The sequence below is a fragment of the Hypanus sabinus genome, chromosome 16, assembly GCF_030144855.1.
Source record: "Hypanus sabinus isolate sHypSab1 chromosome 16, sHypSab1.hap1, whole genome shotgun sequence".
Lineage (NCBI taxonomy): Eukaryota > Metazoa > Chordata > Chondrichthyes > Myliobatiformes > Dasyatidae > Hypanus > Hypanus sabinus.
The window spans coordinates 74,452,077-74,596,255 of record NC_082721.1 but is presented as its reverse complement, the minus strand read 5'-3'; the positions used below and the strand labels follow the sequence as shown (position 1 = coordinate 74,596,255).

Sequence of the window (144,179 nt, the reverse complement as noted above, 5' to 3'; positions counted from 1 at the left end):
CTTTGCCACTCTGTCATAAATCTATGGCTGGTGAAGTACCCAGGCAACAGTTGTTGTATGTACAGTCTCTCCAATCTAAACCACTGAAGCTCGTAACCTTTACTTGCATAATCAGGTGCTAGAGAATAGAATGTTCCACAAAGAGATTGAGGCTATCACTGGACGCCAAATATTCAAAGCAGAAAATAACAGTTATTGCGAGTACAAAGACAGATTCTAAGTACTTTCAAGAACAAGCCATCAAGAGGAACTCCACTGAAATATAGTGGTTCTACCTCAAAAGGTGGTGCATGACTTAAGGGAAGGGGCAGACCAGCGGCACTGAATGAGAGTTAGAATAAGATGGGAAGCGTTAATTCAAGTTAACCATATAATTTCATATTGTACTTCACTACTCTGATGGCAGCAGTACAAACATCAATATACTTTTTATGATGAAAAAATAAACACTTTGCAAGGTTATTGAATCACAGAATAGTCACATTAACATTGCCACTCAGGGCAATTTACTGGCGAAGTAACCTACAAGCCTACATATCTTTGGTATATAGAAGGAAATCAGATTGACTGTGGTCAAAGGGAGAATGCTTAAACTCCAGGGAGACAATCATTGAAAATTGGGATTATCACAGTGTGACAATGGCCAATGTGGGAACAGGGGTAATAACTTTGCTACCTTTCTCTAATGCCCTCATATTCTTCCCACAATATGGAAACAACAATTCTTCTGAAAATTGAACAGAGTTTTATAACTCTGTTCAATATAATTTCCCAGCATTGATAATCTAGGGCTCTATAGGTAAATATCACAATGTGTGTTAGAATTGCTTTCTAAGCTTACTCTGCCACCTTCAATGACTTGTGCAGCACTGTAATCTACAAGGAGAGGCTGGACAAAGTAGATTGCTTTCTCTGGAGCACTGGAGACTGAGAGGTGAACTGATACAAGTATATTTAATTATGAGAAGCGTAGTTAAGGTTGAGTCAGTACCTTTAACCCAGGGTTCAAATCAAATAATGGGGTCATATATTTAAACTGAGAGGGGGGATATTTAAAGGAGATGGGTCAGAGATGTCTTACCTTTCCAGAGTGGCAGGTATTTAGCCTGATGCATGGATCAGCTGTGATTGGAGGATAAGAAGTATGTGCAGCTAGATGGATTTATCTTCAATTAACATCAGAGTCAGTGCCAACGTAGTTTGTGAAGGGCCACCACTGTGCCCTACTGTGCTACCTTTTTGCAGTTCCCTGCATTAAACTTTATCTTCCACGCTTCTTCTCATTCCAGTAACCTGGTAATGTTCTGCTGTAATCTATCACTGTTACAGTTCACAATGCCGCCAGATTTTGTATTATACACAAATTTAGAAATTGGGTCTTGGACATTTACTAAATCTCATATTAAAGAAATGGCACAGGTCTCTAGTGATCACTATTTTCCTCTTTACTCCTGTTTCAGAATAACTATTCAGCACTATAATGTATCACTTTTAATTAGGTTGAAATGTCATGAGTCAACTTTGCTGATGAAGTCAATTACATTGCACCTTAGATGAAGTGTTCTTAAAGTCCACATACTTCACACCTAATATATTACCTCATCTGCTTTGAAAAATTCCTCATTAAAATCTGCTAACAATTTGATAAACATTATTATTTCTATGCTGGCTTATCTTAATTAACTCAATTTCCACCAGGTGACTATTAATTCTGTCACTGGTCAACATTTCTGAAAGAATTCCCTAGATAAAGGAAAAAATAGATCAGTCTGTAACTGGCGGCTTTGTTGTTACTAACTTTCCTGAAGCACATAGTAACATCCATCACCCTCCAGCCTACTGACAGCACAATATCCAAAGAGTTCACAGTAACTTGTTAGGAGCTGGAGAGATTGCAGAGGCATTAACAATGATCTTTCAAAAATAAATAGATTCTGGCATTGTACTTGATGACTGGAAAAGTGCAAACATTACTCCACTATTTAAGAAGAGTGGGATGCAGCAGAAAGGAAACTGTACACCTGTTAGCCTGACATCAGTGGGTGGGATGTTGCTGGAATGGATTGCTGGGAATGAGAGCACAGAATCCCTGGAAGCACATTGCAAGATAGACCAAAACCAGCATGGTATCTTCAAAGGGAAACACTGCCAGAATAACCTACTGCAAATTGTGGAGGAAATTATGAGCAGGGTAGACAAAGAAATTTCATTAGATGCGGTTTATTTGGATTTTCAGAAGGCCTTTGACAAGGTGCTGCACATGAAGCTGCTTAGCAAAATAAGAAACCATGTAACTGCAAGTGAGTTACTAGCATGGGTGGAGCACTGGCTGATCAGAAGAAAACAGAGAGTGGGAATAAAGAGATTCTATTCTGGCTGGTTGCCGGTTACCAGCGGATTTCCATAGGGGTCAGTGTTGGGACCGCGCATTTTACGATGTATGTCAATGATTTGGACTATGGGATAGACAATAAACAATAGACAATAGCCAGTAGGTGCAAGAGTAGGCAATTCGGCCCACCTAGCCATCACTGCCATTCACTGTGATCATGGCAGATCATACACAATCAGTAGCCCGTTCCTGCCCTCTCCCCATATCCCTTGACCCCGCTATCTATAAGAGCTCCATCTAACTCTCTCCTGAATGCATCCAGAGACTTGGCCTCCACTGCCTTCTGGGACAGAGCATTCTACATATCCACCACTCTCTGGGTGAAAAAGTTTTTCTGCATCTCTGTTATAAATGGCCTACCCCTTCTTCTTAAATGGTGACCTCTAGTTCTGGACTCACCCATCAGCGGGAACATGCTTCCTGCCTCCAGCGTGTCCAATCCCTGAATAATCTTATATGTTTCAATCAGATCCCCTCTCATCCTTCTAAATTTCAGTGTATACAAGCCCAGTCGCTCCATCTTTCAACATATGATAGTCCCGCCATTCCAGGAATTAACCTTATGTAGCTACACTACACCCCCTCAATAGCAAGAATGTCCGTCCTCAAATTTGGAGACCAAAACTGCATACAATACTCCAGGTGGGGTCTCACCAGGGCCCTGTACAGCTGCAGAAGGACCTCTTTACTCCTGTGAATGGATTTGTGACTAAACTTGCCGATGATGCAAAGAAAAGTGGATGAGTGGGTAGTGTCAAGGGAAAAAGACCATCAAAAAGTCTTTGATAGTTTAAAGGAATGGGCAAAGAAGTGACAAAAGAAATACAATATTGAAAAGTCTACGGTCATGCACGTTGGTGGAAGAAATAAATGAGCAGACTATGGGAAGAGAATTCTAAATGCAGTGAGTGATGCAAAGGAACTTTGGAGTTCTTGTGCAGGATCCCCTAAAGATTAACCTCCATGTTGAGTCGGTGCTGAAGAAGACAAATGCAATGTTGGCATTTATTTCTAGAGTATAGAATATAAGAGCAGGGATGTGCTGTTGAGACTGTATAAGGCACTTGAAAGATCACACTTGGAATACTGTGTGCAGGTTTTAGCTCCTTATACTAGAAAGGATATACTGTCATTGAAGAGAGTTCAGAAAAGGATTCACGAGAATGTTTCCAGGAATGAAAAGATTACCACATGAGGAACGTCTGGCATTTCTTGGGTTGTATTCTCGGGAGTTCAGCAGGCTGGGGGGTATCTCGTAGAAACATTCTTAATGGTGAAAGGCCTGAACAAATTAGATATTGCAAAGCTATTCCCCATTGTACGGGAGATTAGGACAAGCGGGCATGACTTCAGGATTGAAAGACGTCTGTTTCGAACAGAGATGTGGAGAAATTACTTAGTGAGAAGTTGGTAAATACGTGGAATTTGTTGCCACGGGCGGCTGTGGATGCCAATTCATTGGCTGCATTTAAAGCAGAGATAGATAGTTTCTTGATGAGCCAGGGCATCACGGGGTATGGGGAGAAGGCAGGGGAGTGGGGCTGGCTGGAAGAATTGGATCATCTCATGATTGAAAGTCGGAGTAGACTCGATGGGCTAAATGGTCTACTTCTGCTCGTATATCCTATGTTCTTCTGGTCTATGTACATCCGTCACTCTGGAATTGTTTATTCTTTCTTTGTTTCACTTGGGAATGTGCATCAACTGCACCTGAACCACCTTTTCTATAATGGAACCGATTGTTTTGCCACACTTTGCCTGCCCCCTTTTGGCTCTAATTTATCTCGGTCAGTTCATTCTTAGGTTGTGGAATGTAGATCCTCTATAGACACATGCATATATTCCCGAACAGTTTGCAAGTCTGAAATCTGGATGTTAACAGAGTTCCGACACTGCAGAACATGCCTCGACCTCTGTTTCTCTTATTCTATTCTGACTTCCAGAGTTACAGGTCTGCAGAAGAGATGATGAAATCCCATTGCAAAACAAAGAGCACTTGCAGCTTTTAGAACTGAAATCTGCAGCTCCACCGTAGTGTTTTCACCTCCTTCATTTCTCAAACTAGTGCCAATCAAATGGCATTGCAAAGCAATTCAACTTTCCTTTTTATTCAAAAGGGGAAAAAAATAATGATCAACACAAGTATATTGTATTAGATTCCCAGCCTTTTTCCTCATGTCAGGAGGAAGCAACAGTAAATGTTTTGAAGAATAAAACAAACTTTTTTGATTCACAAAGGCAAAGAAGCTTATGTTTAACAGATGTTCAACAGGACTACCACTAATGAGAACTGTGTTTGTCTGTGCTGTGTGGTCAATGAGTAGAAACATTTCACAAGAGAGGTGTAGCTAGAAGGATGGTAATTTTAAATCCTGGGAAAAACTATGAACATAGATCATGGCGGAAATGTTGAGCTCTCCTAGACCCTGGGGTTGGGGGATACTTTTTGCATTAAAGAGTTAGACTGGCATTAGAAAGGTTTATCAAGGGAAAAGGTCCAAAGGCAGATGAATGTAATTGAGCAACAAAAATACTCTGAATTCTGACAAAATGAAGGCCAACTCAAATGAGTGGAATGACATTTCTTTTCCTTGCAGAAGGTTCTCCATGATTCTTACATTTTCTGCTAGGTAGGATGAGGCACTGGACAAGAATGCTCTTGCTTGAATAATTAATGGCTGCACTTCTACAGTATCTTTCACATTTCTTTGAGTGTGCCTTGCTTGCTAAGAATAAAATAATTTTAAAGTGTAGCCACTGTTGCAACACAGACAGCAGACAATTTGCGCACAGGAATCCCACACAAATAGAGATAGTTTTCCTCCAAATGTAAGGTTCAATTACTACATTTTTACAACGTGAATCATCTCTGTTATTCCTCTTCTTTTCTTTAATCCGCCAAGTCAAACATCTATTCTCCACCCTGTTCTAATCCTACATTAACATCTTTACCATTCCTCATGCCTTTTCCTCCCTAAACTGCTGTACTCACAATTATTCTTAGTGATTTTAACTTTAGCTATTCTTAGTGACTTTAACTTTAGCAGATAATTGTCTCTTCCCCACTTAATCACCCACTAACCTCCCAGACTTGTAATTAGCACTCTCGTGTCAAAGCATACCGAGGTGCAACTTTTACTTGAAATTCACCAATTAGGTACACACATTATACCGAAATATTTGAACATCACTATTCATCAACTATATGATTGTAAAAGGGCACATTTGCCCTCTATGTATTTGTCAGTCTCTCTGAAACATCTAACACAACTACTTAACTCTGTTGTTACTACCATCTATAAACCTGAAAACAAGTTTCCTCTTGCAATGGTACAACCTTGTCAGTACGTCCTGGACTAACAAACCTCAGGTTCTAGGCTTGATCAGAACCAGTAAAGTACTTTATTTGTTGTCTTTGCAATTCTACTTCACTCACGTATATCATCTGTAAAGTTTGAATAAGCCAAAATTGATTCTTTTCATTTTCAGTCATTCTTTTATCTCACAGTATCTAACTGTAAGTTAAAGTAATAGCTTATGTTTTATGTTCACATTCTGTTTTTTTGATCCACACACGTGATACTGGAGAAACACAATGGGTCATAGAGTACTAATGGAGGGAAATGGATTGTTTAAGTTTCGAATACCAGAAACTTCACTGCATTTCACTGTGCGACAATAATAAATCAATCCCAGTTCGCTTCATAGATGATGTCTGATCCACTGAGTTCCTCCAGCATTAAGTGTTGCTCCAGATTTCATCAAATACAGCCTCTTGTGTCCCTTCTCTATCTAAAGCCAGCCACAACCAGCATCATTATTTTTGCAAACTTCTATAGATACATGATGGAAAGTATTCTGACTGTCGGCATCATCACCTGGTATGGAGGCTCCAATGCACAAGAAAGATTGCAAAGGACAGCAGAGGGTTGTGGAATCTGCCACTTCCATCACAACACAATTCTCCCCAATGTTAAGAACATCTTCTCAATATCTCAATCTGGCAGCATTCATCATCAGGAATAATCCATGGTCTGGTATATACTCTCTTATTGTTATTACCTTCAGAGAGGAAGTACAGGTGCCTGAAGACCCCAACTAAAAGTCTCATGAACTGCTACACTCCACTTCATAAGATTTCTGGACATCTATGAACCCATGAACACCATTTAATTATTCCTTTCTTTTTGCAGTATGTATTTATTTTTGCAGTTTATAGTGAATTTATGTCTTTGCACTGTCCTGCTGCAAACCAACAAATCTCATGTCATACAAGTCAATGATAATAAAACCTGATTCTGACATAATTTAACTTGGACTTTTAACAACCATGGATCTATGGCGAGGAAGATATAAAAGCTCATTACTTTACAATATGTTCTTAATCTATATGTAAGGCTTAGAGTTGGGAGTACCTGGCATAGTTCCAGATTTCACCTGCCACTAAGTTTAAAGGTTGACCCGTAAGAGGGAATGACACTCTTCATTTTGATGTCAGCAGAGTGGTGAAGTGAATCGACAGATGAAACGTAAGACACATGCAACAGCCAGGATCTGGTTTCCTTGTTTCCCATTCCTATCAACTTCCTTCTTCTTCAGCTCTTTGCCTTTTGTCATCTATCACCAGCCGGCTTCTGACATCATTCTCTTTCATCATACCCTCTGCCCAATTGCCCCTCCAAACTTCACCTTCAAAAGGATTCAACTATTTCTTGCAACTTATCCTTCTCCTCTGTCTTTCCCTTTCCCTTCTGTTGCCTTCTTTTACATTCCTGAAGAGTCTTTGTCTGTAATGGCTACTGTTAATTTCCCTCCATAGATGCTCTCTGACTTGTTGAGTTCCTCCAGCATTTTGTGTGTGTTGCTCAAATGTAAGGTGTTACATACATATCGACAAAACAAAGTAGAAACTGGATCCTGTAAAATATGTAAAAATATGTACTCCATCAGAGACCTAGATTACTTATGCATATGTTGTTCAAGGTGGCTGAACATAATGAAAATGGTGTTTAAATAGTTTCAGCATCACACATTTTATACATGGAGGTTTAAACTACAGAGTAGGAATGCCTTGATAAAACATTTTGGGAAAAATGCTGCTTTGTTCAAGATTGAGTACTGGGTTGAGATGTGCACACGTATAGTGAAATTCTGAAGGTGCAGCTGCAGTAATGTTACTTCAAGGATGTAGAACTTTACATGAATAAATTATCTGGAGTTATTTGTTTGGAACTTGGATCGTTTCCATGGAGGATGCAAAAGAAATTGATGAAGAAACTTAAATGGATCAGACAGAAAAGAGTGAAACATTTCCCAATAGCAGAAAGGTTATGAAGGTAATTGGCAAACGAACCAAACTGGACTGGAGGAAAATATTTTCTGCAGCAGCAAGTGATTAGAAACTGGATAGTATTGTTCAAGGAGACCATGGAGCATCATCCTAAAGGGATTTGATGAATAATTGAATCCAAATTAAAAGTAAAGTTTGTTGTCATATGTAGAATTAGTTGCTTTGCTGTAGGCTATGGAAGAAAGTTGGGGAGACAGGGAGCACCTGGATGATTCATGTTTTCACAATATTGACTGTGAACAGAACACTGACCAGGCCCTACTTCTTGGAAGGTGGAAAAGTTCACATAGGGCAAGCCACAAATTAGGAGATGGAATCTTTCCATCTCTTGCTCCTAATAACAAATGATTTCCAAATGTATACAGGGACGTGTGAGAAAACATATCTTCCCTTGGCAGTAAGTGATAATCTGGCATCCAATTTGTGTTGGGCATTACAAATAAGTTCCAATATTGAGGGGGAATGAGGCTAAGAGCAGATTTTCTTCTTTTTTCTCTCAAAGCACTATTTCAAGATAAATGCTGTTGTTAAGGAAACCATCTTATCAAAAAAATGGCCTATATATGTTTTAAATCCATGTTTTTGCCTTATCAGGAATTCAAATGATAACAAAGGTTCCTACAGTTTTGAAGTCAAAATGAAAATAGAATTCAGAAACTGTAAGGCAGCAGGATGGAACTTAAGCAAGAAACATTGGAAATTTGGAACATTGGATGACTGACTGAAATCTTGAGCTGCCCATGATTTTGAATGTTCTTATCTTAGAAAACAATTCTCACCCGCTCCACACAATCTGAGTAAATACTTGCCGTGTCAAACCTTAACAACCACAAGTTCGGTTGGGACATTGCCAAACATTTTCACAGCTTTTAAAAAAATATTTGATTAAGTGTTTTTTTTTTAACCACAGATTTTGTCAGCTATTTCTCAGACATCGGAGCTTTCTTTATGACAGCACAAAATCTTCACACAAAACTGATGTTGTAGCAAGTCAGCTTTGTACTTCACATTTGTGAAGTGAGGCATGGTACAGAAAATGTAAACTTGGGAAGTCAAGAGGAAATCAGACAAGACATATGTAGACAATAACATAAACTTCAGCCCCTATGGCAGTCATGGAACCACAACCACATCCTGCCACCAGAAATCTGACAACACACCCCATTAAACCACTCTTATATGTCCATTTTCTTTATTTCTAAACAAAGGGATTTATTGGCCAACTCTCAATATATGTATTTAGTGCAACTCCATGTTAACATTTTTTTCTTGCTGTGACAAAGCATTTAATGGCAGTAATGTTTCCATAGTACGTTTTTCGTCGATCAGGTTGAAACTTCATTCTAATAATGTAATACTGAGTATATTTAGCACCAGACATTTCGTCCTGTTGCTGGCATCGGGTTCTATTGATAGGAAATCCATGCACACCAGGTCCAGGGACCCTGTACTATGTAAGTGGTAAAAAGGAGCTCCCCACGTAGACAGTGTCTTCGCCATAGCAGCAAATGCACGTCTTGCAGTATTCTTCGATCTCTGACTTCATTCGGGTCCAGTAAAGCTGGTCTCTGAGCAATCCATAGGTCTTGTCCACCCCCCAACTGACAAGAATCATCATGAAGTGACTTCAACGCAATCCTCCGAAACTTCTCGGGCAAAACCAATTGGCAACACCTAGGTTGGTCTGGGGGTGACGTCAACCCTTATAACAGCTGGTCCTTCATCTCCAACTGAGGCCGTTCTCTCAGTAATGTAGACGCCAAAGCGTGTTTCGTCTTCTCCACCTGAGCCATATCTCCGTTTTCGACCACTGACCAAATAATGCCAATGCCCGTATCATCGCGCTGAGAAGCTGCCACTTCCCTAGAACTTAATTCCGGCAGCTGATTTGTCTTCAGAGCAGTCAGGTTACACTATACTTGGGGGATGGCATCATTAGAAGCCACCAATTGATCCAGCACTCGATCCTGCCACTCCTTTTCCTCTGCCTTCTTAGTGATGGCAAACTGACACATGGCCTTCATCCCAGAGGCAGGTACCCTCTCCCACTCCTCGGCCAGTCCCCTGTGCAGTACTTCATGCACCCGTCGGAACACAGCATCGCATCAATAGTCCGGCTCTCCTGCTGGCACTTCAGGCTGAAATCATAGGCAGGCAATGTTGCCAAACACCGATGGCCTGTGGCATCCAGTTTCGCCGAGGTCAGAATATAGGTTATGGGTTGTTGTCCGTCCTCACCACAACCTTGTCCCCATAGAGACAGTCAGGCAGCTTATCCACCACCACCCATTTCAATGCCAGGAATTCCAATTTGTGCATGGGATAGTTTCTCTCGGAAGGTGACAGACTCCAGCTGACAGACGCCACGGACCTCAACCCAGTGCCACAAGCAATCATGTCCTTTGACTGGGTGTTCTTGGCTATCGAGTCCATTTTAAACTTATCCAGCTCAGCTGCTCGCCTGAATGAATACACAGAATAATAAATGGTAAAGTTTACAAGAAGAAAAATATATGTATCACTCTCTCTCTTTCTGTGTGTGTTTGTATGTATATATATATATATATATATATATATATATATATATATATATATATATATATATATGTATTTAATACTCTTTAAATAAGTAGTGCAAAAATAGACAGGGAAAATACTGAGGTAATGTTCAGTTCATTGTCCATTTAAAAATGTGTTGCTGGAGGGTAAGACACTATTCCTCAAATGTTGAGTGTGTGTCTTCAGTCTCCTGTAACCCCTCGTTCACAGTAGCAATATAAAGGGTAAAAGTCCTGGCTGATGTGCTTCCTTAACGATGGATCCTCCCTTATTGAGGCATCGCCATCACCATTTGAAGGTGTCCTCGATACCAAGGAGTTTAGTGCCTATGGTGGAGCTGCTGAATTTACAGCTTTCTGCAGCTTTTCCTAATCCTATGTAGTGGCCCCACCATACCAAATGGTGATGCAACCAATCAGAAAGCTTCCCATGGTACATCTGTGGCAATATGCAAGTGTCTGTGGTGACATAGCAATTCTCCTCAAACGCTTAATGAAATATAGCCACCGTCATGCCTTATCTGTAATTGCATAAATGTGTTGGGCTGAAGATAGATCAAAGATGTTGACTCCTAAGAACGTGAAACTGCTCATACTTTCACTTTTGCTCTCACGATGTAGGCTGGTGAGTGTTCCTTCAACACCACTCAACCAGCTTATCTCATGCTCCTGTATGTTTGCTCATCACCTTCTGAAATTCTGCTAACAAAGGTTGGGTCATCACTAAATTTATAGATGGTGTTTGAGCAGCTGGATAACCACACATCCTTGCCTTGTGCCAGTGTTGATCACCAGCGAGATGTTAGTTTCGATCCACACAGACTGCAGTCTCTTGGTGAGGAAGTCAAGGATTCAGTTGCAGAGGGAGGTACAGGGGCCAAAATATTTCAGCTTGTTGATTGTGTTTAACACTGAGTTGTGGTTAATAAACAGATGCCAGACGTAGGCATTATTATTGACAAGGGGATCCAAGGCTGAGTGGAGAAATAGTGAAATTGGATCCACAGCTGGCCTGTTTTGGGGGTAGGCAAATTGCAGCGTGTCCAGGTATTTGATTAAACAGAAGTTGTTGTAGCCATGACCAACCTCTCAAAGTACTTAATGACAATAGATTGGGCATTAGTCGTTGAGGCAGCTCTGCCTGCTCTTCTTGAGCTTTTGCTATGACTATTGTCATTTTGAAGCAGGTGGCAATGTTCGACTGGAGCAGTGAGAGGTAGAAGATGTTCTTGAGCACTCTCTCTAGATTGGTGGCACTGGTTTTCAGAGCACTACCAGGTACACGACCAGGGTCCGATGTCTTGAAAGATGTTGTGATGCAGCTTCCAAGACAGAGATCACAGGTCACCAGATACTGCAGGAATTTACACAAGTGTAGTTTTATTCTGCCTTTCAAAGCATGTATATAAGGAATTGTGCTCATCTGGGAGTGAACAATCATGAAATTAGGTTTTACTTTGGAGGAAGTAATGCAAACCCTCTCAGAGCTGATTCTTTCTATAACCTCTATCAGACAGAATTGTTTTGCCCTTAAAATAGCCTTATACGGTTTTTACGTGGACTTTTTGCGTAGTCCTAGATCACTGGTCCTGAATGACACAGATCTCATAATTTAACGATTTCATTTAGCTAACTCAATTGAAAGTAACAACTTTATTTGCAAGAATTATTTACACCAATAGAAATAAAGTTTTGTTTCTTTGCTCAAATTTCATTGAGTTCTATGTCTAGGTTTCCACAACAGAGATTTCCTTTTTGAAACTGAAGACCTCATGTACAAACAATATAAATTATACTATAGCAGTACTGAGGCGTATATAGGTACAAGTAAAAGTTTGATCATATAGATCTATAGTCAGTCATATTTATTTTAAACAAACTTAACACGAAACTCTACAAACCTGACGTTGAGAGCTAAGAAAACAATTCCAAGAAAGTAACACACTCTCTTCTCCCATAATAAGAAACAGCAATTTAAACTCATGCCACAGAAGTATCAACTGAAGGGTGAAATTCAGTTTGGAATGGCTCATTGAGCCTCAAACTGAATCTTTATTTTGCTTCTCTTTCTACAAGAGCTGGCTGACCTGCGAAGTGCTTCCAGCAGATTTAGATTAGGCGACATGCCCAGTGTAGTATTTGTCAATGATGTGATATGTGTCGTGAAAAAGGAAACTCAAGCATGTGGTATCAGAAATAACTCTGCCACTAATAAACTGAGTTCAAACTACATTAATAAAATGAATTCACTATAAAATAATTAAACCCACAATTAGTATTGTTCCAAAGCAATCATGCAATGGAGTTTGTATGAAGAAGTCAGGTGAATCTCCATATTTTGGATAAAAATGTTTACCATAGATGATCTGAACTTAGAAATTCTGCTTTCAATTCCACAGTACATCTGAGCACAGTTTACATTTTTGCTCCACAATAGACTGTTATTAGTGAAGAAAAAGGGAAAAAAGAGATTCTTATTTTCCATTTCGATTTGCAACGTAGATAGAGCAATACAAGGATCAGCAGAATCAGATGTGGAGGCACAATTCAGCAAAGATTTCTGAACAGGAACTTTTTATTCAACAGTAAGACTGAAGGTTGATGTCTTCATTAATTGGTTATTCAACATGAAGAGAGGGATATGAGCAAAATGATAATGTGCAGGATGTATAAATCAGGCTATAAACATAGAGGGGTGAACATGTCTATGAGGAGAATACTGCTGCATCTCCACCACAAAGCAGATTGGGCAGAATTCAGAAATTTCTGTCAAGGCTGAAAATGCACACCTGCTTCAAAATAGCAACAATTATACCAGTGTCTTAGAATTCTAGAGTGAGCTACCACCTGATAGCGCTCACACATTGATAAAATGCTTTGAGAGGTTGGTCATGGCCAGAACGAATTCCAGCATCAGCAAGGACTTAAATCTACTGCAGTTCGTCTATTGTCACAGTATGTCTATGGCAGATACAAACTCAAAGGCTCTTCACACGGCCATAGATCGCCTGGAGAATACAAACACCTATGACAGGATGCTGTTGGACAGTATAGCTTAGTGTTTAACACTGTCAGTTTCACTGTCCTGGATGATAAGCTCCAGCACCTGGGCCACTGTATCTCCCTCTGCAACTGAATCATCCACTTCCTGACAGGAAGACCATAGTCTATCTGGGTTGGTGATAATATATCCTCCTCACTTGTGATCAACACTGGCCAACCACAGTGGAGTGTGCTTAGCTCCTCTATGCTCTTGGTGTGGCGAGGTATAGCTCAAATGCTATCTACAAATTTACTGATGGAATACAGTCATTTTTGGTAGAATCTCAGATGGAGATGTAAGTGTGTACATGAGCAAGATATACCAGCTAGTTGAGTGGTGTTACAGCAACAACATTGCCCGCAGTGTCAGAAAGCTGAAAGAGCTGATTGTGGACTTTAGGAAGGGTCACACGTGGTAATATTAACCAATCTTCAGAAAGGGATCAGAAGTGGAAAAAGAAAGCTATTTCCAGTTCTTGAGTGTTAAGATCTCTGAGGATCTAACCTGACCTCAACATATCAATGCACCTTCAAATAAGGCAAATCCGTGGCTGTATTACATTAGGAGTTTGAATAGATTTGGGTTGTTACCTCAAACAATGAAAAGATTCTATATATGTATCATGATGCACCATGAAGGGCATTCTCATAGTCTACTTCACTGTCTGGTATTGGGTGTACGGCTATGGCACAGGAAAGAAAGAAGATACAGAAAGATGTAAAATTAGTCAGCCCCATCTGGGTATTAGCGTTTGTAGTATCCAAGACATCTTAATGGAGCAGTGTCTCAGACAGGTGCTGTCCATTATTATGGACTCACATCGTCCAAAGCATGCCCTTTTCTCAATATTGTATCAGGGAAGGCACACATTTAGCTATTCAGGAACAGCTTCTTCGACTCTGTCATCCAATTCTTAAATGGACATGGAAATCATTAACACAAGGACATATTAAAAAAAAACATGCATTATTTCAGCTTTGTGCTATCTATAATATGTTTTATATATATACTTGCTATAATTGATCTACTTTTTTTTTCCTTTCTGTTATCATGTATTTCATTGTACTGCTGCTGCTGGGTTAACAGATTACGCGACTCGTGCCGGTGATAAACGTGATTCTGATTCTGATATAGAAGAAGACAGCACCATCTGGTGGAAAGACTGCACATACCATTGTTCAGAGGCTTACGCTGCGAGCAACAATAATAGATTTCTCCAGAATCTCCAATTTAGGAATATTTCTGGCTCTTCAGAAAATGGCAAAACCACACCTCATCAAATTCATTTGAGAGAAGAGGATCAAAAGCTTAATCAAACAAGTACGTATCAAGTGGAATATTGAAAAAAAAAGTTGGAGAGAAGGAGGAAGTTTTAGGGAGGAAATTTCTGTAGTTAAGAAATTGTCAGCTGACAGGGGAGTCCAGATGTAAGTGACTAAATTCAAAACTGCCAGTTAAATGGCGGCACGCTTGGTCACAGCGGCCTCTCCAGGTTCTAAGAATAGAGTAAATATTTGTCTTAAATGATTTTCTCAAGATGGCAGGATACTGTTAATGCAAAATACATTAAGTCTAGTTTATTGTCAGACTGAATATTGGGAAGGCTGCATGGCTACCGTAGTTGTGTGGACCAGACCCTCTTTCTGTGGTGTTCGTACACGAGGATGAGGTGCTGGAGGAGGTTTATAGAAAGCAGAGGCATGGTGGGTATTGGAATCCATGCTGGGTTTAGGCAGCTCTTCTGTTCGTGCTGCTCTGCAGTGTTTTCTCTTTGGAAGACATGTTGGATTGTTTTCGTGTGCAGCTGACCTAGTGAGAAATAAGGAACTGCTGCGTGTTTCTTCTTGTAGAAACGTGGCGCCACTCTAACATCCCATGCACCATCAGTCCTAGCAAATGTCACTCAGGAACTCAGGATAATATTATTTGAAGCTGTATGTATAATGATGTGTGTGATTGTACTGTGCTTTGTACTTCGTCCCTGGAGGAACACTGTTTTGTTCAGCTGTATACCTGTGCATGGCTGAATTACAATTAAACTTAAACTTGATGTGTGCAACAGGCCAGACTTACAGAAATACAGACATCTGTCAAATTTAATCAACAAGATTAGAAATAACCTCCCTGCAGGAATCCAATTTGATGATGAATGTAATTAACTTCTGCGTGCTCCCACGTGGAAACATACATCTACCTGCTGATTTTTCGAGTGGGGGTTGGCAAGGAGATAAAGAACACATGAACAGGCCTTTCAGCCCACGATGTTGTATTAAGCCATGAAGATAATGGTGCCTAATTTCACTAATACCTTCAATATGCACATAGTCAAAATCTCACATTCAGTATAAATTCACACGGCTATCCCATTACGCCATTACCAGCTCTCGCAGAGCATTCCAGGAACCTACCACTCCCTCTGCCTTGTTTCCTCCTCTCACAATCAATGCATACTCCCCAAAAATGCACATTTCGATCCTGCAGGAAAGAACCTGTCTGTCCATCTATGCCATTTATAATTTTATATTCTACAGTCACGACTACACTCTGCCTCTATTTCTTCCTGATTCTTGAACTCAATCTTAGAATAACAAATATAGGCAACCCCTCGCCTCTCTCCCACCATGTCAAACAGAGCAGCCACATCCTGGGAGCTGTGAAATTAGACCCAAAGTCTGTTAAGGGACTCGACACTAACTCTGAACTTGTTTTCATACATCCCACACCGTTCAAGTTAAAAACAATCTTCAACCTGTCTCTCTGTATCTGCTACTGATCGACATTCCGCCGTATCTTTCGGGGTAATCCTGTACAGAAATAACAATGCCGCCGATTTTCCTGACATTGTCAAAGATAATAACCCACCCATCCACGAGTTTATTCCAGCCAGGTATAGATAAATATACCGTCATCAGAGACCCCAGTACGTATGCATGCGGAACATTACGAGTAATTGACCCGCAAGCAGAGCAAGAGCTTTTTATCACAACCGCTGTCTTCGGTGGACAAGCCAATGACAAATTCCATTACTTTGACCTTCTTGTCCTTACTTCCTCCTGACTCCTTTTCTTATTACCTCTTAATGGCCCTTATAAATCCTATTCTCTCAAGTCACCGTTACAAATCGGCCTGGACTTACCTAAAGTCAGTTACTTCCTATCAACTATCGATGGATCCAGCCGAACACTCTCGCATTTGCACTACCCCGATTTGATACTTCATGTAAGTCCCCATTTATCTTTATCTATATCCATCTTAAAACTTAAGCGAGTTATTATCACTAAATGTTCCTCTTCTGTAAGCTCATTACTTTATTAAGCTGATTTTCCAATTTCAAATGAACTATGGCTGATCTGTGAGTCGGTGATCCACCCTGCTAACTCCTTTGCACCAAGGACGATCTGCATTACACAGTAAAAGTTGAACTGGTCTATCACGGCAAACCAGTTAGTTTAAACTTTCATATCTGATTCCCAGTGTTCCGGTGTCTGTTGAAAGCTTGGGTGGGTTTGGGAGATCTGCGACTATATATAAATGATAAGCGCTACATAAATGAATGTTCAGGATCAAACAACGAATTCTATGAATATGGTGGCGAATCACAATTATGGGGTCAATTTTGTCGCCGCTCTCTATGTAACAATCCGACTATAGTGGACCCTCCGGCTGCCGGCGCAAGGCAATGTTTTTAATGAGTTATCAAACTGTCCATTGTTTCTTTTTTTTCTTCACATTTCTCTTTCCATTCAGATTCTGGCAGCTAATCAACCCAAAGGTAATGTATAATCTGATGGAGACTGTGCCATGGGCAGACACAACGGATTGCAGTACGATTGGCCGTGCATTTCGCTACCTGTGAAAAACGAACAGACAAACACTCCTTCTCGCTACTGTACACACAGGGTAGTGTGGGAGGTAACTACGTTTGGAAACTTTTTTCTCTGTATTCCAGACGAGCAGCTGACGTGGTGGGTGCATTGCCAAATCTCTCTTACCCTCGTAGACCGTCACTCCTGATTGTATAGTTCTCATCCCAGCCGTTTTGGCTGTCCCACCTTGCTTACAATCGAATTCCAGTTCACACTTTGAGCAAGACCTTCGTCTTTGATAATATTCTTTATCTCTAGTTTTACTTCAAAAGGATACCTTCACCGGTCGGTCCCAAATGCACAGTAGTTTTCTGCCGTCGAAGTCAATCCTACTACCATTAAGAATGCAATGTTCTGCTCCTGCAGATTTCTTCGGGTAATCCTGTCTCATTCAGCTATTTTTTTCGCAAAAGCGAGCTCCCAGCCCTCCTGTGCCCACTTTCCGATGTCCGTCTCAATGCTGAAAAACTTACCAGAACTTGTTAAAGATTAATGGCTGTGTTTTTAGCCTAATGATTATTTCCAGGCGTTGACCTTGTCTTTAAACATAACTGGACAAAATCTGCTAAAAAACTGGGAATAATTCGAATCAGACCTGATCTTAGAAAGCTGGGCTGCCAGCTCTAAGCTCCGCATGTCATGGTCCGGTCCGGTTCACGATCCAGTCCGCGGAGGGCAGACTCGGGTCCTCCGACTGTCCCTTGTTTCGGCTTGGACTCAGGCATTTGCACCTGATGCTCATCTTGTTTGCTGTGAACATAAGTGGCTCGGGGATTGAGTGTTAGTGGGGGGTGGGAAGTCCCGTCATTCTCTGCTCGGAGTAACCCACCGGTGGAAGGCGATTTCTTTCATTGAGTTATGGATTTGTCTGTTCCATAGCCCGCCGATGTTTACCGGCCGCCTCGAGTCTTGAAGCCAATGCAGACCGAGCTCCCTTCCTGTCTCTTGCCTCCGTCGGGTAAGCCAGGCCGGTTGCCGTTGCCCTGCGGTTGGTTCTGTCCTTTCTGTTTCCTTGCCTCTGACGGGTTGTGTCCTGCGACCTACCCGGGTGGCCTGCGAGCTGCCCAGGTGTCCCGCCGCCCGCATAGGAGGCTGGCTGAAAGAACCCATGACTCTAGCTGGTTCTGCCCCTTCCTGTCCCTTGCCTCCGTCGGGTAAGCCAGACCAGTTGCCGTTGCCCTGCGGTTGGTTCCATCACGTCCGGTTCCTTGCCTCTGACGGGTTTTGTCCTGCGTCCTGCCCAGGTACCCATCTGTTAACCCGCTCAGTGGAGGAAATAATACCAGAGACACGAAATTACCTCTGTAACGGTTTTTATTCAGAGGGGAGTTCGCAGCCACACGCACTTCGGGCGTAAGGCAGCCAACTCCCAATTTGCCGGTTCACAAAAGTCATACTTATACCCAAAAACAGAGTACTACATTCGCAAAGATGGCTACCGATTCAAATTCATCAATCGATTGGCTATTGCATAGCTAAGCATGCGAAACACTCGGAATAAGCATAGACGCAAGCGTAATATTTGGAATAGGTATGGACGCAAGCAAAACACTCTAATTAGGTATATAACTCAGATACTTTGCCAAACACTGCCTTGCAGTCGCAAGGTTCCCTTTCTTAGTGGTTGCCATGTACGTCTAGTACTCTATTTTTGTGCCCTGTTCCCTGTCTTCCTACACTTCCCCAATGACATACCTTGTCCCCATTCCTGTACACATACTTTGCTACACTTACCCTTCCCCCCCCCCCTTCTACACGTACCCCTCACACTCTCATTCCCTCCTGTGATCATTTTAATGATCACTCATCGATCTGCCCAGAAGTCCTGCGACCTGCCCAGGACTATCGCGACCGGCCCAGGACACTAGCTCCATGAACCTAAGACTCTAGCCTGTCCAGTCCCTTTCTGTCCCTTGCCTCCGTCGGGTAAGCCGCGCCAGTTGCTGTTGCCCTGCGGCTGGTCCTGTCCCTTCCGTTTCCTTGCCTCTGTCGGGTTGTGTCCCCTGTCCTGCCTGGGTGTCCCGCGACGCTAGTTCAGCATGTGTGGCTTTCAACCAGAGACCTGCCCCTCAAGGTGGATTCACGCAAGCTCGAACCCCGATTCGTTAGCCCCTTTCCCATTGCTAAAGTCAGCAGCTATACTGTCGTCGTTTTCAAGTTCCCCTCCACTCTCCGCCGCATTCATCCCACCTTTTATTTGCATGAGGATTGGAACTAGAGTGACAGAGCAGATAGTGGAGCGTTGGCGAAAACAAATGATGTTGTAAGTTCATGCAAATTCACAAATATAAGTTTTGTGTGTGGTGGTAATAATCTTCTGAAGTGTGTCTATTTCAATGCGAGGAGGATTGTGGGGAAGGCAAACGAGCTGTGGGTGTGCATTGACACATGTCATTGTGACATTATAGCCATTAGTGAAACTTGGCTACAGCAGGGGCAGGACTGATAGTAAATGTTCCAGTATTTAGATATTTCAGACGTGATAGAGACAGATGAATGAAAGGAGGAGGAGGGGTGGCATTACTAGTCAGGGAAGACGTTACAGCAGTGCTTAGGATGGACAGATTAGGGGGCTTGTCTACCTAGGCCATTTGGGTGGAGCTGAATACAGGAAATGTATGACCACCTTAATAGGATTGTATTATAGACCACCCAATAGTGAGCGTGGATTGGAGGAACAAATCTGCAGAGAGATAGCAGACAACTGTAGGAAACTTAAAGTTGTGATAGTAGGGGATCTTAAGTTATCACATATTGATTGGGACTCGCATACTGTTAAAGGTCCAGACGTGTTAGAGTTCGTAAAATGTGTTCAGGAAAGTTTTCTAAATCCATCTATAGAGGTACCAACTAAAGAGGATGCAATATTCGATCTCCTATTAGGAAACGAGTTAAGGTAGGTGACGGATGTATGTGTAGGGAAGCACTTCGGTTCCAGTGATCATAGCACCATTAGTTTCAGTTTGATCATGGATAAAATCGATCTGGTCCTCAGGCTGAGGTTCTAAACTGGAATAAAAGCCAAACCAATGATCTGGATGATAATGTGGTAAGCTGGATCGGAAAACCTGATGATGATACACAGATTGGAGGTGTAGTAGACAGTGAGGAAGGTTTTAAGAGCTTGCAGATGGATCTGGATCAGCTGGAAAATTGTGTTTAAAATGTCAGATGGAGTTTAATGCAGACAAGTGTGTGGTATTGCACGTTGGAAGGATACACCAAGGTAAAACATATAAGGTGTGGTGGTAATAATCTTCTGAGGTGTGTATATTTCAATGCGAGCATTATTGTGGGAAAAGCAGAAGAGCTGAGGGCCTGGATTGACTCGTGGAATTATGACATCATAACCATTACTGAAACTTAACTACAGGAGAGGCAGGACTGGCAGCTCAATATTCCAGGGTTCTGAAGTTTCAGACGTGATAGATGCAGAGGGATGAAGGGTGGTGGTGGGGGTGGGGGATGTGGATTGCTAGTCAGGGAAAATATTACAGCAGTGCTGCAGCAGGACAGATTGGAGGGCTTGTCTACTGATGACATATGGGCGGAGCAGAGAAACAGGAAAGGTAAGACCACATTAATAGGGTTGTGTTATAGACCACACCAATAGTCAGCGAGAATTGGAGGAGTAAATCTGCAGAGAGATAACAGACAACTGCAGGAGACAGAAAGTTGAGATTGTAGGGGATTTTAATTTTCCAAACATTGATTGGGTCTCCCATATTGTTAAAGGTCTAGATGGGTTAGAGTTTGTGAAGTGTGTTCAAGAAAGTTTTCTAAATCAATGTATAGTTGTACCAACTAGGGAGGATGCAATATTATATCTCCTATTAGGAACTGAGTTAGGGCTGATGACAGAAGTGTGTGTAGGGGAACACTTTGGTTCTAGTGATGATAACGTCATTAGTTTCAACTTGATCATGGATAAAGGTAGATCTGGTCCTCGGGTTGAAGTTCTAAACTGGATAAAGACCAAATTTGAAGAAATGAGAAAGGATCTAAAAAGCGTAGGTTGGGACAGGTTGTTCTCTGGCAAGGATGTGATTGGTAAGTGGGTGGCCTTCAAAGGAGAAATTTTGAGAGTGGAGAGTCTGTATGTTCCTGACAGGGTTAAAGGCAAAATAAGGACAAGGAACCTTGGTTCTCGAGGGATATTGGAATGCTGATAAAGAAGAGAGAGATGTATAACTCTTATAGGCAATAGGGAGGAAATAAGATGCTTGAGAAATATAAAAAAGTAAGAAAATAATTAAGAAAGAAATCAGGAGGGCTAAAAGAAGACATGAGGTTGTTTTGACAGTCAGGGTGAAGGATAATCCCAAGAGCTTCTACAAGTATGTAGAAGGATAGTAAGGGATAAAATTGGTCCTCTTGAAGATCAGAGTGGTCGGCTATGTATGGAACCTAAAGAAATGGGAGAGATATTAAATGTTTTGTTTTGCATCTGCATTAACTAAGGAAACTGGAAAGGAATCTATGGAAACAAGTAGGGAGATCATTGAACATATAAAGATTGAAGAGTAGGATGCGTTGCTCTCTTGAGGAAAATCAGAGTGAATAAATCCTTGAAGGAAAGTAGTGTTGGAATTGTAGGGGCCCTGGCAGAGATATTTAAAATGTTAATATCCACGGGTCAGGTGCCGGAGGATTGGAGGATAGCTCATGCAGTTCCATTGTTTAAAAAAGGCTCAAAAAGTAAGCCTGGAACTTATAGGCTGGTAAATTTGACATCTGTAGTACATAAATTATTGGAAGGAATACTAAGAGATAGGATCTACAAGTATTTGAATAGACAAAGACTTATTAGAAAATGTCAACATGGCTTTGTGCGTGGCAGTTTAACTAATCTATGAGTTTTTCAAGGAATTTACCAGGAAAGTGGAAGAAGGGAAGGCAGTGGATGTTGTATACATGGACTTCAGTAGGGCCTTTGACAAGGTCCTGCATGGGAGGTTAGTTAGGAAGATTCAGTCGCTGGGTATACATGGAGAGGTAGTAAATTGGATTAGATATTGGCTCAATGGAAGAAGCCAGAGAATGTTAGAGAGAGAGCGGAGGTAGTGGAGGCTTGTGACTAGTGGTGTGCCACAGGGATCATTACTGCATCAATTGTTATTTGTCATCTATATCAATGATCTGGATGATAATATTGCAAATTGGATCAGTAAGTTAGCTGATAACACAAAGATTGGAGGTGTAGTGGACAGTCAAGAAGGTTTTCAAAGTTCGCAGAGGGATTTGGACCAGTGGAGGAATGGGCTAAAAAATGGCAGATGGAGTTTAATGCGGACAAGTGTGAGGTATTGCTCTTCGGAAGGTCAAACCAAGGTAGAACATACAAGGTAAATGATAGGACACTGAGGAGTGCAGTAGAACAGAGGGATCTGGGCGTACAGATACATAATTCCCTAAAAGTGGCTTCACAAGTAGATAGGGTTGTGAAGAGCTTTTGGTACATTGGCCTTTATAAATCAAAGTATTGAATATAAGAGTTGGAATGCAATGGAGAGGTTGTATAAGACATTGGTGAGACCGAATTTGGAGTATTGTGTGCAGTTTTGTGTTACAGGAAGGATAATAATTAAGGTTGAAATAGTGCAGAGAAGGTTTACAAGGATGTTGCCGGGACTTGAGAAACTGAGTTACAGAGGGAGGTTGAATAGGTTAGGGCTTTAATCCATGGAACTTAGGGGTAATCTGAGGTATTCTGATAGAGGTGTATAAAAGTATGATGGGTATAGATAGTGGACGCAAGCAGGCTTTTTCCACTGAGGCCAGGGGAGAAAAACAAAACAGAGGTCATGGGTTAAGGTTGAAGGGGGAAAAGATTAAAGGGAACATTAGAGTGGGCTTCTTTACACAGAGAGTGGTGGGAGTGTTGAATGAGCTGCCAGATGAAGTAGTGAATGCGGGCTCACTTTTGACATTTAAGAAGAACTTGGACAGGTATATGGATGAAAGTGGTTTAGAGGAATATGGCCCAGGTTCAGGTCAGTGGGACTAGGCAGAAAAATGGCTCCACACAGCTATGAAGGGCCAAAAGGCCTGTTTCTGTGCTGTCATGTTCTATCGTTCTATGGTAAATTGTGGGGCATTGAGGAGTGTCGTAGAACAGCAGAATCTAGGAATACTTATACACAATTCCCTGGAAGTGGTGTCACTGTTAGATAGGGCCGTAAAGAGAGTTTTTGCTATATTGGACTTTATAAATCAACTTATTGAGTATAAGAGTTGGAATGTTATAGTGAGCTTGTATATGACATTGGTGAGGCTGAATTTGGAGTATTATGTGCAGTTTTGGTCAGCTAATTACAGGAAGAATATTACCATCTTTGAAAGATTGCAGAGAAGGTTTACAGAGGACGTTGCCTGGACTTGAGAAACTGAATTACACAGAAAGTTTGAATAGTTTAGGTTTTTCTTCCATCTATCATAGAAGGATGAGGGGAGATTTGATAGCGGTATATAAAATTATGATGGGTATTGGCAGAATGAGTTCAAGCAGACTTTTTCCACTGAGGCTAGGGGAGTAAAAAGAAACAGAGGGCATTGGTTAAGGGGGAAGGGGGGAAAGTTTAAAGCGAACATCAGGGGAGCATTTCTTCACACAGAGTGGTGGGAGTGTGGAATGAGCTGCCAGATGAAGTTGTAAATGCAGGCTCTCTTTAACATTTAAGAAAAAACTTGGACAGGTCCAAGGATGAAAGGAGTATGGAGGGACATGGTCCAGGTGCAGGTCAGTGTGACTAAGCAGAAAAATGGTTCGGCGCAGCCAAGAAGGGCCATACAGCATCTTTCTGTGCTGTAATCTTCTATAGTTTTATGGTTCTATGTGTCCCTCATTAAGTTTTTCATGAGTCATCCCCTCTGTCCTGTCCCCAAGCACCACTCACCCACGGCTCATTCAGGGGTCAGAGGCCTTCACTTTGCGGCAACTGCTGGACATTCGTTTCCGGGGCAGTGGCCTACGAATGTCGAATGGGAGGGCTCTGGTCCTGAGAAGAGGTGATGGGCCGCACCCGTTACATCCTGGTCCTCTCTCCACTCAGCGACTTTCGTCGTTAGCAACGAGCTCTACCTGCCTTGACGCCAGGAGGCGTCTGTAGAGGGGGGCAGGGGTACTGTCAGGACCTCCAGTGGAACTTAATCTTTTTGTGAGTTTTCCTCCTAGCCGTCATCCTCTGGTTTTGATTTGTCATGTGCTCTTGTTTGTTTTAATGCCCCATGAGCTCCTGTCCCCGCTCCTGCTTTACTCCGGCCTCTGTATTATTGAGTACTCCGCATCTCACCTGTTGCTCATTATTACGCGTTTTGCTGCCACCTCTGTGTCATTGTTCTCAAACTACCATCTGTCTCTCTTTTTTATTGCTCGGTATATTTTAGTCCTGTGTTTTCATCTGTTTCTTGCCAGACTGTGCAAATGAGTTTGCCTGAGCCTATCCAGCATTCGTAGCTGAACTCTGTCCATCTGAATATCGACTCTGCCTGTTTCCCGATTTTGGTATTTGGATTTCTCTGGCATTTTTAATCTCGACCTGAACTTCGACGCCACATTTGTTGTCTCTCTGGATTTGCTACACAAGAAATATCACAGTCCGCACAGTTCTTGATCTGCGATTGGGTCCCTGCTTCCGCTTCCTGACACCTTTCTAATGTCAGCATGGATATTTCTCCATTTTGTTCGTTAGATGACTAAGCACACCGACAATACAGTTAGTCTACTATAAATTCCAAGAGGAAAAAAAAATGAAATTATCCCTGATAAAAAATCTACCCGTTCGTATCTTGCCACATAGTTTTCGGGGTAGGATTTCAGTTGCCGACTCTTCTGTAGGGTATATAACCGATTTCTTCCAATGCAGAATTCGAACGAGGCTAATCCGTTTGTAAACAATCAGTTTTGGATGGATTTGGACACTCTCGTTTAAATCGAGACAAGTGCATTACACATTAGTCCAGAAGAAGGCTGTGCATATGTTACAAATAATACATTCAGCATCTCATTACCATCCATAATTCTGTTTTTGGTTCTCGAACTAGAGGACCAGGCAGCATCCGTGATACATTGGCACAGAATGGGAGTGCACAATACCGACCCAATACACCAGGAATTCTAATGGCATTAAGTTACAAAGGTTAAGGAAACTTCTTCCCGAATTCATCTACAGGTATGATTTGCTGATGAATTCGTGCGCTCTATTTTGCACAAATCGGGAGTATGTACTAAAGGTACAAGGAGAGGTCATTGGCGTGGACTTCAATAGTTATTTGTAAGAAAAGCCAACACTGTTTGAAATGGCTTAGATACGAAATTCATGGATGCAAGATTGGGATATGAACGGATTCTAAAAGAACCAATGAGTGAACTTATTTGACCTAATTCTAAACAATTTCCCAGTGACAGTAACATACTATTTTAGTAAATTTGGAACATCAGGACCCATGTAATAGATCATATAATTCCACAACTACATATTTCGAATAGAGAAAAAAGTGCAAATTCGTTCAGGCTAAAAATCATGCTGTCAGTTTAGTTATCGTCAAATTATGGAGCATTAATCGATCTGTAGTCATGAAATGGAATCAATTACGCCTGCTATGTTCTATACAATATTTTTATATCAGTTAATGATAATCTCCATTCATTGTACAGTCGCCACTAATTTTCCGGCAATTTAACGACCTACAGAGGAGCGGACCGAGTTGTAGCGTAAACTCAGGACTCAGCAGTAGAAATTAACCATGAAGATTTATTCGGAAAATAATTCCAGCATAAGACCTCACCAACTCGCGACTTCTGGACATGGGACGCTAGTTCACATGGAACTCGATCCAGGAATCAGCGCTGAACGCCGGACCAAATAACCTCAAACAGAACATGAAACACAGGAACTTCGTGCGGATCGAAATCAAAAACATGTCAGTTTAGGGCAAGATAAAGAACTCGTGTTCATATAACAACCGTCAAGAAAAAACCCAGTGAAAATGAAATGGTAAAAGTTGCTGGTAAACAATGCTAATAAACTCAATTAAATTACTTTCAGGTGCGATGCGGGCTGCCGGTACTCGGCGCACCTCGCTGGTCCGAACAGATAAGGACGTGTTTATTAAACACTCTCCCATATCGTACTGATATATTCAGCAATAAATGGACAAACCCCATAGATCTCTGTTGCTATATCCCATTGGGTCTCACATCCTGTTTTATAACATATATATTCTGCTTTTCTTCCCAATACACCGTAATACTGCGTTGTCCAGTTTTGAATTCCGTCTGTAATGCAACGTTATTCTACAAATCTGTCAACATTATCTCGAAAGCTATGGATAAATACGATTCTGATTTTTTTCACTATCTGCATCCTTACAACTTGTTATACAAAATCGAAATTTTTGAAAATGTTTGATAAGTACCAATGGTCCTAACGCTGAGCTTCGGACACTGCACATGTCTACATTGTAATCCTACTTCCCGAACTGCTCTAATCTTTCTGACGAAGTCTCACCCATAATTATATTGAAGGGAGAAGTAATTCTGCAGGTTTTGGGATACCGGTGACGAAGACACGCTAATTTAATTATTAAGCGCCTCTCGACTTTTGGTACATTGAAATCCTAAAATTGTACGATAGTCGCTTGATCAAAGATGCCGCAAACTCTGAAAAGGTGTCCGAATAAATCAATCTATTGTCTGGCCCTATAATTTTTACCGTTCCCTGATCTCCATCATTTCTTCATCGCAAGCTGCTTGGCGCTCTTTTGATGAGGATTCTCAGCCTTCAGTCATGCTGGAACGCCCACTCAGCATTCGCTCCGAAGAGCTTCGGCCGTGTCCGTAGCACTCAACTTTGGAATCCGCTATCACCGATGTAAGAATGATGCTGGACTGTATTCCTTTATTGAAAGATTTACTTACCCGCCCGATTTCACAACTAGATGCAACAGGGCTGCGGAGTTTACGCGGTCTTGAGATTTCATAGCTCTGCCTTTAGAACTTTCTGCATTTATCACGTAGATTAAATACGATTTATAGTTGATTCGTTGACATTCTGTTATTTACATTTCGTCTTGAAGCTGCAATGTGTTGACGCATCACTTTCAGGTACATATGTCCTTTTGTAGTCCAATGAACCAGGGATGCATTGAGAGGTACACAAATTTGAGTTGTCATATCTGCTCTGTCGATACTGTTCTGTACAATAATGTTGTTACAGAACACAGAGATAGGATTCCGTCTGCATAAGGACTGGACGGTGTTACGTATTTAGTCATTTGGAGATACAGTCAGCGCTACGCTGCTTTTAGTTCCACGTAGTTCCTTATGATGTACTTTCAATACTTCGTGCTGAAGCAAGCCTTTGTCGACCAATTACTATCATATGGCTAACTAACCGACGACTATATTTAGGTAGAATATAGCATTAATGGTATAGAGGAACAGTGGGGTTTTGGGGACCGAGTCCTTAGGATGCTCAAAACAGCTGCGCAGGTTGACTCTGTGGTTAAGAAGTCATTCGGTGTATTCGCCTTCAGCAAACTTCGAATTGAATTTAGGAGCCGCGAGGTAATGTTGCAGCTATATAAGCTCCTGGTCACACCCCATTTGGAGTACTGTGCTCAGTTCTGTTCACCTCACTACAGGAAGGACGTGGAACCACAAAAAGGGTGCAGAACAGATTTACAGAGATGTTCTCATGAAGGGTCTCGGCTCGAGACGTTGACAGCGCTTCTCCCTATACATGCTGCCTGGCCTGCTGTGTTCCACCAGCATTTTGTGTGTGTTTTTACAGGGATGTTGCCTGGATTGTGAAGCATGCCTCATAAAGACAGGTTGGGTGAACTCGGCCTTCTCTACTTGGAGCAACGGAGGATGGAGTGGTGTCCTGATAGAGGTGTATAAGATGATGAGGGCATTAATCGTGTGGATATACAGAGTCATTTTCCCAGGGCTGAAATGGCTGCCACAAGAGGGCATAGGTTTAAGCTAATTGAGAGTAGGTCCAGAGGAGATGTCAGGGGTAAATTTTGTAGGCAGAGAGTGGTGTGTGCGTGGAATGGGCTGCCGGCAACGTTGCTGGAGGCGGATACGATAGGCTCTTTTAAGAGATATTTTGATAGGTACATGGAGCTTAGAAAAATAGAGGGCTGTGGGTAACTTTACTAATTTCTAATGTAGGGACAAGTACAGCATAGCTTTATGGGTCGAAGGGCATGTATTGTGCTGTAGATTTTCTATATTTCTATGTTTTGTTCCTTCTTCTCAAGCGAATCGCGATACACTTCTTGGCACTGTATCCGATCTGCCACATCTTTACCCATTCTCCTATTTTGTCTAAGATATTCTGCAGAGTATGTCACTTCATTCTAGGGATTTGAATTCCTTTTCGGTCCAGGACAGTGAACCCTCTGCCTACTGGCCTTTCCATTTTATACAATGGGTATTCGTGGATATTAAGTTCCTAAAGATAATAGTCTTTCAGCCACTACTTGGTGATGCCCGCAACGTCATGCACGCCAAATACTAACTGCACTACAAACTAATCTTCCTTATTCAGTATACTGCACATATTTAAATATTACACCCATAGTCCTGTATCTGTCACTCTATTCTATTTTGTTCCTCTTGTCCTTACAATTTATCTCACTGACTGCACGTTTTGTCCTATTATCTACCTACTTCCAGCAGTAGCATACAATTTATGAAATTGAGTGGTTCACCGTTTCAATACATTGAAAGGTTTTGCATGTGCCCCACTTTGAGACAGTGAGTTCCAGGCATACACCACATTCTGGATGGCCGATTTACCTCATCTATCTCAATCTTCTCCACACTATTTGAAATCTAATTCCTTTGTTTTTCAACCTTACATCTTCCTTCATTTAATCGTCTTTAATTATTATCTTAATGCTCCTTACACTTTTCAACAACTCATTTAAACCTCAATTAAGCTTCCCCCTTTTTCAAGCAAACCTAGCCAATACAACCATATCTCAGTTACAGCTTCCTAGTCCTAGAAATATTGTCGAATATCTGCTCTGCATCTACTTTTGTTCCATTTCACAACCCTGCGTTGTGGTAGCCGGAAATGTAGTCTGTGCTCAAACAGTGATGTAACTTCTGCTGCAGGAATTTCAAGTGGAATCACCTACAACTTTTTATGGTGACTTGATAATCAGAACTGATGACCACTGGAGATGGCGAGTAAATATCCCATGTATTTTAAAGCGTGCGATTCAAAATCTTTTCTCCGTTGTCGTGTCGCAGTTGTTGAGTGTAAGTGAAAGGTTTGGCGCTGGGTTTGAGTTAAAGTATCCCAGGAGGCGTGTAATGGTGATTGTGAAATCCAATTGACCCAACTCTCTGTCCTCAAATACAAAGAATTATTTCGTTCTTCAATTTCTTTAATCATTAACTTCCCCTCAGACTTCGTCCACTTCCGGGTGCACCTACCTATCAGTTGGGCTCCATGCATTTACAAATCTGATTCATTACCCCGAACAAAGCGTCCGGTTCAATCGTGCGAGCATGTTATCACTTGACCGTCAGCTATCCAACCGTGGAGGAAGCCTTGACATTTCGTCCGACAGTGGATACCCATCTCATTGCCACCGTATTATTGAGGGACAAGTTGGTATTTGTAACATAAATAAATTAAGCTTCAGCTGAGCAATTGTCAACTGTTCAGTGATGCGTTGAACATGGTTAGAGGAAGAGAATTTCCCTCCTCACGTTGTCAATATACATCTAAATTTAAACTCTGAGAGTTCCTTGTCTCCTTTGCTTTTCTGTTTGGACTGATCTCTCTCATGAATTTTATGTACACTGTCTGAAAGTGGAAATGCCGGGTATTTCAAACGAGCGGACGTTGTGGTAGTTTCCTCTCGGAAAAGCATTGTGCACGACCGTCTGAGCATAGCTGGTATACACCATTGAACATTTTTTCCCTGGTTTCCCTCGATACGCTAGCTTCCTACTACACACAGTATTCCTAATTATTATTAGGACTGAGATTTAGTATTTGGTCACTGAAAGAGTGTTATTCACGTCAATACTATATTCTGATAATCAATGCATATCATTTCAATCAATTAGTAAATTATTATTTGTAACATACATAAAGGTTAACTTTTTCACAAAACGTATGGGTAAATTGTGCTATTGGGAGACAGGAGGATGAAGAGATCCATGGGAATGTAGGTTGTCTCGGCTGTGAGCTAAGATCTATGGGTTCCATATTTCCTTCTATGCAGTGCGAAAGAAACACAGTTCAGAACCTTTCCTAATATAACTCGGAAAAAGTGCAAATACCCCAAGGGCTGTTATCAATATTTTAAACCATCGCGGAAATCTGCAAAGCTTTGAATATTTTAATTTCCTTTTTTACTTTGCGTGAGATCCATTACATCAACGGTGAATAGGCTGGAATAATTCAAGCCAGAATATTGTAATTACAGCCCGATCACACACTACTTTTTACACCATTAGATTTCCTGTATAGTAGCTGTGGCCTAAATCTCACATGATCTAATGATTTTCTACAAACGTCCAAGACAGCAAGGTGGCGCAGTCTGTCTTCCTGGGAGTTGTACTAGTTCTTGGCAGTCACGTAGATAATAAATTCCAATTCTATATATTCGTCATTTAATTCTAGTGATTGGTCACCTGAAAGGGGATGAAGCCAGAATAAAATGGGAAAAGGGGTACAAACTGGTAGGTGATAGCTGAAGTCAAGTGTGTGAGGACAGGCGATTAAGTTATAAGCCTGGAGGTGAAAGGCAGATCAGTTAAAGGGCTGGAGAAGAAACAATGTGATATGAGAGTAGAGTAGAGTATGGGAGAAAGGGTAGTAGATGGGGCACATGGTGAGGTAATAGGGAAGTGAGGAGATATAAAGAGGGAAGAGGAGGGCCAAGGTGGGAAATTGAAGAAGGACGAGGGGGAGAATTACCGAAAATTGGAGAACAATATGTTCCTGTCATTAGATTGGAAGAATATGAGGTTTTACCTATCCAATCTGACAGTTGCTTCTAATGACAGTAGATGAGGCTATGGATCAACGTGCAGAACGGGAACAGAGATTGGTGCTAAAATGGTTGACTACAGAGAAATACTGGTTTTTGGGATGGAGCAAAGTTGTTTGACAATGTATTCCCTAATCTACGTCATTCTCACCGGGAGCATGTGAACACATTAGATGATCCCAGCAAATTCGCAGGTAAGTGTTGCATCATCTGAAAGGATTGCTTGGAGCTTAGGCTGGTGCTGAAAGACAAGGTGCAGCTCTTTTTATGCTTAGATGGAGAAGAAGATTAGTCTGTAGGAATATTAAGCAGAATATCCCAGAGGGATCGTTCGTTGCAGAAAGTGGAGAGACCGGGTGGGAGATAAGGTAATTACAGAGGCATGCAAAAGTTTGCTCAACCCTGGTCAAAAGTTCTGTTACAGTGAATAGTTAAGTGAGTAGAAAATTAACTGATATCCAAAAGTCATAAAGTCCCACATGAAACTTTATTTTCAACATTGTATGCAAGGTTACTGTATTATTTTGTTTTGTACAATTTTAGAAAGAAAAGGAAAGGAGCACCGTGCACAAGCTTGGGCACCCCAAGTGATCAGAGCTCTCAGATAACTTTTATAAGGTCTCAGACCTGAATTTGCTTGTTAGGGCTATGACTTGTTCATAGTCATCGTTAGGAAAGGCCAGGTGACGCAAATTTCAAAGCTTTGTAAATACCCTGACTCCTCAAACCTTGTCCCAACAATGTGCAGCCATGGGCTCCTCTAATCAGCTGCCTAGCTCTCAGGAAAATAAAAATAAAGGGTGCCCACAAAGCAGGAGAAGTATATAAGAAGATAGGAAAGCGTTTTCAGGTTTCCGTTTCCTCAGTTCGGAATGTAATTAAGAAATGGCAATTAACAGGAACAGTGCAGGTCAAGTTGAGGTATGGAGGACCAAGAAAACTTTCCGACAGAACTGATCGTTGGATTGCTAGAAAGGCAAATCAGAACCCCTGTCTTACTGCTATATACCTTCAGGGAGATTTAGCAGACTCTGGAGTGGTGGTGCACTGTCCTACTGTGCAGCTACACCTGCACTAATGTGACCTTCATGGTAGAGTCATCAGAAGAAAACCTTTCCTGCGGCCTCACCACAAAATTCAGTCTCGGATGATTCCAAAGGAACATCTAAACAAGCCTGATGCATTTTGGAAACAAGCCCTGTGGACAGAGGAATTTAAAGTGGAAATTCTTGTCCGCAATGAGCAAAAGTATGTTTGGAGAGAAAAACAGTGCAGAATTTCATGGAAAGAACAGCTCTCCCACTGTTAAGCACAGGGTTGGATCGATCATGCTTTGGGCTTATGTTGCAGCCAGTGTCAGGGTAGAGGGATGAATGCATTCAAATAAATACCAGCAAATTCTAGAAGCAAACATCACATCATCTGTAAAAAAAAAAGCTGATGATAAAAAGAGGATGGCTTCTACAACAGAACAATGATCCTAAACACACTTCAAAATCCACAATGGACTACTTCAAGAGGCGCAAGCTGAAGGGATTCCCATGGCTCTCACTGTCCCCGAAACTAAATATTATCTAAAATCTGTGGATGGACCTCAAAAGAGCAGTGCATGTGTTATGTGTGATGAGAGAGAGAGAGAGAGAGAGAGAGAGAGAGAGAGAGAGAGAGAGAGAGAGAGATGAAGTGGGGGGAGGGGTGGCATCCTGCTGCAGATGTGTGAGAGAGAGACAAAGATTTAAAGTTATAGCTCCATGAATGATTTATTATTATGGTTCCGTCGCTGTTTGTTGACTTTAGCGTCAAGGACATGTGACCTGTTGGTGTGGATCCCTGCTGACACAGCAAGAAGGCGCCAGGTGATGGGCATGATGGATAGCTGGCACCCCGACAGGGGAGATAAAAAAGCGAGTCTGCTCAAACACCGGCAGACACACCATAGGACACTGAAGGAGAATTTTGCACCCACAAGAAGGTGGGGGCTCGGAGCATCGACTCGGGGAGAATCGATCAGAGGCTCACAGTGTGAGAAGCCAGACCGGTGGGGGCTTGTGTGTCTGTCCACCCTCGCCTGGGTGACAAGCTCATCACTGAAGAACGGTCTGGCCTGGAACGGAGGGGTTATAGAATGTGACCGCAACAGCAAAACCGAACAAGAAAACAATGGAAGGATTGCCTGCTGCAGCTGCTCATCTCTCCCCCTCGCCCTCCCTCCCGCACTTCTCCTCTCTCATTCTCTCCCTCTTTGCCCCTTTCCCCCCTCTCTCCCCCTCTCTCCCCCCTCTCTGCCCCCTCTCCCTCTGCAATGGTACAACAGCAACTACCTCGACTTGGACTGGACTGAACTGAACTCTGAACCATTATAAGTCTATTCATTTATCCGTAGATTTCGATAGAGCTTGGTTTTGATTTATATTTCCACACTTCTGTATATTTCATTGGTAACCTGTTTATATGTATATTTGCATTTTTATTGTACTGCATTACTTAGTTTCCTAATAAACACCAGTACCACAGATTGCAACGTATCATTCCATTTTTGCTGGTTTGGTAACCCGGGCACTGGGTACATGACACATGCAAGAATATTACAGAACTAGAATACAAGAATTGAAAGATTCTTATCTGGCTACAGAAAGTGTTTACATGCTGTGATACTTGCCAAAGGGGATGTTACTAATTACTGACCATGCAGGGTGCCCAAACTTTTGCTTCGGGTCCTTTTACTTTTTATTATAGTGAAACTGTAAAAGATTGGAATAATAAAGTAATACTGCTTAAAATAATGAAGAAATGTATCATCTATAACTTTATGCCTTTTGGAAATCAGCTCATCTTTTAATCTCTTAGCTATTCACAGTAACAAAAAATTTGACCGGTGTGCCCAAATTTTTGCTTGCCACTGTATACCGTTCTTTGGAAGGGTTCAGTTCTCTTTGTCTACAACTGAAACTGCTCCTGTATTCAGCAAAGACGGCATGCAGAAAGTGAGAATTATTGTCCAGAACTGCCAGGATTTTCCGGAAGCTCCTTTATCACAAACTCCAGTGTGTCAATCCTGACTCCCGTAACAGAGCGTCCCGTTTTAATCAGTTTGTTGAACCTGTTGGCATCAGTACTATTGATCCCATTTACCCAGCACATCACCGCACAGAGGATAATAACTGGATAAAGTCTGCAATTGTGCTCAAATGCAATTATGAAGTACTAGACGAGAATTTTCTTCTGTCAAAACAGCTCAAGCATTTACATAGGATTTACTGTCTCTGTGTTTCTCTCCACACAAAATGCCCGAGCTGTAGCGAATTTGCAACATCCCCTGCCTTTACATTGCATTCCTTGCTACTGCATTTTTTAAAGTTCCGTACTGAGACAAAATTAGTGCCTCCAAAATCTGACACCATAAGTCATCTTAACAGCATAAAATCCTTCTCCTACATGACACCGTCTCTATTGGAGCCTGGTTCAGAACAATATCGGACTCAGAAACTGAATTATTGCAAGAGCTCCATCCCCAAACACCGTCCTGCCGTCAACATTCATCAACACTATATTCTCCCTCAGCAATGGTGAATAGCGATCAATAACATTGGAACCTTTCAAAAAATCAATATTTAAAATATATCCCTCTTAGTTGCACACTGCCTACAGTTGAGGGGTTTTCTTTCCTTTTGCAAGATTTATTGTAAGTTCAGTGAGAGGAAGTACGTAGTACAAAATTAGACTTCTGTTGTTGTGCCTCACAGGTTTAGAACAAGAAACAGTTCCACTTCAAAACATTGAGGCTGAAGAAAATTAACAGAATATCGAAGAACTTCTTAGTACTCAATGTACAGAAGAAACATTGAAGCCAGGTAAATATCAACGATCTCACCCCGCTTCGCAATTAATTCTATTTAAATTCTTGACTTGGAAATCAGCAACATCTTCGGCTAGATTAATCAGAGTACAAGTGGTATTTCCTATTGGCGTGAAGCATGAGCTGTCACAAAATTCTAATCCTTAAATTGAAAACAGAACTAACAAAAGTTAAGAAAATGTGATCAAAACTGCTCTATAATACCGCTATAATTGCCGGTAAGAGAAATACACAGAAAGGCAAATACAGCAGTCAGCGATCGATGAGATGGAAATTGCCTGAGGCTCGCCATCAATGTTAGGGCAGTTTAAAATTAGAAAGCTAAGTGAGATGTGGATCGTGGTGAAAAACAAAACAAAACAGAAGAATGTGAGGTAAGACGGGCAAATATTCTTTATACATTTTACCTCGGATAACGGGGAGCAATCGTAGATTGCCCATGAGTTGCAATATCTCCGTTCCTTGCCGAGAAGAGATCTTCGATCTGCTGTCGGTGATTGTGTTTTTTTTAAATGAAAGATGTGTGTATCTCGCAAGTGTCGTGGATCATGGCACCTGCAGAATTGTGCCCTGTCTATCCATTATGATGCATTACACGTGGTATCAAGCAATACTTGAGTACTGAATGGAGCGAAAATTGTCTAAGCCGAAAATCCCAGCTGTAGGTGCAGCGATGCCTATAGCCTCGTGCAAAAAATCCTCCCTGCCACAACCAAAAAATGCACGAAGTATAATCTTGGTGATGGGAAAGATTACAGAAAATTAGATCTGTGTCAGGAAGAAAAGTTACAAGGACAAAAAGTAATTTTATGAAGGCTAGAAAACACCAAGAGACTTAGGAGACATCTGTTTCCACAAGCGCCTTCAACTAGGGTTGTTACCTCACAAAAAGGTATTTCGATTGATAACGAAGTCTTGCTCACATAGGTTTCCTGAAGTCAATTCAATAGCATGTGTTTTTATTTTTTTTTATGTTGTAAGCGAAGAAATCGATGTACGTAATTCCGCTTCTGGAACAAACTGGAGACAAATATCAGTTAACCTTGGTCAACATCATTGGGAAAACAGTTATTGCAATCATTTCAAGTCCAGTGAGTAACCAATGATTCATAAAGTGTTACAAGTAATGCAAGTGAAGAATTAGAGAGCGATAAATGGAAATGATAAGGGAAAGGAAAATTGATGAATAATCTTAGACTTTTGGCTTTATTGAGAAAATGAAAGATTGTGCTTCCTTTGTGTAACTGCGGAAAACTTCCAGAAACTGTTCCTTATCAGAGTGCATATATATCCTAATATATAGCCTGAGTTTCATGTTCTTTCAAATATACCTAATAAATCCATTATAGAATAATAACCCTAAAAGTCTAAATGAATGTTCGCTCCAACTTGGGCTTTCAAAAAATGTGTAAGACAAAATATATATTCAAATATAAAAGGAAAGAAATAATAATAAATAAATAATAATTGTCGGGAACCGGAGATGCCTGAGATGAAGAGTCGTTGAAAGTGAGTCCACAGATTGTGGAAGCATTTCAGAGATGACGTAAGTGAAGTTGAGTGCAGTTGTCCTCTGGCTCAGGTGCCTGATGGTTCAGGGATAATAATCATCCCTGAACCTAGTAGTTTGAACCAAAGGGCGTCTGTACATTCTTCCTGTTGGCAGCACCGAGAAGAGAGAATGTCCTGGGTTATGGAGATACCTGGTGATGAACCGCCATTTTTAGATGGTCAAAGCGAGCATAGAAGGTATTGAGCTCATCTTCAAGCGAAACTCTGTTGTCGCCTGCACAGTTCGGATTTCTACGCTTTCTTTCAAGGGTTAAAGACTAAGGCGAAGTTTGTTGGACAATCAACCCTTCATGTTTAAAATTTTCAGTCTACTTCAAATCTAATTTTCCTCTTGTAATTAAGACGATGATTTTAACTTGCAATTTGCAGAGTACCGTGTTCAGAAATTGAGGAATATGTGAAGAAAACAATCTCCCCGAATCGTCTACACTCTCGTGGCCATGTTTGTTGTACTTTTCATTGTGGTGCTTTGCATTGCAGTACTATGGAGTACGATTTCTTTAATATGGGACGTTGACACTAAAAATGTGAACTATCGAAAATGATTTAGGGTGTGCTCATCCAATAGATATTAGCAATATGGCTGGATAAATTGAAAGGTGGCTGAGTGACAGTAGCTTTTACGTTCACTTGCGGTTCCTGCGTAGAAGGCGATTGCCATAAGGGGGGCGTTGCAAGCGGACCCAAATGCAAGACACAGTCACTGAAGTGTTGGGAGCAGGACTAATATTATCCAGAAAGCAAGGAAAGTCGCCAGGAAACGGCGCTGGACATGGGCAAAGGAGCCTGGACTAGGACTCAGAGCCAGAGACTGCACCGGGACCCGAAAGATGACTCTTGACTCGGGCTCGGAACCCGGATCCAGGCGAGTACTAGGGAGTAGGAACAGATTAGACTCAAGGTAGTACAGGGAATACGAATCCTTGGCTTGGACTAAACGAAACTCTCGGATGTGGCTTGGATTAGACGAAGTACTCGGACGTGGGTTGGACTAGACGAGGTACTCTAGCACAGAACGAGGAATCTCCAGCACCGGGCTGGGCGAAAAGCTCCTGGGCTGGGCAAGGCACCAGAAATGGAATAACCCAGGAACATAGAGCATCGGAAAGGAACCCCGGAACACAGAGACTTGGAATTAAACACAGAAACACAGAGCATAGAGCCGGGACCACTCGTTGGAAACAGGACGTAGGGCCGGGACTCGTTCACAGAACACAGAGCCAGGGCCCTTCCCTGGGAACAGGACCTAGGGCCAGGACTCTCCTTTGACACGGACACAAAACACAGGAGAGAAAGGAACCGTTCTAAGCTGAACAATAGATATTTCCTTATCCTGGCGTGGCCAGGCACCTGTCTCACTCTGGTGGTTGAACTACAGCAATACAGGCGAGGACGTAGGCGAGGTTGCAGGGAAGGTAGCAGGCGAAAGTCACAGATGAGTATTACAGACGAACATTACTGCTTAAGTAACTGTCGAGATAAACTGACAAAGTAACTGCCAGGGGGTTCAGAAGGGAGGGGAGAGGGTGCAAGATAGAGGGAGAGAGAGAAAGAAACAGTCCAGCAGGAAATCCCTGGTATGCAGAGGTATTTATGTTCAAGCCCAAAACGATAATCAGGTACCTCAATTAAGGCACCCAGCCGAACAAGGAGGGGGGAGGAACAGAAAACTCGGAATACGGTATTCATGGAGCAGCCCGTGAACCGGAATGTGGACTTCACGGACCGGACCATGACAGCTATAGAATATGCAGAAAAAATTAGAATTCAGCATTAACCATAGTCAGTGAATTGTCAGCCCAATGACATTTTATTTTGCATTCTCTACTGATTTCACAGCTATTCAGTGGTAGAGATCCATTGCGATGCAACCATAACGTATGCATTTAAAATTACGGTGCATTGATGTCATTTCGATTAGTTGGCGTTGTAAAAGTGATAAATTCTAAGAATATTGAATATTGCTGCAGGTCTTCATTCGTGCCCTGTGACATATTGTCGTGGGATGTGAAGAGCCAGAGGGATAACAAGTTTGCAGTGGTGGAAAGACCCCAAAACAAGTGATGTTAGCGGATCCAGGATGGCATTTTACTGGAGCCAGAAATCATGCTACATAGCATGATCGCTTTTTCTATCTGTTGTAACTGTTGATCTGTTGTCAAGCTGTTGTAACGCCCTGCTCCAGTGAGACCCTGAACCTAGGGAATAAAGCACCATTAGTGTCTAAATTACCAAAGTAAAAGCAGAAAAATGATCGAAACGATTACTGGGTAGTCTGCATTCGGGGAAGCAGAAACAGATTTGATGTTCCTTCTTGAAGAACCTTTATCAGCGCTGTGAAATGGGGAAATCACGATCAAGTTTCAGATAAGGTGTGAAAAACGTGAAATCTCTGTGATAGCATAGCTCCAGGTTTAATCGGAGTATTCCATGGACAGCAATGCGTCGGCCGCAGACTAGCAGCGAAAAGCCCAAAAGAGTATAATTCATTGCGAAATACAAAATTAATCGAGTATCCCAATAGTGAATCTGCAGATGAAGAGAATGACATATGCAAAATCATAAATACATGATTGTAGACGATACAGATAACGGCGAAGGAAAGTTTTATTGGGCATTGTACAGATCAATATTGAGTGAGGGAGGCTACAGTATCCACAGACTGGAGAAGTTGGATTGTTCCTTTTGTTTGGTCTGGGCAGTGTTATAACAATTTAGGAGGCCAATGACAAATGGGTCTGGGAAGGAGTAATTCTGTGGGAAGACTTATTGTGTCCCGCAAAGCACTCACCTAAAATGCGTTTGAATTCTCCAGTACAGTGAAGCCCACGTTTTGAACTCCAAATTAACTAACTGCAGTTGAAGTGCTAAGAAGTGCATCTCAATCGCGGTTCCTCAACGAAGGTCTGCGTGCTTTGCTGGATCTAGGGAGGGGAAGAGGTAAAAGCTTTGGCGTTGCATATTCAATGGTTGCATCAGAATGTGTTGAAAAAAGGGCTGTATTTTATCGAGATATTACAACAGACCTGTCAATCGCAAATGATACTGCCCGATCACAATTCCAAAACGCGACTAGAGAATATTTTCCTGATAATGACAGTTTTCTGAAAGCCGCAGAAATAGTGAAGGACGTTTGCTAAATATAGTTGCTTCTGTGATAAAATTTGAGAACTTTATGCTGGAGTAGAGGTGGAAGGTACAGATTATTTGGGCTCAAACTCGATCTACTATGCCGGAGGGAAGCTATATTAAGTATCCTGAACGCTGCTTCAATAGTCCAGGAGAACGGTGTCTTCAAAATAATGGCTGGTCACAGTATCATGATTTCAGCCTCCAACCCCAACGTGTGACATCATGGCTTCCTTTTTCTGACATCGGACAAACACTATTTTGACTCCAGTTATCAGTATTTCGGAGCGTCAGGAGACGCAACTGAAAAATGTGGAGCTCCAATCAACAACTGCGAACGAAACGTGATAACAGTGGGTGGTCGACCTCACGGTACCAGCAAGATTTAACTTTACACAGTATCCGTCCAGACTGTCCTACAGGGCCACCGTAAGATACAGATCCCTTTCCATCTTTTAAATTCACCAGAATTGCCGTTGGTGCTTGGACTTCCTGGCTTTCTCGGCACAATCCGCGGATTTATTTGTCCCGAAGGGAGCTGAAATTGAATGCCTGTGTACCTGTCTGGGTCCAGCTCAAGCGCTGTCAGCATAACCTCTCTTAAGTCAACTGCAAGTGTCTGGTGTTCCAGCTAAATAGGATGAAGTTCTTGGAATCTGCACTGGGCAGAAGGCTGCAGTTCTGTATCCACACTGTTCATACAACGCTACCGTTGACTTCCTCCCTTGGTCTAGCACTCCCACGGGTCGGGACCTTTCCCTCTCTTGTTCATACTTGGTGACCATGAAAAACGCATCGGCCTCAGGTTGACTCATCCATCTGCTTCAGCAGCCGGGACAGGTTTCCTGTTTTGTGAGCAAGAAGAATGGCATACTCCATCTTGCCGTGATGATCGACCTCTCAACAATAACTTGTGGAGAAAAACAGCCCTCTTCCCATGCTTGCCTGTGCATTTGAGTAGCAATCTTACACGTTAAGTTATGTGTGCGCACTGCTTACAATGTGATTCGTCTCGAAGAAGAAGAAGAGTGGAAAGCACTACACTATATTGACTAGAAGCTCCTGGCTAGGCCTATCTTCACCCGATCAAATTTCTTTTGGCATTTGTTAAACAATATTTACATTTTAATTTACATATATACATGTAGCTTTGCATAAATCGATGTATTTTTGCAGTTTAATTTTGTCCCAAATAAATAGTTCTAAATTCCATCCTGACACCGAGAATAAACTGACTGGCCTGAGCTTGTTGGATTTACCCTTACGTCGTTTTATTTGAAAAAAAAATCTGTAATGAAACCCACTCCCCCCACAATTATTGTAGCCGTTATTTTAGGTCTTCTGTTCCATTTTCAGTTTTTCGTTCTTTCAAGTACTTGACCTCAGATTTATGATCGATGGACGATCAGTTATTCGGAACGTCAGAAGACGCAACTCACTCAGGTTTGCCGATTGGGTACAGAAATCATCGATTCGCGGCAGTTTGGTGTTTTCGAGCAGCATCCAAGCTGCGGTCATGATTCAATGTCAAAACAAATTAAAATAAGACAGAGGCCATTATTACCGTGCCCATATTGTGAGTGAACAATGCTAGAGTGGAGATTTTGAGGCTTTAACTATTCGAGGCTTCAACGAAGGGTGGCTTGTATGAGAGGTCTCCTGTACTGAGTCTTGCAGTGGAACTGGGAAAGGAAGTGCGGCGGTTTGGTGATGGGAGATTCCTTAGTCAGAGGAACAGAAAGGAATTTCTGTGAACGCAAACGAGATTCCAGGATTGTATGTTGCCTCCAGGGAACCAGAGTGTCAGAGCTGATGCTGGAGGAGTTGTGGAGACATCTGTTGTTAATAAGTCAAACGAAGTCAGGAATCAAAAGGTGAAACATATTCCGACTAACGTCCTGAGCTGCTTATATTTCATTGCAGGAAGTATTGTAGGGACGGCAGATGGTCTCACAGCAAGGATCGACATATATAATTCGAATACTGTGGCCAGTAGTAAAGCGGCTGCAGGAGGAGCGGGACTGGCAGTCCAGTATTCCATGGTTATGCACGGAGTGGCGTTACTATTCAGGGTAAATGTCACGCCAGTGCGCAGACAGGACAAAAGAAGTGCTGTAATTAGGCATTATAGTTGGAACTAAGAATATGAAAAGTATGGCCACATTATAGGGCGATATTGTAGACCACAACCTAGGACGATCACAAATTATTCCATGGATATGGAGGCTTGCAAGCCTCAATGACGTGGTGAGCTATTTTGGTTGGAGTCAGGGTTCTTGATAGGGTCATCCATTCCAAACAGTTAAAGGGTAGAGGTAAGACTAATAGTGGTATGTCGGTCCTCCAGGTTCGGGAGTTCAACCCAGGCTAACAACCCACTCTGGTAAAACAAAATTGTTGCGGAAACAGCTATGGAGATTGATTCTGCATCTGATTGCAATGCTACTCCTGAATATCCACCCGCGACTGTAGGACTGGTAAAAATGAAAAACAGAGGCAAGTTGCTGACTTGATGAAAGAGGTTCTGAACATCACCAGACTGATACATTTTATTGCGGCCCTAAACGCCAACCGCGATAAAGCAGTAAATAAGTAATTATAGACCATCCAACAGTCGGCAGGATACAGAGGGACCAGAGAGATTTGAAGAGATTGCAAAGAGATTTCAAACAGTTGGAAGTTATTTATAGTGGGTTATTTTAACTTTCCGTAGGTTGCCTCTGACCCCCATATTAGTATAATTAATATATGCGATAGAGTTTTTCAAATGAGTTCCGGATATTTACCTTACTGCATACGTACGAGAGAATGTGCGATGCTTACCTCCTCGTAGGGAATGACACAGGACAGTTGACAAAAGTTTGAGTAGGGGAACACTTTGTATCGAATGATCATATTGACGTTAGATGCAAAGTAAAAATTGAGTAAGATGGATTTGTTTCGTTGGATATGATTCTAAATTGGAGGAAGGACAATTCTGATGGCATCAGAAAGGATCTGGTAAGTGTGGGTTGGAGCAGGCTATTTTTTCGACAAAGGCGTACGTGGTAAATGGAAGGTCGTCAAGAAATTAAGAGATCATAAAGCCTTTATGTGCCTATGAGAAGAAAAGGTAAAGATAACAGGTTTTGATTGTATCAGAAAAGATCTGGCAGATATGGATACGGAGGGGCTGTTTTCTGATAAAGGCGTACTTAGTGAGAGGGCATTTACAGTGTAATTGGGAGAGCACAAAGCTTGAATTTGCCTATCAGAATAAAAAGTAAAGATAACAGGTTTATGATATGGTTTACAAGAGATATTGAGGAGAAAAAATAAGTTGCCTAACAGACAATATAAAGAAGAAACCTAAGGAACTACAGATAGATGCTAACAGCAAAATGAATGCCAGCGACAGAATTGGTCCTCTGGAAGTTCAGAAAGGTAATCTATGCATGGTTCCAAACCAGACGCACGATATCTTAAATAAATTGTTTCATCTGCATTTACTCGGGAAACGGACACAGACTCAATAGAAGTGAGGCAAAGAAGCAAGGAGGTTATGGGCACAATGCAGATTACAGAAGAGAAAGTGTTTCTGTCTTGAGGCAAATTAGGCTGGATAAATCTCCAGGGCTTGTCAACTTGTTCCCTCGGACACTGTGGGGGGCAACTTCAGAATTTGTACGGGCTCTAGCAGAAATATTTACATAATCTGTCCTGATTGGTGAGGCACAGAGAGATTTGAGGAGAGGCAATGTTCTTCCGCTGTTCAGGAAAGTAAAAATAAACTAGGTATTTGTAGGCCGGTGAGCCCGACATCACTAGTGGCACCGTTTTTGGAAGGTTTTCTAAGTGACTGCTTAGAGTAGTATTTGATTAGACATTGGCTTCCTGGGATAAGCGAGAGAGTGGTAGTGGATGGTTGCGTCTGATAGGAGACTTGTGACTATTGCAGTACTGCAGCGATCGATACTGGGTCCGTTGTTGTTTAAGATGTATATTCGTGATTTGGATGATAATGTAGTTAACCACTATCAACAAATATGCGCACGGTGCCAGCAGAGGACGTGTAATGGAAAGCAAGGAAGGATGTCAAAATATGAGGGGTATACAAAATACGTGGGGTATTGATACGTTTAATCCAGCAGATTTTTTCCCCCATTGACTTCAGGTGAGAGCACAACTGGAGGTCATGGATTAAGGGTCAAAGGTGAAAGCTCATCCCTTATTTGTCCACTGTTAGTTTACAAATATGGGTACGGTCGAGATTTGCATTTTTTTCCTCTGTCTTAAGGTAATTTACCATCATATATTTCAATGTCCCCACCCATTTCCCATCTACACCAAGACTATTTTCGCTGTGTTGGCACCATTGTATTGATAAAGAGAGAAATGTTCTAGGCATTTACATTTGCGCCATTTTTTGATCTTGCCTCTTTTGTACAGCGGGCTATCGAAGGCCAGGTGAACAAAACGACTGAAGATGTTTTAATTTAGAAAAAAAAAACAATATACGTTTCTCAAGCGAGATCATACTATGTTTAGAAGGAGCATTTTAACAGAGTTGATGTTACTTGAAAGGCTATGCACGAGAAGATATTTAAAACTGACATGATAATAAAGTCAAGAAGCACATGGACAAGCAGGTGATATTCTGTACAAAGACAGCGTGCAGACAGATTTGAAATTGAAATTAGTATGGTGGTCGGCACAGATACAGTTGGCTGAATGTCTAGCACATGTATGATATATTTCAATGTTTTTGTTGACTGACCTGTGTTCATTTGGGTTGATTGTAACAATGGAGTGAGGGATACAATACGTCTGCGCATGAAAGTTTGTGCTAGCTAATATTTCTGTTGCTGCTGGTCGTCCATTGTGCCCATCGAACACTTAACTTTTACTCAGACAATATTCCCACACAGCAATGTGGAGGTGGTTTACATTACGAACTTTTCTAATCATTTCCCCAGGAAAGATCAAAGTTTCTAAACACGAGGGAGTCTGCAGATGCTGGAAATGCCGGGTATATGTTGCTTAATATCAAGGTACAGCTAGAAATATAGTTTCAACCCTCCTCTCGCAAACTCATTTATTTTACATAAAATTCATGGCGTTCACAATCGGACAAGAACACTTCCGGCCCTATTACTTTATTCCACAGTGACTTAGTATCAAAAATTAAAATTGTGGACATGTGGCAGCTCTTAACGACAGATCTTTACCCACCGATAGAACAGTATTTTCTGGTAATGCATACTCGGGTGTTGTTCATCGATCTGGTGGTTTTAGTGAAACCCAGACAAGTAACTGAAGCAGAGCAACCTGAACAAAAGTAATTAGATTTCTGAAGTTTGCTTTGTTTCAGTTTACTATACCTTTTAATCTGTCCTCTTCTTTGGCCAGATCAAGATTTTAGTCTATATGCAGCCAGATTAACCGACTTTATGCGTTTAAACACCGCTATAGAGGCAAAAATGAATTAATGCAGGGTTGCATGGATTCAGAATAAACAGATACAAGAAGTACGTTGCAAATAGTCAATAGATACAGCAAACGTTCTACTGTATTCTCCTGACGTCAGAGAATCGTTTAACGAAACTCACCGAGACCCGAGATTCAGAAAGACGAAATATCATTGATCCTTTATGAAGAATCCGGTCAGCAGTAAAAAAGGAACTTAAAGTTTCAGTTGATTATACAATGGTCTCACAAAACTTGGAGAACATGTGACGGAAGAAATGCGTTATGTTGGAAAGATGACATTGGGGATGTCATTAATTTTCAGTGGAAGATGATCTATTTTGAGATTTTATATACGCCTAATTATCAACATATTCCAGTGTTGGGCAACGATATTACTGAACAGCATACACACAGAAGTTTTAAAGCTGAGAATCTGTACCATATGCTTTATTTGAAGGTTACATTTACAGATTTGTGTCATTAGTTGCCGACAGAAAAAAAAAACTGCGAATGGCGGAGGGAAAAATAAGTCGAGATAAGCTGGACGCTCCGGCACACGGAGTCATACACCCTAATTTCAGTCTACTTTCTACCTATCGTCTACGGGATTAAAAACTGGCTAAGAACTATCCTAAACGTTAAAGAAAAAAGAGCAGGTTTCCAAAATAGCACTGGAGGTTTGGGATTCTCAATGCATCGGAAATCAAAAGTGCATGGTCGACAGAAATGTCCTGGAGCAGGAAGGACCAGCGAAAATGCATTGGTCTAGCATCCAGTCCAAATTGTTACTGTTAGTTGAAATAAAATATAGCCCAGTTTAATGCAAGGTATTAACGCTAGATATCTATTCTTAAATGCCACGGTTCCTCATGTACACGCCTTCCATTGTTCAAATGCTGTAAAGGTTTCTGCATCATGTACCGTTTCAGACAAAAAAATTCCACAGCATATTTGGTTAAAAAGGAAGTGATTTCCATTTGAAACATATCACCAAATTCTTCGTCTTTCTGCAAAGGGAAATTGTACCTATCTAATAACAGCTTCGATATATTTCCTAATTTACTCAGTTACGCATCCAATCAGCCAATTCTGTTCCAAGCCAATCCTCATTTTTTCCAAATAGTCCACATAGCTACATTTCGAGTCCTGACAATCTCCTTGCTTACTTCCCCTAAACCTCTCCAATCCAATCAGAACTTTTATGCCCGGGATTAGAATTGCAAGCAACGCTGAAACGGGGAGCCAAGTACATATTGCAATTTCCAGTATACCTTGCATTTCTTGTTATTCTTGAAAAATAGATAAACACAACCAGTCTGATTATTTTAACCACTGTTTAACTAGTCTTACTGTGATTTGGGATATACGGACATCCTTCCTCCAAAACATGCAAAGTTTGAGCAGATTTGTTCTATGGCCAAGGAATTAATAATTCGTCTAGATGTAAGGCAGCGAGTAATGTGAATGGTATGGGGCCATCCATAAACGGGAATTTCAAGAAGATGAGGAGGAATACAAATTTACCCAGCTGTATCAGGGTTTAACCATTTCCACTATCGAGGACATCTTCAAGAGGCTGTTGCTCAAGAAGGTCACATTCATTACTGAGGGCCTTCACATCCAGGACATGTCAGCTTCTAGTTACTATTATTAAGAGCACTACAGGAGGCTGAAGACCTATAGCTAGCAATGTAGTAACAGGTTCTTACCCTCTGCCATCTGACAGCTGAACGGTTATAAAAACCTGACAAATTTCAGAGTTGTATATATATAAATGCTTGGATAATAAATGGACCTTTGAATATTTGAGACTTTTAACCTGAACATTATTCTTTATTCTTTTATTCTTTTCGTCGTTATTCTTTTATTGCAGAATTTAATTGCGGAACTTAAGACTTTTATGTCTTGGACTGACCTGGCTCAAAACGGTAAAAAAGATCACTTCGTATGTCACTGATAATAAAAAAATCTTTCTACTTGACTGCAAATTTATCTGCTTTGTCCCTTGTCCCAAATGCATTCTGTCAGTCTTCTTTTGTTATGCATATTTGCCAGTTTCCCACTAAATTAAACAGGGATGCATATTTCATTCCAGTGTAAACGTACCCACTTTTCTGTAAAGCACATTTTCCAGCTCAAAGGGTTCAATGAGGAAGCTGGAGCAGCTCCAGTTACTAGATAATTTAAAGCTTAGAGAGTCTACAGGTGTCGAACTCAAGGCCCTCAGGCCATATCCGGCCCGGAGTACAATTATATCTGGCCCGCGAGATCATTTTAGATAGATCTATTATTTTAATTATTAATTGCCCGGCAATATGAAGCCTATGATTGTCAATTAATACCAATCTTAAAAATAATGCTTGCTCAGCAGTCTTCTTCATAAGAAACGGAATTTGTGAAGTGAAACACTTTGTAGTTATAGCAGAGACTGAGACACACGAGAACAGGCTGAAAAAACGGAGGCAATGAAAGCTGCGTTCGCATGCGCCCGACTGATCCGGCCCGCATGAAGCTGCATTTTGCCCAATTCGGCCCGTGACCTAAAATGAGTTTGACACCCCTGCGTAGACAGTTTCCAAGTGGTTTTTGAAAGGCGATGAATACTTTGATACTTTGCTTGTAGTCATGATCTAATTTCATTACAGCTGGAGTGAAAAAATTGACAAATATGGAGTTTTGAATAGACTCTCTAGAGTTAAGGACACGAATGAGTGACTGGATTACTTTTTTTAATATGAGCACCCTTTGGATAGACTAAATCTGTGCTTATACGACATATCATCTATATAGCATATTCAATATTGACAAGCTGGGTTATTGCTCTCTTGGTACCAACTGCTATATGGTGGAGGCAATCAATGCAGCTCTCTCACAGATCCAGCTCTGGCTGGTAACACATGGCAAATCATTCCATTTTCCATTATCAAATGTCTCCACACAGTCCTCGGCATTCTTTTCATCATTTGGTTCCCCTTTGCTCCAGTTTCTAAATAAAAGGACAAGAAAAGTTGTATTATTAATACGGCACCGAATTCAATCTCGGCCTTACCTCCATATTCATCCTCCAAGCTCTGGTGCAGCTAGAAAACCAGCATATGCAGGCAGATACTCTCTTGTTTTCACAGAAGCAGTAAATGGTACTGGGCGTATTGTCAGCATAGGGCAATGTATAGTGAAATAGTATAATAAATTTATGCCCATGCAATGTCATGTCTGTAGGACTTATTATCATCATTACAACAGAAATATCCACTCGGAATCATAGATTTTCCGTTGCTTCTCCCATCTGTGATCTGATGCGTTTGTTACTTTCATATAGAAAGGCTTGACCTGGCATCTGGTATTTGGCCCTTCCAGGTGGAGATGTGATAACTGCTCTAATTATGACTTTGGCACAGAACACTTTCTTGGTAATTGCACAGAATCGAAGTGTCGCCCTCCGTTTAGTAAATATATTATTAATCAGTATTATAAATGGATGTGGTGGGGCTGTATAATATTAACCGAATGCATTTGTTTTAGAGCGATTTCTCTCTGCCTGCTGCATGCAAGTTTACCAGTTTTCATCATGATCTTTCATTCTTCTAAATTTGAGGATAATGTTCACAGTCGCCTCTTTCAGAAAATCAGCTGCTCTGCACCAGTTGTTTTGAACCTTCATTGTCTCATTTTGTGGTATGTATATTCATATTTTAATAGAACAAAACTGTTCAAAATACTCCAGCTAATGTAACAAATATTTACTGCTGCATTCTAATGCCCTCAGAATAAAAACAAGAATGCCTTCTCCTTTCGTAATAACTTGGTAGACATGCATTTGGTTTTCAATGACGTGTACATAAATTCACATCAGTTTATTCGAACATTATCATTTTCCAATTTACATTTCAGTAAATATCCGAACATCACACCCCTCTAAACCATTGCATCCGTCTTCAGAACTGACTCTACCTCCTAAAGCAAAGCGGCATATTCCTTGACTAAGAGACTTGTTGATTGACTTATCAGCCTCCACGCTTGACTACGTATTACCACTGGCTGCTATTCCGCCAGTGCTCTTCATTTTTGAGCCGAAGAGTGGGTTGGGCAACCGATATCTGGCTGTGAAACCAGCATACCTATAATAGAGTCATAGAGTACAGCACGAACAGGCCCTTCACCGATCTAGTCTGCGTAGAACCATCCGACTGTAGCTTTAGACTTTAGCTCTGTATGCCCCTACCATGCAGGTACCTATTCAAACTTCCGTTAAATGTTTAAGCCAAGCTCGCATGCACCACCTGCGCTGGCAGCACATCCCACATGCTCACCACAATCTGAGAGAAGAATTTACCTCATTTCTTTCCTCAGCATTTCACCTTTCACCATTAACCAATGACCACTGGTTGTAATCCAACCTAACCTGATCGGAATAACCCTGCTGGCATTTACCTTATCTATACCTCTCATCCTTTAGCACATCTTTATGAAATCCCACCACTTCTGTCTTTTACCTTCATTGGAATATAATCTTAATCTATTCATGTTTCCTCTAACTCAGGTGCTCCAATCTGGCAATAGTCTTGCAAATGTTCTCTGTACTCATTCAACCTTAGCTGCATCTTTCCTATAGGTAGGTAAGCAAGATTGAACTCAATAATCCAAATTAGACCTCACCAATGTCTTATACAACTTCAACGTAACATTCCATCTGCTGTATTCAGTATGTTGATTTATGAAGACCAATGTGACAAAAGGTTTCTTTCCGACACTATCTGCCTGTAACGCCAGTTTCGATAAATTTTGGACCTGTATTCCCGTATCTCTTTGTTCTGCAGCACACCTCAGTGCACAAGCTTTCTTTGTGGAAGGCCTACACTGGCTTGTCTTAACCAAGTATAGCTCCTCGCATTTGTCCTCAATAAGTTTGATGTGCCATTTTTCAGCCTATTTTTCACCAGGTTCGGATCCCGCTGCAAGGTGATAGACTTCCTCGTTGTCCACTACAACCCCCATCTTGCTGTCAACGCAGACGTAATGACCCATTTAACCGCATTATTATCCAGAGCGTTAAAGTAGATGACAAGAAGCCACGGACCCAGCACCAATCGCTTCAGCACTCTTTGAGTCACAGGCATCCAGTGAAGGAAGCAACCATCTGCTACCATTTTCTGGCTTCTCCCACAAAGCTAATGTCTAATCCGCGGTTAAAGTTTAAAAATTACAAACCCCCATGGCAGTTTGCGGAGTACAACTGCGTCCAATCGCTGAAGAGGATTCATTAAAACAGAAAATAAGGATAAGGCAGGGGCAGATGGTGCAGGAACTGTGTGAGTGGACCACTGTTGGAGTGGCTTGGGTTCATCAGGTTTGAGTGAAGTAAGTATCTGAAAAGCATCAACTTTTTCTTTTGATTCTTCATCTGCTATGCCACAGTCAGTGCAGGGAGAATGGTGACAGAAACTATATTTTCTCTTGTGTTTGGGATGCAGGAATTTCCAGAGATATTCATACTGCTGGATAAAGATATCTGCACCAGGTTCTTTGATCTCGAACTCCTCACAGAACGTTAAGTTTCTGGAGCTGCAGCTCGATGATGTTCTGCTGATACTGGTAAATGATTAAGTTATAGGTATAACATATAGGGCTGTAATCACCCTGAGGTTTCGGGAGGCAGGTAACTGGGTGAATGCCAGAAGAAGAAAGGGAATTGGGCAGCAAGTGTATCGTTCGCCTGTGGCCGTTCCCCTCAAATAATTAGTGTAACATTTTGGATATTTTTGAGGGGCTGGGGCGCAGCGACCAGATCTATGGCCTTGACTCTGGCACTGTGGTTCTGAAGAGAAGGAGGGTGAAAAAGACTGCAGTAGTGATAAGAATAGAGGAATAATTCGAGTAACGAAGATAAGATTCTGCGGGCACGATAGAGCGACCCTGATATTATATTGCCTCGCAGGTGCTCGGCTCATTGTTATCTCAGATAAGGCTATGGCATTCCAAAGGACAGTCTGGGGGTCCTGCACTATAACTTAGCACTTAATATTCTGCACTCATTTTCCATAACCACTCCTCCTACCTATTCCATTGGTATCCACCTGGATCACCAACTCTGGATACTCACATCGTGAGGTGCTGAGCACTACATCCGAGATATCTGGAACGCTGGCACTAGAGAGGTAACATGCCATCGGGAATCTCGTTCTCGTAAACAGAATCTTTCTGTTCCTCTAACTAACGAAGCCCTTATCAGCAACAGGTCGCTGCATCTTCCTTCCCCTTCCTTTCAGTTCCAGGTACCTGACTGTTGTGTCTTTCCTCTACTCGACCATCCCCCTCAACACTCTCCAAAGTGTTGTTCAGGGAGGTGGCCCCTGGTGAACTCTGTAATGGCTATTTAAACCCTTTCTCCTTCCTGCCTCTTACCTATTTTCCTGTGTCCTTCACCTTGGTGCTAACTACCGCTCTATTTGTCTTAACTATCACCCCTCAGTGTTCCAAATGATCCGGACTTCTCCATTACCGGCCCCATATCCTTAACAGAGGGTGTTGGAAGCTGTAGCCGTGTACATTTCTCGTATGCAGGTCTCCTTGCTTTCCCATACCCCGCACAGGAGCATTCAACTGCCGTCCCTTCTATCCCCACTGTTCTAAATGAACACATATAAAGAAAGAAAAAAAAACAATAAACAAACATTTGGAAAATTCTACAAACATATATTTGCTTTTTCTGACTGAAGCCTATCCTCGTTGAAATCTCAGAGAGCTAAAGAGTTAAAATCTCCACTCCAACACTGACCGCCGTAACAATGGTCAGTCCGCCTTCGCCGCCTTATTTTATATTGCTCTTGCCAATCAATCCTGATCCCAAATGGCCGCTGCTAAAAAAAAACAGCAAACTTTCGCAAGTCGATGCAGTTATGTACTCAACCAGCGAAGCTGAGTGAGCTAAATCTTCTCACTTTGTGGATCTCCAAATGACTGCTGCTAAAAAATGTGCCCCAATCTGGGATAATAGACTCCTCAGGTATATACAATGTTTTTTTTATGAGTGAGTTGGCTTCCATGATTCTCATCTCAGAACTTAATCTTTTTCTACCCACGTGACTTTTTCCTACTTCTTGCATTCAAGGTTTTCCTGTTAAAGTGGCTCGCGACAGCAACATTGGTCAACGGTGCAGATAATTCCCACTACAACAACGTCCACTGCATGCTCCTGAGGCTCGTTCTCTGTGTGAAGCTGTTTCATATTCGCCAGTGCTGTTTTTAACTGCCCTTTTTTGCCTGATACCTCCAACATCAGTAGCCTTTGTGTTCACAGACCTACTGATTCCGCGACACCAGACCCACAACTTACTACAAATTTAAATTTTCTGTCCAGGCATTAAACCCGTATACATACTGTATAGACTTCGTTGATTCTTCGGGCCCCTGCACATAGCCAATGTTTAATACAAGTCAACACTCTCTGGATTACACCAGTGAATGGAATCTTTTCAATATTCTTAGGGACCACAGATCCACACTTCACTCTGGGTAGCTCCAAATCTTTTTTTCTAGCATTAAACCTTTGTTTTAACTACCAGTCGGATAAGCTGCAGTATCTGCAGATGCATTTCTGGAAGAATCTGTATTAACGCGAGTCTTTTTGTCAGTAAATAAGGACTTGATTCATCAATCACACCACAATAAGAAGATGTAATCTCAAAACATAAAAAATCAGAAACAGAATGATAGTTTGTATAAATAGTTGAGCAACTGAGCTGTGAATAGATGATGCTTGTTTTAAATAGCAACGGTGAGGTAATTGCCATCTAATTCTTTTTCATACGCATGTGCTCTAGGGAGGCCAAAAGCTTCAAATTAAAACTCCAATGCAATTCTGTGAGCGACGGATGAAGTTTAAGCTCAAAATCCAATCTGGTACTGCAAAGCACTGGAAAAAATGGAATTACTGATGCTGGAATTTGATGGAAAATCAAAATCCTGAAAAACTCAGAATTTCAGGATACATCAATAGAGCAAAAGTAATTGTCGACAATTAGGCTCGAGACCCTGTATCTGGAATGAGAGTAGAGAGGGAGGAGCAAAACCGTATAAAAAGGAGAGAAGGTGAGGTGAGACAGGTAGACCTCGTAGGATAATGGGCAGAAAGAATCAGGTGAGTGAGGGAGAGCTGTAGACTTAGGCGCAGAGGTTGTATAGTGACAACAGAACATATGGACTATAAGTGCGCGAATGTGATACGTAAGAATGACGTGGAAACGGCCCATTAAGATAGATAAGTGGAGGGTAGCTGTCTGAACGAATCTAGTGAACTATGTGGCTTGCAGATGGATGGAAATAGGACAGCGGGTGATGTAAAGGAGGGAAGAGTGGCTAGAGAGGGTATGGGAAATAGAACAAATATGGGAGAATGACTGGTGAATCTCATGCCACGTAAAACATTAGTATAGTAGGTAAGGACTACCTGAAATTAGAAAGTGTAGTTATGTGTAAATAATCCCCGGAATATGAAGTGCTGAGGTATTTGGTTCTCCATTTATCATTCAACGCCAGAGAGGTGGGACAAACTAGAAAGAAACTCACGATGAAGAGGAAGAATAATCCGTTCCGTCCACCCAGCGCCAATCACCTTCAGACGCAGCATCACTGAGGCCAATCCAGTAACGACTTTGAAGGGTGTTTATTAAAAATTCCTGCCATGGAAATGGAAATGTCTCATTGTCTGTAGCACCAATGACTAATGTAATAGTATTGACCAACTCCGTAGTTGATATACTAATAAACAAAGCCCAATTATTCATTTCAATGCAGATAAATGGCCAAATGAAAGTGGGTGAGAATAACACTGGATCGTCTTTTTTATTCATCAACTCAAAATTTAGGCGGCAATCATGAGAAGAAGGCATAATTTAGCTAGCCTTTCGTAGCAGTGCTAAGACACCGAATTTGCCTCAAACGGATCCACACCGTCACTGTACTACATTTCCAACACTTCCACCAGCTTTGCTTTGGCAACTAAGAACCTCTACTTTTTCTGACTTCTGTGGATGAGTTGCTGTCCTGAACCTTTACTGAATTTACCTTTTCACACATTGTATTGGCTGGCTGTCATTTGAGCGCCACTGTGTAGGAAAACAGAGGTACTAAGAAGCTACATTTGCAGTCATAGCTCTGGAAATTAGGGGTAATTTTACAGTCCCTCGTGTCTCCTTCATCTGCTGGTTTTCCCCTGCAGATTTTCCAGGAATATGCAAATTAGAAATGATCCTTTGAAGCCTTTTGAATGAATGAATGTATCACAGCGACTAATAAACTGTTCATTAAGGAATCTGCTTTGTGCTCTGGTACAAAATTTCTTGTGTAGTTTTGGAGCTGCAAAGCAAGAGCAGATTATTATATCACAGATCTGTTTTGAGTCTTTGTGTGATGGCTTAAAGAACAAGAATAGAATACAAAGCCTCACAGAGACACTTTACATCCATGATATAAATATGGGATGTGTACGATTTCCTAGTCGGAGATGCCTCCCAGGATGTTGATTGTTAGGGGGTTATTCATTGATGGTAAGGCCATTTGCTTTCAAAAATTGGCCACTTATCAGCACATGCAGAATTTGTTGCTGCATCCAGATCTGAATTGAATTAATTACTGAGGCCTTGAAAAGGCTTTTGATCTTTACGAAATCAACGATAAACATTCTCACTCCTGGTCTCACCTTGGACGAACGTTAATGAGGAAATACCTGAAGGTGGTGCCTTGTTAATTTCTGCCTTATGGGATTCTACCAGAATGACCTGATGCTCAGATGACTGACTTACAGCAAATTCTGCCATATTGATCGTTACGTGCAGGGACTTTGTCTAGCAGACTGGAGTGGTGGCGAGTCTGCCAAATATGGTCTGACAGGAATAGTCTCTCTCACATCAAATGTCAAAATTTTAAGTTTTGATTAGCCAAGGCTGCAAAGCACTGTGTTCCTGGTGAAACCAAAAAAACTAACAGCAAACACATTACTGATGAGTAACCGTTGCTTAAGAAGATTGCTTTGGCATTTTCGCACATTTAACGACTACAAGTAGATCAGTTATGTGGGAGTTCGTGACAATATTTTCTGTATAATTGTGCATAGTTTACATCGGGCAATTTCCAAGTTTGTACAGTCGGTGGCATTGCTACATATTTCTTGGAACAACTTGTGCTCAAACACAAACCAGGTCACAAGCTCAAACCTTTGGCAGAGTGGGTGACAGGACAACAGCACACATCCTCCACCATCTCCTTCAATGCAAGGACCAGCGAAGGTCAGAAATGAAAGAGTTTTGCTGTGGAACTAAACAAATAGTCTGTATCTATCCCAGCCATATTTCAGTCTGTGAATATTGGTGCATCACACCGTTTAATCTCAAGGATAATTGAGGGAAGATCCTGGCTTGGAATGCCAGTTGTTAAGAACTCGCAGGTTTTGTTTACTGTGGACTGTCAATGGAAGAGCGCCTAAGTAAGGCGGGACTATAACATCAGTAACAGGCTTCTGCGGTCTGTACAGATAAACATACAGTTACACACACAGGGGGAGAGGAAGAGAGTGGTAGAGGGGGAGAGGGAGAGAGGTGGAGGGGGGAGTGGGGGAAAGGGAGGGAGAGAGGGTCAGAGAGAGAGAGGGAGGGGAGAGAGAGGGAGGGGGAGAGAGGGGGGAGGGAGAGGGGAAGGACAGGGGTAAGGGAGAGAGGGAGAGAGACACAAAGAGAGAGAGAGAGAGAGAGAGAGAGAGAGAGAGAGAGAGAGAGAGAGAGAGAGAGAGAGAGAGAGAGAGAGAGGAAATCACTGGAAGATGGCAACCCTGTTTACAGGTCACTTTAGGTGATAATTTGTATGTGGATTAGGAACAACACATCATTTTACCAGCGTGTAACCTGTGAAATACTTCGTACTTAACATTTCTCTACGTTTCACCTTGCATTACAAATATCTCTCTCTCCCATCATTTATTCCAGGGATTACTGAACTTTCCTAATTTACCATCTCAAGACTCCAAACCTTTCTTCCCCAAGCTCAATACTTATACTTAATCACATACATACAAATTACATTGTTAACTTTTATTTATCTTTCTTAAGTTACTATGTTATAAGTAGATACTAATAAAGGTAGTGGTTTTAACGTCAATCCCAAACTCCATGTGTAATCTATTGCTGCTGGTTCATTTCTAAAAGGTTACAGTTTGCAACACAGTGAACTCGATTTTCAGCAGTTATAACATAAGAATGAATAGCAAAATATTTAAATAAGAATGTATAAATAAATGGAAAAGAGCTGTCATTGATCTGCAAAAAATATTTATCCAACTGCCCGGCACTTAGTTATGTATGGCTTCTCTCCGTTTTTGTGACTCAACGCCATCATGAAGCGAGGTGCAATCTGAAGATGTTGGTCAGCTTGACCGTTCAACAAAAAATCTCCTACCTGTTCTTCGGCATTGTTAATGACAACAAGATGGGCATCTAACAATTCACAATGTCTCTGGGCATCATCCCAGGTTTTTGTACTTGAGGAAAAACTGTAACAGCTTTCCCTGAACCGAGTCCATTCTTTGGGACATCGTAGCAGAACTGTGAAGAAATTGAAGTACTGTTAACGGCTGAGGCAGTGTCCTGCTTTGCATGAACATATTTCAGGGATACCTGAAAGCAGAGCATAATGTGAAAATCCCTGAATGGATGAAGCCTCAAAAGGAGGCATCAATCATTAAGGACCACCATCACACAGAACATGCACTCTTCTCATTGTTACCATCAAGGAAAAGGAACAGTAGCATGAAGTCACCCACTCAACTTTTTAGGAACAGCTTATTCTGCTTGGCCAGTATATTTCTGAATAGACACTGAACCTACAAACACTTCCTCAGCAAATCTACCCTGATTTTTGCACTACTTATTTAATTTATTGTTATGTATACCTCTTGTTAAAAATTATCATTTTATTACCGTAAATTGTAATGTACCAGTACCATAAAAAAACAAATTTCATCACACGTGCCATTAATATAAAACCAGATTCTGATTCTGATTCTTATACATGGATGGACATATTTCAGGGATACTCGGTTGCCGAGTGTAGGGACGACATCACTGAATGGATGATGCCTCAGAAAAGGGGCATCCATCATTAAGGACCCAAATCACACACAACATGTCCCCTACTCCTTGCTACTATCAAGAAGAAGGAGCAGGAGCCGGGCGACACATGCACAATCTTTCAGGAACAGTTTTGTGCCCTCGGTCATCATATTACTGAACAGTCAGTAAAGGCATGAACACTTCAACAGCAACCCCTCTCCTTTTGCACTGTTATTTAATTTATTGTCTGTGTGTGTGTGTGTGTGTGTGTGTGAGAGAGAGAGAGTGTGTGTGTATATTTCATTGCCATTAATATTTTCTATTACCATGTATAGCAATATAGTGCTACCCTAAAAAAAACATGATGTGCCAGTCTTGAATATCGGATGCTATTGGACTAGAGTGCTGCCGTATTAGTGTACTACTACAGTTCTCTCGGGGGTTACCGGCGGAGTTGTTTCAGCAAAGGAGTTTGAAGCCCAACTGATTTTTTTCGAATCGGACGTTGGGGCTGGTGGTTCTAGAAAAGTGTCGGATCAGAATGGATGGAGAATGGGCATCGGAATGGAGAAGAAATATAGATGAACAGGAAACTTTGGAGCCGAAAAGGGTTACAGTATGGTGATTGTGGAATAGCTGAAGCAATTTTAGCAAACAATCCACTCTGCACTGGATCAACATTTGTGAAGGTTCAAGCTTAAAAATTGGACATATATTTCTAGCTGATAATTATTAACTTACTGTTACTCCTCTGCAAAATATCGTCCTCAAGTTCGGTGATGGAACGGCCGGTCTTCGTGAAGTTCACTACAACTGAATGAGGACAACACGTCAGATTCTTTTTTTTCGTTCCCATCCAGCCCAAGTCTATGTCTTAAAGAACAACGACGATCGTCATCAATATCATTGATAATAAAATAAAAGGTAAATCTATGGCACATGAGTGAATCTGCAGATATTGGAAATAAATAAAAACACAAAATGCTGGCAGAACTCAGCAGGCCAGACAGCATCTATGGGATGAATTGATGCTGTCTGGCCTGCTGAGTTCTGCCAGCGCTTTGTGTTTTTATTAAAGGTAAAACTATGTTGTGCACAGCTATGTCTGATATTGAATCAGTCAGCGAGAAAGACAGTCAGGCTCATTGCATTCTTTCGTTTTCAATGAAAGTCGAGACATAAACCAATATTGCGCCAGATACAGGTTTCCCTGACAACACACGCAACATGCTGGAGGAACAGGGCTGGTCAGGCATTATCCGTGGAAAGGAATAACCAGAGGACGTTTTGGACCAAGACCCTTCATCAAGACTGGAAAAAAAATGAAGTCGCATTAAGAAGGTGGAGAGAGGGAAGAAATATATACCAGGTGGGAGGGGATGGGTGAAGCCAGGGGTTGGTGGTGAGGGGAGGTGCGAGTAAAAGACTGGGAAGTTGATTGGTGAAAGAGATAATGTCATGGTCCGGTCCGTGAAGTCCGCGTACTGGCTCACGTTCTGGCCCGTGGACTGCGGACTCCGGTTCTTCTGGCTGTCCATTGTTTCAATTGGGCCTAATCATAGACACCCGATCCTCATATGGGGGTTAGAATATAAATGGCCCTGGGTTCGAGGATGGTTGCTGGTTCGTCTTGTCAGTACCTTGTCCTTGCCTCTGTGCTGGTTTGTCTGGTCGGTATCCTGTCCTCGCCTCCGCGGGGTAAGTCTGGCCGTACTTGCCGTTGCCCTACGGTGGGATATGTCCCTCCCGGTCCTTGCCTCTGTTGGGTAAATCAGGCCGTCTTTGCCGTTACCCTGAGTCCAGACAGATTCCTTCCTTCCCTCTCAAGCCCTGACGGCTACCCACGCCTGAAGCCCTGCTGGCTACTCACTCTTGAAACTCTGCCCTGAAACCTGTGTCTGGAGCCTTGCCCTGCAACGTGTGTCTGGAGCCCTGCCCTGCAGCTTATGTCTGAAGCCTCGCCTGCTCCCTTTCGCCTTGAGCCTCGCCTGCTCCCTTTCACTTCGAGCCTCGCCTGCTACCTCTCGCCTCAAGCCTCGCCTGCTACCTATCTCCTGGAGCCTTGCTTGAAACCTTGCCGTCACCACTGTCAAGTTCAACCACCGGAGCAAGATACAGAACTCTCTTTTGTTGTTTTGAACTGTCTCTGTGTCCACACCTTCGCTAGGTAGGTCCGACAGTTTCCCGCTACCTAGTGTTAGGAACTGTCTCGTTATGTTCCGCGTTCAGTGTATGAGTCGCGGCCCTACGTCCTGCTACCTAGGAGGGGCCCCAGCTCTGTGTTCAGCATTCCTATTTTCCTACGACCAAGTCTCTGTGTTCTGCTTTCCTGTTCTCCCTTGACCAAGACACTGTGTTCTCGTCTTGACGCTGTGCCTCGCCCAGCCCAGGAATACCTTGCACAACTCTGTGCTGGAATTCCCTCGTCCTGTGCTGGGGTTCCTTTTTCCTGTCCAGGAGTCTCACATCCAGTCCTGTGCCTCTCTTCCTCCTGTAGCCACGTCTTTTCCTCGCCTGGTTCTGGAATCCGAGCCCGAGTCCAGATCCGGGTTCCGGGTCCTTGCCCAGTCTCTGGCTTGGAGTCCAGACCTGAGCATCGAAGAACCTTAGCATCGTCATGTCCTCGTCCTGGTCCCACTTCGAACCCAAGTCAATACCCAGGTTCTGGGTCCTTGTCCAGTCTCTGGCTCGAAGTCCAAGCCAAGGCTCCTAGTTCCCAGTTCCATATCCTGGTTCTGCTATCCTAGTCAAGTCCAAGCCCAGACCCGGAGTCCTTGTCTAGTCCGGGACCTGTGTCATGCCCAGCGACGTTTATTCCTCACTTCACCTGCTTCCTTCTCACGCTTAGTCCTGTTCCTGGTAGTTTAGTGTCTGTGTCTTGCTTTTGGGTCTGCTTCCAACACTCCCCTTATGACAGATAAAGGACAAGAAGGGGGCAATCTGATTACAGACGGGCACAGAAGAAACAATCCATAAAAGAAACAGAAGAAGGAGGGGCACCAGAAGGGGCGATAGAGAGGTAAGAAAAGGTTGAAGAGAGTGAAACAATAATGGGGAGTGATGAAGAGGTTGGGGGTGCAATTGCCGGATGTTGGAGAAATTGATGTTCATGCCATCAGGTTGGAGGCTACCCAAAAAGAATATATGTGTTGTTTGCACAACCTGAGTGTGGCCGCAAGTTGGAAGTAGAGAAGGTAATGGACTGACATGTCTGAGTGGGAATTGGAAGGAGATTTAAAATGGGTGGCTACAGGGAGATTCGACTTTTACTGACGGACTGAGTGAAGGTGCTTGGCGAAGTGGTATATATCAAGGTACAGGAGTCCGCAGCGGGAGCAGCTGTTCGAGTAGATCACCGCAACAGATTCACAGCTGAAGTATCACACTACCTGGTAAGGCTGCTTATAGCCCGGAATGGAATAGTGTGGAAAGCGGGACAGAGGCATGTGTGGCATTTGTTCCGCCTGGAAGTGTAAGTTCCAGGAGGGGGATAAGTGGAGAGGGCTGAGTGAACAAGGGAGCCGTGTAAGGGTTATACCCGCAGAGAATGGACAGTGGGCTGGGGGGGATACAGGGAAGAATATGCTTGGCGGTGGGATCCTGAAGGAAATTTGGTAGTTACAGAGAATTATGTGCTGGACACGGAAACAAATGGGGTGGTAGGTTAGGACACGAGGTACTCGCTCCCTGGTGGGTTGGCGGGAGGATGGGGTGAGGCAGACATGTGCGAAATGGAAGATATACGGGTGAGGGCAGAGATGATGGTGGATAATACGTGGCACCAGTTCACAACATTGGTGACTCACAGCAGATTCACATGTGGGATATGACTGACAGCCAATTGCGGGCAAAAATTCTACACAAAGATTTTAAGTAATGTCCTGAGTAGGGCTAGCTCAAGGCAGCAGCTATTTCGATAGGATGGGAGGATGGGGTTCAGTGAGGTGGGACATGATAGAGTAAACTCTGAAGTGACACTGACAGTTTCGACCTATCTCTCTTTACTTCCAGCATCCACAAGTGGAGGTAATTTCCTCTAGCCTATAAATCAGCTCGAGCTTGAACTGATGGCCGGACTCAGGAGAACCAATGCAGGATATGAACCATCTGTATGTACAGCAATTCAACAAATTGTAGTTTTATACTCACCATTACTCTTACACTGAAAAAGCTCATTCTTCAGACCAGCGATTAACGTTGTTGTATCTGAAATGGAAAATAAATGCTCACCCGCACATAATCATCTAGTCAAAGAAAGAAATGGTCTGTGATCCAAAATATTTCTTCATCATTATTAGGCAGTAGGACATTTGTAACAACAGGCATCTTGCAGGGGAAGCACATTGCATGAGTTCGACAATTCGTGGTGGATACAAGATATTGTTCATTGCATTATTTATAAAATGACAGTAATTGAAACGGATGGGCCGCTGATTCTGGAGGCTATTGTTCGGATATGGAAATTGCATCTTTGAAGGTTGGAAAGACTGCTTTTTGCAATAAAAGAAATATTAACAAGATATTTTCATGGGGAGTACTGTATAAACACTGTGACGGACGCTACACAAAAATATTGAGCGTCTGCCACACCAGGTGGAATGGAGTTGGACAAAAAACACCTAGAAACATAGAAACATAGAAAATAATTGCAGGAGTAAGCCATTCGGCCCTTCAAGCCTGCAACTGATCATGCAACTCAGATCCCTGTACCTGCTTTCTCTCCATATCCCCAATCCCTTTAGCCACAAGGGCCACTTTTAACTTCCTCTTAAATATAGCCAACGAACCGGCCTCAACTGCTTCCTGTGGCAGAACATTCTACAGATTCACCACTCTCTGTGTGCAGAAGTTTTTCCTCAGCTCGGTCCTAAAAGTCTTCCCCTTTATTATTAAGCTTTGACCTTTCGTTCTGGACTTCCCCAACATCTGAAGCAATTTTCCTGTATCAAGCCTGTCCAAACACTTTAAAATTTAATACGTTTCAATAAGATCCCCACTCAGGTGGAATATCATGAATATATTTCAAGCAATTTGGGGGATTTGATGAGGCAAGATTCTTGTGCATACTATAGGTGTTAAATCTACATTCAATGCTGATGCAACAGCCATAAACGTTCAAACTACTATCACAGCCCTCTGACACGTATTTCAAGTGAAGAGGCATTACATTGCAAATTTAGGTTTGCTATGTTGGAAATTTTTCGATCGTCATTGTTAGGATAGGCTTGTACCTCCTTTTGTATAGCGATACAGTATTCGATTGTTTTGCGACTTAATGTCGCTGGGATAAGTTAAACTATGTTTTTTGTGGCTCATAGAACATAGAACAATACAGCACAGGTCAGGGCCTTCGGCCCACAATACTGGGCCGACCCTTAAACCCTGCCTCCCATATAACCCTCCATCTTAAATTTTGCCATATACCTGTCTAGTATTCTCTTAATTTTCACTAGTGTATCTGCCTCCACCACGAACTCAGACACTGCATTCCACGGACCAACCACCCTCTGAGTAAAAAACCTTCCTCTAATAACCCCTTGAACTTTCCACCCCTTACCTTAAAGCCATGTCCTCTTGTATTGAGCAGTGTTGCCCTGGGAAGAAGCGCTAGTTGTCCTCTGATCCTCCTTCTCTCCAGAGAGTAGTGTCCTAGCTCCCTTAATCTGTGATCATAAAGCTCACTCTCTAAACCTGACAACTTCCTAGTATATCTCCTCTGTACCCTTTCCAATGTGTCCACATCCTTACTGTAGTGAGGTGACCAGAACTGGACACTATACTCCAATTCTGGCCTAACCAGAGCTTTATAGAGCTGCATCAGTTCCCGCGACTCTTAAACTCTATCTCTCGAATTATGAAAGCTAACTCTCCATAAGCTTTCTTAATTACCCTATCTGCCTGTGAGGCAATGCTCAGGGATCTAAGGACATGTAACCACGTATCCCTCAGCTCGTCCACACTTCCAAGTATCCTGCCACTTACTTTGTACTCTGCCTTGGAGTCTGTCCTTCCTAAGTATACCACCTCAAACTTCACTGAGTTGAACTCCATCTGCCACTTCTCAGCCCACTTCTGCATCCTGTCAATGTCTTTCTGCAGTCATAGACAATACTCTATACTATCCACAATACCACCAACCGTTGCGTCATCTGCAAACTTGCCAAACCACCCTTACTCCCCCACATCCAGGTCATTTATAAAAATCACCAAAAGTAGAGATCCCAGAACCAATTCTTGTGGGACACCACTAGTCACAACCCGTCAATCCGAACGTACTACCTTCACGATGAACCTATGCTTTCTGTAGGAAAGCCAATTCTGAATCCACCTGGCCAAACTTCCCTGGATCCCATGCCTTCTGACTTTCTGAATAAGCCTATCTTGCGGAACCTTATCAAACGCCTTACTAAAATCCATGTAGATCACATCCACTGCACTACCCTCATCTATATGCCTGGTCACCTCCTCCTCAAAGAGCTCTATCAGGCTTGATAGACATGATCTGCCCTTCACAAATCCATGCTGACTGTCCCTGATCAGAGAATGATTCTCTAAATGCCCATAGATTCTGTTTCTAAGAATCTTTTCCAACAGCTTTCCCACCACAGACGTAAGGCTCACTTGTGTATAATTATCCGGACTATCCCACTAACATTTTTGAACAAGGGGACGACAGTCGCCTCCCTCCAATCCTCTGGTACCATTCCCTTGGATAACGAGGACATAAAAATCCTAGCCAGATGCTCATCAATCTCTTCTGTCTCCGCCTGCAGCAGCCTGGGGAGTGTTCCATCAGGCCCCGGGGTCTTAACCGTCCTGATGTATTTTAACAACTCCAACACCTCTTCTGACTTAATATCAACATGCTCCAGAACGTCAACCTCACTCATATTGTCCATACGGTCATCAAGTTCCCTCTCATTGATGAGAGGCTCTTTCTTAAGGCACTAATATACCTCGAGGTTGATTCAAGAAACGCTCTTTCCACAAGTTTCCTATGGTTCTTCTCCAATTAGAAGACAACCTTGCCTCTTACCCTATAGCTCAGCATGTGGTGTCCATTTATACAGAAATAGTGAATGATTGTATCTGCCGCTTGAAAATAAAGACGTAGAATCTCTGCAGATGCAGGGAGAATGTTGTGCAAATGTAAACAACTAAAATGAGAAATGGAAGTCTGAGATACAGTCATTGAAATTTGTTTTCTAACAGCTTCAGATTTTGTTTATGAGCCCCGAGGATTTATCCTGCTGGAGAAATGAGGTGTGCTTCCCCTTGTTTCCATTCATAAATATTTTCCCGCCTTACACAACATACCAATGGTATTTTAAATTATTTTCCGAAGCTGCACATCACACCCGCAGTATCTGAGACTATTTTAACAGCGATGACAGCTCAGATATTCTTGATATGATGAACTGATTGCTCTTTTCCTGTAGTGTAACTACTGTTTAGTGACACAACCTGGTGACTCTGCAAGCCCTCATTCTCTGCGCACTGCTAATAGTGCTGCTCTTCTGCCAGTGACGCTGAAATTGAAAGAAGGACTTGTGCCTCAAAAAGGCAATATTGAATTGGTTTGCCTCTGCCATTCTTTAAATACTCCAGAACGTAATCAGCCTGGCAAAGTATGTGGAAGGTGGAGATTCTGCTAGAATTGAATATGACTCCAGTTAAATCATTGTTTAGGCATGGTATCTGCTTCTGCTCACGACTTTTCCGACATAGTCTGTAGAACAATACTGTCTGCAGCTGAGATTCACAAACATTTGCAGGGACTGGTAAGTAGAACTTCTGGAGATCATAAAGGCTGAAGAAACAGAAGCAATTTGCTGCAGATTTATGACAGTAACAGGCGGCTAGAGAGTTTCGACGTGCTCTACAATTTCTGACTGACCTGCTTCGCATCTCCTGAAAGATCGGAATATTAAAGAATAATAACAAGATAACCGGACCATGCGCTGTATGGGAATATGCCATCTTTCAGATTCAATTGCATATTTTACAAAGGCCTGCTGCAAACGTGCTTTCTATTTATCTTAATTATCGGCATACCCTCCATCTGTGAATTTAACTCAGTCTCTGTGTCTCCATTTTATAGGCTGGCTAAATTGTTTAGGTGGCGCTGATGAACTACAGGGATAGCATGCTGGCAGCAAACCAAACTACTCAATATGTTATCAAAGACACAATCTAAAACAATTACTGAAATCAATAGCCTGTAACTTTCTTTTACTATTTTAGCCTTTGAACAGCCTGTACGATCTGGTACTTTTGCACTGTGATTTGAAGAATGTAGTGTACACGGGCTGAATCAGGACGACAGAGCACTGACACGTGAGCGGACAACGAACCAATGTATGACCATATTTAGAGCGGTTTAGGAAAAGATATAAAGCCGCAGGACCTGAGTGCGTGGAATCAGCCCAGTTAAGTGTCGGGCCAGTTAGAAAAGTCAGGTACAGGCATAACCGAGATGAAAGTTCATGGGCACAAGATCCTACCGAAGCGTCAAATACCGGATCTGAGACCGATGAAAGCCACACTGTTTGGCCGATATGTGCACTTGGACAGCTTGAAAAGTTTGATCTGTCAGTCGGTATCGGGGCAGGAGGAGAGGGAACGGCCGGGGTTTGCTCGTTGCTCTCCGGAGTTACTTGATTCTCTGTTGAATTGAGGCTATGGTATGTAAATAACATTCGCTTGGATTGTCTGCAGTGATGACTGATTTCAGGCTGTGCACTCAATTTCATGCACTTCAATTATGAAGGTTATTTGCTCTGTTTTATTATTGCACAATTATTTTCTGTACGTACCATAATAAATATATTTTGGACGTTTTGATCTTTGAAAATATCCACGTTCTCTACATTGTTCAGCATTTTATATTCTATTCCCACGTTCTCACTACCCCCTTACTGCAATTAACAGACAGATTAACATTTTAAATTGAAACAAGAGGCAAAGAGGGAAGTAAGGGAAACACGGAGAGAAGTGTTTATTAACTGATCAGGGAAAAAAAAGGGCTAGACTGCACAGGCGCATGACATAGCGGGCCAAACGTTTAAAAGAGTAGAGGAAGTTTTCAACGGTCTTTTAATTCGAAGCAAGAGGCGGAGAAGGAAGAAGTAAAGGCATCTCAGAGACAAGTGTGACGTAGCGCGTCAATGGATTAAACAAAAAAAACTGCCATATAAAGCGGCTATCATCGGAGTGGACTGAGGCAGAGTGGGTCGGCTTTGGCTCAAACTGGCTTCTGCGAGAACAGGCAGGCAAGGTTTGAAAGGCGCACGACTGCGCAAGCGCGTGATAGCCGGCCTCGGAGATCAACGGGAGAGTTTAAAAAGCGAGCAGAGGCTGACGAGGAGCTTCACTCCGAGGTAGGGCAGGGTAGCTAATTTAATTAATTTAATTAGCTTACGAGTAGGTAATGGAGGAAGCAGTTACGGCAGTTGAGTGCTCCGTTTGCAGCATGTGTGAAGTCAGGGCGGGCACAGCTGTCCCTGATGACTACACCTGCAAAAGATGCATCCAGCTGCAGCTCCTGACACACCGTATTAGGGAACTGTAGCTGGAACAGGATGAACTTCACATCATTCGAGAGGCAGAGGCAGAAATAAACAAGAGTTACGGAGAGATAGTCACCCCTAAGAGTCAGGAGACTGCTAGCTGGGTGACTGTCAGGAGAGGGAAAGGGATTAGACTGAATGAGCTGAGCACCCCTGTGGCCGTTCCCATCAATAATAAGTATACCATTTTCAATACTGTTGTTGAGGATGACCTACCAGGGACAAGTTACAGTGGTTGCGTCTCTGGACCCTCAGCTCGAAGGGTAGGACGGAAAAGAGGAGAGCAGTAGTGATAGGGTAGTCGACAGTTAAGAGGGCAGATAGGAGACTCTGCGGAAGAGATCGAGAATCCCGGATGGTCTGTTGCCTCCCTGGTACCAGGGTCCACGTTATCTCAAATCCTCAGTATTCTCAAGAGGGAGGGTGAGCAGCCGGATGTAGTGGTCCATGTAGGGACCAATGACGTGGGTAGGAAGAGTGAGGAGATCCTGAAAGGTGAGTTTGGGGAGTTAGGCGCAAAGTTAATGGACAGGTCCTCCAGGACAGCAATCTCAGGATTGCTATCAGTGCCACGTGCAGGTAGGTTTGGAAATAGTAAGATAATGCAGATCAACACGTGGCTGAAGACATGGTGCAGGAGGCAGGGCTTCTGAGTTATAGATAATTGGGCAGTTTTTCAGGGAAGCTGGGACCTGTTCCGGAGGGACTGTTTACATCTGAACTGGAGGGGGACAAATATTCTTGCAGGTAGGTTTGCTAGAGAGGCTCCAGTGGATTTAAACTAGATACTAGGGGGGAGGGGAACCAGAGTGTAGGAAGAGATATATTGGAGCAGGAAGGAAAAGAATATAGTAAAGATGTTTGCACCATTAGAGATAAACAGAGAGGAAGAGGTGGAGAATTTCGAAAATACATTATTTTAATGCTAGGAGCATTGTAGGACAGGTGAATGAGCTTAGAGCATGGACTGATACCTGGAAATATGATGCTGTAGCTATTAATGAAAAATGGTTGCAGGAGGGGTGCAATTGGCAAATAAATGTTCCTGGATTTTGTTGCTTCAGGTGTGATAGAATCGGAGGGACAAGAAGGGGATTTTTTGCATTGCTTTTCAGAGAAAATATTGTAGCGGTGGTCTTGCAGGATAGATTAGAGGGCTCGTCTAGGGAGGCTACTTGAATGGAATTGAAGAATGGGAAATGTGTAGTAACACTTATAAGGGTGTATTATAGACCACCAAATGGGGAGCGAGAATTGGAGGAGCATATTTGTAAGGAGATAGCAGATATTTGTAGTAAGCACAGCGTTGTGATTGTGCGAGATTTTAACTTTCCACACACAGACTGGGAAGCCCATACTGTAAAAGGCTGAATAGTTTGGAGTTTGTAAAATGTGCGGAGGATAGGTTTTTGTAGCAATACAAAGAGGTATCAACTAGAGAAGCGGCAGTGTTAGATCTCCTGTTAGGGAATGAGATAGATCAGGTGACAGAGGTATGTGTTGGTGAGCACTTGGAGTCCAGTGATCACAATGCCATTAGTTTCAATATAATTATGGAGAAGGATAGGACAGGACCCAGGGTTGAGATTTTTGATTGGAGAAAGGCTAACTTTGAACAGATGTGTAAGTATTTAGATGGAGTAGATTTGGACAATTTTTTTTAACGGGAAGAATGTCATAGAGAAATGGAGGTCATTTAAAGGAGAAATTTTGAGGGTACAAAATCTTTATGTTCCTGTTAGGTTAAAAGGAAAGGTTAGAAGATTCAGAGAGTCATGGTATTCAGGGGATATTGGAAACTTAGTTCGGAAAAAGATAGAGATCTGCAATAAAAATAGGCAGCATGGAGTAAATGATGTGCTCGAGAAATATAAAGAATGCAAAAAGAATCTTAAGAAAGAAATTTGAAAATCTATAAGAAGATATGAGGTTTACTTGGCAAGTAAGGTTGTTATGGTCCAGTCCAGAGACCGCATTCCTGCTCTTGATCCGGTCCACGGACTACGGACTCCGGGTACTGTAGCCGTCGCTCCTTTCAGTTTTAAGCCCAAAAGATAATCTTGGCTTATGGAGGCGCACCTGATGCCTATCAGCTGGCAGGTGTATATAACGGGCTCTGGGACTGAGTCTAGTTGGGGGATCGTCCTGTTTTGCCGTGTTCTCCGGTTTGTCTTCTATGCGCTGATCTCGCTTTTCCGTCCGGTTCACCTTGTTCGCGCTGTTCGCCTGTCTATCCCGTTTTGACCTGGTCGTCCTGTTTGCGCTGGTCGCCCTATTTACCCTGCTCCGAACCGTGCGTGATGTTTGTCCTGCTTGTGATGTTCGACCGGGTTCGTTCTGTTCGTCCAGGCTTGGAGTACCGACCATTAATCAACTAGTTCTGTAAGTTCGTTCTCATAGTCACCATGGACCGAGATCCATTCCGATCCTTTGCCTCCGTCGGATAAGCAGGCCGGACTGCCGTTGCCCGGCGGAGGTCTCTGACCCTTTCCTACCCCTCTCTTCCTACGTGTTGTACCCCGCTACTCCCCGGGTGTCCCGCGACCTGTTCAGGCCCCTGTGTTCCTGCCTAGGAAACCGGGCCCTGCCCAGCAGTTATGCGGCCCGGCCAGAGGACTCCGACCCTTTCCTACCCCTCGCTTCCGACGGGTTGTGCCCCGTACCTGCCCAGGTGTCCCGCGACCTGCCCAGGATCCTGTGTTCCAGACTGGAAGATTGAGCCCTGCCCAGGAGTTATGCGGTCCGCCCAGGGGGCTATCCTCCCAGCATTCCTTGTCCCATAGATGCATCCTCTAGCCCAGCCTAGATCCTGCCTTGCCATGAACTCGAAGATCCTGCCTTGCCATGAACTCGAAGATCCTGCCTTCCCATGAACGCCTGGATCATGGCTGGCCAGGAACTCCGGGATGCTGGCTTCCCAAGAACTCTGGGATCCTGCCTTGCCTGAACTATCTCTGATCCCCAGAATCACCATGAACGTCACGTCTCTCATGTCTCCCCATCTTGTTTTATCCTTTAGCTGTTCCTGTCCTGCCCCTCGTACTTCAGTACCTGCGTCCTGCACTTGGGTCCAGCCTCCTGTCCCCTTATGACATAGGTGAAGTAAATCCTAAGGGTTTCCACAAGTATATTAGTAGCAAAATGATAGTGGGGGATGAAATTGCTCCCTCGGAGAATCAGAGTGGACAGCTATTTGTGTAGCCAAAAGAGATGAATAGATTTTGGACTATTTATTTTATTCGCTATTCACAAAGGAAAATGATCTTGAATTGTGTAAGGTAAGGGAAAAAAGTAGGGAAGTTATGGCAACTATCCTGATTACAGAAGGAAGTGCTGGTGCTTTTAAAGAATATAAAAGTGGATTAATCTCCAGTTCCTGACAGGATTGTCCCTAGGACCTTGAGTGAAGTTACTGTAGAAATAGCAGGGGCTCTGACAGAAATATTTCAAATGTCGTTAGAAAAGGGGATGGTGCCGGAGGATTGGCATATTGCTCATGTTGTTCCATTGTTTAACAAGGGTTCTAAGAGTAAACCTAGCAATTATAGGCCTATAACTTTGACGTCAGTGGTGACTAAATTGATGGATATTATTCTTAGAAATGGTATATATAATCATCTGGATAGACAGACAGAAATACTTTATTGATCCCAAGGAAATCTGGGTTTTGTTACAGCCGCACCAACCAAGAATAGGTAGAAATATAGCAATATAAGAATAAATAATAAATAATTATAAGAATAAATAATTAAATAATAATTATGCCTAGTGGAAATAAGTCTACGACCAGTATATTGGCTCAATGTGTCTGACACTCCGAGAGAGGAGTTGTAAAGTTTGATGGCCACAGGCAGGAATGACTTCCTATGACGCTCAGTGTTACATCTTGGTGGAATGAGTCCCTGGCTGAATGTACCCCTCTGCCTAACCAATACATTATGCAGTGGATGGGAGTCATTGTACAAGATGGCATGCAACTTGAACAGCATCCTCTTTTCAGACACCACCATCAGAGAGTCTAGTTCTAGCCCCACAACATCACTGGTGTTATGAAAGAGTTTGTTGATTCTGTTGGTGTCTACTACCCTCAGCCTTCTGTCCCAGTACACAACAGCAAACATGATAGCACTGGCCACCACAGACTCGTAGAAAATCTTCAGCATCGTCAGCCAGATGTTAAAGGACCACAATCTTCTCAGGACAGCCTCAGCATTCTTTGACCAGTCCAGTTTATTGTCAATCCATAACCCCAGGTAATTGTAATCCTCCACCATGTCCACACTGACCCCTTGGATGGAAACAGGGGTCAACGGTGCCTTAGCCCCCCTCAGGTCCAACACCCGCTCCTTATTCTTTTTCACATTAAACTGCAGATGATTCTGCTCGTACCATGTGACAAAGTTTCCCACTGTAACCCTGTACTCAGCCTCATCTCCCTTGCTAATGCATCCAACTATGGCAGAGTCATCAGAAAACTTCTGATGATGGAAGACTCCGTGCGGTAGTGGAATTCCAAGGTGTAGATAGTGAAGAGAAAGGGAGACAGGACATTCCCCTGTGGAGCCCCAGTGCTGCTGATCACTCTGTCTGACACACAGTTTTGCAAGGGTACGCACTGTGGTCTGCAAGTCAGGTAATCAATAATCCATGACACAAGGTAAGCAACTACCTGCATCACTGTCAGCTTCTCACCCTGCAGAGCAGGGCGGATGCTATTGAAAGCACTGGAAAAGTAAAAAAAAATGACCCTCACAGTGCTCGCCGACTTGTCCAGGTGGGCTTAGACACAGTTCAGCAGGTAGACGATGGCTTCCTCAATTCCTAGTCGGAGCTGTCAGGCGACTGGAGGGGATATAATTATGGCCTAACCATAGGCTGGAGCTGCTCTAGAACAAGTCTCTCCAGGGTCTTAATGATGTGGCAGTTTAATGCCACCAGTCTCAAGTTATTGGAGCCACTGCGGCGCGGCGTCTTCGGTACAGGAACGAGGCAGGATGTCTTCAACAGCACAGGGACCCTTTGGAGACTCAGGATCAGGTTGAAGACATGGTGAAGTACTCCACATAGCTGGGAGGCACAGGCTTTGAGCACCCTGGGACTGACACCATCCGGGCTTGCAACCTTGCTTGGGTGGAGACGTTTCAGCTGTCTTCTCACCTGTTTAGCTGTGAAGCCCACCGTGGTGGTTTCAGATGTGGGAGGGGTGTAGTCACGAGATCAGGGTGGGGGGGCAGTGAGGAGGGACAGAAGGGGAGAATACAGTATGTGTTGCTTGGGGGCTGACAACAGATGAGTCATGTAGGGGATCGGCAGGGGCCACAGTGTCAGATCTGTTGAAGACCAGGTTAAGTTCGTTGACCCTGTCCACACTGCCTTCAGCTCCTCTGTTCCTAGTTTTCCGGAACCCAGTGATGGTCCTCATCCCTCTCCAGACCTCTGTCATGCTGATCTGCTGGAGTTTCCAATCAAGCTTCCTCTTATACCTTTCTATAGCCTCCCTGACCTTGGTTTTCAGGTCCCTCTGTATGTCCTCAGCTCCTCCCTATTTCCATCTCTGAAAGCCCTCTTTTTAGCTTTCAGGATGTTCATAATGTCCTTTGTTGGCCATAGTTTGTTATTTGAATAACAAAGGACAGTTCTTGCCAGAACAATGCAGTCCACACAGAAGCTGACGTAACCAGTGAGCCACTCTGTGAACCCATCCATGTACACTCCATGTGGCTTACAGAGTGCCTGGCAGTCTGTCGCCTCAAAACAAAACAAAGTGTATGATTAGGAACAGACAACATGGATTTGTGCATGGAAGGACATATTTGACAATCCTTATTGAATTTTTTGAAGGGGTTACTATGAAAAATGACGAGCATAAAGCAGTGAATGTTTTCTCTATTGACTTCAGTAAGGCCTTTGACAATGTTCCGCGTGGAAGGTTAGTTAGGAAGGTTCAATCTTTAGGTGTTAATATTGAAGTAGCAAAATGGATTCAACAGTGGCTGGATGGGAGATGCCAGAGTGTAGTGGTGGATAACTGTTTGTCCGTTTGGAGGCCGGTGACTAGTGGTGTGCCTCAGTGATGTATACTGGGTCCAATGTTGTTTGTCGTATATATTAATGATCTGGATGATGGGGTGGTAAAGTGTATTACTAAGTATGCAGATGATATTAGGATAGGTGGCGTTGTGGATAATGAAGTAGATTTTCAAAGCTTGCAGAGAGATTTAGGCCAGTTGGAAGAATGAGCTAAAAAATGGCAGATGGAGTTTAATGCTGATAATTGTGAGGTGCTACATTTTGGTAGGATTAATCAAAATTAGTCATACATGGTAAATGGTAGAGCATAGAGGAATGCAGTAGAAAAGAGTGATCTAGGAATAATGGTTCATAGTTCCCTGAAGGTGGAATCTCATGTGGATAGGGTGGTGAAGGAAGCTTTTGGTAAGCTGGCCTCGAGCATTGAGCATTGAGTGTAAGAGTCGGGATATAATGTTAAAATTGTACAAGGCAGTGGCAGTGGTAGGGCCACGTTTGGAGTATTGTATACAGTTCTGGTCACCAAATTATAACAAAAATGTGAACAAAACAGAGAGAGTACAGAGGAGATTTACTGGACTGTTATCTGGGTTTCAGCACCAAAGTTACAGAGAAAGGTTGAACAAGTTAGGTCTTTATTCTTTGGAGCATAGAAGGTTGAAGGGGGACTTGATAGGGGTATTTAAATTATGAGGGGGATAGACAGAGTGGACGTTAATAGGCTTTTTCATTTAAGAGTAGGGGAGATTCAAATAAGAGGACATGAGTTAAGAGTTAGGGGGCAAAAGTTTAGGGGTAACCCGAGGAGGAATTTCTTTACTCAGAGTAGCAGCTGTGTGGAACGAGCTTCCAGTAGAAGTGGTGGAGGCAGGTTTGATATTGTCATTTAAAGTAAAATTGGATAGGTATATGGACAGGAAAGGAATGGAGGGTTATGGGCTCAGTGCAATTCGGCGGAACTAGGTAAGAGTAAGCACTCGTCACAGACTACATTGGACGAGATGGCCTGTTTCTGTGCTTTAATTATTATATGGTTATATATTAACTGGGCAAACGCATTAATGATGTTTTCTTATAGCCTTAGCCATGGCAGAATAAAATCCATTGTGGAAGGTATTTTAAACTCAACATCACTCCTCCTGTTTCTCTGCAACCTACAATAAATTTGTGTGTGCCCATCTGTATTTCGTGGTGCTGATAAATGGTCTTCATCAACATTTATTTCTAGTTCCACCAAAAATGATTGACATGATTGAAATATTTCAATTTCTAACAATTTCTGCTTTCATTTATGGTTTCAGCTCCATCTCTCTTAATCTTCAACACAGAGTATTTGTGGAGTGAAGTGATGTAGCTACTGTGAAGGTAAATATGAGATAAGTGTCTGGAAGATAAACAAATGAGCAGGATTGGTTTGGATACTGCAGTTAGGATATATGTAGGAGCAGGCTAAGCAACATCAGTAATCGTCGCCGCTCTGCAGCTAATCAACACATATATAGAGACATGTATTAAAATACGACATACTATTATGACATAGATCTGACATTTAATTGCATATTCTACTAATCTGTTTATGTACTTCAGCAGCCTTTCAACTTCCTCAAAACTAACTGCACCTCCAATTATCTTCATTTAATCTGCAAACTTTGCAAAAATGCCATGAATTCCATTGTCCAAATTATTAACATATAACTTCAAGTGAATCAGTCCCAAATCTATGGAACACCACTCGTCACGGATAGCTGACCAAAAGTGGTTCAATTAATTCCCACCCTTTCCCTCCTTTCACTCAGCCACTGCTTTAACTGTGCCAGAATCCTTCTTGATACAACATGTCAAAGGCCTTCTGAGAATCCATGTACACAACATCAACAAATTAAACTTAGTTTATGCTGCTCATTATTTCCTCAAACAATTCCTAAGAACCTTCTCTCTAGCAATGGTAACTTTTCACACCTTATGACCCCTAACACCTGAAGTATCTTCATCAATCGGCGCCGCTCTCCACCAAATCAATATATATATATATATATAGCTTCATGCATTGAAATATGGCATAATCACAATTATAATTATGAAAATTACTTTTATTCAGCTGCAAAATCTAATCCTGAATTTTGGGGATGGAGTTCAGCATCTGCTCGGAGTGTTTTATAGCTGAATGGGCAACACATCAGATCATGGTGTTTCAGTTAACACGTAGATCATCCTTTCTTCAGTCTACAATAACTTAAAGAACTATGATAACCTTCATCAGTGTAATGGAAATTAATATAAATTTGAACTATGTGTTGAGCATATCTCAGTAAGATATTGAATCCGTCAGTGAGTGAAACAGTTAGGCCCATTACAATGTTATTTGCTGAATTGCAAAATTGAGAAAGGACAGGTGGAGGCATTCTGCAAGTTCAATTTTAAATTTATTGCCTTTCAGCCAAGGTGCCAAATTACCTTCTCTCTAGCAATGACAACTTTCACACATCACGACTCTTAACACGTGAACTATCGTCAGCAATCGACGCCGCTCTGCATCAAAGCAGTACGTACATAGGTTCATGTATTAAATACGACATAATAACAATGATAATTATTCAACTTACTCTTACTCAGCTGCGAAATCTCGTCCTGAATTTTGTCGATGGAGCTCAGGGTCTGCTCGGAGCTTTTTATAGCTGAAAGAGCAAGACATCAGATGATGGGCTTTTAATTCACACGTAGAACATCCTTTCTTGGGCTACTATTCTTTAAAGAACTACGGCAATCTTCAGTGTAATGGAAAATAATCTAACGGTTGAACCATGTGTTGAGCACATCTCAATCAAATATTGAATCCGTTAGCGAGTGAGAAAGTCAGGCCCAAAACGATGTAATATTCTGATTTGAAAATTTGAGAAAGACAGGCAGAAGCATTCTTCAAGTTCAAATTTATCGCTTTTCAGCCAAGCAGATGTATACAGATAAATTAACTTTTGTTCGCTAGCGCCAGGGTGCAAAACCTTTGCAAACTGTTTGCAAGATTTGATATTTTCCCCCTTTGTATATTGGGTGTTCTACATATGACTAGTCAGTTAATCCTGACTTATTTTCGACAACGTCCTTTGAACCATCTCCAATTTGAGTACATCCTGCCGATGATAATGGGCCTACAATCGCTTACAAAACTCCAATTTAGGTTCCAGCAGAGCTTTCTGGAATCTCAACATTACATCCTCACTTTGTCATTCTAGTCCTCTTGAAATGAATGCGAACATTTAATTTGCCTGCCTCAACACAGACTTAAACAGCATATTAACCTTTAGGGAATCCTGCACAAAGACTCTCAAATCCCTGTACCCCTCGGATTATTTTAGTATTTTGTTTACAATTAGAAAACAGTCCAGACGTTCATTTCTTCTACCGAAGTGCATGCCGTTAAACTTGCTGGCACTATATTCCATCTGCCATTTCATTGCCCGTTCTCCTAACCTCTTTATGTACTTCGGCAGCCTTTCAACGTACTCAAAACTACTGCCCCTCCACTTACCTTCATTTCATCTGCAAACTTTGCAACAAAGTCATGAATTCTATTGTCCAAATCATTAACATATAACATATAACTTCAAGTGAATCGGTCCCAACTCTGTGGAACAACACTAGTCACCGATAGCTGAGCAAAATGGCCTGCTATGTTCCCACAATTTGCGTCCCACAATCAGTCACTGCTTTAGCCGTGCTAGAATCTTTTTTGAGATATAACATGTGAAAGGCCTTCTAAGAATCCATGTACAGAACATCAACCAATTCTCCTTTGTTTATCCTGCTCGTTATTTCTTCAAACAATTCCAACAGGTTTCTCAGACAAAATATTCCCTTGTGGAAGCTATGCTTACTTCAGCCTACTGCATGATGTGCCTCCAAGTGCCACTAGAATTCATCATTATTAATTGACTGCAACATTTTCCAAAACACTAACTGCAGACTAACTGGCCGATAGTTTCCTATCGCCCGAAGTGACATTTGCAATTATACATTCTTCTGAAATTATTCCAGAATCTCATGATTTTTTTTAAGCTCTTTACTAATGCCTCATTAACCATCTCGTTCAGCACCTGGACCAGGTGACGTATCTATCTTCAGACCTTTCAGGTTCCAAAACATCTTCCTGTTAGCATTGGTAACTTTTCACACTTCATGACCCCTAACACCTGAAGCATCCAACATACTGCTAGTGTCTTGCGTAGCAAAGTGCTTTCAGTTGATCCGCCATTTCCTTCTCCCCGAGTACTACCTCCAGTATCATTTTCTAGTGATCAGATCTCCACGCTCGCTTCCTATTTACATTTAATGTATCTGAAAAAAATGTCATCCTCTTTCATATTACTGGCTAGCCTATTTTCGTGTTCCGTCTTTACTTTCCCTCTTAATTATTTTTGTTGCCTTCTGATGTTTTTAAAAGCTTCCTAAACCTCCAACTTCCCTCTAATTCTTGTTCTATTATGTGCCCACTCTTTGTCTTTTAAATTGGCTTTGACTTCTCTTTTATCCTCAGTTGTGCGGTCTTATCATTGAAATACTTCTTCCACTTTGTGAAGGTATATGTCCTGTGCTCTCCGGTTTGCTTCTAGAAATCCCAAACGTTGCTGCTCTTCCGTCATCCCCACCAGTATTGTTTTCCAAGCAATTCTGGCCATCTCCACTCCCAGGCCTTTGTAATTTCCTTTACTCCATTGATAAATCCGATTTTAGTTTTTTCTCAAATTCAACTGTGAATTCGATCGTATCATGATTACTTTCCCCTATGGGTTCTTTCAAGTTAACCTCACTAATCCATTCCAGTTTTTGCATAACACCCAAACGAGCATAACTTATTCCCCAATGGTGTTAAGCATGAGCCACTTTGAAACCCATTGCGGAACCTCAAAAGAAATCCTCCCTCCTGGAATCAAGCACAAACCTGATTTTCCTGATTTATCTGCATTTTGAAATCCTCTAGACTTTTGTAACATTGCTCTTTTGGCTTCCATCGTCTGTCTCCCTGAGTAATTTGTAGACAACAACTTTACTACTGTTTGGGAGTCTGTATACATTTCCCATCAGGGAGTCTTTACCCCTACAGTTACTTAGCTATGCCCTCAATGATTCAACACCACCCAACCATATGACACGTTTTTGTAATGATTTGATTTCAATTTTGTAAACCAACAGAGTAAGGCCTTCCTGCCTGTCCTTGGCAGCCAATGTGTATCCTTGGGCATTAAGCTCTCAGCTGTAATCTCCTTTCACCCATGATTCAGTGATGCCTAGAACATCATACCTGCCGATCTCTAACTCTGCTGCAAGTAACAACTTCTTCACTCTGTCTACTGTGCTCATTAAAATATAACACCTTCTGTATTCACCCTTTTCGATCATGTCCGCCTTTAACAATGCAGCTCATCCTGTTTACTGGAATTTTATCCGAACAACAGCCGCCCCTAACTACACATAGCCTCTGTTTGTAAGCTAGCTTCCTCATCTTCAGCATTATCATCTGACCTTCTTATGATACTTCTTGCAATGAGATAATGTGCATCTCAGGACACTACTGGCACTTCGTTCAACAATTTGTTTGCTAACTTTGTTTGAGTTCGTACAAACATTTGCCTCCGCATTTTCACCACAAACAGTTCTGGCACTCGGGTTCCCTGCAACTCCGGTTTATATCCTACCACGCAGCATTAACAAAGCTTCCCACTAGGATATTATTTCCACTCCAGTTCAATGCAAACCGTCCCATCCATACAGGTCCCAGATACCCTGGAAGAGAGCACAATGACCCAAAACTCTTACATCTGACCTCTTATACGATCTCCTTAACTATATATTAAACTGTAAGATCGTCCCACTTCCTACCACGAAGCACGGATAGCATTCCTGAGGTCACAACCCTGAAGGCCCTACCCGTTAATATAGCACATAAATTCCGTGAAAACCCTATACATTCGTTACTCGTCTTACCTATGGCACTTGCATCAAACTGGACCACGATTTCTGGCTGTTCACCTTTCCACTTAAGAATCCTGAGGACTCGATCAGAGATAGCCTGGACACTCGAACCTGGCAGATAAAATACCATCCGCGAATCTCATTCACGCCCAGAGAACCTCCTGACTGTTCCTCTAACAAATTACCTATCATTATAACTTGCCTATTCTCTCATCTTCAGCACTGACTCACAGAGCCAGACTCAGTACCAGATACCCGACCACTGTATCTTTCATCTGTTAGGTCAACACTGATCTATGTTGTTCAGGGAGACGAGCACAGAGGTAGTCTGCAATGGTTCCTTAACCCATTACCACTTTCCGACTGTCACCCAATCTCCTGTATTCTGTATCTAGAGAGGAACTACCTCTCTACATGCTCTATCTGTCATCTCTTTAGCCTCGCGAATGATCCGGCGTTTATCCAGTTCCTGATCCAATTCCTTAAGGTGGATTGGTAAAAGCTGAAGTCGGATGCTGTTCACTCAGACGTGGTCGGAAATTATTCTGGAGGTCTCTCTGACTCTCTGCATGCAGCAAGAGGAGCGTTCAACAGTCCTTCTGGCATCTCTACTATCCTAGCTAAGCAGAGATAAAGAATCGAAGGACATTAATCTTGAGATTTTATTACTTGGCTTTCTTTGACTCAGGCTTGTTTGGGCCTCGAAGAGCTGAAGCTGCAATAAAACTACTCTGACTCTGTCCACTCAGATAACAGCTGGTGCGACAATGTGCTTGCCTCTGCCTTGCTTTAATTTGGTCTTTATAATTAATCCTAATCGCCGATTGGTAGCTAGTCAAAGCCCTTTTTCGCTTTGGCAACCCTCTGCTAGCATTTCTGTTCGGTCAGTGGACCTGAGAGAATTCCCCTCCTTTCAAAACTCTCGATTTCCGTTTTTGTCACTGTTCAAATCTCAGTTTCGCTGACTTTTCTAGTAGGGCAGTGGACCTGAGTGAAATTCCTTTTTCTCAATACTTCCGTTATCCAGTTCGGTCGCTGGTCAAATCTCTTTTTCTAGATTTTCATATGGAGAAATATATTAACGGCACAAGTTCCCAATCTCCTGGGCATGAGGTTAGTACTTTCAGCCTCAGGATCGCTCCTCCTGTTTCTCTGGAATGTCGAAAGAATCTATTTATTCTCCTTTCTCTTTCACAATTCTGATGAACTGTCTTCCACATGGATTCTTCTATTTTGACGGGAAATGTTTATGACATCACAATTTCTAATATTTCTGTTGTCATTTATCGTTTTCACACAATTTTAATTCAAGGTCTGTGTCTTTGTGGTGTGATGTGATTTACCAACTGTTGGAGGCACAGAGAAAGAACACTTTCCAGCAGATCAGCTGATCAGCAAATCAGCTGGATTGGGTTTGACTTTGGAGTTTGGGACATAAATACGATTGGCTGAAGCAATTTTAACAATCTATGCCACTCCGCCCCTTATCAACAATCATATTGTTTCCAAATTAAAAATAGGACATGATATTTTGTCTGATAATTATTAAACTTACTCTTATTCAGCTGTGAAATCTCGTCCTGAAGTTTAGCGAAGGTGCTAAGTGTCATTTCATGGTTTCCTGCAACCAAATTAGGATATCAGGTTAGATCGTGAGGCTTTATTTGTCAGCTAGATCATCATGTCTTCAGTCTCAAATGATTTGACGAATGATGATAATCATCATCAATATGATTGAAACTAATGGTAAAGTTGAAGTGTATATGGAGCACACCTACATACGTCAAGTACTGAATCAGTCAGCGTGAGAGGCCGTCAACACATTACGTTGTTCCGTCGGAATTAGAGTAAGACATATGGAACTATTTGGCAAAATACTCTTTTCACTTATTTCGCATCAGAAAGTTTGAAAGAATCTCACGAGATTTCCTTTTCGAAGAGTGAAAATAGGATAAAACCGACAGAGTCAATGTAAAATACATTCATAGCACAGTTCAATTCAACTACCTACAATGTAATCTGTGAATCCAAATGAAAGATCACTAAGATAGTCGGAAGTGTTAAACAACCTTAGGTATTTAATTAACTAAAAAGACAAAACAGTGGAACTTCCAGGGTGGATAAATCTCCTGAAACCAATGGCATGTGCCCCCGTGTTTAAAAAGAAGTAACTAGAAAGATTGTGTGGCATTGACAATGATCTTTCAAGAATCGATAGATTCTGGAATTCTGCCCCATAACTGGATAATTGCAAATGATAATTCGCTATTTAAGAAAGTAGTGTGACTGTAAAAAATAAATTATAGACTTGTTAGCCTGACATCAGTGGTTGGGAAGTTGTTGGAATCGATTGCTAGGGATGTACCTGCTGTACCTGGAGACACATGACAAGATAGCTAGCATGGTTTCCTGAAAGGAAAATCTTATTGCACTTTTTGAAAAAATCACAAGCAGGGTAAACAAAGGAGATGCAGTGGATGGGATGTTGTGTACTTGAATTTTCATAAGTCCTTTGTTAAAGTGTCGCACATGAGGATTCTTAGAAAGAAAAGAGCTCATGGATTTACAAGGAAGTTACAAGCATGGGTGGAGCATTGGCTGATCGGCATAAAACAATGAGTGGAAATAACAGATTCTATTCTGGCTGGCTGCCAGTTACCAGTGGAATTCCATAGGGGTCGGTGTTGGGACCGCTGCCTTTAACGATTTATGTCAATTATTTGGAATATGGGTTTACTGGATTTGTGGCTAAATCTGCCCATGATACAAAATAGCTGGAGTACCGGGTGGTGTTGATGAAACAGAGAGACATAGGTCGTTTGGGGGATTGGGGAAAAAGGTGGTAAATAAAATACTTTGATGGAACAAATAAATGAGCAGACTCTTAGTCAGATGAAGAGAAAAATCAAAATGCAGAGGGACTAAGGAAACTGGGAGTTGTTGTGCCAGATAATCTTAAAGTTAACCTCCAGGTTGAATCGGTGGTGAAGAAGACAAATGCAAAGTCGGCATTCATTTCTGGAGGTATCGAATTTAAAAGCCGAGGTATGATTATGAGGCTCTATAACGCACTCCTGAGACCACGCTTGAAGTATTCTGTGCGGTTCGATCTCCTTATTTTTAATGGACATTCTGAAATTTGGGAGGTTTCAGAGAAGATTCACGAGAATAATTCCAGGAATGAAAGGGTTACCGTATGAGGAAAGTCTGGCAGCTCTTCGGCTGTCTTCCCTGCGGTTCGGCGAGAATGGGTGGGATCTCACAGAAAAATTCCGAATATTAAAATGTCTGAACAGATTAAATATGGTGAAGTTATTCCCCATGGTAGGGGAGTTTCCAAAATGAGGGCACAATTCAAGCTTAAAGTACATCCATTTAAAAAAGAGATACGGAGAAACTACTTATGTCAGAATTTGTTGCCACGAGCAGCTGTGGAGGCCAAGTCATTGTGTATATTAAAGGCTTAAAGGCTGAGATAGATAGGTTCTTGGTTAGCCAGGGTATCTGAGGGTGTGGGGAGAAGGCAGGTGATGTGGAATGACTGGAACAGTTGGATCAGCCCATGACTAAATGGCAGGGCAGACCCTATGGGCCGAATGGCTAACTCCTGCTCCTATATTTTACGATCTTATGATCTTAGATAACTCTCTAAAACTCTGCCTGAACTGGACTCGACAAGGATGAGGACCATCGAATGAGAAAACCGAGGGTTTAGCACTACCTCTTAAAATACACTTCAGGGCATGGAATAATCTGTGCACACCTAATTAGACACCAGTCTACTGCCAAGATTAAAGGAACCATTTTGAAAAAAGATAACAGTTCAATGGTACTTAACTATACACCAGAAAAGTCTTGAGAATTATCAAAGGACAATTGCAACTCGAATTTAAACTACGAAGATTTAACTATAACACATAATAAAAGCCCGGAGCGCAATCATGCTTGATGATTATAATTAATAAAATGCAGATAGTACAAAACAGAAGGGAGAACCCAAAAACACAAAAGCCCCCAGTACACTACATACTACACGAAGTCGTGACAGAAGCCCTCCCCCTACGGCCGGATCTTAACGAACCACGAATATCCAGGTGTAAACGATACAATTCTGAAATCAGATCAGGACTCAAAATATCTCTGGAAGGTACCCAACACCGTAACACAGTACTATATCCCTACCGGTCTACCAAGTATCACAGATGTCCCATTAATTTCCTTGAATTCAGCAGTCTGCAGACTCGATAGACCATTTCACCACCTATGATTTTTGGGGGTTGGGTGGGAGTACTTGGAGCTACTGTAGCACAAAGTAAAAGTTTCAGTATGCATTAAGGAAAAGCACGATGAGTTCTCATCGGATGAGAAAGTTCCAACTTGTATATTACCAGGTTAATGTTCCCCAGACTCACTAAAGAGAGTAATATAGTGCTGAGTTAGTGTTTGCCATTCTAGTTTGAGCAGCAAATCCTCATTTGAACACTCAACCTGCTGTCCAATATAGAAAGACAGACCCAAATTCTTTCTATTGAACATATCCTGCTTTTAGGTCGAACTTTCTTTAAGAGACTTTGAGGTCGAACCAACGTTGTTTGCACATCTAAACAATTATTCAGTCGTGTGGACCTTTACCTCAGCCTCCTCATCAGGGAAGCAGGATGCTGAACCCAAAAGGATATTCGAAAGCGGTCATGCCCAATGATAAATAGTGAAGCATCCTATGGGCGAACACTGCCTTCATTAATCGGTTATTCGAAGTGGCGAATTACTGGGTACTAGGCAGCGAAAGGTTAGCGCCAAATCGATTCCTTCTCTCAATCTGTCCATTAACCAGCGGATGGATCCCCGAGGAAAGACAAGAGATAACCCCGATAAATTTGCAAAATTCATGCAAGAGGCAAAGCCATATTTCCTGAACACCTGGTGGATGAGAATTTCTGCCATCTTTCGGACAAATGGTAGCTTGGTTGCAGGAACTAATAGGCAAGCCTTGGAAAACCTAGCGAACACATCTAAAATTGTATTAAAGGATGGTGATAAGCTCAGACAGGTAATAAAATCTAGAGATAAATGAGACCTCGAGCGTGAAGTAATGGGTAGATGTCGAAGGAGGCCCTGAGGAGGTGTATTGGGACTTGTGTAACAGACACAAATGTCACAAGCCTGAACGAATTACTTAACATCTTTACATAGACAGGACAATCGGTATTAATATAAATTTGAACTATGTGTTGAGCATATCTCAGAAAGATATTGAATCCGTCAGCGAGTGAGACAGTTAGGCCCATTACAATGTTATATGCTGAATTGCAAAATTGAGAAAGGACAGGTGGAGGCATTCTTCAAGTTCAATTTCAAATTTATTGCCTTTCAGCCAAGGTGCCAAATTACCTTCTCCCTAGCAATGACCTCTTTCACACCATGACCCCTAACACGTGTACCATCTTCAGCAATCGACGCCGCTCTGCATCAAATCAGTACGTACATAGGTTCATATATTAAATACGAAATAATAACAATGATAATTATTCAACTTACTCTTACTCAGCTGGGATATCTCGTCCTGAATTTTGGGGATGGAGATCAGGGTCTGCTTGGAATTTTTTATAGCTGAAAGGGCAACACATCAGATCATGGGGTTTTAGTTCACACGTAGATCATCTCTCTTCAGACGACAATGACTTAAAGAAGTCTGATCATCTTCATCAGTGTAATGGAACATAATATAAAAGTTGAACCATGTGTTACACACATCTCAGTCAGATATTGAATCCGTCAGCGAGTGAGACAGTCAAGCCCATTACGATGTAATATTCTGAACTGAAAAACTGAAAAAGGACAGGCGGAGGCATTCTTCAAGTTCAAGATCAAATTTACTGCCTTGCAGCCAAGCAGATGTACACAGCTATATGAAACCTCGTTTTCCTAGTGCCACAGGGCACAACCTTTGCAAAATGTTTGCAAGATTTGCTTTTATTTCCCCTCTGCACATGCGGTGTTCTACATATGACACACACCATTCAATCCTGACCTATTTTCGTCAACGCCCTTTGAACCCTCTCCAATTTCAGTACATCTTTTCGAAGATAAGTGACCTACAGCTGCATCTAAAACTCCAATTCATGTCCCAGCAGTGTTTTTATAAAATCCCAACATTACATTGTTGCTGTTATATTCCAGCCCTCTTGAAATGTGATGCAAAAACTACACATAGCCTCTGTTTGTAAGCCAGCTAACTCATCTTCAGCACTATCATCTGTCCTTCCTTTGATACTTCTTGCAATGAGATAATGTGCATCTCAGGACACTAGTCGCACCACGCTCAACATTTTGTTTGCTAACTTTGTTTGAGTTCTTTCCAACATTTTCCTCCACGTCCTCTCCACAAACTGTTCTGGCACTCTGGTTCCCATGCAGCTCTGGTTTAAATCCAGTCATGCAGCATTAACAAAGCTTCCCACTAGGATATTAGTTCTACTCCATTTCAAGTCAAACTGTCCTCTCTGTACAAGGCCCACATACCCCAGAAGAGAGCTCAATGATCTAAAACACGTACGCCCACCCTCCTACACCAACTCCTTAGCCACGTATTGAACTGTATAATCTTCCAACTTCTGACCACAAGGCACGGATAGCAATCCTGAGGTCACAACCCTGAAGGCCCTACCCTTTAATTTAGCACCTAATTCCGTGAAAACACTATACAGTCATTACTCGTCTTACCCATGGCATTTCTATCAACATGGCCAACGATTTCTGGCTGTTCACCTTTCCACTTAAGAATCCTAAGGATTCGATCAGAGATAGCGTGGACACTCGCACCTGGCAGACAAAATACCATCCGCGAATCTTGCTCACGCCCACAGAGCCTCCTAACTGTTTCCCTAACAAACAAATCTCCTATCACGATAACATGCCTATTGTCTCCACTTGTGATGATTCACAGATCCAGACTCAGTCCTAGATAGCCCACCACTGTGACTTTTGTCTGTTATGTCAATTCCCCAACCCCGACAGTATCATAACTGATATATGTTGTTGATTCCGATGACAACAGGGGTATTATGCACTGCTTCCTTAACCTCCTACCCTTTCCAGACTCTCACCCAATCTCCCGTGTTCTGCACCTAGGGAGTCACTACCTCTCTACATGCTCTATCTGTCATCTCTTCAGCCTCCCGCATGATACAGAGTTTATCCAGTTCATGATCCAATTCCTTAACACAGATTGTGAGAAGCTGAAATTGGATGTTGTTGTTAACACGGATGTGATCGGACAGGATTCCAGTGGTCTCTCTGACTCTCCACATTCAACAAGAGGAATGTTCCACTGTCCTGTCTGGCATCTCTACTATCCTAGCTAAGCACAGATAAAGAAGTGAAGGAAATGAAACTTAATCTTGAGTTTTTCATACTTTGCTTTCTCTGACTCAAGCTTGTTTTCGCCTCTAAGAGCTAAAGCTGCAATCAAACCATTCTGAAGCCGTCCACTCAGATAACAGCTGGTGCAACAGTGAGCATGCCCCAGACTTTCTTTAATTTGGTCATGATAATCATCCCTAACCACCGATTGTTCGCTAGTCAAAGCTCTTTTTCGCTTTGGCAACCCTCTGCTGGCATTTCTGTTAGGTCAGTGGCACTGAGAGTAGTCCCCTCCTTTCAAAACTTTTGATTTTCGTTTTTGTCGCTGCTCAAAGCTCCTTTACACTGTACGGACCCACTGCTGCCTTTTCTACTAGGGCAGTGGACTGACTGAAATTTCTTTTTCTCAATACTTCCGCTGTCCGGTTCAGTCGCTGGTCAAAGCTCTTTTTCTAGATTAACATATTGACAAACATATTAATGGCACAGCTTCCCGACATCCTGATCATGGGGCAGTACTTTCGGACTCAAGATCGCTCCTCCTGTTTCTCTGGAACTTCAAATGAATCTGTTTATTCTCCTCTCTCTTTCAGAATTCTGATGAATGGCCTTCCACATTTATTCTTCTATTTCGACCAGAATTGTTTAACATGTCAGAATTTATAATATCTCTCTTTTCTTTTATTGTTTTCACACTATTTTAATTCAAGGTCAAGGTGTGATGTGAATTATCAACTGCTGAAGGCATTGAGTAAGAAAGTTTTCCAAGAGATAAGCAAACATGCAGGATTGGGGTTGACTTTGGAGTTTGGGACATAAATAGGATTAGCTGAAACAATTTTTGCAATCTACACCACCTTGCCTCTTATCAACATTCATATCATTTCCAAAATAAAATTTGGACATGATATTTTGTCTTATATTTATTAAACTAATTCATATTCAGCTGCGAAATCTCGTCTTGAAGTTTAGCAAAGGAACTAAGGGTCTTCCCCTGGATTCCTGCAACTAAATGTGGATATCAGGTTAGACTGTGCGGTTTTATTTGTCAGCTAGCTCATCATGTCTTCAGTCTCGAATGATTTGACGACTGATGATAATCATCATCAATGTGATTGAAAATAAAGCTAAATCTGAAATGTATATGGAGCACACCTACATATGTCAGATATTGAATAAGTCAGCGTGAGAGGTTATTAACACAATACTCTGTTCCGTTCGGAATTAAAGTAAGAGATTAGGAAATATTTGGCCAAATACGCTTTCCCTTATTTCGCATCAGAAAATTTGAAAGAATCTCACAAGATTTCCATTCATAAGAGTGAAGATAAGATAAAACTGACAGAGTCAATATAAAATACATTCATATCACAGTCGAATTCAGCTGTCCTACAATGGAAAAGGACAGGAAGTGACACACTGCAAATCCAAATGAAGGATCACAATTATAGTCGGAAGTGTTAAGCAAACTTAGGTATTTAATTAACTAAAAAGACAAAAGAAAACAGTGGAGCTTACAAGGTGGATAAATCTCCTGAACCTGATGCAATGTACCCTCAGGTTTAAAAGGAAGTAACTAAAGCGATTGTTGAAGCATAGCAATGATCTTTCAGAAGCGATAAATCCTGGAATTGTACCCTATGAGTGTAAAATTGTACGTTTTACATCGCTGTTTAAGAAGGGAGTGAGCCAGTGAAAAAGAAATTATACACCTTTCTTTCTTTCTTTTCTTTTTCAATCTTTTTATTGATTTTCATATATAGACAAAAACATAACATAGTAATAAGTAAGTTGTGAATACAATAGACTTGAAATCACATTGATAATAAGATAACAATATCCTACTAAACATCAACAGAAGAGAATACCTTAATCAATCAAGTCCACATGATTATATGAAAAAAAACCCAAAAATAACCATTAAAAAAGAAAAAAATATATTAAAAATATGTGAAAAAAAATATATATTAAAAAAAAATAAAACACTAAACTAAACTAACATGGGCAATAATAACAGTTTACAAGTATATGATAGTGTCAAAGAACTCCGGAACTCCATACCTGAACATGAATAAGCAGAGAGCAGGTCTGGAAAAGGCCAAATTAATTCATATGAAAATGTCGAATAAACGGTCTCCAAGTTTCTTCAAATTTAATTGATGAGTCAAAAATGGTGCTTCTAATTTTTTCCAAACTCAGATAAGATATAGTTTGAGAAAGCCATTGAAATGTGGTAGGAGGATTTACTTCTTTCCAATTTTGTAATATAGACCTTCTGGCCATTAATGTTACAAAAGCAATCATTCATCTGATTGAAGGGGAAAACTGATTACCATCTTCATTTGGTATGCCAAAAATTGCAGTAATAGAATGAGGTTGTAAATCTATATTCCAAATTGAGGAAATAGTAGTAAATATGTCCTTCCAATAATTATGTAAAGTGGGACATGACCAGAACTTATGGGTCAATGAGGCCACTTCTGAATGACATCTGTCACATTGAGGGTTAATATGAGAATAGAATCGAGCAAGTTTATCTTTAGACATATGAGCTCTATGTACAATTTTAAACTGTATTAAAGCATGTTTAGCGCATATAGAAGAAGAATTAACCATTTGCAAAATTTTTTCCCATTTATCTGTTGATATGTTATATTGAAGTTCTTTTTCCCATTCTTGTTTAATTCTAACTGATATTTCTGGTTGTATCTTCATAATCATATTATAAATAAAAGCTACTAATCCCTTTTGACAAGGATTTAAGGTAAAAATCAAATCTGTAATGTCCACCAAAGTTGAATTAGGAAAAGATGGTAAAACTTTATGCAAGAAATTTCTAATTTGTAAATATCTGAAAAAATTAGATTTAGGTAATTCAAATTTGTTGGAAAGTTGATCAAATGACATCAAAGTATCTTCAAAAAAGAGATCACGAAAACATTTTATACCTTTCCTTTTCCATATGTTGAAAGCTTGATCTGTCCAGGAGGGTTTGAAAAAGAAATTAAATAAGATAGGGCTATCAAGAACAAAGTTTTTCAAACTAAAAAACTTACGAAATTGAAACCAAATTCGTAATGTATGTTTAATAACAGGATTAAATATTTGTTTATTAAATTTAACTAAATCCGCAGGAAGACAAGAACCAAGAACAGAGAATAGAGAATATCCCTTTACCTCATTACATTCCAAATTTACCCACTGTGGGCACAGTGGTGAATCCAAATCTAGTTTCCAATACAATAAATTACGAATATTATTTGCCCAATAATAAAATCTAAAATTGGGTAAAGCTAAACCACCATCTTTTTTTGATTTTTGTAATTGCTTTTTACTTAACCTAGGGTTTTTATTTTGCCACACAAATGAGGAAATTTTTGAATCAATGCTATCAAAAAAAAAAATTAGGAATAAAAACTGGTAGGGCTTGAAATAAGTATAAAAATTTCGGTAAAATCATCATTTTAACAGCATTAATCCGACCAATTAATGATAAAAACAAAGGAGACCATCTTGTAGTAAGTTGATGAATTTGATGAAGCATAGGTAAAAAATTCAGTCTAAATAAATCTTTATATTTCTTGGTAATTTTTATACCTAGATAGGTAAAGTTATCAGTAACAACTTTAAATGGTATCCTATCACTCAATAAAGTTTGTGCATTTAAAGGAAATAATTCACTCTTATCTAAATTTAGTTTATAACCAGAAAAAGTACCAAATTGAAACAACAAGGATAAAATAGCAGAAATAGACCTATCAGGGTCAGAAATATATAACAACAAATCATCAGCATAAAGAGATAATTTGTATAACTTCTCATTACGGGTAATACCAAAAATATTAGGAGATTCACGAATAGCAATTGCTAAAGGTTCTAATGCAATATTAAATAATAAAGGACTTAAGGGACAGCCTTGTCTCGTACCACGAGATAATTGAAAAAAAGAGGATCTGTAGTTATTTGTAAAAACAGAAGCGACAGGTTTATGATATATTAATTTAATCCATGATATAAAGTTAGGACTAAAATTAAAATTTCTCAATGTATTAAATAAATATGTCCATTCAACTCTATCAAAGGCTTTTTCAGCATCTAATGAAATAACACATTCTGGGATTGTGGGTGGTGAAGTATGAATTATATTAATCAATTTTCTAACATTAAAAAAGGAATACCGATTCCTCATAAAACCAGTTTGATCTTCTGAAATAATCTGAGATAGTACTTTTTCTAATCTAATAGCTAAAATTTTTGTAAGAATCTTAGAATCTACATTTAATAGTGATATAGGGCAATAAGATGTACATAAAGTAGGATCTTTATCTTTTTTAAGAATTAAAGAAATATTAGCTTCATAAAAAGATTGAGGTAATCTCTTCTTAGCAAACGCATCATTAAAAATTTCACATAACCAAGGAGAAAGCAAAGAAGAAAAAGTTTTAAAAAATTCTACTATATAACCATCAGGACCAGGAGCTTTCCCTGAATTCATTGATGAGATAGCCTCTCCTATTTCCACCATAGAAATAAGAGCATCTAACAGGCTATGGTCTTCATCAGTCAGTTTAGGAATATTCAAATTATTAACAAAATTATCTATCATGGACTGGTCACCATCAAATTCTGAATGATATAAAGATTTATAAAAATCTTGAAAGGTATTATTAATTTCTTTATGATCAGTAGTTAAATTACCGTCTGATTTGCGAATTTTAATAATTTGTCGCTTAGTCGAGATAGCCTTTAATTGATTAGCTAACAGTTTACCAGTATGGTCACTATGAATATAAAATTGAGCCCTGGTCCTAATTAATTGATTTTCAATTGAAGAAGATAATAGTAAACTATGTTCCATTTGAAGCTCAACTCTCTTCTTATAAAGTTCTTTGGTAGGAGTCACGGAATAAATCTTATCAATTTCCTTGATTTTATCCACCAATAAAGCAATATCTAAATATCTTTGTTTTCTTTTACCAGCAGAATATGAGATAATTTGACCACGAATAAAAGCCATAAAAGAGTCCCAAAGTATTCCTCTGTCGATTTCTTCAGTACAGTTTGTAGAAAAGAACAAGTCAATTTGCTGTTTTATATAAGTAATAAATTCTGGGTCTTGAAGCAAAGTAGCGTTAAGTCTCCAAGATCTGGTATTATTGGAATAGTCCGAAATCTTAATAGATAACTTCAAAGGTGCATGATCCGAAATAGTAATAGAATCATATTTACAATCAATAACATCCGTTAATAACCGATGATCAATAAGAAAATAGTCAATTCTAGAATAGCTATGATAGACATGTGAAAAAAAAATGAAAATTCTTTATCTTTAGGGTTCAAAAACCGCCATATTTCTGTAATTCCCGAGTCAACCATAAATGAATTAATAAGTAGGGCTGATCTATTCGGAAGAGTACGAATAGGTTTAGATCTATCCATCGAAGGATTCAAACAACAATTAAAATCTCCACCCATTATCAACATATATTCATTTAGATTAGGAAGAGAGGTAAATAAACGTTTAAAAAATTCAGGGCAGTCAAAGTTTGGAGCATAAATATTAACTAGAACAAATTTCCGATGGAAGAGTAAGCCAGTTATCAACAAAAATCTACCCTGTGGGTCAGAGATAATTTCATGATGGGTAAACGATATTGAGGGATCTATAAAAATAGACACACCCCTAATTTTAGCGGTACAATTCGAATGAAATTGTTGACCCTTCCAGAACCTAAAAAAAACGTTGATTATCCTCCCTCCTGATATGGGTCTCCTGTGCAAAGATAATATTAGCATTCAGTCTATGGAATACTTTAAATATTTTTTTACGTTTAATCGGATGATTTAAACCATTAGTATTCCAGGAGATAAAGTTAACAGGTCTATCCATCATACCAATATTAATTGTGTATATCATAAAAGGTTAGAAAGACACATAACCCACAATTCAGGAAGGAGGAAAATTGATTCAGGAGCAACCGGAGAACATGACACCTCAACAATATTAGTAGTTTAAAGTCGGCCCATAAACTAAAAGCAAAAAAATAAAAAGCAAAAGCGTGAAAAAAGATCCCTACCCCCTCCCCCCACCCTTCGAAAAAAAGCCAAGCGGCAGGCGCATAAACTAATACTAATATTACCCCCATTTCAAGATGGCAGCTCTATAAAAAAAGATTAAAAGAAAACTATATAACACCCAAATTAAGATATAGAGTTGCAAAAAAATATATATATATCAATCAGAATAAAAGAAAACTAATATAATACAACAATCATTAATAAAAAAAAGTATAAACGTCAAAATTTAAAAGTGTAATATACCTTTAAAAAAAAATCCCATATTCAAATACAAGATGACGTTTCAAAAGCAAAGACTTATGGGAAGAAGAAACGCCATTTTGAAAAAGCCATATTACTAAATACAAATGTGAGTTCAGCAATCTGTTAAAAGACAAAATAACATTTAAAAAAGGGATATAATAAACAGTACAACATATATATAAAAAAAAACCAAAAATCCAAAACATTCGTCCCATATCTGAGTACAGGCAAACAGATAAATGCTTGTAAAAAACAGAATCTTATGGGAAAAAGAAACGACATCTTAAAAAAAAAGGTAAATCATTATTGCAAAATATAAACGTATATAACCAAAACAGAAAGAAAAAAGGATATTATCAAAATTAAAAAGAACATCTATAAACAATGATGCTAGTAAAAAAAAACCGGACCCATAGATCAAAAAATAAAAAGTTATAACCCAGCTTCATAGGTTAAAACTTAAAATAGAAAAATATCCTCTCTCCAAAAAAATCTTCCACATAACACATAGTTCAAGTTGCAGTAGAAGATCGAAATTCTTCAACAAATTTCTTCGCTTCTTCCGGAGTGTTGAAAAATCGTTGACTGTTGTCGTCCAGCACAATTCTAAGCTTCGCTGGATACATTAAAGCTTGTCTAAGTCCAATCGAGTGAATCTCTGCCATCACTGGTTTAAAAGCGATTCTGGCTTTCATTACTTCATAAGAATAATCCTCAACAATTCGAAATTGAAAGTTTTTGTAGGAAATCATACCTTTTTTACGAGTTAATCGAATTAAAAGCTCTTTCTCACGAGGATAATGAAGGCGAACAATCACCGCTCGTGGTTTATCAGTCGCAGCTGAAAACCTCGCAACTCTGTGAGCGCGGTTGATAACAGGTTTAGTTTCCAAACCTTAACCGAAAATTTCCCATAGTAAATTAGAGAAAAATTCAGTTAAATCACTGGACTCAACTTTTTCGGAAAACCCGATAATACGCAAATTCTGTCTGCGAGATCGATTTTCAAGATCAGAAATTTTAAACTTATGCTGATTTACAACTTTAAGAGTCGATTGTACCTTCTTATCCAACTCCTCAAGTGTACATGCTTTTTCAACAATTAATTTTTCAAGGGTCTCCAACTTATCTTCATGCCGCTGAATATCCGCTGCCTGTGACTGAAACTTAGTATCAAGCGATTTAACAGCTCCTTCAAGTTCAGACATTTTCGTGGTAAACGTGTTTTCCAAACTTGCCATTTTACTTTCCAACCTTGCAAGTTTAGTGTCCAGAAGATTAGAAATTGCATCAATAGATAAAGGCTCCTTAGACGATTTCTTACTTGTAGCCATTTTAAGTTCGGCAAAGTTAGATCAAATATAGTTTTAAAAGAAAAAAAAGTCAATCGAAAATATCAACTCATTTGATTAAATTCGAAAAGATTTGATTAAAGGGTGATTATAGTTAGAAAAGTGAAGAGCGCCTAAAAGGCAGATGTTTACGTCGCCATCTTGAAACTCCACCCCCCCAGAAATTATACACCTGTTAGCCTGAATTCAGTGGTTGGGAAGTTGTTGGAATCGATTGTTAAGAATGAAATTGAGATGTACCTGGAGGCTCATGACAAGAGTTTCAGCATGGTTTCCTGAAAGGAAAATCCTGTCTGACTAACCTGCTGCAATTTCTTGAGGAAATTACAAGCAGGGTATACAAAGGAGCTACAGTGGATGAGATGCTGTGTACTTGGATTTTCAGGAGGCCTTTGACAAGGTGTCGCACATGCGGCTCCTTAGCAAGATATGAGCCCATGGCATTACAGGGCAATTACCAGCATGGGTGGAGCATTGGGTGATCGGCAGAAAGCAATGAATGGGAATTAGTGATCCTATTCTGGCTGGAGACCAGTTACTAGTAGAATTCCACAGGGGTCGTTGTTTCAACTGGTGCTTTTTACGGTGTATGAAAATTATATGGACACTTGGTTATTGGATTGTAGCTAAAGCTACCCATGATACAAAATAGCTGGAGTCGCGGGTGATATTGAGAAAACAGAGAGACTTTAGAGAGAGTTAGATAGTTTGCAGGATTGGGCAAATAAGTGGCAAATGAAATACTTTGGTGAACAAATAAACGATCAGCTTTTTAGTCAGATGGGGAGAGAATTCAAAATGCAGAGAAGGGAATTGGGAGACCCTGTACAGTTTTAACCTCCAGGTTGAATCGATGGAGAAGGCGGCAAATGCAACGTCGGCATTCATTTCTGAAGGTATAGAATATAAGGCACTCGTGAGACTGCACTTGGAGTATAGGGTGCATTTTTGGGCTCCTTATTGTTAAAGGATATACTAACATTAGGGAAGGTTCAGAGAAGATTCGTGAGAATTATTCCAGGAATGAATGGCTTACTGTCTGAAGAAAGTCTGGCAGCTCTTGGGTTGTATTCCCTGCAGCTCAGGAGAATGAGGGGGATCTCATAGAACAATTCTGAATGTTGAAATGTCTGAACAGATTAGTTATGGCAAAGTTATTTCCCATGGTAGGGGAGTTTAGGGCAAGAGGGCACAATACAACCTTGATAGACATCCATTTAAAAAGGAAATGCAGAAAAATTACTTAAGACAGAGTTTGCTGCCATGAGCAGCTGTGGAGGCCAAGTCATTGTGTGTATTAAAGGCTGTGATAGATAGGTACTAGGTTAGCCAGGGTATCTGAGGGTTTCAGGAGAAAATAGGCAAGTGGGGATGACTGGAACAATTGTATCAGCCCATGATTGAATGGCAGCGCAGACTTAATGGCCTGAATGGCCTAATCCAGCTATTCTATTCCTATATTTAATGGTCTTATGGTCTTGGATAACTCGCAAAAATTCGGCCTGAACATTACTCCACAAGGGTCAGGACCATCGAGTAAGAATACCGCGGGTTAGTGCTACCACTTGAAATGCACTCCAGGTCACATGTACACCTAATTAGACCCCAGACAACTGACAAGTTTAAAATAACCATTCTGAAAAGGATAACAGTTCAAGGATACTTAATTATACACCAGAAAAAAACTTGAGGAGAATTATCAAAGGACGTTTGCAATGTAAATATAAACTAGGAAGATCTAACTATAACACATCATTAAAGCCAAAAGCGCAATCATACATGATCATACATAATCATACATAATCAATAAAATGCAATCAATCATACATGATCATACATAATCAATAAAATGCAGATAATACGAAACGAAATGAGGAATACAAAAACACTCAGTTCCCCCAGTACACTACATACTACCCGAATATGAAGGTTATTTGCTTTGCATTATTATTGCACAATTATTTTCTGTACGTACCATAATAAAAGTATTCAGGATGTTTTGATCTTTGAAAATATCCATTAGCTCTACATTGCGCAGCATTTTATATTCTATGCCCACATTATAACTACCCACTTACTGCAATTAAGAGAGAAATTAAAACAGGGGCAAACGTATTAATATCGTTTTCCCATTTCCCTAGCCATGGCAGAATTCAATCCATTGCGAAATATATTTGAACCTCAACATCACTTCTCCTGTTTCTCTGCAAACTGAAGTTAATTTCTGTGTGCCCTCTCTTATTTTGCAGTATTGATGAATGGTACTCATCAACATGTATTTTGTGTTCCACCAAAATTATTGACATGTCTCTATTTCAATTTCTAACAATTTCTGCTTTCATTTATGATTTTCAGCTCTATCTCTCTTCTGCTTCAACCCAGTGTATTTGTGGAGTGATGTGATGTAGCTACTGTTGAAGGTAAAGAATGAGATATGTGACTGGAAGATAAGCAAATGTGTCAGATTGGTCTGGATACTGCAGTTTGGATTTATGTAGGAGTAGGCAAAGCAACTTCAGCTATCGACGCTGCTCTGCACCAAATTAACACATATATAGTTTCATGTATTAAAATATGACAAAACAACAATGATAACTATCAAACTTACTCTTAGTCAGCTGTGAAATCTCGTCCTGAATTTTGGCGATGGAGCCCAGGGTCTGCTCGGAGTTTTTTATAGCTGAAAAGGAAACACATCAGATCATGGCTTTTAGCTTACACGTAGATCATCCTTTCTTCTGACTACAATGGCTTAAAGAACTATGATAATCTTCATCAATGTAATAGAAAATAATATGAATGTTCAACCATGTGTTGAGCACATCTCAGTCAGATATTGAGTCTGTCAGTGAGTGAGACATTCAGACCAATACAATGTTATATTCTGAATTGAAAACATTGATGAAAGGACAAGCGGAGGCATTCTTCAAGTTCAAGTTCATATTTATTGCATTTCAGCCAAGCTGATGTATACAGCTATATGAAACTTCGTTCCACTGGTGCCAGGGTGAAAAACATTGGCCAAATTTTCGCAAAATTTGCTTTTTTTCCCTCTGTACATTGGGTGTTCTACATATGACAAGTCATTCAATCCTTCCTTATTTTCGTCAACGTCCTTTGAACACTCTCCAATTTCAATACATCCCTTCAAAGAAAAGGGGCCGACAGCTACTGACAAAACTCCAATTCAGTTCGCAGCAGTTTTTAGTAAAATCTCAACATTACATCCTTGATTTTATATTCTATCCCTCTTGAAATGAATGCTACGATGCATTTGCCTCCTTCACCACATGCTTAAACTACACATTTGCCTTTAGGAAACCCTGCACAAGGACTCTCGAGACACTTTTCCCCTTGGATTTTTTTTTTAGAATTTTCATTCCATTTAGAACAGTCAAGATGTCATTTCTTCGAACAAAGTGCATGTCATGGTCCGGTCAGTCAAATCCGCATTCGGGTTCACAGTCTGTTCCTGTTCCTTATCCAGGATATCTGGATTTCCCGAGCTTCTGTTGAGGCAGCTGACTCTTGTTTAGCTGGCGACATAAATAGTTTCAGGATACAGCCTTAGGCTGGTGGAACGTTCCAGTCCTAACCCCATCTGTATCCCTTCCCTTCACCATCTCCTGAATCATCGCCGCGCCTCTGCCTGGAGCCTTGCCTCGCTTTACCTCGCCTTGCCTTTGGCTCTCCTCGCTTTGCGTCTGCCAGGAGCCTTGCGTCGCTTCATCTTGCCTCTGCCTGGAACCTTGCCTTGCCTTCCCTCTGCCTCAAGCCTTTCCTCGCCTTGCTTGTGTCTGTAGCTTGTCCAGTTTGGAACTGTCTCCCTGTGTCCACACCTTGGCTAGGTAGGTCGGGCTGTTTTGCCGCTACGTGGCGTTGGGAACAATCTCTTCATGTTCAGTGTTCTGTGTAATGAGTCCCGGCACTACATTCTGTACCCAAGGAGGGGTCCCGGCTTTGTGTTCCATGTCCCTGTCTCTTCCGCGACCAAGGCTCTGGGTTCTTGTCATGTCCATGTGCCTCTCCCAGCACAGGAGTACCTTGCCCAGTCCGGTGCTGGGATTCCCTCGACCTGTGCTGGGGTTACCTTGTTGAGGAGTCTCACGTCCAGTACTGTTGTATCAACCAAGGCTCTGTGTTTTCCTCTTGTCCATGTGCCTCGCCCTGCACAGGAGTACCTTGCCCAGCCCAGTGCTGGAATTCCCTCATCCTGTGCTGAGGTTTCCTTGTCCAGTCCAGTAGTCGCACATCCAGCCCTGAGCCTCTCCTCGTTCTGTAGCCGCGTCTTGTCCTTGACGGGTTCTGGAGTCCGAGCCCGAGTGAAGACCTAGGTTCTGGGTCCTTGTCCAGTCTCTGGCTCGGATTCCAAGCCCAGGCTCCTAGTTCTCAGTTCCATGTCCCGATTCTCTATCCTCATCAGGTACTAGCCCAGGCCCGAAGTCCTTGTCTCTTCCGGGACCGGTCATGTCCAGTGTCCTTTCTTTCCCACTTTCCTCACTTCCTTCTCATGCCTAGTCCTGTTCCAGGTAGTTCAGTGTCTCTGTCTTGCTTTTGGGTCCATGCCCAATGCCCTCCTTATGGCAGAGCCTGACTGTAACCTTCTCGGCACTGTATTTCATCTGCCATTTCACTGACCATTCTTCTAATCGGGTTATATCCTTCTGTAGGCTTTCAACTTCTTCAAAACTAATTGCCCTTCCACTTATCTTCAATTCATCTGCAAACTTTGTAGTGAAGCCATGAATTCCATTGTCCAAATCATTAACATATAACATAAAGTGTATCGGTCCCAAATCTGTGGAACACCACTAGTCATCGGTAGCTGACCAAAAAAGGCTCGCTTTATTCATGCTCTTTGTCCCCTTACAATCAGCCACTGCTTTAACCGTGCTAGAATCATGTCAAAGACCTTCTGAGAATCCAGGTACACAACATCAACCAATTCTCCTTTGTTTATCCTGCTAATTATTTCTTCAAACAATTCAACAGATTTCTCAGACAAAATATTCCCTTGAGGAAGCTAAATACAGCCTACTGCATAGAAGTACCATGAGAACTCTAATTAATAATTGATCCCAACATCTTCCCGAACACAAAGTTCAGACTAACTCACCTAAAGTTTCCTACCTTCTGTCTCTCTCCCTTGGAGAACACTGGAATCACATTAGCAATTATCTATTCTTCCAGAACGATTCTAGAATCTAGTGATTTTTTTGAAAGCTCATTACTAATGCCTCGTTAGCCATCTCGTTCAGCACCTGGACCAGGTGTCTCATCTACGTTCAGACCTTTCAGTTTCCAGAGAACCTTTTCTCTAGCAATAGTAAATTTTTACACTTCATGACCCCTAACACCTGAAGCATCCACCAAAGAGCTAGTGTCTTGCGCAGTAAAACTGATGCAAAGTACTTTAAGTTCTTCTGTCATTTCCTTGTCCCCGAGTACTACCTCCAGTATAATTTTCTAGTAAGCAGATCTCCACACTCCCTTCCCATTTATACTTTCACTGAGGCTGTCTACAAGAAGGGTCAAAGCCGCCTCTATTTCCTGAGAAGACTGAGGTCCTTTAACATCTGCCGGATGATGCTGAGGATATTCTACGAGTCTGTGGTGGCCAGTGCTATCATGTTTGCTGTTGTGTGCTGGGGCAGCAGGCTGAGGATAGCTGACACCAACAGAATCATCAAACTCATTCGTAAGGCCAGTGATGTTGTGGGGGTGGAACTGGACCCTCTGACGGTGGTGTCTGAAAAGAGGATGCTGTCCAAGTTGCCTGCCATCTTGGACAATGTCTCCCATCCACTCCATAATGTACTGGTTAGGCACAGGAGTACATTCAGTCAGAGACTCATTCCATCGAGGTGCAACACTGAGCCTCATAGGAAGGCATTCCAGCCTGTGACCATCAAACTTTACAACTCCTCCCTCAGAATGTCAGACACCCTGAGCCAATAGGCTGGTCCTGCACAAATTTCCACTTGGCATAATTTACTTATTACTATTTAATTACTTATGGTTTTATATTGCTATATTTCTGCTCTATTCTTGGTTGGTGCGACTGTAACGAAACCCAATTTCCCTCGGGATCAATAAAGTATGTCTGTCTGTCTGTCTGTCTGTCTGTTATGTACCTGAAGAAATTGTTGACATTCTCTTTAATATTACTTGCTACCTTATGTTCGTGTTCTGATTTTACTTACCGTCTTAACCGTCCACTAATTTTTATTCCATTATGTGCCCACTCATTGGCTTTTTTTATTGGTGTTGACTCCTTTTTTGGTCTCGGTTGTGTCATCTTGCCCTTGGAATACTTCTGCTTTGTGAATGTATATGTCCTGTGCATTCCGGTTTGATTCTGGAGATTCTAACCTTTGCCATCCTGCTGTCATCCCCGCCAGTGTTGTTTTCCAAGCAATTCTGTCCATTTCAGTTCCCAAGCCTCTGCAATTCCCTTACCTCCACTGATACATCTATCTTTATCTTGTTCTCAAATTCAAGAGTGAATTCGATCGTATCATGATTACCTTCCCCTGAGGGTACTTTTAAGTTATCCTCACCAATCAATTCCGGTTTTTGCATAACACCCAATCGAACATAGCTGATTCCCGAGTGGTGATAACCACGAGCCACTTTAGAATCCAAAGCAGGGGCTCACAAGAAGTCCCTCCTCCTGGAATCAAGTACAAACCTGATTTCACCAATTCACCTGTATTTTGAAATCATCTAGACTTTTGTAACATTGCTTTTTTGGCGTGCAATGTCTATCTCCCAGAGTAATTTGTAGACTGCATCTTTGCTACTGTTTGGGCATCTGTATACATTTCCCATCAGGGTCTTTTTACCGCTGCAGTTACATAACTCTTCTCACAATGTTTCAACACCGCCGAACCATATGTCACGTCTTTGTAATGATATGATTCCATTGTTTTAAAACAAAAGAGCAACGCCTTCCTGCGTGTCCTTGGGATACAATGGAGATACAATGGGATACAGCTCTCAGCAATAATCACCTTTCACCTATGATTTAGTGATACCTAGGACATCATACCTACCAAACTCTAACTGTGCAGCATGTTCAACTACCTCACTCGGCATACTGCGCACATTCAAATACAACACCTTCTGTATTCTCCCTTTTCGATCTTGTCTGCCTATAACAATGCAGCTCATCCTGTTTACTGGAATTTTACCCTGTCAAGTGCCTCCCCTCACTACACATAGCCTCTGTTTGTAAACCAGCTACCTCATCTTCAGCACTATCATATGTCCTTCCTATGATACTTCCTGCAATGAGACAATGAGCATCACAGGACACTAGTTACACCACGCTCAACATTTTCTTTGCTAACATTTTTTGAGTTCTTAACAACATTTGCCTCCACATTCTCTCCACAAACTGTTATGGCAATCTGGTCCCATGCCCCTGCAGTTCTGGTTTAAATCCTATCATGCAGCATTAACAAAGCTTCCCGTTAGGTTATTAGTTCCACGTCAATTCAATGGAAACTGACCCGTCCGTACAGGTCCCACATGACGTGGAAGAGATCACAATGATCTCAAGCTCTTAAACCCTCCCTCCTACACTGACTCCTTAGCTAGATATTAAACAGCATAATCTTCCGACTTCCTACCACAAGGCATGGGTAGCAATCCTGGAGTCACAACCCTGAAGGTATTACCCTTAAATTTAGCACCCAATCCATGAAAACCTGATACAGTCGTTACTCGTCTTACCCATGGCATTTGTATCAACATGGACCACGATTTCTGGCTGTTCACCTTTCCACTTAAGAATCCTGAGGATTCGGTCGCAGATAGCCTGGACAGTCGCACCTGGCAGACAAAGTACCATCCGCGAATGTCGCTCACGCCCACAGAGCCTCCTGACTGTTCCCCTAAATAACAAATCACCTATCAGCATGACATGCCTATTCTCCCCCCTTCAATGCTAACTCTCAAATCCAGACACAGTCCCAGATACCCGACCACTGTGTCTTTCGTCTGTTAGGTCAACCCCCAACCCGACAGTATCAAAACTGATATATGTTGTTGACGGCGATGACCACTGGGGAACTATGCACCGGTTCCTTAACGTCTTTGCGCTTCCCGACTGACAGCCAGTCTCCTGTGCTCTGCATCTAGGGAATAGCTACCTCTCTACATGCGCTATCTGCCATCTCTTCAGCCCCCCCGAATGATCCGGAGTTCATCCAGTTCATGATCCAATTCCTTAACTCGGATTGGTAAAAGCTGAAGTTGGATGCTGTTCTCACAGTAGTGGTCGGGAATTATTCTGGAGGTCGCTGTGACTCTCTGCATGCAGCAAGAGGAGCGTTCCACTGTCCTTCTGGCATCTCTACTATCCTAGATAAGCACAGATAAAGAAGTAAAGGAAAAGAAACTGACTCTTGAGTTTCTGTTACTTTGCTTTCTCTGACTCAAGCTTGTTTTCGCCTCAAAGAGCTAAAGCTGCAATAAAACCATTCTGACTCTGTCCACTCAGATAACGGCTGGTGCGACAAAGCGCCTGCCCCTGCCTTCCTTTAATTCGGTCTTGATAATCAATCCTAACCGCCGATTGTTCGCTAGTCAAAGCCCTGTTTTGCTTTGGCAACTCTCTGCTGCAATCTCTGCTCGGTCAGGGGACCGGACAGAAGTTCCCTCCTTTCAAAACTTTCGATGTCCGTTTTTGTCGTTGCACCAAGCTCCTTTTCGCTGTACAGACCCACTGCTGACTTTTCTATTAGGGCAGTCGACCGGATTGAAATTCCCTTCTCTCAATACTTCCGATGTCCGGTTCGGTCGCTGGTCAAAGCTCTTTTTCTAAATTAACATATGGACAAACATATTAATGGCACAACTTCCCAATATCCTGGGGTTGGGGCAGTACTTTCGGCCTCAAGATCGCTCCTCCTGTTTCTCTGGAACTTCAAAATAATTTGTTTACCCTCCTCTCTCTTTCAGAATTCTGATGAACAGTCTTCCACATTTATTCTTCTATTTCTACCGGAAGTACTTAACATGTCACAATTTCTAATATTTCTTTTTTCATTTAATGTTTTCACATGATTTTAATTCACGGTCAATGTGTGATGTAAATTACCAAATTGATGGATGCATAGAGTAAGAACATTTTCCAGGAGATAACCAAAGGAGCAGGATTGGGTTTGACTTTGGAATTTAAGATATAAATAGGATTAGCTGAAGCAGTGTTAGCAATCTACGCCACTCTGCCTCTTCTCAACATTCACTTCAATTCCAGATTAAAAATAGTACATGATATTTTGTCTGATAATTATTAAACTTACTCTTATTCAGCTATGCAATCTCATCCTGAATTTTAGCGAAGGTGTTAGGGGTTTTCTTATGGTTTCCTGCAACTAAATGAGGATATCAGGTTAGATATTGTGTGGTTTTATTGTCAGCTAGCTCATCATTTCTTCAATCTCAAATGATTTGACGAATAATGATAAGCATCATCAATATGATTGAAAATAATGGTAAAGGTGAAACGTGTACGGAGCACACCTATATATGTCAGATAGTGAATCTGTTGGCGTGAGAGGACGTCAACACATTACCCTGTTCTGTTTGGAATTAAAGTAAGACATCAAGAATTATTTAGCTTTCCTTTATTTTGCATCAGAAAGTCTGAAAGTATCTCATGAGATTTCCTTTCACAAGAGTGAAAATAGGATAAAACTGACAGAGTCAATGTAAAATACATTCATATCACAGTCCAAATCAGCTGTCCCACAATGTAACAGGACAGGAAGTGATATGCTATATCAGCAAATCCAAATGAAGGATCACACAGGTAGTAATAAGTGTTAAGCAACCTTAGGTATTTAATTAACTAAAAAGACAAAAGAAAATACTGTAACTTAAAAGTTGGATAAATCTCCTGAACCTGATGGAATGTGTCCTCGGGTTTAAAAGGAAGTAACTAGAGAGATTGTAGAGGCATTGACAATGAACTTTCAAGAAGCAATAGATCCTGGAATTGTACCCGATGATTGGAAAATTGCAGATGATACTTCGCTGTTTAAGAAGGGAGTGAGCAGAAGAAAAGAAACTATGGACCTGTTAGCTTGACATCAGTGGTTGGGAAGCTATTGAAATCGATTGCTAGGAATGACATTATGGTGAACCTGGAGGCATTTAACAAGATAGCCAGCATGGTTTCCTGAAAGGAAAATCCTGCCTGACTAACCTACTGCAATTTTTGATGAAATTACAAGCTGGGTAGAGAAAGCAGATGTAGTGGTTGGGATGTTGTTTACTTGGATTTCACAAGGCCTTTGACAGGGTGTCACACATGATGCTGCTTAGCAAGATAAGAGCCCATGGCATTACAGGGAAGTTACAAATATGGATGGAGCATTGGGTGATCAGCAGAAAACAGTGAGATGGAATAAGGGATTCTATTCTGGCTCGCTGCTAGTTACTAGTGGAACTCCACAGGGGTCGGTGTTGGGACAGCTGCTTTTTACGAAGTGTATCAATTATTTGGACTGTGGGATTATTGGATTTGTAGCTAAATTTGCCCAAGATACAAAATGGCTGAAGTAGTGGGTGGTGTTGAGGAAACCGAGAGACTTTAGCGACTAGAGTTAGATAGTTTGGGAGATTGGGCAAAGCAGTAGCAAATGAACTACTCTGGTGGAACAAATAAACGAGCAGACATTTAGTCAGATGGGGAGATAATTCATAATGCAGAGAGGCTAAGGGAATTGGGAGCCCTTGTGCAGGATACTCTGAAGGGTAACCTCCAGGTTGAATCTGTGGTGAAGAAGGCGAATGCAATGTCGGCATTCAATTCTGGAGGTGTAGAATACAAGAGCAGGTATGTGATTATGAGGATCTATAAGGCATTCGTGAAACCACACTTGGAATATTGTGTGCAGTTTTGGGCTCCTTATTTTTAAAGGATATACCAACATTAGGGAAGATTCAGAGAAGATTCACAAAAATTATTCCAGGAATGCAAGGGTTACTGTATGAGGAAAGTCCAGCACCTCTTGGGCTTCATTTCCTGTGGTTTAGGAGAATGAGGGGGATCTCGTAGAAAAATTCTGAATGTTAAAAGGTCTGAAGAGGTTAGATATGGCAAAGTTATTTCCCATGGTAGGTGAGTTTAGGACAAGAGGGCACAATTCAAACTTCAAGGGCATCAATTTAAAAAAAGAGATGCAGAGAAATTACTTAAGACAGAATCTGTTGCCTTTGGCGGCTGTGCAGGCTAAATGATTGTGCGTCTTAGAGGCTGAGATACATAGGTTCTTGGTTAGCCAGATTATCCGAGCGTTTGAGGAGAGGGCAGGCGAGTGGGGATGACTGGAACAATTGGATCAGCTCATGATTGACTTGCAGAGCTGACTCAATTGGCCGAATGGCCTACTCCCGCTCCTGTATTTTATGGTCTCATGGTCTTGGATAACTCTCAAAACCTCGGCCTAAAGATTACTCGACAAGAATCAGGACCAACGAGTTACGAAACTGAGGGAAAGCACTACCTCTTGATATGCACTCCAGGGTATGGAATAATCTGTGTACATCTAATCCCACCCCAGTCTACTGACAAGCTTAAAGTAATCATTCTGCAAAAAGATATCAGTTCAAGGATACTTAATTATACATCGGAAAATCTTGAGGAGAATTATCAAAAGACAATTGCAACTTAAATATAAACTACAATGACTTTTCTAAAACACATCATAAAAGCCCAAAGCGCACTCACATGTGCTGAGTATAATCAAAAAAACACAGATTATACAAAACAAAATGGAGAATACAAAAACCCTCATTGCCTTCAGTGCACTACTAACTACCCGAAGTTGTGGCAAAAGCTCTTTCCCTATCGGCGGCTCCTAATGGACCAGGAATATCCATGTATAAACGATGCAGTTCTGAAATAAGATCAGGATTCAATATATCCCTGGAAGGTACCCAGCACCATAACACAGTTCTATGTCCCTCGTGGTCTACCAAATATCACAGATGTTCTGTTAATTTCCGTGAATTCAGCAGTCTACAGACTCGGTAGACCATTTGACCACCTATGTGGTCAAATAATTCAGAGACTCGAAAGCCCTGTGTCATTACAACCGACTCATATACAAGTCAATTGGATCAATGTGTAGATGAAAGAAGTTATGAACATAAAAGCCTTGCAACTTAAGGATTTAGAAACAGGAGTGTCTACATATTTGCATAAATTTTCACCACCATTCAGCAGAGCAGAGCTGACCTTCATTTGGCCTCAAATCCACTTTTGGCATTTCTCATAGCCCAAGTTGTCCTTATCTTGCAATAATTTATGTATTTGCATAAAAATTATTTGACGGTTCTTGCAATTTTCTCTGAAGTAGAGAAATCTGAAGATTCAACACCCTGAGTGAGAAGTATCTACATACTGCAGCTTTAAATCGCAAGCGAATCAGAGTCATAGCAAAGTACAGTGCCAAAAATGACACCTCAGTCCAGCTAGACAGTGCTGAACCACGGTATATGCCTATTACCATCAATCAGCACTTGGAGTAGACAGCCCTCCGTACCCCACCCATCTATGACCAATACAAGCTTCTCCTAAAATTTTAAATCTAGCTCCCATGCACCACTCCCCCTGATAGCCCATTCTACACTCTCACAACCGTCTGAGAGAAGAAGTTTCCCCTTATTCTGCTTTTACACTTTTTGCCTTCCACTCTTAATCCATGGAAGCAGATTTTAGCTCTCCCATTCTGTTTAGCATGGTTTAAAGACAGGAAAAATTCCTAGTTTATAACATTGAATACAATAGAAGTGCCAATCAAATGAAACGTGGGCGCACAGTCCATATAGTCGTTTACTGCATTACAAACAATAAGTCCTGTCCAAAATAGGGCGATGGCTTCTGCATTATCCTGGAAACAAAATTAATGACCCACAGTTAATTGCACCAAACTCTGTTAGACCATGAATTATCATATGTCTCACCACGCTAATCACAAGAGTGATCTTAATCTGCGAAATTGTAGACTGCAAGTAATACAATTCAAATCACTAGCCTGTGGACATCACATGCACATTGCTATTCCCTGGGATTTGCAACATTTAATGTCAACAGAAAGCATTATCCTGAAGGCTTCATATCACAAAAGAATAAGAGTGCAAGGTGTGAGGGGATTATGAGTAACATCAGGATAATGACACTTCACAACATTGTTGCGTGATAGCAAGATTACACGGTAGGCGAAAATGGACAATTTGGTATGGATGTTCTGAAGGAAAATAAAGGTGACGTCATGATGCTGACCACTGCGTGGTGTCAGATTTGTGATGGAGTGATTACGTAACACACAGGCAGGGTTTCATCACATGATAGGAAATATTTTTTTTCAAAGTGGAGAAGCGGGACGTCTTGACGAATGGAAGGGGCATCAAGTGGTAAAATGTGGAACTTGTGATGTGCAGCAATGGAACAAAATAATGTGGACCTGTGTTCTATCTTCGGTGATGGAAGTAAGATGATGTTGCACATGGTAACAAGAAGATCACAGGCTGTGGATTAAAGAGGTTAGAATTATGTCATAGACTCATAGAAAAGTATAGCACCAAAAATAGATTACAGTCCATCCAGAGCGTGAAGAGTAATGTAATCTGCTTACTCTCATTGACCTGCATCGGGACCATGGCCCTCCTACCCCATCCAATATATCAATGCAAACTTCTCTTGAATGTTTAAATTAAGCTTGCAAGCACTTCTTGCCCTGGCAGCTCGTTCTCCACTCCCATGACCTAATTAGCGGAATTAGGCATTGATCGGAATGACGCTGTGGCATCACTGAGTTGTGACTGAAAGAAGGTCATAGTTGGGAACTTAAAATTAAAGGACATACTTTGCATTGGAAGGCCAGGAAAGATGGCAAGTGGTGGTGAGGCTCTGTTGGTACAAGATGGAATTACACCTTTATGTGAAGGTGACAGAGAATGTTGAATCTTTGTGGGGGGATTTAAGAAATTGTATGGATAAAAAAGATTATGGGACTCATACATAATCCCCTGAATAGTAGCCAAGATGTGGAGTTGAGATTCTAAAGGGAGCTGGAAAAGTCATGTAAAAAGGGCAATGACACAATTGTAATGGGGGACCTCAATGTGCAAGGGAATTGTGAAATTCCATTTGGCGTCGAATCGCAAGTGTGGGAATTTGTTGAATGCCTAGGAAATGGCCTTGTAGAGCAGCTTTTACTTCAGCCTACTTGTTGAAAGGCTACTTTAGATTGAGTGTTGTGTAGTAACCCAGAACTTTTTAGCAAGCCTAATTTAAAGGAACAGCTATGAGGCAGTAATCATTATATGATTGCTTTCATGGTGTAATTTGCGGGGGAAACATAATTCTCATCTGCATGCAATGGAATAAAGGGAATTACAGAGGCACGAGAGAGGAGGTAGCCCAGGAGGTTTAGAGGAGGATACTGACGGGGATGATGACAGAGCATAGATGGCTGAAGTTTCTCACAATAATTCACAAGGCGTAGGATATATATATATATAGCACAGAAGAAGTAGTTCTCAAATAGAACAGGTAAGCAGCTATGGCTGAGAAAGGAAGAGGAGAACTGCATTGGACCCATGGAAAGGGCGTATCTGGTAGCAAACGTGAGTGGGAAGCTAGCTGATTTGGGAAGCTTTTAAAATCCAATAAAAGGCAACTAAAAGACAAAAGAGGAAAATTATGGCAGACTACCCAATAATTTAAAGCAGGATACAAAACATATTTTTTCAGATATAGGAAGAGGAAAGGGGAGTGAAAGTTGATACTGGACCACTTAAAATGATGTTGATGAAGTAGTAAAGGGGGCCAAAGAAACGGCAAATAAACTTAATGGGTACTTAGAATCTTTCTTCACTTTGGAACACACGAGCAGTGTGCCAGAGGTCTGTGAGTGCCAGGGAGCAGGAATGAGTGCCATCACTATTACAAAAGAAAATGTGATAGGTAACATCAAAGGTCTTCAGCTGAATAAGTCACTTGGACCTTGTGGACTGCATCCCAGAGTCCTGAGAGATGTTGCTAAAGGGATAACTGATGCACTGGTCATGAACGGTCATGAATCACTTGATTGTGGCCTGGTTCTGAGGACTGGCAAATTGCAAATGTCATCCCACACTTGAAGAAGTGAGGAAGGCAAAGGAAAGGAAGTTATAGGCCAGTTAGCCTAACCTCAGTGGTTGAGAAAGTGTTGGAGTTCATTAATAAAATGAGGTTTCAAGGTTCTTTGAGACTTATTGCAAAACAAGTGAAAGTCAGCGTTGTTTCTGTAAGGGAATTTCTTGCCTGAAAAATCTGTTCTATTTCTTTGAGGAAGTAATAAGCAGACTAGACAAAGGAAAGGCAATGAACGCCACTTACTTGGATTTTCAGGTGTTTGATAAGGCAAAATACATGAGACTGCTGAACAAGATAAAGCCCTAAAAAGATGCTGGCATGAATAACTGAATGGCTGACAGGCAGAAGACAGTGATTGAGAATAAAATGGGCCTGTTCTGGTTGGTTGCCATTGACTAGTGGTGTTCCTCAGGAGTCAGTATTGGGACCGTTGTTTTTCACATTGTCGTCAATGATTTAGATAATAGAATTTATGAGTTTACGGCAATGGTTGTGGATGATACGAACATAAGTTAAGTAGTGATGTCTAAGCAATTCTATTGTGGCAGGGTGCAGACAAATTGGAAGAATCAGTAAGAAAAGGCAGGGAATAAAATGTTGGGAAACGTATGATAATACATTTTGATAAGAGCAACAGTAGTGCGGACTATTGTCTAAATGTTCAAAAAATCAAACATCAGCGGTGCGGACAAAATTAGTAGTCCTCGTGCAAGAGTCCAGAAGGTTCATTTGCAGATTAACTCTGTGAAGAAGAAGGCAAGTACATCGTCTGCATTTATTTTAAGGGAAATAGGACAGGAAAGCAAAGAGATAATGGTGAGCCTTTATAAGGCACCAGTCAAGGCACATGTAAGAGTGTTGTCAACAGTTTTGGGCCCCATATCTCCAAAATGTGGTGTGGTAATTGGCGACAGTTCACAGAAGGTACACAAGGATGATTCCACGAATGAAGGGATTAAAATATGAAGAGCATTTGGCAGCTTTGTGCCTGTATTCCCTAGAATTTAAAAGACAGTGGTGGTGATCTCATTGAAAGCTACCGAATGTTGAAAAGACTACATATGGTAGATATGGAGAGTGTGTTTCATATGATGGTGGCATCCGGAACTAGAGGGAATGGCCTCGAAATTGAGGAGCGACCATTTAGAACAAAGATAGGAACATATTCTTTCCACGAGAAATTAGAAAATCAGTGAAACACTCTGCCACAGACTGCAGTGAAGGCCGAGTCCGTGCGCATATTTAAGGTGGAATTTGCTCATTCCCAGATCTGTCAGGACATCAGAGGATTATGGCAAGAAGACAGGTGTCTGGGAGTCAGTGCGATCCAGGATCAGCCACGATGGGATGGTGGAGCAGAATAGATGGACTGAACGGTCTTCTTCTGTTCATATGTCTTATGGTCTTATGATGCTCAAAGTAAAGATATGTCCCCTTATTCTCCCTTTAAACTTTTTACCTTTAACTCTTAACCAATGACATCTGGTTGTCGTCCCAGCCAACCACAGTGGAAAAAGCGTGCTTATATTTACCATATCTATAACTCACATGATTTGTGTACTTTTTGCAAATCTCACCTCAATCTTATACATTAAAAGAAATAAAGTAGCTAACCCTTTCAATTTTTCCATACAACTCAGGTCCTGCAGAAACCAGAAATTCTTTGTTAATTTTCTCTTTTCTCTCTCAAAATTATTTATATATTTTCAATATGTAAGTGACCAAAACCGCTCACAATATTCCAAATTAGGCCACAGCCATGTCTCATTCAAGTTCAACATAACATCTAATATTCTGTACTCATTACTTTTTTTTAAAGACTAATTTACTAAAACTGTAGGCATTGCAAAGACTGATCATTTAGAACTATGTTGTTAGAAAAAAAATCACAGTTTGATCCACATACTCTTACATAGCTTATTAGGGTTGCTGAGGCCTCACATATTCATCCTTTGCATGTAAGTATGTATAATAAAATATCTTGTTGATGAACATAATGGTTGAACTGTTTCTTTATTGTGCATCACAGGCTATTCAAGAACAATAACTATTTTTGTTAACCAAGATAATACCAGAAGCACTCCTTGAAGACACTTGCAGCATATACAAATATAATTGTCATTTGTCTTGATCATGCCCAAACCTTTTGGCCTTATTATATGGGTAAAGTATATATGAGCATGAAGTTGTCCCTAGGTTTAGAGCATTAAGTTGCCATTGCTTTGGAATTATGAATATATCAAATCAGTAATTTAGCATGCAACATATGTAAAAATGAATATCGATTGGTGTGTTGAATTTCAAAAGGAGTCTCAGAAGATCAAATTGGAACTATTCTATCAAGCAAACACGAGGAAATCTGCAGATGCTGCAAATTCAAACAACACACACAAAATGCTGATGGAACACAGCAGGCCAGGCAGCATCTATAGGGAGAAGTGCTGTCAATGTTTCGGGCTGAGACCTTTCATCAGGACTGAAGGGTCTTGGCCCGAAACATTGACAGCGCTTCTCCCTATAGATATTGCCTGCCCTGCTGTGTTCCACCAGCATTTTGTGTGTGTTACTATTTTATCAAACTGAGTCGGAGAGTTTAATGCAGTTAGTGGGGGGGGGGGGGGGGTGGAGATGGGAGAACATGATAACATTGTGATGCTGAGGTTTAACCTGGAACTCACCATCTGAATCTTTTGGAATCGCAGCATCTTTGAACTACTTATGCAATATTCTAATATGCTGGGCAAGTGGTACAGTTTGTATCTTGTAATTAGGATTGAATTGGTGAGTGTGTTCCGATGGAGTCACCTGGATTGGCCTGCTGAACTCCTCCTGTACTATTCTTCTTTCTCAGACGTACAATAAATCCACATGTTCATGCTGATTCATTTTTATATGAGAAGTCTGTAAAAGCCTTGAACCTGCAGTACACAAAATAATAAAAACAATTCCCTGCATTTTGAAGCAAATCAAACTGATTTGTTACTGCACTCCATACAGCATGACAGCATATACAATGTCCTCACAGGACACAACATTAAATAAAATTAGAGTTTGGCTGCTGTTGGAATATTTCACATCGTTAGGAGGCAGTATTTTCATAAAGAATGATGGATGTTTGATACATTCTAGGAAGGGAAATTGTCTCATGCAAAGCGCACAGCAAATTAATCTTGGTCAGCTTGGAGACACTTCCAATGCTGTTCTAAGAAACAGAAACTTAATATTTCTAAGTTCTTCTCTCTCAGACTAATGTTAAGTTTCTTTTCCAGTAAAAGGATGTTGATTTTAGCTTTCAGTTTCACTCAGTTTAAAGACAATAATTATTTCAAGTTGATAACACTAAATGAAATAGCAGGGCCTAGCAAATGAAGTGGCGTACAGTTGGTAAAGACGCTTTCTGCATTATGAGAAGGAAGTCCTATCCAATATAAGGCATTAGCTTCCGTGCCCATTCGAGATATAAAATTAATTATCCACATTAATCGCATCATATTATGTTATAACATGGATTATCATAGCTCCGACCACTGTAATCACTGAGTTATCTGAATTTGCAAAATCGCTGACTACAGGGAAGACTATTAATATCACTAGCCTATAAACAAAACATCCACTTTGCTATTCCCTAGGATTTGCAACATTGTATGTCAATTGAAAATTTGATGTCATTCAGACATTCCAGCAGCCCAATCAATGGCTGGAGCACTGCGAAGATGCTACAGATGGGAGAAGCGGGGAGGCCATTGTTTGGACTTGGTCAAGATAAAAGTGAGAGTGTCAGGATTTGATGCAAAAGGCTTTGAGCAGAAGAGCCTTGAACTACGGAAACAGGCAAGAAAATTTGGTCTTGATTACAAATTGTACAATGATGGCAGGATGACAGATGTGGCAGCAGAATGTTCCACCTGTAGGATGTGGGAGTTCATAGAATCTGATAGTCTCCCTGATGACTACACCTGTAAGATGTGCAGCCAAGTCCAGCTCATTAAGGGTCACATTAAGTTGCTGGAGCTGGAAATGGATGAACTTAGGATCATCCAGAAGACAGAACAATTCATACATATGATTGTTGAGCAGGTGGTTACACCCAGAGTACACAGTTCTGGGAGTAGATGAATGAACACCGAGCGGAGCAAAAGCAGAAAGAAGACAGTGTAGGGTCCAAATGTGGCCATTCCCATCAGCAACAACAACTGAGGTTGAGTTGGTTTATTGAAGGTTTCCTGGTGCAATATGTAAAAAAAAATAAACAGCTGTAAGAGAAGCTGTACTTGATCTGGTATTGGGAAATGAACCTGAACAGGTATCACATTTCTCGGTGGGATAGAATTTTTGAGGTAGTGATCACAATTACAGTTCCTTTACCATAGCGCTGGAGGGGGATAGGAGCAGAAAATTAGAGAAATCACTTCATTAGAGTAGGGGAAGATATGATGCTGTTAGGCAGGAACTTAGGAGCATTAATTGGGAGCAGATGTTCTCAGGGACATGAACGGCTGAAATGTGGCAAATGTTCAGGGATCATTTGCATAGCATTTGGCAGTAGTATGTTCCATTGAGGGAGGAAAAGGCTCTTAGTATAACAGAACCATGATGTGGAGAGGATATATAAAATCTAGATAAGAAAAAAAGCTTATGAAAAGTTTCAAGAAACTTGGTAATGCTGGAGTTCCAGAAAATTTCACAGATGTCAGGAAGGAGCTCAAGATAAAAATAGGAGAAGTAGAAGGGGCTAGGAGAAGGTCTTGGCAAGGAGGATTAAAAATAACCTCAAGATATTCTGCAAGTATGTAAAGAGCAAGAGGATAAGCTGTCTGGGAATGGGACTAAACAGGTGGAATAGAGGAGACATGTTTGTGGAGGTGGAAGAGGTAGCAGAGTTAGTTAATTAATTATTTGCTTCAGTATTCACCAGTTAAAAGTACCTTGGCAATTGTATGGATGGCTTACAGCGGACTGAACCACTTGAGTGTACAGACATTAAGAAATGGGATGTGCTGGAGATTTTCAAAGTTATTAAGGTACTCTGTGTACTCCAATGAAATGCTTTCCCTCATTGTCTGCTCCTATCCATCTCCAGTGCCATGGTAAAGGAAATAGTGAGTTGATAACTACCTCAAAAATTCTCTCCCACCCAGAGATATGATACCTGAGCAGGTTCATTTCCCAATACCAAATCAAGCACAGCTTTCCCTCCAGTTGGCTTTTTATATACTGTGTCAGGAACCCTTCCTGAACATACCTAATCATCTTCACCTCACCTAAGCCCCTTGCTCCGAGGTGATGCAAGTCAACACTAGGAAAGTTAAAATTTCCGATGATAGCAATCTCTGCAGCCTAGTAGTGGATGGTGGTCTTTGGTGAGGACCTACAGGCCTGCACTCACTGGAATTTAGAAGAATGAGGGGGCATCTCATTGAAACCTACCAAATATTGGAAGGACTTTACAGGGTGGATGTAGTCAGTATGTTTGCTCTGATGGTGGTATCCAGAACTAAAGGGTACAGCATCAAAATTGAGAAACAACGCTTTAAAACAGAGGTAAGGATTAAATCTTTTAGCCCGAGAGTAGTAAGTCTGTGGAATGCTCTGCCACAAACTGCAGAGGAAGCCTAGTCCATACTTATATTTAAGATGGAATTTGCTCATTTCATGAATGGTCAGAATATCAAAAGATATGGTAAGAAGGCAGGTGTATAGGAATAAATGGGATCCGTTATCTGCTATGATGGAATGGTTTGGGCAGATTGAATGGGCTGAATAGCCTAATTCTACCCAAATGTCTTAGGGTCTTATGGTGCTCTGAGTGAAGAATTTTCCCCTTCTCCCCCTTTAAACTTTTCACCTTTCATGGTTAACCCATTACATCTAGTTGTACCCCCACCCGACCACAGTGGAAAAAATCTGCTCATATTTATCATATCTGTACTTTTCATGATATTGTGTACTTTTTACAATCCTCTCCATTACAAGAACTATGGTTCCTAACCTGATCATTTTTCCATACAACTCAAGTCCAGCAGAAAAAGGAAATTCTTTGTTAATGTTCTCTTTCCTTTTTGAAATGTATTTATATATTTTTCTGTAGGTTAAGTGACCAAACTGGACAAAACACTCAAACTTAAGCCTCAGCCATGTCTTATACAAGTTCAACGTAACATCCAATTTTATTTACTCAAAACTCTTATTTATGAAGACTAATCTGCCAAAACCAAAGGCATGATGGGTCTGCATTGCAAAGACTGTCCGATGATTTAGAATTACAATGTTAGAAAAAAAATCACATAGTCATCCACATGCTCTTACAGTTTGTTGGGGTTGCTAAAGCCCTGCATATTCATCCTTTGCATATAAATTTGGATAATAACATATCTTCCAGAAGAACATAATGGTTGACCAGTTTCTTTATTGTGCATCACAGTTTATTCAAGGACAATAAATTTTTTCCCCCAGATAGTACCATAAGCACTTCTTGAAGACAAGGGAAATATGTACAAATATGAATGTCATTTCTCTTCTTCACACCCAAAAATTCTGTCCTTATTAGATGAGTGAAGAATATAAGGGTATGAAGATTGTCCTAGATTGAGAGCAATAGGCTGCCGTTGCTTTGGATTGGTGTATATCTCAGGTCACTAATTTAGCATGCAACATGTGAGAAAGAAAAATAGTTTAGAGAGGGTTCACTTGTCTATTGCAGGCCTGCAAAATGATCTCTTTGAGGATTAGAGATGGTTTTTTGTGTAGAGGAAACAGAGGAAAGTTTTTCGAGTGCTGAAATTCATGAGGAATCTCAGAAGAGCAAATCAGATCGATTTTACCAAAACCTAGTTAGTGAGTTTAATGCAGTTTGTAGGATTAGGATATTAGGAGATTAGGATAACATTGTGATGATGTGGCTTGACCTGGAACTCACTATCTTGAATTTTTGGAATGGGAGGGGCATTAAATCCACTTATCCAATACTCAGATATGTGTTGCAGATGCTATGACGTGTATATCGTAATTAGGTTTCAATTGGTTGGTGCTTTTCCGATGGGCATTGTCTGGATTGAACTGCTGACTTCCAGCGTTATTCTTCTTTCTCAGACATACAATAAATCAACATGTTTATGCAGATTTACTTTTATGTTTGAAGTCTGTCAAAACTTTGAAGCTGCAGTACACAAAATAATAAAAACAATCTCCTGCATTTTGATGCAAATTAGACAGATTATTTACAGATCTCCATCCAGAATGGGGGCATACTGAATGTATTCGCAATACACATTAGTGAATAGAATGAGAGCTCAGCTGCTGTCGGAATATTTAACACCTTTAGAAAGTGGTATTTTCATAGAGAATGGTGGATGTTGAATCCATTCTAAGAAGGAAAATTATGTCATGCAGAGTGGACAACAAATTAACTTTGGCCAGCTCATAAACATTTGCAACAAAGTTCCAAGAAACTAGAACTTAAAATATCTCTGGGCTCCATTCTTGCAGTCTAAAGTTAATTTTCGTTCAGCAGTAGGATGTGAGAAAGAGGAAGTACATTTTACTTCCCTCATTCTGTTTTCCTTGGTTTATAGCTGAAGGAGTAGGTCATTCGGCCCTTAGAGCCGGCACTGCCATTCACTGTGATCATGGCAGATCATCCTCAATCAATACTGTATTCCTGCCTTCTCCCCAAATCCCTTGACTCCGCTATCTTTAAGATCTCTATCTTACTCTTTCTTGAAAGCATCCAGAGAATTGTCCTCCATTGCCTTCTGAGGCAGAGCATTCCACAGATCGTTTCTTTGGAAAGGTAAGATGTCAAGAATATCGCTGGAAAAATTGACATGGAAATTTGATCTAGGAGGGTTACAATTTCCAAATTTTAAGAATTATTATAAAGCAAACCAACTTAAATATATTGCATCTTTTTTTTTGAGAAGGATAAACCGGCATGGATTAGAATAGAACTACATAAAATAGGAGAAAATACACCAGTAGATTTTATATATAAATGGGAATCTAAATGGATAAGGGAAAAGAAAGAATCTCCTATATTAAAACATTTGATTGACTTATGGAATAAGATAAATGTTGATGATGAGACAAAGAAATCTTTATTAGCAAAGAGATCTTTAATTCAAAATAGACTTATTCCTTTTACAATGGATAATCAACTTTTATATAATTGGTTTCAAAAAGGGATTAGATATATAGGAGATTGTTTTGAAGGAGGTATATTAATGTAATTTGATCAATTAAAGAATAAATATAAAGTATCAAACAATACTCTTTTTTGTTACTTCCAAATAAGAGCTTATTTAAGAGAAAAATTAGGTCAAACAATGTTATTGCCGAAATCTAATAAAATAGAAACTTTAATTCAAAAAGGAAAGATTATCTCTTGTATGTATAACTTGATTCAAAAACAGGCAATTAAACAAGGAGTCCATAAGTCAAGACAAAAATGGGAAAGTGGCTTGAATATTAAAATTAAAGAAACAAATTGATCAAGACTATGTCTTGATAGTATGACAAATACAATAAATGTCTGGTTAAGATTAGTGCAATATAATGTTTTACATCAATTATATATTACACCACAAAAAATAAATTAATTAAACCCAAATTTATCCGATCAGTGTTTCCGATGTAAACAAGACATCATTTTTTCCTCAACTCCGTTTTAAATGGCGGAACACTTATTCTTAAACTGTGGCCTCTGGTTCTGATCTCGCCCAAAATCGGGAACATGTTTCCTGCCTCTAGCATGTCCAATCCCTTAATAATCTTATATGCTTCAATCAGATCCCCTGTCATCCTTCTATATTCCAGTGTATACAAGCCCAATTTTCTCCAATCTTTCAACATATGGCAGTCCCGCCATCCTGGAAATTAACCTCGTGAACTTATGCTGCACTTTCTCAATAGCAAGAATGTCCTTCCTCAAATTTGGAGACGAAGGGTCTCAGCCCGAAACGTCGATAGTGCTTCTTCCTATAGATGCTGCTCGGTCTGCTGTGTTCCACCAGCATTTTGTGTGTGTTGCTTGAATTTCCACCATCTGCAGATTTCCTTGTGTCTGCTAAGAATCTAAATCCCAGCCAGAACAGCCAGAAGTGGTTGAGCACCAGCTGCTCAGCCACACATTCGGATCCCCTATCTTCCTGTTCCTGCCCTTACCAGCACGAGGAACTCGAAGCAAACTGGAGATAACCACCCTGGAGGTCCTGCTTTTCAGCCTTCTTATGGGTTTTCTGAAGGTACGCTGCAGAATACCTTTCCTCTTTTTCCCAATGTCATTTGTGCCAACATGCCCTACCACTTCTGGCTGTTCATCTTCACTCTTGAGGATGTCCATGACGTCCTGGATCCTGGCACCAGGGAGGAAACACACCATCCTTAGATCCCACCTGTTGCCACAGAAACACCTTTCTGTACCTCTCACTATGGAGTCCCCTACTACCACAGGTCTGTCTGCCCTCTGTCTCCTCTGCTTTGCTTCAGTGCCAATTTTTGACTCACAGACCTGTCCGCCTCTCAGACTGGCTGTGTCTTCTGTCCCGACTGCTTCAAAGAGTGTGAACCTGTTTTCAAGAGGTACATCCCCCAGGTTCTCCTGTACTCCAAGCATCCATCCCTTCCTCATCATCACCCCCCTTCTCTCTTCTGGTATCTTTGGTGTAATGGTCTTGCTGTAGGTCCTGTCCAGAAAGCTCTTATTTTCCCAGATGAACCTGACGTCATCCAGTTGATTTTCCTGTGCCCCAACACAGTCCTTCAGGAGTTGAACCTGGACACACTCTCCACAGTTGTAGCAGCCAGAAGCACCATCAGTGTCGCTGACCTTCCACATCATGCAAGCATCACACTGAATCAGTTTACCTGTCATTTCTTCACCACTTACACCCTTTCCTGCTGTGACATAGTCTCCTCTCTCAGCCTCCTCACCGAGGACTCTTGAGCCAAAGATTTGCACTTTTCCACAAGGCACTTCCCCTGACAAGGCCACTGCCCTAGAGCAAACCTTGGTTATATTTGCTGATAAATTGACTAATTTGTTTCACTTGATGAACCTCTGCCAACCTTGAAGACAGGAAGTATTTGAAGTTTATAACACTAAATGCAATTGCAGTGCCCACCAACTGAAAGTGTGCGAAGAGTCTCCGAAGAAGTTTTCTGCATTACTAAAGGAAGTCAATGGCTTATGCTCCCATTCTGGAAACAAAATTAATCACTCACATTAATCATACTAAATTCTGTTATACCATGAATTATCATAGCTACAATCACCCCAATCACCTGAGTTACCTCACTTTGCAAAACTGTTGACTGCAGGAAAAAAAAACATGCTAGGCTCTAAACAGCACATTTGCTATTCCCTGGGATTTGTGATATTGGATATCAATTGGAAATTTGATGTCAACGGCTTTGCAGGCGTTCCGACTTTCCGGAGGCCCAATCGGCGGCAGGTACACAGTACCGAGAATTCAGTAAAAGTACAGAACAGACATGTGGGGTAGCCAATCTTGGTAGTAGGACAACACTGAGAGTAGGAGTGTCAGTCTATGACTCAAGAGGCTTAGGGATTGAAACAGGTCAGAAAACTTAGTTTTTGTAACCCATTGTACAGTGCAGGCGGGATGACAGATATGACAGAGGATGCTCCTTCTGTAAGATGTGGGAATTCAAGGTCTCCTGGATGACTACACCTGTGGGATGTTCAGCCAAGTCCATCTCATGAAGGGCTGCATTAATGTGCTGTAGATGGCGATGGATGAACTTAGGATCATCCAGAAGGCAGAGAAATTCATAGATATGATTGTTGAGCAGGTGGTTACACATGGAGTGCAGAATTCAGAATCAGAATCAGGTTTATTATCACAGGCATGGGACATGAAATTTGTTAACTTAACAGCAGCAGCATTTCAAAACAATACATAATCTAGCATAGAGAAAATAGTAATAAAAAATAAAATATATAAATAAACAAGTAAATCAACTATGCATAATGAATAGATTTTTTTAAAAAACGTGCAAAAACAGAAATACTGTATATTAAAAAAGTGAGGTAATGTCCAAAGCTTCAATGTCCATTTTGGAATCGGATGGCAGCGTGTGCTTTCAGGCTTCTGTATCTCCCCCCGATGGCAACATTGAGAAAAGGGCATCCTCTGGGTGCTAGAGGTCTTTAATAACGGATGCTGCCTTTTTGAGACAACGCTTCCTAAAGATGTCCTGGGTACTTTGTAGGCTAGTACCCAAGATGGAGCTGACTAGCTTTTCAAACTTCTGCAAATTCTTTCAGTCCTGTGCAGTAGCTCCTGCACACCAGACAGTGATGCACCCCATCAGAATGCTCTCCGTGGTAGCACTATAAAAGTTTTTGAGAGTATTTGTTGAGATGCCAAATCTCTTCAAACACCGAATAGACGCTGTCTTGCCTTTCCTGAAGCCCACAATCAGCTATTTAGTCTTACTGATGCTGTGCCAGGTTGTTGCCTCTGCACTATTCCACTTGTTGGCATATCTGAATCTTGTATGCCCTCTTGTCACCACCTGAGATTCTACCAACAATGGAATAGATGAGTAAACAACAAGAGAGGTGCAGGGAGAATGAAGTCAGTGGTATGTTCTGTTCTGGCCATTCCCATCAGCAAGGTATACCCTTCTGGATAGTATTGAGTGGGATGCCCTGTCTGGGCAGAGCAGACTAATAGCCCTGTGGTCATCTCTGAGCCTCAGAATGGGAGGGTGAGATCAGGTGGAACAAAAGTCACAGGGAACTCAACAGTTACATGGACAGATAGGAGATTCTGCAGCCACAAAAGAGACTCCAGGATAGTCTCCCAGGTGTTAGGATCCAGGATATCTCTGAGCAGTTGCAGACTATACCTGTAGGGGTGCTGAGCAGCCAGAGGTATTACTACATGTCAACACTCCAGCAGGCAAAAAAGGTGGGCCATTAATAATCAGGGATAGCATCACGGCTACCGTAAAGGAGGAAGTCATGGAGTGATTGTCTATTGAGTTATTGTGGGTGGAAGTCAAAAACAGTAAAGGGACAAATAATCTATTTGGTGTTTTTAAGACTCCCAAGAGTAGCAGAGACATCAAGGAACAAATAGGGAGGCAAATTCTGGAAAGGTGCAATAATAATAGGGTTGTTTGCCTGGGAAATTTTAACTTTCATAATACTGACTGGCATCACCTCAGAGCAATGGGTTGAGGTGAGGTGGAATTTGTTGTATGTGCAGGGATATTTCCTGACCAAACAGATGATAAGGTGTGCTTGATCTGGTCTTGGGAAACGAACTTGGTCAGGTACCATTTCTCTAGGTGGGAAAGCATTTTTGATGTAGTGATCACAACTCTATTTCCTTTACCATAGCACTGAAGAAGGATAGGAGCAGAGAATTTGGGAAAGCATTGCATTGGGGTAAGAGCAGGAACTTAGGAAAAAAAAAAATAGGAGCAGATGTTCTCAGGGAAATGCACCGTAGAAATGTGGCAAAACTTTCATTGAAGCAGGACTCCGTTAAAAGAACCATGGCATACAAAAGGTGTACAGAATCTAATTAAGAAGAAAAGTTTATGAAAAATTTCAAAAACTAGGTACTGTTAGAGTACCAGAAAATCTCCAGTTTGCCAGGGAGGAGCTCTGGAATGGAATGAGGAGAGCCTGAAGCAGCCAGGACAAGGCCTTGGCAAGCAGGATTAAGGAAAACCCCAGGACATTCTACAAGTATGTGAAGAGCAAACAAGTGACTCATGTGAGATTAGGACTAAAGAGAACTAAATGTGGGGAAACATGCACCTAGAGGCAGAGGAGATAGCAGAGGTACTTAATTAATATTTTGCTTCAGTATTGACCAGTGAGAAGGACCTTTGCAATTTTGTGTATGTCTTACAGCGGACTGAACCTCTTCACTGACTCGGCATTAAGAAAGTGGATGTGCTGGAGCATCTGAAAGCTATTAAGTTAGATAAATCATGAGGACCAGACAAGACATACACCAGGCTACTGTGGGAGCACAAGAGGAGATCACTGAGTCTCTGCCGATGATCTTTACATTATCAATAGGGACAGGAGAAATACCAGAGGACTGGAATGTTGCCAATGTTGTTCCCTCGATCAAGAAATGGTGTAGAGATGACACAGGAAATTATAGACCAGTGAGTTGTTGGAGAAGGTCCTGAGAAGCAGTATTTATGAGCATTTGTAAGGATACAATCTGATAAGGCATAGTCAGCATGGTTTGGTCAAGTGCAGATCATGCCTATCCAACCTGATTAAATTCTTTGAGAATATAACAAAACATATTGATGAAGGTGGAGCAGTGGAGGAAGTCTATACGGATTTCTGTACGACATTTGATAAAGTTTCCCATGCAAGGGGACTCAAAAAGTAATGAGGCAAGGAGACCTTGCTTTGTGGATCAAGAGTTTGCTATCCCGCAGATGGCAAAGATTGAGGAAGCCCTGCAAGTGTTTGATTCAATTCCTACATCTAACCTCAGGCATTACGCAGCAGTCTGCATCATGACGTCATCATTATTCCATATAACCATATAAACCATATAACAATCACAGCACGGAAACAGGCCATCTTGGCCCTCCTAGTCCGTGCCGAACCCTTAATCTCACCTAGTCCCACCTACCCGCACTCAGCCCATAACCATCCACTCCTTTCCTGTCCATATACCTATCCAATTTTACCTTAAATGACACAACTGAACTGGCCTCTACTACTTCTACAGGAAGCTCATTCCACACAGCTATCACTCTTTGAGTAAAGAAATACCCCCTCGTGTTTCCCTTAAACTTCTGCCCCCTAACTCTCAAATCATGTCCTCTAGTTTGAATCTCCCCTACTCTCAATGGAAACAGCCTGTTCACGTCAACTCTATCTATCCCTCTCAAAATTTTAAATACCTCGATCAAATCCCCCCTCAACCTTCTACGCTCCAATGAATAGAGACCTAACTTATTCAACCTTTCTCTGTAACTTAATTGCTGAAACCCAGGTAACATCCTAGTAAATCGTCTCTGCACTCTCTCTAATTTATTGATATCTTTCCTATAATTCGGTGACCAGAACTCCACACAATATTCCAAATTTGGCCTTACCAATGCCTTGTACAACTTTAGCATTACATCCCAACTTCTGTACTCAATGCTTTGATTTATAAAGGCCAGTGTTCCAAAAGCCCTCTTCACCACCCTATCTACATGAGACTCCACTTTCAAGGAACTATGCACAGTTATTCCTAGATCTCTCTGTTCCTCTGCATTCCTCAATGCCCTACCATTTACTCTGTATGTTCTATTTGGATTATTCCTGCCAAAATGTAGAACCTCACACTTCTCAGCATTAAACTCCATCTGCCAACGTTCAGCCCATTCATCTAACCGGCATAAATCTCCCTGCAAGCTTTGAAAATCCACCTCATTATCCACAACACCTCCTACCTTAGTATCATCGGCATATTTACTAATCCAACTTACCACTCCATCATCCAGATCATTTATGTATATTACAAACAACATTGGGCCCAAAACAGATCCCTGAGGCACCCCGCTAGTCACCAGCCTCCATCCCGATAAACAATTATCCACCACTACTCTCTGGCATCTCCCATCTAGCCACTGTTGAATCCATTTTATTACTCCAGCATTAATACCTAACGACTGAACCTTCTTAACTAACCTTCCATGTGGAACTTTGTCAAAGGCTTTGCTGAAGTCCCTATAGACTACATCCACTGCCTTACCCTTGTCAACATTCCTCGTAACTTCTTCAAAAAATTCAATAAGGTTTGTCAAACATGACCTTCCACGCACAAATCCATGCTGGCTACTTCTAATCAGATCCCGTCTATCCAGATAATTATAAATACTATCTCTAAGAATACTTTCCATTAATTTACCCACCACTGATGTCAAACTGACAGGTCTATAATTGCTAGGCTTCCTTCTAGAACCCTTTTTAAACAATGGAACCACATGAGCAATATGCCAATCCTCCGGCACAATCCCCGTTTCTAATGACATATTAAAGATCTCCATCAGAGCTCCTGCTATTTCTACACAAACTTCCCTCAAGGTCCTGGGAATATCCTGTCAGGACCCGGAGATTTATCCACTTTTAAATTTCCTAAAAGCGCCAGTACCTCCACCTCTTTAATTGTCATAGGTTCCATAACTTCCTTACTTGTTTCCCACACCTTAGACAATTCAATATCCTTCTCCTTAGTGAATACCGAAGAGAAGAAATCATTCAAAATCTCTCCCATCTCCTTCGGTTCCACACGTAGCTGACCACTCTGATTCTCTAAGGGGCCAATTTTATCCCTCACTATCCTCTTGCTTTTAATATAACTGTAGAAACCTTTCGGATTTACTTTCACCTTATTTGCCAAACCAACCTCGTATCTTCTTTTAGCTTTTCTAATCTCTTTCTTAAGATTCCTTTTACATTCTTTATATTCCTCGAGCAATTCCTTTACTCCATGCTGCCTATATCTATTGTAGACATCCCTCTTTTTCTGAACCAAATTTCTAATATCCCTTGAAAACCATGGTGCTCTCAAACCTTTAACCTTTCCTTTCACCCTAGCAGCAACATAAAGATTCTGTACCCTCATAATTTCACCCTTAAATGACCTCCATTTCTCTATTACATCCTTCCCATAAAACAACTTGACCCAATCCACTCTCTATAAATCCCTTCGCATCCCCTCAAAGTTAGCCTTTCTCCAATCAAAAATATCAACTCTAGGTCCAGTCCTGTCCTTCTCCATAATTATATTGAAGCTAATGCTATTGTGATCACTGGACCCGAAGTGCTCCCCAACACATAGATCTGTCAGCTGACCTATCGCATTCCCTAACAGGAGATCCAACACTGCCCCATCTCTAGTCAGTACTTCTATGTATTGTTGCAAAAAACTATCCTGCACACATTTCACAAACTCTAAACCATCCAGCCCTTTTACAGAATGAGCTTCCCAGTCTACGTGTGGAAAATTAAAATCTCCCACAATCACCACCTTGTGTTTACTACAAATATCTGCTATCTCCTTACACATTTGCTCTTCCAACTCACGCGCCCCATTAGGTGGCCTATAATACACTCCTATCAGTGTTACTGCACCTTTCCCATTCTTCAATTCCACCCAAATGGTCTCCCTAGAGGAGCTCTCTAATCTATCCTTCCAAAGCACCGCCGTAAGATTTTCTCGGACAAGCAATGCAACACCTCCTCCTCTGGCCCCTCCTACTCTATCACACCTGAAGCTACTAAATCTAGGAATATTTAGTTGCCAATCACACCCTTCCTGCAACCATGTTTCACGAATAGCTACAACATCATAATTCCAGGTATCAATCCACGCTTTAAGCTCATCCACCTTTCTTACAATGCTCCCAGCATTAAATAGATACATTTAAGATACTCTCCATCTCCTCCTCTCTTTCCATCCCTAACAATGCATTCAAATTTATTATCCTTTTCTTTCTTCTCCCCTACATCTTCGGGCTGAGCGCATCCCTTCTCCATCACCTGCTTTTCCTCCCTCACACTGTCTATTTACTTGCTCCACTGGTGAACTAATCTCCTCTCCCATAGTCTCCTCAAATAGTCTCCCGCCCCCCCATCTTACTAGTTTAAAGTCCGCCCTGTAGCCCTAGCAAACCTCCCTGCTAGGATATTGGTCCCCCCCACGATTCAAGTGTAACCCGTCCTTCTTGAACAGGTCACTCCTGCCCCAGAAGAGGTCCCAATGATCCAGAAACTTGAATCCCTGCCCCCTGCTCCAATCCCACAGCCACGCATTCATCCTCCACCTAATTCTATTCCTACTCTCACTGTCGCGTGGCACAGGCAGTAATCCCGAGATTACTACCTTTGCGGTCCTTCTTCTTAACTGCCTTCCTAACTCCCTATACTCTCGTTTCAGGACCTCTTCCCCTTTCCTTCCTATGTCATTGGTACCTACATGTACCATGACCTCTGGCTCTTCACCCTCCCACTTCAGGATATCTTGGACGCGATCAGAAACGTCCCGAATCCTGGCACCAGGGAGGCAAATTACCATCCGGGACTCCCGGTCACCTCCACAGAAATGCCTGTGTGAGCCCCTGACTATTGAGTCCCCTATGTCCTTAAGAACATCGTCACCAATTTGTTGACATTCCCACCTACTGTGTGAGCTTATTAGCATGCATCAACTTCGAGAAGCGACTGTCTCCCGATATCACCTTTAATCCGCTACATCTTGCTCTCTATGAGTTCTGATTCTTTTGTGATATGAAGCTTCCAGAAAAATGAATTTGATTGACATCAAATGTTGCAAGTTCCAGGGAATGGCAAAGTGGAAGAGCTGCTTAGAGGCTACCAATTTTGATTATATTTCCTGTCGTCAATTATTTCGCAAACTAAGTTCACTCATGTGATTGGGGTGGCCAGTGTTATGATAATTTGTGGTATAACAGAAATCGATACGATCAATTTGGGGTGATTAATTTTGTTTCTAGAATTAACGCAGAAGCCATCACCTTATATTGGACAGGACTTCTTGTTTGCAATGCAGAAAACATCAATACGGTGCTCGCTACATTTGGTGAGCACTGCTTTTGCATTCAGTATTATAAACTGGAAACAATTCTTTCCTTTAAACTGGGTGAAATAGAAAGAGGGAAGTCATATCTACTCCGACTTACTCACATACTACTGGGAAACAATCGGAATTTTAGAAAAGAGCACAGAGATATTTTTAGCTTTGAGTTTTTAGTACAAAGTTGGAAGCACCTACGTGCTGAACAAAGATACTTTGATTTGCGCTCTGAATGACAGAATTTTCTTCCCGGAATAGATCCAACATCCACTATTCTTTATGAAATTACAGCCTTCTCACAATGGGAAATATTCCTGCAGTAGCATGGCTCTCATTCTCTTCAATGCTGTGCACTGTGAGTGCACTAAGTATGCCCTCATCATGTATGCAGTCACAGACAGTTGACTTTGTTAAGAAATGAAGTGAATTGTTTTTTTAATATTTTGTGTAATGCAACTTCAAAGCCTTAGACTACAAATATTATCGTGGATCAACATGAACATTTTGAGTTATTGTATATTTGAGAAGGAACAATAATGCAGAAGAAGGACTGGCCTAGATGGGCTGAAAGGTGTTTATTAGCTCTGTACTTCTCTGAAACTCTATGACATTTATTCTGCCTTCTTTGCTCCACATCCTCTGATCCCTATGTTACTACGTATATTATCATCCGTCTTCAACACTGGAAGTTACACAACACGCCAACGCTGCGCAATCCACATAATTTCTCTCTCTTGCTTCCCATGACGATTTCTACTTTCTACTACTTGGTCACTGATCTAGGTATGACATCTTGCTCTTCTGCTTTTTAAAAATATTATCCATGATTTGATGTAGTTCTGACTGGTGGGTTAATTAATCCCTACATCACAAATCTGACATCAAGCAGTGGTGAGCATCATGACCACGCCTTCATTTTGCTAAAGAAGAACATCACCAATTTGTTGCCATTCCCACCTACCATGTGATCTTGCTATCACACATCAACCTTGTGAAATATCTGTCTCCCAATATTACTCTTAATCCCCTCAAACCTTGCACACTGTGTGCTTATTCTTTTGAGATAGGAAACCTTCATGAATACATTTTAGAACATTGAACATAGAACATAGAAATCTACAGAACATTACAGGCCTTCAGTCTATAATGTTATGCCGATCATGTACCCTACTCTAGGAACTGCCTCGAATTTCCCTACCACATAGACCTTTATTTTTCTGACCTCCATGTACCTCTCTAAGTGTTTCTTCAAAAAAACCCTATTGTAACTGCTGCAACCACCGTTGATGGCAGTCCTTTTCCCCGTACACAGCACACTATGTGAAAAGCTTACCTCTGACTTCCACCTTCTACCTATATGCAAGCACCTTAAAACTGTGCCCCTTCGCATTTGCTATTTCAGCCCTGGAAAAAAAGCCTCTAGATATCAACATGTATACAGCTTTTTATCATCTTATACACCTCTATCACATCTGTTGCTCGAAGGAGAAATGGCCAAGTTGACTCAAAATATTGTCATAAGACATGCTCTCGAATCCAAAAAAACATCCTTGTAAATCTCCTCTGCACTTTCTCTTTAGTATCCGCATCCTTCCTGTAGTGAGGTGACAGGAACTGAACACAGTACTCCAGGTAGAGTCAAACTAAAGTCTTGTATAGCTTTAACACAACCTCACTGATCTTGAACTCAGTCCCATGTTAGATGAAGGGGATCACACTATAAGCCTTCTTAACAAAACTGTCAAATTGCACAACTTTGAGGAGAGGTCCAGGAACAAATCTCTGCCAAAGACCACTGGTCACCATCATTGAAACAGAATATGAACCATCTACAACCATCCTGACTGTCACCCTGTTTCCTGTGTCCTACAGTCTATATATTCTGCCTATCCAAATATCTTATATGTTGCTATATTGTCATATATGCCAATGTAGCAAGGCTGGAAAGCTAAAAGGCATGGCTCTCCATCTACTGAAACAGAGTTCCAAAGGTTTATTCTGGTTTAATTCTACTGTTGCATGCCATCTTGGACAATGACTCCCATCCACTCCATAATGTACTGGTTAGGCACAGGAGTACATTCAGCCAGAGATTCATTCCACGGAGATGTAACACTGAGCGGCATAGGAAGTCATTTCTACCTGTGGCCATCAAACTTTACAACTCCTCCCTCGGTGTGTCAGACACCCTGACCCAATAGGCTGGTCCTGGACTTACTTCCATTTGGCATGATTAACCTATTATTATTTAATTATTTATGATTTTATATTGCTATATTTTTTCACTATTCTTGGTTGGTGTGACTGTAACGAAACCCAATTTCCCTTGGGATCAAGAAAGTATGTCTGTCTGTCTGTGATAGGCAACTTGAATATAATTCATTTAATTCCATATTTGTCCTTTATATTGTTTTCTCTTGCAAAAGTAATTCTTCCAGCACCAGAGCTTCTAGTTTTAACAGATCAGACATCACAATATGTGCCACTTTGAACAAGATTCCACCAGTCACATATTCTTCCCTAGTGGCCTTTTGACGTGAGTGTTATTTTTTTTTTGTCTGCCTAGTCACTCGTATTGCTCCATAAATCACTCCCTCTTTTTTAACACCATTTTGAAAATATTACCACAGAATGAACAATGCATGCACTCTCACCTATTCCCTTCTAACAATTCAGCAATCCAGGCAGTCCTACCACGATCATCATTGATTCAATCGGACATCTTGCAACATAGCCTACTGCATTTTGAGTTCACATCGTAGCCTCCCTTCTGCAGGAAAACTATCTGTTAAATGTCTACTTTGCGGAGCAGTGATATTCTTTGCGCAGAAGCATCCAGGGTTTCTTACTATGCACTGCTATCACTTCTATTCTCACTTATCTGTCGCCGGCCTGCATTACTGTCCTCACAAGGCCTCAAACAAACAAGAGGAACAGAACGTCCTTTTTCTCATCTACTAGCAACTATAGCCTTTCAGATTCAATGTCGAATTCTGCAATGTCTGAAAACCCACTTTCTCTGTCTTTATTACAATTGCGTATAAATCATTTGTGATTTCAAGCCAATCCTGTCCATTAGTACAGGATACGTCAGCTAGTTCTTATGATCACGGGATTTTATACTGTTTTAGCCCTATTGGTAGTATCCACCGAAAGTCATTGACAAACGTGATAATATTCATTCCTCTGCCAGCAACCATGCCTAATCCAGAACTCATGCTATTGAACATATTTTTGCTTTACCACTTGGCTGACGATGGCTTTTCTGGTCCTGATCATTATCTGTTTCTTTGCCCTTCTTCAGCAGAAACTGGACAATACACCTTGAATTTCTCTCTGCACAAAAATTATGCTTGCAAGATAATTTGCTGATGCAGGATGACCACTTTTTTGTCTTGTCGCAATGGTATGACTATTTGAAGGTTAAACTTTCACATCTGCCACATACTTTTTCTTTTCATTTGGTTGTACTTCTCCCGGTTTGATTCCATCTACACCGGTTTCTGTTAATCAGTTTACATTATGCAACGCGTCATGTACTTGACTGTTAGCACATGTTTATTATCTTTCTTCAGTCATGCATTGTACTAGATACCGACAAAGTAATCAAGTTTTGATTTGAAATCTGGAGCCGTAAGCATTATGTTACTTACTTTAACGAAATACTAAAAAAAGCCTCTGTAGCTTTCAATTGTTTATGGAAAATGGATGTCTGAAGTTCTAAAATTTACCCTTTTCTTCTGAAACTACAGCACAGAATAATAAAATCAAAAACAAAATTTTGATAAAGTATCATGAGTGCCTAGAGTTTGCACAGTAATGAAGATAGATAGACAGGCAGACGATTAGAGAGAAGGAGAGATGCAGGATGTGGGGGCTATGTATCAGCACTCACCTATCCTGAGTTCACAATGCTTTTGAACTTTTTCTACATTGCCAGTGTGGGGCCTCCAGCTATGCAACTTCTGGCATACTGTCAGACCACTTCCTTCTTTTCAGGCAATATTTCCTCTATTTATAGGGGTTTCTTAAGTACACTAGGTTTTTGACATACTCTAACTCCACACTATGGAAAACAGCATGGGGGAGGACTAGGGACCATGAATGTGATCTTGCAAGTTATGAATATTCTCACGATTTTCTGCTTCAACAAACCCAGTTCTTCTACATTATTTCAATCAATTGAGCCTTTAACTACTGGAACCTGAATAACATTACATAAGTCGTCTTCCGCTAACAACCCGCAAATAAACGTGTCAAAAGATGGGAAAAAAAATGATCTTTCACAAAATAAGTATCTGATTGATGTATGGAACTTAATTCAAGGTTTCCCTTTACACAGCATCCTCGATTTATAACAACGTCACTATGCCTTACTAACTAATACAGCAATAGTAACAACTTTGTTCATATCTCCTAGATATTACATGCATTTACAGAGTTTTGATAATTTGTATTGTGGAGCTAATGTAAAAAAAAAATATTGCATCATTGCACAACTTACTCAGCATAACTGCAGTGATGATAGCCACAACGGACAGCAAGATGCTGACACCCAGGAGGACATAGATCACTCTGAGAGAGAGGTTTCTTTGGGCCAGCTCCATTGGCTGGACACGGCACTCTGCAAAATTCAAGTGAAAATCATCACTGAGAGAAAGATGTAGAATCCAAATCTTTCTTGATCTGGATACAGGAAGAGACAATATCTGACCATCCAACAGCTAACTTCACACTATAAAATTTGTTCCCCTTTGTATGTTTGACATAAAATTCCACAGGGAACAGAACAGGTGCATGTTCTGCATATTTCCAGAACAGCATCTATTCAACAATGGGAGAGTCTAAGACCAGAGGACACAAACCAAAAAGCTAAGGATCACTTTGGGACAAAGAGGAGGAAAGATTTCTTTACCTAGAAATGGTCCACCTGTGGAAGTAATTGCAACAGACGGCTGTAGAAGGCAATCCTTGCGTTTATTTAAAATGGGGTTGATGGGTTCTTGAACAGTTAGGGTGTCTAAGCTAACAGGAGAATGGCATTGAGGGGGAAAATAAATCAACTATTTTTGAATGGTGAAGCATATTTGATGGACAGATTGGTCTAATTCTTTTTAAGTTCTGTTACTGAAACATCATCATTTCTATAATCTTTCTACAAGTAAAGCTTTCAGTCGGTAATCCTTGGATTTACTGTTTCACCTTCTCTGTATTTAATTCAAAGGAGTATGCTTTGCTACTCTCCAATTCATCTTCTGATTCGGAATGTTGCAGAAGATGATAAGGCTCCCCGGGAAGCGGATACATATACTGGAAATATTGGATAGTAACTGCATTCTCTCAGACTAGACTTATACATGAATAAATGGAATTCTGCCCTCTCATATCTTTCACACTTCAATATGTCACTTCACTCAATTTTGCATTAGACAGTTTTACCTCAATCTCTCCACATATCATTGGTCATAAGAGAAGAACGCTTGACTTCTCAGGGCTATTCATCCCCATTTCAGGTTATGTTAGTAACACTTGCCTCTGAAGCAAAATCATGTTTCATTTCCCTTCTACCATTCAAATCAGCTCAGCCTTTTGAGGGGTTCTACTGACAACATGCACTGTCGAATGTCCTTTTTACTTCTGTTAATCAATCTGAAGTTGCAAAATTGTTTCTCAGTAATTTAGAAGTAACACGTGAAATAGGCGACATTGGCATTTACCTGGCTTCAAAGATTCTCCGTTGTCACCCGCTCTTCCACTTCGGCATTCAACAAGTTCTTTAGCATTTTCATAAGTATTCTCCAACTCCATGCTTTCAGTTGTCACATTTCTTGGCTTTGAACAACTTGTGAGATAAAAGGGAAGCAAAATTCTTTAATGCACTTCCTCTTACTGAGCTGCCAGCATTGCATTTTGAATTTAGAAGTCTCAAGTGTGCAAAGGGAATGCAGATAGCTGTACTTTAGGCATTGGTATTGAAAGCATTTGTACCATGAGCTGACCAATGTGAATCAGCTTTGGCTTCCATATGAAATGAATTGTTTATGCAAATAGTGAACAACAGAGGTTCCAACACAGACTATTAGGGATCCCGACGTGCCAGAGGCTTCCGGTGAGGGAATCGGATTTCAGCCATCACTATCTGCTTCCCAGCACTGTGGCAATTGTTAGCTACATCTCGCTAGCTTCACCTGAATCCCATAGAACTCATTTTGGAAGTGTGTGAAACACTGTATGTTCTACAAAGTGAAACAGCCAACTTATTTTTCATGTTGCATTGATTTGAGAAACAACTCCAACCTTCCAACCAGAAAGTCAATTCAATTGAATGTCAAATTGTATAAATTACTGTATTTCATTTCTATTTCCATCAAAGGGGCAATTCCCACCGTTTCTCACAAATGAGCCAAGTTGTCTTGATGATTTTCCTTCTCCCTCAATGTAAACTGGACAACATCGCCCGATTATAGCCGTGAATTTCACAATATTGATAACAATATTATAGGTGTTATCATTCTCCAAATGACCACTAGGACTAATCAGTATAATAACCATGGCCTCACTCTCTCACAGACATTTAAATTTCCAGTCCTCCCTTCTCCTTATTGCCTGCAATTTCTAGCTTTTATCCAGACCATGAAAACGTCCTGCATGGTATCTCTAAACTCCTTCCGTTGCCTCCTCACATTTACACATCACTCCCACAAAAACCTCAGCTATACCGGAGACTTGTTAAGGCTAGTCAGCTAGGCCCTGAATAGCTGAAGCATCATTTCCTTTTCAGCAGCCATAATATGTTGTTCAGCAGTAATATCTTGTTCTCTGCCTTATCATCCACTGACAAAGAAAGTGGCCCGACCGAAATTCCTTTATTGAGGAGAGGTGATAGATCTGAAGAATTAATTTTGTTCTCTCTCTGCAAATGCTGATTGATCTGTTTCATGAATTCCACCAAAATAAATATCTAGCAATGCTCATGACATTATGGCTTTCCTTCCAATATACACTGTTCTCAATTTTATAGTTCATTCTATTTCTTTAATACAAGGCAGTAAAAACTGGGACCAGACAACAACCAAGACACTGGTTGTGGTGGAGTTCATCATCACAGGATCTACCAAAAGAATCTCGCAATCTTCTTGAACTGTAAGCATTGTAGAAATGTAGATCATCACACAACGACTTTGCAGCAAGTACCCACAAAAGGCTGAAGTGATAATTATCACATTATCTGTGATAGTGATGCTGAAATAAATGATGGTAACAACATCAGCATATATTCGCAGCACTTCTTAAAGAGTTCTGATGGCCCATTTGTTCAATAAGGAGATGTTCAGGATCCCAAGTTAATTTTTTCACTACTGATTGGACCTGCATTACTCCTCCATATCTTAAGCCCAGGAATTTCCTCATCTCTGTTCTAACAACTTGAATCAGTCCAGTGTAGAAAAGTCTTGACTCGTGTATTTCCTACTTTATACTGGGGACGACTCTTCAAAGTGCTTTATTTTCTGCAAAGAGTACGCAGGGACAACTAGGCCTTAGTACAGAAATACAAGCTCATTCTTTCCAGTGTATTACTTTTCAGATCAAGAATAAATATCATCTGTGGGTACAAGATGCTCCAGAAAAACAGATTTAATGAGAATGTTAAACCAAATCCAATTTTTTTTGTTATTTGGGAAATATTCATTTTTTCTAATAATCTTTTCAATTTGACTGCACAGTTCACAAGGTTTCAGTGTGATTAAGTTAACAACACACACTGTGAAGACTTCTTAAACAATTTCATACTAAACTCTTAAACTCACTGACATCCAAATTTTCAACTCTGTTAAATTTTAGAAATAAGCCCGTTATTCATTTATGTGATCATCTCACCAGACCAGCAGAATGCATGAGGTTTGGTTCACTAGGTGTGCAGCACACATAATGTGTGGTAGGCTAAAAAGCCTGTTCCTCAAATGCAGCAATGTGTCAAATCACTGAACAACTCTTACAGAGGTTCTAAGATTGTGCAGTGAAATGAGGAAGTTGATAACAAAGAATTTTAGATTGCAAATATTTCCCAGTATATGGATGACATTTGAGGAAGCACAAAGCCTTGCTGCTCCACACATAAGCATTTTAACTATTTCCTCTGAACAGTTTCTCTTTAAAACTCAACTCTGCAAATATTCAGTATTTCTCAGCCTTTAAACCACATCTTACATCTTTGGAAAAACTTGTTAGAATTGCAGTTATCACACTGCTGAAGTTTGAGAACCTTATATACCTTGAAGTTTGATAACTTTATATGTTAAGGACAGAAGGATGAAAATTAAAAAATATATTTTTTTGTCAGTGGCTTCAGTTATGGAAAGGGAAGAAAGATTACTTTGCAGAGATAGATATTCAAAGATGTGATGAGGATCTTCAAAATTATGATGAATTTTGAAGAGGAAAACAAGAAAGAATATCCTTTTTTGCCAGGATTGGGGAGCATGCCTTACGAGAATAGATTGAGTGAACTCAGCCTTTTCTCCGTGGAGTGATGGAGGATGAGAGGTGATGGAGTTATACAAGATGATGAGAGGCATTGATCGTGTGGATAATTAGTGTCTTTTTCCCAGGGCTGAAATGATTGCCACAAGAGGACACAGGTTTAAGGTGCTGAGGAGTAAGTACAGAGTAGATGTTAGGGGTAAGTTTTTTTACTTAGAGAGTGGTGAGCGCGTGGAATGGGCTGCCTGCAATGATGGTGGAGGCGGATACTATAGGATCTTTTAAGAGACATCTGTATCGGTACATGGAGCTTAGAAAAAAAGAGGGCTATGGGTAAGCCATGTAATTTCTAAGGTAGGGACATGTTCAGCACAACTTTGTATGCCGAAGGGCCGAAATTGTGCTGTAGGTTTTCTAAGTTTCTATGTTTTTTACTCAGTGTGTAAACAATGGCAGAAGGCATTCAGGTCACTATAAAAACTGCAAGTGACATTAGAAAAATAAAACTGGGTAATTACTATGTGGAGCTTTCTACAAAAGCAATGATGCATTTTATATATTTCAAAGCTTTTCATAATGGAAAAGGTAAATATTTTCAAAAAGAAAAATTTAAATACATTACAATATAAATCAGCTAAACAGTTCAATGAGTCTGCTCTGCCAGTGATGTGTTGCTGCTCTTATCTTTGACCTTCATATATCTATTTGATGCCGATAAATTTCAACTGCATGATGGACCAGAAATCTCCCTTGACGTTGGATATAACCAGTTACTTTGTATCCAGAGTTTGGAGCTTGAGAGTTTCAAAGAACCATCATGTAATGAAAAATCTCTTCCCCCCTATCCTGAGACAATGTCTTCTAGTTCTAAATTCCCCTACGAATGGAATTATTCTCAAGGCATGTACTTACCAAAGGAAATAAGATCTCTATATATTTCAATGATAAGTTATCACTCATTCTTCCAAAATCCACAGAGTATAGCCACACTTTGTTTAATCTTTCAATTGATGATAATCCCCTATGGAATTTATGATGGGTTAGTTCATCAGTTCTAGCCTGCTCATTACAGTGACACTAACATCCATACAGTTAAATAACTTTAAAAAAGAATATTTGGTAGAAATATTCCCTTCATTAACTAAGTTATGTTGTATGTCATTTCCTTTTGCTTTATTGATTATTCGGTCAGCTTCTGGCTGACTGACATTTACTTTTGGTAAATAGAGATTTGCTTTACATTAACTTTTGCTTGGCATTAGCTTTACATTAACTAGGGAATACTACAACAGCCTAAATCATTCAGAGTCCTGCACCTGAGGCTAATCGGGTTAAATGTTATGGAATATGGCATTCAGCACAAAAGTCAAGTATCACATTGCAGTCATTTAGAAAGACAAGTATTAGGCAGCACATATATGCATGTATCACCAATTCAACTGTCTCTGATGGTAATTTGCAGTCCTGGTTATGAGTTAGATAACCATGAAAACAGTACAGACATATTTCAAGGACTGTAACAGCATTGTGAATACATCAATATGACTACCTTCAGTACCGTAATAATATACATTAAAACAAATCATTTGAATGGTCCAATCAAGTGCCTTAAATTGGAAAATGCAAAAAGCCTAGAAAATTACGTACTGGCTATTAAGTATAATATTTAACCAATTGTTTGATTTTTGTGTTGTTCCTAATACTTACATTAAATTTAGCCAGGTAATGGAGAGAAGGTCAGTTATATGGACATAACTCCCTGCCCGCAACACTGCCAACAACAGTTTAACCTTGTTTCACTGATTATAATAAAAAAAATTATCTTCACAGACATTCTTTATATAGCAAATGATTGATCAGATGAGTTCAGATTATTGGTTCATTGCTTTGTTAAGTTAAAATAAATGAAACCTCACTGATCTAATGCTGACGTTGAACTTTATATGCAATTAACTGAAATGTGGACATTGTTGTATAAATCTACATGATTTCAGAAAATGGATCTGCAGACCTTGAACAGTTAAAGAACTCTCATACAATAGAGTATTGATTATTTATTAAATGCAAAACAGGAGGAAGATGGAAGTTTGGAACAAATTGTGGATTGTCCATCTTAATACTACTGGCATTTAGTTTACATCCAACTCTTTACACCTGCAGTGACTGACAAGATGGAAAACCTGTATTATCCTCAGATGCACAAAATGCATTTGTACTGGAAAACAGGAGGTAACAACTGGGACAAAACAAGCAGAACAGATTGATGCAAGTTCACAAAGACTAACCAAGGTGAGGTAACACTGATGATCGATGCCGAGGAGTGTTACAACATATCTTTTGCCACATGCATGCTTGTGCCAGCTAGCAGAAGATGACAAGTGATAGGTTGCAGTTGAGACAGAACAACAATGTTCACAACATACAGATACAATTAATTGTACCTGGATTTCCAGTTCAGCATTATGCTGGTGGAGTTTGTCATGGTTTCTTAAAATAACCAAAAGACGCAGAAGTTTCTTCAAGAAATTTAAGCCTTTATTTGCAAACAAAAGCTGAGACAATTAGTGAATGTGTCACTAATCGCCCACTGAGCCTAGTACACAGTATACTTGATAGTTTTTTTCTTATCTCAGTTGCATTAGCATACTCAGTAGATTATACTTGTTCTAGTCTACTCCTTGGAACAAGTGTCCCCCTTCCTGGCCTTGAATGGTCCCCATACCATCACACCACTCCACAATCCCGTCTATCACCGATATCTCTACATGCTTACTTTCACTATTAGCTACATACTTAAGGCTAGCTACATTCTTAAGGCACTGATGCGTTCAATAGTACAGAGGCAATACAGAGAGTACATTCTGGCCAATAAATTGGATACATAGCAAATAGCAAACACAAGGTCAAGGCCACACATCAAACGATGCAATTTTATTCTCCAATATTATGCCCTCTTTGAGACCCATAGGGACTGACACAGAGAAAGAAGACTAAGAGTCTGCGCACAAAAGCCCCAATAAAGTCCAGCACTTATTCCCAAATCTCGGGTTAAACTATAATTTTCTGCACCAAGACCTCAAAGTATTCTCTCTGTTACCCTAGGTCGCTGAGTCAAAAACCTGTCCCTTTGTATCTGAAACAGGGGGAAAAAAAACTCAGTAGTCTTTACAATCTACTCCTACACTGGCGTTTTGCTCTTGTTCATCCTGCAGGCGTTGTAGGTTGTACGATACTTCTTCGGTGCTTCTTTCTCCACTAAGCTTGGTTCAGTAATCGCCACGAGCATCGGAAATTGGTTGCAGCACGCACTACAAAAGTCTTGAGACAAGGAAGAAAACAGCACAGAACAAGCACACAGCTCAGCAATACTATACCGACAGTTCATTGCCATCTTAGTCACCATATCCCCCATTCTCCGACTTTACTTTCTAACCATTCAAATAACTGATGCCCGAATGCTGCATTCTGTTTAACTTCCTTTCTGAGACTTTTCAACTTATGCATTGCTTTAGTAAATGATCCTTCTGGACTGGTGTTATTTGGTATAAAAGTACAGCACTGCTCTCCAAACATCACACCTTTTTCTGGCAACAGCCAGTCCAATGCTTGTCTATTCTGCCAGGTCATTTTGCTATTTGCATCTAACAGGTATATGGAGGAATTTAAGGTGGGGGGGTTATATGGGAGGCAGTGTTTGAGGGCTGGCACAACATTGTGGGCTGAAGGTCCTGTAATGTGCTGCACTATTCTATGTTCTATGTTCTATGTTGTTCCAAGGCCTCCAATGCATCATTGATGTAGTTGATGAATCTTTGCTAATTGTAATATATATAATTTATCTATTCAACATTCTTAATAGTTCCTATCAAGGGTAGAAATGCTTCGAAGCCTGCAGCAATCTCATTCCTCACCTTAAATTCATTAAGTATACCTCTCGGCTATCCTATACTATCTATACAAATCATCGAGTCGTGTTCAAATTTTCTTCTTTTCCGCAATAATGTCTGCTGTTCAGAGATATCAGTGTTGAAGTATACTTCAGGGGATACTATAACTTCTTGAAGTAGCATAACATGTGTACAAGTACCTGCCCAATTGAGGGGAAGCGTGGATCTCAGACCTCCTTCCTCACCACACAGCCACCAGGTGTCTGCTAAGGGGATGCTCTGGGTGTCCAATGCACTTTTGGGTGGAGGGGAACCTACTACATGTCTTTCACCTGGGGTCACATCCCACATCTGAGTGCAGCTGCCTCTGAAATGACCCACTGGATGAGCACCTGTCAGCATAAAACATTCATAGCTCAACTGATACTGCATCACTACTGAGAACCTTGCATGATTTCCATCTTAATCCCTATAACAAGAGACATCTATGAACAGAACCTTTTTATCTCCATCCTCTAGTGGTTCTGACTGTAAATCTGCTCTCAATTTGGCAAATGCCATCGTCTTCCCTACACAATCATGGGGTTCTCCTTCATAGTCCAAAGAGACAAAATCGGCTATATTACTGGCAGTGCATCTCTGTATGGTTATGTCTGGAAATGTCAATAGCATCTGATACACTGCTACCCTGGCTGGCGTCAGTACAAATTTCCCTCTTTCCAACAATTCTGCTACTTTGTGATGTGTGTACAGAGTCACAGGATAGCCCAGGGTTACAGATGATGCCTTTTCATATGCAGAGTACAGAGCCGCCAATCCCTTATAACAGGGTGGATACCCCTGAGCCACCTCATCTAGTCTCGTACTGTAGTATGCTATCGGCTGAATTGCTTTTCCTGTGCCTACCTCTTGTGATAGAACCGCTGTGACATAACCTTCCTGTTGGTTGGATACATATAAATGAAAAACCTTTTTGGAGTCTTTTGGTTTGTACTTTTTAATTAGCATCTCCATTTCTTCGCACACGCTTACATAAAATGTTCCTTCTCTTGGCCATTTTGTGACCAGGTTCTTAGTTCTTTTTACCCATTTTTCTGAAGTTTTTGTGATCTCACTTATACTTACTGGGAATTTTTTGCTCAGAATCTCTACTGCTGTTCCTTTATCTGTCATGTTGTTCTCTCTTTAATGTATTTTCAGAGACTTACAGTTCATTTACCAGATAATACTGTTTACTCTAATTCTTATGCCTAGTCTATTGTCTATCTACCAGCACTTTAAACTATTTGTCAGACTGTCCTTGTTTCCTATTTCGTTCTGCCCGTGTAGACCCCTACCTAGGGCGGTATCCACAGAACTTTCTCTTTGCACCTCGTCTATTCAGACCTTTATCTCTTAAGGCAGTATCCATGTGGATTTTTCTATTTTTCCTTTCCCTGCCCACTCAGACCTTCATTTCGTATGAAGTGGTATCCACAGGGACTTACCAACACTACGTGGAATTTTTCTTCACTTAACTTCTTATTAGCTTGTTTGTACTTACCTCCACTGCAGCGTTCTCGATCAGTCCTCTGAGCCTCCTGTTAACCCCCAATTCTGTCAGATTCTTTGGACCGAAGAGACCCTTTGACAGTGGTTTCACACTTCTGAGTCTCTGAGACCTCCCCAAAAACAACACAATTCTTAGTCCAAATTGTCGCAAAAAGTGCTTACCTTTTGTTTGGGTGCACCTTTAATTCTGTTAGCCCTGTGGGGGTCCCTAGAGGACTGGGAAGCGTCCCCAATCTGCTGTTTCCTTTCTGTGGGTCTCTTTCCGGTCCTGTCGCGGTCGCCAATTTTGTCATGGTTCCTTGAAATAACCAAGAGATGCAGAAGATTCTTCGAGAAATTTAAGCCTTTATTTGCAAACAAAAGCTGAGACAATTAATGAACGTGTCACTAATCGCCCGCAGAGCCTAGTACACAGTATTCTTTATAGTACTTTCTTATCTCAGTTATCTTATCTTAGCATACTCAGTAGCTTATACTTGTTCTGATCTACTCCCTGGAATATGTGTCCCCCTTCCTGGCCTTGACTGGTCCCCATACCATCACACCACTCCACGATCCCGTCTACCACCGTTATCTCTACAAGCTTACTTTCACTGTTAGCTACATTCTTAACACACTGATGCATTCAATAGCACAGAGGCAGTACAGAAATTACATTCTGGTCAATCAATTGGACCCATTGCAAATAGCAAACACAAGGTCAAGGCTGGCCACATAGTTCTGGCTACACAGCAAACAATGCAACTTTATTCTCCAATAAGTTCAGCAATGACTGCAAAGTTATCTGCTTCCAGAACACACATGGCTATAACATCCTACTTGTTCCAGGGTGGGCAGTGAGACACCACAGATTATTCCAGTGACAAAGAAAACAGGTAGCGCCTTACATCCATTACATCCTTACATGTTGAATTACATCCATTTAAATTACACAAGAGACATTGAACATCTTTGCTTTAAACAAGGAGTTCCAATCTTCAGTGTGCGCTGACTCTCACTAATAAAAGGAACATGGCAAAATTGGAAGAACATAGACAATGAAAGCAACTGTTGCATTATACAGAAACTCATTCCTCCCAATAATACATAAACAAACTGAAATTTTCTCTTCTTTCAAGACTATTACACATAGCAGCAGACAGAACTTATAAAGTGAGTTGTGATATTCCAATCAATCTCTTTTCCCCTACATGACCATGCCTTGTGCATACTTCTTCATTTGAGATCAAGAACAGATAATTTTCCAAGCAGTATTCAACCATAGAGACCAAAAAATCCACTTTACTTTCCCCACAGTACACCCTGCCTCAAAATAAATATCCAGGAAATGATATTCAGAATAAGACAAGTGGACTTAAGTCAGTGTCAGACAAATATAGGAGTAAGAGTGGGATATATTTGTCCAAACAAAGGACAATATACTGTGTGTCTTAAAATGCGGAAATGCAAGTTAAAATTTGAATTAATGTTAGGAGCTAATTATATGTTGTGATGAGAAACATCTTTCTGAGTTCACCAACTCAGAAACGACAATGGTCGACCTCAATTAGAGTTAGCATTACATCAATAATTACTTCCTCTAATTTTTCTCATTGGTACGTGTCAATACCTGATCTATAAATATAAGATTCCAAACAGGGTACTTGAGCAGTCTTTGTTTTCAACAGTAGAGCTACAGCAATGTCAAAAGATGTACAAACTCAGCACTATTTCTAGCAAATGTTTTATACATTTTATTAAGAAATTAATTAAAATTTAATCTGAAGCACAGGGTTAACTGAAAAATAGAAATCACTATGTTTTTTTCTTAAAATCATTTTAACATCTTAAAGGACAAAACTTATGTACAGTTTTTTGGAAGAAAGGAATGGGTTCTGATTTCAGTCGTCCAGGATTTTGGCTTATAAGAAATGTACTTAAATCTCATGCAACTGTGCATAACATTGTTGCCATGATTCACAGCCAGACTAAATCAAGTTCCCAAATTTCCAGACTGATCACTTTCTATCAGTTGGTAAGAAAGGCTACAAAGCTATACTGTTTGTAGGAGCTTTGCTCAGTAGCTACTACTGAGATTTCTGTGATAAACTATGCATGTGCAAAGTCTGATGTCGCTATCAACTGAATGTTATGGTAATGACAATTGCAGAAAATTATGTTGCCATCAGAATTGCATGATCTAATCCAACATGCATTACAATGTCAGAAAAATAGTTGAAGATTATGCAAGAGTAATAAAACCAGTGGAATTAGTGAGAATACAGAAAACAATCAAGAATTATTTATGAGAAAGAAGACAAATAAACATTTGTACCCCTGGTGCGTTAAACTGAAGTAAAATTTGTTTGATCTCTCTAGTATTCTGAAGAGTGGGAGCATAAACTTAAGCAGATTCACCCACAGGCTCTCATCTACAACAAGGTGAGGTTTATGAAAATTCTGAGACTTTGTATCATACTACTATGGTCTGTTTTTACAGGGCAACTCAAATTCCAAAGTTCAAGGCGAATTTATTATTAAAGTACATATATGTCACCATATATAAACCTGAGATTTATTTTCTTTTGGGCATTCACAGTAAATACAAAGAATCACACTGAAAGGCCACACACACAAAAGACGGACAAACAGCCAATGTAACAAAGAGAATAAACTATGCAAACGTAAAAGAAAAAAATTAAGCAATAGATAGAGAACATGAGATGAAACTTCTCTGAAAGCAAACCTAAAGGTTGTGGGAATAATTCAGTGTTGGGATGAGTGAAGATAACCCCTCTATTTCAAGAGCCTGATGGCTCAGATGTAAGAACTACCTGTTCCTGACCTGGTGGTGTGGGACCTGAGACCCCACACCACCTTTCTGAGCAAAAGCAGTGAGAAGAGAGCATGATATGGGTGGTGGAGATCCTTGATGATGGGCTTTCCTGCAACAGTGCTCCACATAGGTGAGCTCAATATTGGGGAGGGCTTTACCTGTGATGCACTCAAATAACAATTAGTTTTTGTAGTTGTTCCTCATTCAAGAGCATTGCAACCAGTCAATATAATCTGTACTACACATCTATGGAATTTTCGCAAAGTTTTTGATCGCATGTTGTATCTTCCAAAACTTCTGAGAAAGTAGAGGCACTGTCATATGTTTTTTTTTGGAATGACACTTCATGTTCTGGACATTGGACATCCGCTGAAAAGCTAACACTGAGGTATTTAAAGTTCCTGACCGTTCCATCACTGACTGGCCATGAGAACTGTCTCTTAGACCTCCAATTTCACCTCCTAAGAACAATAATCAGCTCCTTGTTCTCACTGATATTTAGTGAGAGGTTGTTCTTGAGGCAAGGCTCCGTCAGAGTTTCTATCTCGCTCCTATATGCTGATTCATCACCAACTTTGATTCAGACAAAAAAAGAGTGTCATCGGGAATCTAAAATATGCCATTGGAACTATGCTTAGCCTCAGGGTAATAGGAAATGGGTGTGTAAAGCAGAGGGCTAAGCACACAGCCTTGTGGTGCACCTGTGCTGGTGGAGATTCAGAAGGATATGTTGTTGCCAATCCAAACTGCTTGGGG

The 144,179-nt window shown here is 41.0% G+C and overlaps 1 protein-coding gene across 4 annotated transcripts; it reads right to left on the bottom strand.

Moving 5' to 3' along the window:
• Positions 1-45,665: 45,665 nt before the first annotated feature.
• On the bottom strand, positions 45,666-132,555 carry LOC132406450 (hepatic lectin-like). Of its 4 annotated transcripts, XM_059992141.1 has the most exons (12): positions 132,407-132,555; positions 131,194-131,313; positions 96,547-96,618; positions 84,442-84,513; positions 80,459-80,524; positions 78,916-79,014; positions 75,540-75,611; positions 61,487-61,543; positions 58,079-58,150; positions 56,685-56,830; positions 53,805-53,914; positions 45,666-48,225 (listed from the first exon to the last, which is right to left on the bottom strand). In XM_059992141.1, exons 1-12 carry the CDS (start codon positions 132,495-132,497, stop codon positions 48,078-48,080), a joined length of 1,125 nt encoding a protein of 374 aa, XP_059848124.1. In that variant the 5' UTR covers positions 132,498-132,555; the 3' UTR covers positions 45,666-48,077. The 4 variants fall into 4 exon arrangements, with proteins under 4 accessions (XP_059848124.1, XP_059848126.1, XP_059848125.1 ...); XM_059992143.1 differs by lacking the exon at positions 78,916-79,014; XM_059992142.1 differs by lacking the exon at positions 84,442-84,513.
• Between the last annotated feature and the right edge of the window lie 11,624 nt (positions 132,556-144,179).

Coding starts and splice junctions, on each gene's coding strand:
- LOC132406450 (XM_059992141.1), bottom strand. CDS start 132,497: ATGGAGTTGGAGAATACTTATGAAAATGCTAAAGAACTTGTTGAATGC. Junction 96,619..131,193: donor CATCACTGCAGTTATGCTGA/GTAAGTTGTGCA, acceptor TTTCCTTTTCAG/CTATAAAAAACTCCGAGCAG. Junction 61,544..75,539: donor GATTTCGCAGCTGAGTAAGA/GTAAGTTGAATA, acceptor TTTCCATTTCAG/ATACAACAACGTTAATCGCT.